This window comes from Rhyacophila brunnea, unplaced genomic scaffold (assembly GCF_057557595.1).
Source record: "Rhyacophila brunnea isolate RB1 unplaced genomic scaffold, BYU_Rbru_1.0 scaffold_24, whole genome shotgun sequence".
In the NCBI taxonomy this organism is placed as follows: Eukaryota; Metazoa; Arthropoda; class Insecta; order Trichoptera; family Rhyacophilidae; genus Rhyacophila; species Rhyacophila brunnea.
The window spans coordinates 27,815,996-27,918,302 of NW_028232904.1; the positions used below are offsets into that span (position 1 = coordinate 27,815,996).

Sequence of the window (102,307 nt, forward strand, 5' to 3'; positions counted from 1 at the left end):
TCAATACTACCAGAGAGGTAATATTTTTTCTTACTTATCTGTATATGAATATGATTTATACAATAACAAAGTTAATACCAAGATTTTTCTGTAGATTTATAAAAATGCGTGAATAAAATATACTTACACGTAACACTGGCGAAGGGTGGAGGTAGGCTGTTAAGATCCGACACAAGTCATTATCATCAGACTGAATCTATCCACTGCTGGATGAAACTCTTTTCAAGCTGCTTCCACTTCTCTCGGGCATGTGCGTTGCGTTGCTACGTACTTCCGCAGAACTTTATCATTTCATCGATCCAGCGGCTTCTAGGTCTATCTTGCGGACGTTTAATACCTCTTGGATACCGCTGGATGACTAAATTTGTCAAATGATTGGATAAAAATGCTGCACACTAAACTTTGTCAGTCATACGTATGAACTAAGAGTACAATATGAAGATAAGTAGTGTTGGTTAGTTTCAAAAAAATAATAATAAACTTTGTGTAAGCCAAGTGGACTTTATTTTTTAATGAATCGGCTCGATCTCCGACGGTTGTCGAGCCGCGTGGCGCTCGCTCCGTCCAGCGCGGAGTGGCGTAGATGGCACGCAAAAGATCCATCAAAAAGCGCTCAATCATCATCAAAAGTGGATCTCGTCTCCACCGCCACAGCTGTCGTTCTCAATCATGGAGAGGGGTTGCTCGGCACCCCACTGCCATGTCAGCTGCGGACAACCCCTTCGACACCCTCCGCGAAAGAAGGAGGTCTGCAGTCACCCCGCGGGCCCCGTTCATCTGCTTTTCGCGAGACTTTTGTGGCAATCGTAAACTTATTAATTATTTGTATTCAATACTGATAGTCAAATTAAGAAATATCAACGTCGAGTTAACCACGTTCTAATAAGATTAACATAACCTAACCTAACCCACCTCATTAAGTGGCCGAATTCGACAGCTAAGGTTAGCTTAGGCATTTAAATATGAACATGCATTCGGCAAGGGCTCGAAATGGACCTGAGCTTCAGCTCGTTAAATCGTCGAGATCACTATTCTCTTCGTCTCGTGAAAAAATTAATTCGACCGTCTGACATAGCTAGGCCATATTACACAAAAGCAAACACACTTATATTTTATATGTTGATATTTTTGAGAAACACCCTGTTCGGAACGCTATCATTCGGCGAACGATGAGATCCTGATGAAGAAGTAATATTACATTTCATAATCATCATAATCATCCGCCTGAATCTATCCACTGCTAGATGAAGGCATCTCCGAGCTGATTCCACTTATTTAGGTCCAGTGCGCTGCGTTGCCACGTACTGCCGCAGAACTTTTTCATTTCATCAATCCAGCGGTCTCTAGGTCTACCTTGCGGGCGTTTTTTACCTCTTGGATACAACTGGATCACTAAATTTTTCTAACGATTGTCCCTTCTTCGAGCTATGTGTCCAGCCCATTTCGATTTGAGGTTTTTAGCAAACTCTATTAAATCGCAAGCCCTTGTCTGCTCCCTTATCCACTCATTTCAATTACCTACATGTTTTGTATTTTTTCCTTTTATGGAGGGGGAGTCTGGACCCGAAATGTACCCCCCCCCCCGTGTTGCGCCTGAGGCCAGTAGTCATATTTTCCAATATATTTTAAAGATGTTTATTGCTTTTTTATATAAACAGTGGTCAACACCAATAATCCTAAATGTAATACATATCATACATTGGTATTGTAAAATTAAATGTATGCTTACACATTGTAGGGATTGTAGGTAGTGTATTTTTTAGTAACATTAGTGTAAGTTTCGTATTTTTTCTTAAATATTTTACATTTTTGTTTATATTCACATCAAATCATTATTTCTGGAATCAAACAACAAATAATGATAAAGAAATATTTGTAAATCCTTGTTTATGTTGTCGTTTTAAAATACTCCCATATCGTGAAACAAGTGCGGTAACGCAATGTGACGGTACAGTATGCAACAGAATATATCAGCACAGTGAGAGAAAGGTTAAGTTTTTCTAGGGACGCCACTGGTAACAGTCGCATTAATATAATATATAATTACTTAGCCCTTCCAATACACATCAATATCCGTTGCAAATAAAACTACATTCGAAAACCTGTGCAAGAGACGTTAATAAATTTGCGCAGTGGGTTTGACAAGTGCATTAATCGTCTAAAGACAATGCCTGCTTTGAATGGTAAAGTGAGTTATTTGCGACTCCTTAAAGGTGTTGTTGCTCCACACAGAGCAGAGACGAAGAGGTTATTTAACGTTTACATTGACTCATGCAGTGACGTGCCTAGACAAAATGCCGCCCCTAGGCAGTGCCAAAATGCCGCCACATTTTTTTATACACTACTTTTTATCATACTTTCATGACTCCAATATCTAAGAAATGTGTTGTATGGATACGTTACTAACAAGATACTTACCACTAAATCTAATTTTAATGCCATCTCTGCTCCAATAGACAATATTGCGAGTCTACGGTTTCAGATACCAAGGTACATTTAAAAATACACCTGACAACTTCTTAACTCGTGAGTGACTGGAAGATATAATTGGATAAATTTTAAATTAGGTATGTACGTGTCATTGCTGTTAACCAAGAACGTGACGTCCAAGGACGACGGAAGTAAACTAGATATCGCAAAACCGACAAAAATCCTGTTAAAACTTTTATAGTAGGTAGGTACCTAATTAATACATTTTGTTTCCAATCAGTGAGCTGATTTTTGTAATGGAAAGATATATCCTGTATTACTAAGTTTAGGTTGCTATTTCTATATTTATATACCGAGTGATTCTCCTCGATTTGCCGCCCTTTGGGTAACTGTCGCCCCCAAGCGACGCTCAATCTGCCTACCCCCACGGGACGTCACTGGACTCATAACTTGTTAACAGTCTGATTTTATACAGAGTCGGTGCGACTTTTTTAAGGTTGAGTTAAAACTGAATTGAAAAGCTATTTTTATTCTACATAAAACAAACTTCATTAATATTACGCATGGTATTCTAGACTTGGTAGACATTTAGTTTGATAAGGAAAGTATAAAACCAATATCATAATATACGTTCAAAGGAAGTTTGAAATAATGAGCAATATCGGCCCAGTAGTATTTGACTTAGGTTATAACTGAGTGAATGTCTATTTTACAACGTTTTTATTAGCGCGTATTCTTGTTTGTCCGGTGGTTTCTTGTCCAGTACAAATCTTGCAATCGATTTTTAGCTAGCTTCCCGACTAGCTGGACATTTGAAACTTTTAGAATATATTAGAACACGATGCCGATGCATTCTTTTAATATTTTTAGCCATCTTTAAGGAGAATTAAATTCATTTTCAGTTAATTCTGTTTTGTATGAAAAGTTATTTCAGAAAAATCCGTAAAAAGTAAAAAACTATTATTGATTGCTAAGAGGGTGGTCCTAGCAACTAAATTATTAATATATACGTGCGTTACTATGGAAATCAAAATGACATTTCAGTATTCTATATTTGTTGGTTTGTTTGTTTTTTATTTACTTCATATCAAGTACAAGTTTGGGCATATTGAGCATTCAATTCAATTCAACAGAAAATTTAAAAACGTTGTATATAAAAAGTTCTTTTTATCTTGTAATTTTATAATAATCATTATAATAAACCGGGGCAGATCCACTGATGGATGAAGGCCTCTCTTAGATCCATCCACTCTTTTGGGTCCCTAGTTCATTGCTGCCACGTACATACACCGAACTTCATGAGTTCGTCTATCCAGCGGGTTTTAGGGCGGCCCTATGGGCATTTAGTGACCCTCGAATAGCGCTTTATTATACATAAGCTTGTTAATAACTTGTACATTTTCCCATCAAACAGACAAATTAAAAAAAAAAGTTAAATATTTTGTGTTTAGGTATCATGGAAAGTAAACTATTTCGAAAACAAAGCAGATATTTTAATTTTATTGTTAATATAGGTTTCGATAAGTCTTAACACACATCACTGATTTAAAAATAAAAATAAATTCAAATGCGTTATTGAGCAAATTTCGAGGGCTTAGTGTCAAACAACACTATCTACAAAAGTGCAACTTTATAGGAGAGCCAAAAATCGTTATTTTGGATTCTTGTAACTCAACAAGAGAAATGTTTATTTAAAACCTAATGTTAATATTTTATAATTTATTGTGTATTGTACATTTATCTTGCTTATGATGATGTTAAAAATTATAGGGATAGTTTAAAAAAAATATGAAAACAAGGGTATCTTATGTAGTTAGCGTTAAACTTTACTGACAATTTAATAAGAAATTAGAAAAGATTGACATAACGTTGTTTGACTATCATGTAGCCGTAAATGTAAAATAACGTTATCTCAAAAAAAAAAAAAAAAACACTTTTTTGTAGATAACGTTGTCTGACTTTAAGCACTCGATTTTATGTACTACCTATGTAAAGGCCGGTTCAAATTAGTCGAGTAATTTAGTCGAGTGGCGAGTAATTTTGTAACTAAACGTGTGTGAACAGACAAATTTAGTCGAGTAATTTAGTAAAATCATTTAGTCGAGTGAATCCATTTTATTCTAATTTTTCGGTAGAGTAGCACCTCCACCACTTCTCATTAAATACAAGCCGCGAGACAAGTCTGAACAGTGCTCTATTCGTTTTGACACGTCACTTACTAATGTACAGTAAAAACAAAATAATGATTCGGTTGGTCGATGGTGTGCGTGCGGATGTTACTAGTGTTACTAATTACCTGGCAGCCGATTTACTCGTAGCGCTGACGACGGTATACGTATTCGTACGCATACAATCCACGAACTGAATCATTGTTTTGTTTTTACTGTACTGTGTTCGGACACTTCAGTTACTAAATCATTTAGTGGTAACTAAATCATTCGCCACTCGACTATTTCGAACCGGCCTTAAATGATTAAAATTAAATGTTAATTTTTTTTTCGACCATGTCCGATCCTAACAGGATCATAATAATATGGGTCTCCACAGAGTAGAGGATTGTATTAACAGATTTTGTTTTGGTACAGTTCGGTTATGAGGAATACAGCGGAAAGCACATTTTCAAAAGACCCGATATACTTGATTATTTGTGAGTTTGGGTTAGGTTAGGTTGGGTTAGGTTAGGTTAGGTTGGTGACATGACCCGGCTCACGGCTAGCTCAATAATGCTACCGGGCCGTCACTGAGGAGACTAGTGATGAACTAGGAGAGGTGGATCTCCTTTGTAGTATCACAACTTTTGAATTCCCAAATAAAACTCTCAGCTGGTGTGGTGCCGAATTTATTCAGGTTCTAGAGTTCACGGTTTCACAATAAGGTTAACTGTCATTGTTCCCGTAATTAAATCTCATTAAAGTATCAGTAAACTATTTATTTGTTCACTATAGGATCTCTGTGAAATCTTTCACAAATTCCCAAAAAGTCACACCTAATTCAGAGAATGTATACGCAGATATTCTTTGGATATTTTTAATTCATGAAATATTTTCCCATAAGAAAGAAAATATAATTTATTCTTTGGTCACACAGTATTAGGTTTATAAAAAGAATAGAATTTATTTTATTGTTGTTTATAAAGTTTATTTATGTTCACAGCATGTTTACAAATATTTATTTGTGTTTACAAACTTGTTTACAAAAGGTTTGCTTAATGTTTACAAATTTATTTACTAAAATTTGTTTTTATGTTTACAAATTTATTTACCAAAACTTGTTTTATAATTATGTTTACTTAATAAAGTTTCAAAAATTTATTTTATAATCCCGAAAAGATTTGTAAAATTTATTATTACAGACTGAGTTTATTAATTTGTTTTTATAAAACAAATCCGATCGCGTAATTTATCCCGATTACGTCACCTCGTATGATGAGTAATGAAAAATAAAATTACTCCGCGAGCGCGTCACTATCGACAGATACGTGGTATTCGTGCTACGTTTTAGCGGCCGACGTCACTACCGACAGATACGTGTTATTCGCGCTACGTTTTGCCCGCCGAAGGGGACTTACTGGTACGTATGAATCGCGAATGTACTGAGAACCATGTCTCACAACTTTGCAGTGAGGACTGCTGCTTGCTGAAGATCGCTGGTGAAGAGTGTTGAAACTAATGATTTTACGGGAAAAAGTGGTCGCCTTTTATACCCTTCGGATAGAGGTTTAACAGGAAACAGTCCGTAAGGGATAGCAGATCTATATCTTTCTCTCACGGGATGAATTTACGTATATCTCCCGTTCCTGGCAACTTTCTAATAGAGATATCTTCTAATTTAGTCGGGTTAAATTTACTCTACTTTATTTTCGCAAAATTAAGACTTAATAGGGGTGTTTCAAGCACCCTCTAGAACATGTCCCTTAAATGCGCAGTTAGGATGACGTAAGCAAAATAGTTGATTTTATATGATTTTTCGTGTTCAAACGAAGGGGAAAGTTTCTAGCTTTCCATCGAGGTATCGGAATAAGTATTCGGGTACTAAATAAGGGAATGGCAGTCTTTAAATTTAAAATGTCAAAATGAAAGGTTGACACCCACGTACTAGTCCTTTCCACCACTCTTGGCCTTTTTAGGCCAATAGAATTTTACTAAGTTTTAATAAAACTGTTTGGAGCCGCAGAAACTTTCTCATTCGATATTTACTTTTCGGACGAATATTATTACGAGAAAATACTATAATATTATACTTAACATTTCAACTTAAATATATAAATGCTTAATCCCAACAAGATGTTATACACGAGCAGTTACTAACTTATTTAATCTTGCATAGTGACTTTTATATAGTAATATGGATGTAACCTTGAATCTATTTTTACCTCGCGAGCCAGCACAGCTGGGCCGTAAATTATAGTCGGACAGAATTCAGTTAAAGTTCAAGGTCACACGTCAATTTGTATTTTTAGTTGCAGTATTTAATTCTTTTATTTACCCAAGATGCGATTAAGATTTATTATTATTTATGGGTAGAAACCCATTTATGCCAGAATCTTAAGTTTTTCCAATTGTTACTTTTACAATATTCGTTATAGTCAGTAAGTTATAGCATTAACAAAATCTATAATTATAATTACGCGTCTATAAATATAGGTACGCGTTTACAATATTTTTATAACGGTAGTTAGCTTCTATCTTGTATTGATAAAATTAGTATTAAAATTATTTATTCACAATTATACAGTATATAAATTTATAAATATTCAATTTTCTTTTCCAATTTTCATACACTTCCATTATTGCTATAAAAGTTATTGAAGCATGTACTTGCTAAATTTTACGTAAACAATCTCTCCCATAACTTATTTCCTAAGTTTAATGGAGATTTCCCGGAAATTATTTCCAAAATAGATCGATTTGAAATTTCACGACGTGACATTTCGAGGTCTGTGGTCACAGCGTTCCAATTACACTTGAGCAGTCTCGATTCTTGGAGGCGAAATTTTTTACGTAAAATTTTATTACATTTACAAAGAAAAGGTTAACAACATACATTTTACTTCTTAATACTAAACGATTACGCTAGTGGTTACCTGTTCATGGTCTTTTTGACCATTTCATTCTTGATTCTTCCATAGTTTAGAACCATGGGACTTATATATCCTGTCTGAACCGTGTCGTGAGGTTGTCGCATGGCTATTGAGAAGTAGAATTGACTACAAGGCTAGATTTGTATAGTTATGTCGTTAAACCATACTCTGCCACAAACACTAACTGAAGGTCGGCGTTTTTGTTCGTGTCATTGGGTTAGGTTAGGTTAGGTTAGGTTTGGTTAGGTTAACCTGACAAATAATCCAGTAGGTATATCGGGTATTTTCAAAATGTGTTTGCCGCTGTATTCCTCATAACCGAACTGTACCTTTGTTTTTTTTACGAGAAATGGATGTCAGCCTATTAGGTCCATACCCAGACTCACAGACAAATTGAAAAACAATATGTGTACTTGCCAGACCCAGGATTTGAACCTGGGACCCACGGCGTCATAGTCCAACGCTTAAGCCGCGCGGCCACCGTAATATTTATTCTCATAGTAATACTCACTTGCACGCACGCCTCTGGTTTAAAGGGGCGTACCGTGGCGGCCGGCATTCCGAGACGTCACTTTTGTAAAATTATTTCTTCAGACCTATCCCACTTTGAAACTCTGATCCATTTCTAAATGACTAATTGCATCGTAAATATGTGGAATATAATGATATGGTTTGCATGTATAATGCCATGTATAATACCAGTGAGTAACGATTAAGAAGTTGAACCAACCGGTTATAACTGCATACCACATTAGCCGTTTGTTATTAATACTATTATTAATATATTTAGCAGCGCATACAGATGTGCCAATGCGAAGTAGATACTTACATGTTTCCTCCGTCATCTTTGGTGATACGGGCTGTAAACTTCGTGTCCGGTAACTTGTACGTATGCAGTAAATTTTGGATGTACATTTATACGGAGAGGTTGTAGACTTTGGGTAGAGTTGAATAATGCAATGCCAGATTCACTGACTTTGAGGATCATGACATCAAACTCAAATTAGCACTTCTACCTAATCCAGTTAATGTTTCTAAAACTCACCTAGAACTAAAAATGTAATTGACTTATTAACATTGTAAAGTAAAGTAAAAACAAACCTAATTAAATTCTGGAAAATCTACAATAAATGCTTCCTAAACCAAATTATACGACATTTACAATATTGTAAGTGATGTGAACTTTTACGTAGTACTGTTATAGGTACATTATCCCAAGTCTCAGAGTAGGTTATACCTACCAAATTTGCAAGTTTATAAGGGTTAATAACAAGGCCTGTACAAAAACGATGCATAAGTGCGAGTGAGAAAGTATTCGGCACCCTTATAATCTCTGCGACACGCGCTAGAGTAAGATAAAAGGTTTACAGATGTGTAAGATGGTTTGCTATGGTGTCGCCGCCAAATCTTAGTTTGTTGCATAGCTAAGTGTCGATAACCTGCGAGCGCGTGTTGCTAAAATTGCTATTTTTTGTGTTAAATATAAAGTTAATGGTAAATATTTTTAGTTAATTAGGTAGAAAAGATGGTTGTGTGTACTGTATTAAAATGTGGTAGCCGTACTAACAAGCAAGAAGATGGTATTACGTTTCATAAGTAAGTTGATACATGTTCGTGATAATTTATTTGTATATTATTATATATTTTAATGCCAAATGACCTAGTGTTTCTTTAAAATAACTTAAATTATGGATATCTTTACCTAATGATTGTATTTTGACCGCTTAAAAATACTATATAGCGTAAAAAAATAGAAAATTATAGTGCGAGCACTAGCGAAATGGTCTATGGTCTCGAACATTTGTATACGAATGCGTTCGCTCGCCCACAAACCAAACGCACGGCACGCAGCTTCATTTAGCAATGCAATGGGTGGCATCTAGATAGTCTAAGGTTAATAAACAATAGCCATGTGATACCTATGATGCTAGGTACTGCATATTCTAATTTAACAAACACAAAATAATGTAGGGAAGAGACGGTCATTGGACTTTGGAAACACGTCGAATATCACACACAAGACGTCAATAAACTAATTAAAATGATATCACCAAAAATGTATTAAAAGGGACACGCACATCGCGCCCTTCGCCTATTATTTAAGAATCTATGTAACGAGTATATTATCTTGTCTGCTGTATACGTACGCGCAATTTCGTTGAATAAACTTTAATGTTTTAACTTTCGTGAAGGCTTTTGTTTTTCGATCATCTTCTCGCCATCTAGTCTAAATACATCCTTGAAAGTTAATCACCTGACAACAATTGCCTTCAAGACGACGGTATTTAAACGTAACAGCTGTGAATACTACTCAGGAATTGCACATACGTCCAGTCTTTGGTAAGGAGACGAAGGAAGGATAACACCATCAAACCACATCAGGTTCCTGTCAACCCAAGCTACCTGTTTCCTTTGCCTTCCTCCCTGAGGGACGTAACAGTACGATCATCTTTTGTGTATATTTCAATATTTATATTTTTTCTCTTTCAGAGGACTACGAGAAGACAAGCTGTTACCAGGACCAAATCGGTGTGCGATCGCCCGTGAGGCCGGCATATTCCCCTGCGCGGCTCTGCCTCATGTTGCGCACGCGGCCAAACTCACCAGAGAAGCGTGCAAGGGAGCTTTCATCCACAGCCGATGGAATTGCTCGAGTGTAGAAAAAGCGCCGAATTTTGGACCGGACCTTCTGCTTGGTTAGTAGATAATTTAATCAATAATTCTATTGTTTATCATCCCTATTTACCATGGTGTGACTCGCTCTTCTCCAGAAACATTTTTCTTCGCGGACGATCCAGTTCCACGACTTTCCAATTTATTATTCTGGACGAACATCTTCAAATCTTATTTGGTTCAGAGGTGAGACCAGACGTCGGCGCTCATATTAGGGCAATCCCACAGAATGTGTTCAGCATCCTGTAAGGCATTCCCACATGAGCAAACCGCCCTATCCGCCAAACCAAGCTCCACCAGCTTAGCCGCGAAATTACCACGGCCAGTCAGAAATTGACTGGTACAATGTCCAGGCATCAGTCTCCTCGTGCCACATCTGGAAAATAAGCAAAAGTAAGCCAGCCTTTGTGGGAGGCCACCCATCTCGCCTGCTATATTGCATATGCATGCTTATATACTAGTTCGGATACAGTAGATCTGTATTAAATTTCACGCCCTCGATTCTCTGTGGAGGCGTCAGGAGGACGCCTCCGAGTTCGGTTTGCAAGCCCCTCAGAAGGAGGGTGATTGCGCCTCTGACTGAATTCTGGTTCATCAAGGTAAATACGGAACGGTAATGTTGCAATTTTTAAGTTTTTAAGTTACTTACTTAAATTTGTAAGTTACGAGTCGATTACAAAGTCAATTGAATAAGTTACCGAATATATTTTGACTGTCATCTGTTAAATTTGATGAAAGTGCCTGTTGTGAGTAATTATTAGTGATTTGAATTTGGCACGAACATTTGATGAACCAAATATTGTATTCTCCATTTTTAATCGTGTCCAGAAACTTGTACGAATGCAGTTCGCTGTATCACACTTCACCGTGAAATTTTGTATCGGAGATATATGGCCGTATATTAAAACCATCCAACCTCTTTGGGTCGTATTCGCATAGTACTGACATAACATTCATGTCTAAATAAAACACGGTTCTTGTCGGTTTACACTTTACAGGAAGCCAGCAGCAAGCAAATTTTGAAAATAGCCGATATACTGGATTATTTTGTTGGGTTGGGTTAGGTTAAGTTTTTATTCATTTCATTGGAGATTGGGTCATCTCTTTCCGATAAGAAAGCTCACGGTGAACTGTGCTACGGTGAAATGTTTTACGTATAATTTACATGTAACCATTTTTAATACGACTACGTTTACAACAATACTCTTTTATGGGAAAAAATATAAGTTATCATAATGTCATATACGTTTTTCCTACAAAGTCTACATCTCCCAAAGACACCCCAAATTCTTCAATTTCGACCTTTAGACATCTCTCCACCTCTTTAGAAAAATAATTCTTAATTATTAACGTAGGTACCTACCAGCGTTTGTACACAGCTCCTATGGGGGTTTTCCTTAGCGTATATATTTTACTGTTCCTTATTACTTAAGACGATACTATAGGCGCGACGAAATTTTGGACTCGCTGGCAATCGGAGAGCAAACGTCGAGGTGTGAATACGTCAATTTGTTTCGTGATGGCGACGGGTGTATTAATTCTTAAATCGTGTAAAGATGACTTGAAAAAGAAAACATGTCAATGAATATATTATTATTGTTACCAATAGAACAATAAAAATAACATTAAATGGACGCATGTTGGATTTATATGACAAATTATATTTCGTTCGACATGCGTCGTTTGCATCCGCGACCGGCAATCCGCGCATCGCGTAGCCACGATCTTTTTAGACCATGCCTCAACTGAGGTATAGCCTTAACGAAAAGAGAGATCCAGAAACTTAGAGTAGCACAGCGTGGTATGGAGAGGTACATGCAGGGCATAACGCGAAAGGACAAAAAGCGGAATGAGTGGATAAGGAAACATACAAGGATTTGCGATGTAATAATGTTTGCTAAAAACCTCACATAGGTACACAACGTTCGCAAGGTAAACCTAGAAGCCGCTGGATCGATGAAATAGTTAAGTTCTTCGGAAGTACGTGGCAACGCAACGCACAGGACCGAGAGAAGTAGAATCAGCTCGGAGAGGCCTTCATCCAGTAGTTGATAGATTTAGGCTAATGGTGATAATTACTTTACGGAAAAAACATAATGAATGTTTTGTTAATTCTCTTGTCAAGGCAATGATTTTTTTGTCGTTTGTCATGACATGAAATCACAAACAAAATGAGAAAAAAATAAAAAACCTTTAAAGTAAATGCATAATGAACTTTACAATTAATATACGAGGCAAGCCCGGTTTTGGAATTATAATATTAAGTTCTTGGAAAGTATACGCACGCTACTGGTAAAATAGGAGAGGGGCATCACTCACCCGTGCCACGTTTTTCATCAGCGCTATCTCGCATCTGATAAAGTGAATGGTGATCCCTTAAATACGACCCCCACCCTTTTTGATTTACCCTTTCAGCTATTAAGCGGTTTCTTTCATTGATATCAAATTGTTCGGATATTTCACCCGAAATCCAGTGGCGTTCAAATAATTTCGCAATAGGCAAATGCCTAGTCCAGACCGAAATACACACTATTATGTCCCCAAACAAATTTCATCAAAAATGATCTCCCATTGTGTCTTAAGCGTAAAGTATTCAACCAATGTGTGCTAGTGCTACCAACGCTCACGTATACAGTGAAACATGTACACTTAATGAAAGACAAAGACACCGGGTGATGACGATGATGATATGTGCACTGGTTTGGGGTAGGGACTAGGGATTGCAATACCGAATAAAAATACCAATACCAGTATTTTACCGGTATTCGTAAAATAATTGAAAGAAAATAGACGTATCTTCCAATTTATATGTATATAAATCTTGAAAATATTAATATCTTATATATTGTGTCATTGGTGGTCACCAAGGTCGATGAAGAACCATGGAGGTATACCAGACATCGCGTAACCCGACAAAAAATACAACCTGCGATATTTACTGCGACTCGCTGTCATATCGCCTCTTCTTATCTAGAGGAGGATCCGCCGATCAGGTCCTCACTCCTGTTAGAACTTTACAATTTTGCTAAGTTCTTCCGTCTTCCGTCTTCTGTCGGCCAGGGCACCTTTCAATTCGTCAACATTCTCAAAGATATCCGCAATTCTCAACTGTACTCTGTGCCGTTCATATTTAGGGCACTGTACTGCTATATGTACAATGTCCTCCAAAACATCACATTCATCGCAGAGCTGCGAATCGCTTCTTCCCAATATGACATCAAATCTTTTACCCATTGTGTGACCTGTTCTTAGTCTCAGTATCTGCTTAAGCTCATTTCTCTTGATGATGATGATGATAACGAAACTCTACAAACCTAAGACTTTTATGTTGATTAATACATTTTGTTTTCACTTTCAATACCGAATATATCGGTATTGTCTGATTTTTAAAACCGGTATTTCGGTATCGAAAAATACTGGGATACCGGTTTTGAAATACCGGTATTGCAATCCCTAGCCTAGGTTAATTAATATAATAATATAGAAGTTTCGCAAACGTTTGTTAAGTTAAGATACCTGCAAACTGTTGAGATTTATAAACTCAACTTTGAAGCAATGATGGCAATTTACGCATTCAATGCTGTGATTCATTGTATGATCTTAAAATGTCTACATTCAAGCACGGAAAAAGATCATTATTAGGTAAAAGAAAATCTATTAATTAAATTGGGTTTACACGGAAACAATGCACTAACTGAAATTATTCCTTGAACTGGCAATTTTCCTTTGGATCATTCTTCCTCAAAAGAGTGTTCCCTTTTGTATATAAATAATAGTATGTAATTAAAACAGGGCTCGAAATGGAACGGAACGCACCGCAGCGCCGTTCCGGCTCGTGAAATTTGTAAAATTATCGCTCCGTCTCATGGAAAAAATATGTTGACCGTCTGAGCTAGATAGGCCATAGATTAGAAAATCTGACACACTTATTTTTATAAAATACACATACGATTTAATGACAATGTAAATATCTTCAGAAAATTTGTCGAGCGCTCCGGTTCGTAAACTTTTCCATTTCGAGCTCTGAATTAAAATAAACAACAATATTATATTACAACTATCAAAATATTACTAGGTGGCAGTGGCGAGGGGTGGAGGTAGGCTGCTAAGATTCGACATAAATAGTGCTCACTAAGCTTTGTCAGTCATACCAATTATTTGTTTTCATTGAACGAATGATACAAATTGCAGATGGTGCTGGTTAATTTTTAAAAGTCAAACGCATAAACCAAACCAGAATAGTTTAGGTAGGTATGCTATGGGCGATCGGATAAAAATAGTACATTCGCAGGTTTGGTCACCGGGAATCCCCCACTTCGCCATGTTGTCTTGAGTGTGCCCTACCATGCTTCTCACTTCTCAGTCTGTTTATGGCTTTCCATGCACGGTACCCGAGACTGGCTCCGGGTGTGAGATGCTCTGCTGACTTTACCCAATCTTCGAGACCCTCAGAGGCTAGGTTCGCCTCCCTTGTGGATAGTCCGTGGCCCCCACAAGGGGAGGGGGGCGGGCTGACAGGGCTCTAGCCCGGGGGCCCGGGGTCATGGGGGGCCCGACGTGGCGAGTCGACCAAATAAGTGAGATAAACACACATCACAAATTTGCTATAATAGTAAAAAAGCCTATTTCTCTTTATGTGGTTCTGCGGTGTATTTTTTAATTGTGTAATTTACTTGATAACTCCATAATTCAAGTGGATGTAAGTATATATATAAAAATAATTCTACCATGAACATCATTTGAAAAATGCTACTGTACAGCTTCACACTGCCTTTGACCTTGGCGGTAGGTAGGGGGGGCGACAAAGATCCTAGCCTTAGGGCCCACTTCAGGATGTGGAGGCCATGGGATAGTCTATCTATATGTTAAACTAAGATGTCGATTCTTTCTAATGAAGAGTTGTAATATTATTTATATTCGTTCATTCATTCGCAATCACAAAACTACTATCGGCCGCTATGGTCGGCTAACGAGGGTAGTTTATCATATTATTATGTTTGTATTGAAGTACATATTATAATTGTTACAATAAGTTAGCCATATCTAAACAGTCAAAACTGTCTATCTCGCTCTAAAATTTAGCATAGCTAATATTGTAACAATTACAATTAACTTATTGTAATTGTTACAATGCTAATACTTCGATACAAAATATGAAAAACTACCCTCGATAGCTGCCGATAGCAATCTAGTGTATAGATCAGGGCTCGAAATGGAACCGAACGCACCGGAGCGCCGTTCCGGCTCGTGAAATTTGTAAAACTATCGCTCCGTCTCGTGGAAAAAATATGTTGACCGTCTGAGCTAGATAGGCCATAGAATAGAAAATCTGACACACTCATTTTTATAAAATACACATACAATTTGATGACTTCGTAAATATCTTCAGAAAATTTATCGAGCGCTCCGGTTCGTAAACTTTTCCATTTCGAGCGCTGGTATAGATAGATGCACAGGATTGATTAAGTCGAGCTAAATTAGTACCTATGAATGGTGTTTATTGCTAAGTTAATCCAGATGGTTCTACATGACGATCTAGAGCAGGAAGTCACAGATACCGGTGTAGTATTTTTTTTTTTGTCCGCAAAAGTAAATGTGATCTGTTAGTTTGACCGGACAATATAAACTCAATGGTCTGGTGATTTTTTGTAAAGCCATCTAATTCGCGGATGTAATTTGAAATAATTACATTGGTTAAATTTCGCTTTTAAAATCCCGTATGAACTTGCTATCGTACTCGAATACTGCTTACTCGTTTGTGGCGCAGAGCCAACGAAACCTGAATGGGATAGGCAGGCCAAACGTTGCATAGGGGCGGCGCGACTACGAATATTACAACTTTTGAGAGCAGTGGCGGTCTTCTATAAAGCAGACGATGCAATTGCTTCACTAGAAAGTATCAGTGTGCCTCCAAATCACGTTTCATAGAAATCCATTAAAGTCTCAGTTGTTGGTGTATAAATGACAATTAAAATATTTTTGATGTATTTGTCTGCCTGAAATAAATAAAATAATTACAAGATTAAAAGAACTTTTTATATACAACGTTTTTAAATTTTCTTTTGAATCATATAAACTTGACGTGACTAGCTTAAACGATCAAAAAAAATTGTACTTGATAGAAATAATACTTAAATGTCATATTGATTTCCATAGTAACGCACGTATATATTAATAATTTAGTTGCTAGGACCCCAGACCCCTAGCACTCAATAATGGTGTCGAAATAATTTTTCATACAAAACAGAATTAACTGAAAATGAATTCAATTCTACTTAAAGATGGCTAAAAGTATTAAAAATCGTGTTCTGATATATTATTAAAGTTTCAAATGTCTAACTAGTCGGGAAGTTAGTTAAAAATCGATTGCAAGATTTGTACTGGAAAAACAACCACCGGACAAACAAGAATACGAGCTAATAAAAACGTTGTAATAAAATGGGTAAGTAAGTAAGCTACCGAATTTTCTGATAATTTGAAACTAAAAATGAAAGTGGACGGATGTGTGCTGAAGGGCAGCACTTTGCCTAGGGAAGTCACTGCAAATTTGAACAAACTATGCCCATTGCCCAACGCTTACCGGAAACAGGGGTACCGAAAATGGTTCTTGTTGGAAATCCAGAACGGAGGCCAGTCATTAACTAAGAGAACTGTGTGAAAAGATGCATTCTTATTTTCAGCGGATATGTATATGGCTCGTTTTTAACTGCAGCATCTGGAGAGAATGGTGGTTTTGGGTAGCCTTTAGGTAAGGCGTAGCAGAGAGAGTGTATTGGTATGTAGGGGTGACCAGATGAATAAGCTTATTGAGGCAGTCTTCACCCTTCTATGAAAACAGAGGATCATGAAGAGTCGACAGTCTTGTACGCTCAGAAGATGACAGCATTTTGGAGTGGCAGAGCACAAGAAGAGTTACAAATTTAGTGACACTTACTTCTCCTTATCTGCTCCTTATCTGATCCAGCCTCGGAGCAAAGGAAGTGCCATTTCCATAGATCAGCGATAGTGTCTGTCCATATTTCTTGCATTTCTTTTATTCTGTGTCCACATTTAATAAATTTTACCATGCAAAGCATAATTATGTAGGATTTAATATTAACATATCTTTTAGAATATGACGTATAACATAATACGAGGGTGGGTCAATAAGTCCTTAGAAAAGCCGACAAGTGGCGCGACTAGTACTGTAAGCGGTTTGTTTTCATGCAGCGGCACTGCCGATTCAGTATGCTGCGAAGTTTCAATCAGATTGGTCGGGTTGTTGTGTGTTTTTCGTACATTTAAAAAAAAATTGCTTGTGGAAAATGGAAAAATGGAAAATGGAGAAAATTGAGTTTAGAGCTGTTATTAAACATTTTAATATAAAAGGGTTAACAGCAAAGGAAATAAAAAATGAGTTGGATTTAGTTCACGGCATATCTGCTCCTTCACTTGCAACTATTTATAACTGGTTAAATGAATTTAAACGTGGTCGTACATCAACAAAGGATGAACCACGCTCAGGACGTCCTGTAGAGGTGACTACACCAGAAATGATCAATAAAATCCACAATATGGTGTTAAGTGACCGAAGATTAAAGTTGAGTGAGATAATTGAGGTTACAGGGATCTCAAAAGGTAGCGTCATTTCTATTTTACATGACAAATTGGGCATGAAAAATATTTCTGCAAGATGGGTGCCGCGTTTGCTCACAGTCGACAATAAACGCAATAGGGTGGTGGCCTCTAAAGCCCTGTTGTCGCTCATGCAACGCAATCCGGATGAATTTTTTCGTCGCTTTGTGACTGTAGATGAAACATGGATACACCACTATACTCCCGAGACGAAAGAACAGTCAAAGCAGTGGATTGCGAAGACAAACCATGTCCAAAGAAGGCGAAAACCGTAAAATCAGCTGGTAAGGTTATGGCTACTGTATTTTGGGATGCACGTGAAATTATTTTCGTTGACTATTTGGAAAAAGGAAAAACAATAACAGGGAATTATTATGCATCTTTATTGGACCAGCTAAAAAACGAAATTGAAGAAAAATGGCCTCATTTAAACAGGAAAAAAATCCTCTTTCATCAGGACAATGCCCGTGTTCACACATGTTTACGATCAATGGCTGAAATTGAAGAATTGAAGTTCGAATTGGTCGACCACCCACCGTATTCGCCAGATTTAGCCCCCAGTGACTTTTTCCTTTTCCCAAACTTAAAAAAATGGCTAAGTGGACAACGTTTTTTTTCAAATGAAGAAGTCATCGATCGGACAAATGCTTATTTTGAGGACCTTCCGAAAACTTATTTTTCTGACGGTTTAAAAAAAATTGAGAAACGTCTAACCAAGTGTATTGAGCTCCAAGGAGATTATGTTGAGAAATAAAAAAAAAATACAAAAATAAAAACTGTTTTAATGCTTTTTTCTAAGGAATTATTGACCCACCCTCGTATGTTAGCCATTCGCCAAACCCATGAAAAAACAGCATACGTTTTTTGTATCGCCACGTGATCAAACCTGTCGGCTACTATGAGTATAAAATGTTTTTTTTTATATATAATTCCAGGTACAAAGGAACAATCTTTTGTATACGCCCTCAGTTCAGCCACCTTGATGTACGCGATGGCCAGGGCCTGTTCTTCAGGAGTTCTCTTCTCCTGCACATGCGGCCAACCGCCAAGAGAACGTCCCAACGGAAACTTCAAGTGGGGAGGATGCTCAGACAATCTTAAATGGGCTGGGAGATTCGTTAGGCAGTTCATAGAAGTCCCAGAAAGACTTGAAGGACATAGGAAAACTCCTACACAAAACAAAGGAGAGAAAGAAGTTAGGATTTATGATACGACAGGAAGACAAGTTGATTCTGAAGGTAATCCAATAGATCCTGCACCAATTATTGAAAGAGTAACGGAGATCAATGAAGGGGTTGATTCAAAAGTAAAAGTTAATCATGAAAAGGATGGAAAGGTGATTGAAGAACCCGATGGGATTACTGAAAAAGCTGATTATGATAATGTTACTTCAGAGATTATACCAATCGTTATCCAGGCAGATGATGGAAACGAAAGAGGTAAAGAAATCGACAATGAAGCAACTCTCGTGAGAAGGGATGTGACATTCAAGAAACGGAAGAGGCTTAAGGGAGGAGGGAGGAATGCAAAGAGAAGAAGGAAAATGAATAAGAAGAAGATTGGGCTGCAGGAAAAATTGGAGAAGCTTCAGCCATATATAGCTCTAGCTAATCTTCAGAACAGCAGAGCAGGAAGAAAGGTAGGGACCTAAATCCTTGTTTTTTTAGCCTTTTTCAATCAATGCATATGTTTTTATTTTGTTCGGACCAATATACAGTATGTCCGCATACAGTGGCGAATGGTGGAGGTAGGTTGTTAAGATGCGACATAAATAATGCACACTAAGCTTTGTCAGTCAAACGTATTTGTTTTCACTGCACTAAGACTGCAATGTATAGGTAGTGTGTATTAGTTTTGAAAATTCAATTAAACCTGCCCAATCCAAGCCATAGTAGGTAGATAATACTAAAAAAAAATATTTTATCTATAATATATCTTAAATTATAGGTACCATTAAGATTAAACCATACATAATTTTAGATTATGCCCACGATTACGTCCACGGTGGCCGCGCGGCATAAGCGTCGGACTATAACGCCGTGGGTCCCAGGTTCGAATCCTGGGTCTGGCAAGTACACATATTGTTTTTCAATTTGTGGGTGTCAGGGTATGGACCTAATGGGTTGAGCAAGTGGCTGACATCCATTTCTCGTAAAAAACAAAATCTGTTAATACAAACCTCTACTCTGTGGAGGCCCATAATTATGATCCTATTAGGATCGCGCATGGTCGAAAGAATTTTAGATATTTATATTTTTTTAATGATTATGGTTTGGTTTCGGCAGGGTTTAATTGAATTTTAAAAGCTAACCAACACCATCTGTAATATGTATTCTCAATTCAACAAAAACAAATAGGTAAGATTGAAAAAGTGTGCACTATTTTCGTCGAATCTTAACAGCCTACATCCACCCCTCGCCACTGCTGCATATAGATTACACGATGGTTTGTTAACTTTTGCCGCTACACAAATAGTTCCTACAAATTTGTGCGCTTCAATTAAAACAACATTTCACCTGACCCAGGCGGACACATGAGAAAGGGAGGGGGGAGGGGGGTTTCGTTTCCTAACGAACACAAACGATCCTAATAATTATACTATGACCTTCGATAATTATTTGTGGTCGCGACAGCTCGCAATAATTTATTTACCTTCCTTAATTTAATATACTAAAACCGATAGCCAACATTATAACGCAATTCGATATGCATTTCATGTAACAACTTCTAGTTAAAATCATCGTAATTAACTACAATGCCCGTAGCTTAATTGGAAAAGCATACTGGCGCGAATCCAGCAGATACAAGTTCAAGGCCCCTCGGGTGTCGTATTTTTGATGTATTTTTTCAAAATGATTTTTTCTAGTGTGTATATCACCTATGCATGAGATGTTTTCAAATTATGTATATTCAATATATAGAATGTTACATTCTGAAATCTTGTGATATCTGAAATTCAGTGTCTACTAACATATTTTTAAAATTACAACTTTTATCAGAATCACCCAAATTATAAAATATTTAAAATTGCTTTCTTCAGTTAGCAGAACGCTCCCTATCGATTCAGTGCAAATGCCACGGAGTATCCGGCTCGTGCAGCGTCAGGACATGCTGGAGAGCACTCCAGCCTCCAAGCATCCTCGCCGCGAAGTTGGCGATCAGGCTGGCCGCAGCAGCCATCGTCCCAAGGTCTCACACTCCCAGGAGATCAGCTACTAAGACACCGCAGGCGCTGGTGTACGTCACTGCGAGCCCTAACTATTGCTACAGGGATGAGAGTACTGGAAGCTTAGGGACCTCTGGACGGTAAGTGATTGACAATTTATTATAAGCATATACGCTTCTAGATAGAGCATATTTCAAAGGTATGGTCAAAGAAGAAGAAGACGTATTTTAATTGGTTACATGTAAATTATACGTAAAAAAAAATTTCACCGTAGCACAGTTCGCCGTGAACTTTCTTATTGGAAAGAGATGACCATATACTATACGGTCTCAAATTTTATTATATTCAATATGAACATTAATTCAATTTTCATAGCTGATTTTGGCAAAATTCATGAATTCAAGAATGAAAACCTAACCTAACCTAACAAATAATCCAATATATCGGCTATTTTCAAAATTTGTTTGCTACTGGCTTCGTGTAAACTGTAAACCGACAAGAACCGTGTTTTATTTAGGCATGCATTTTATATCAGTAATATACGACCCAAAGAGGTTTGACGGTCCTTAATATACGTTGGGCCGTCCGACTTGGTTAGTACAAAGGCCAATATTATCTTGCTTTTTAAAAAATTGCGCCGTCTTACTGCGGACGTGAAGATCTCTTCACATAAGTTTTGCTGTCAGTATGATTAGCTTCGTTTTTTTCACTTTGCATTAACGTAAATTCTTTAAATTCAATCAGAGCTCACTTAGAGCGTAGAAATCTTAGTCTTGGGTATCTACTCCCAGGACATTCCCAGTCACACATTAAATAGATGCTTCACATCGCCACTGTGGTGTCCCATGGCTCGACTAAGACCGAGTGTGGTGCGGGGCGGATTAACTTCAATGATCTTTAATATACGGCCACATATTTCCGACATAACGTGTGATACAGCGAACTGCATACGTACAAGTTTCCAGACACGATTTTAATCAGGGGGCGGCAAATTGTTTCGAAACTGGCCTGGAAAGCAGACAAAAATCAATGCTTGGTACTATGTATTGTCCAGGGAATATCACTTCGAATATAATATACTCCAATACTTGCAAAGTTTATTTTAGTAACAATATATGTATATATATATTATAATACGAGTATAACTGAGAAAAGTCATAAATAATATTCGAGATGGATTTACGAGCATATTAATTGAATTTAAAAGCCGGTTTGCTTGAAGGCTTTCGCAGTATAATAGCGTAATAATAATATATTGCTGGACATATATTTATTGGCGAAATATTGAAATACTCCTTATAGTAATAAAATAACAATAACCACAGCGTATCCAGAATAAAATCACTGCGGGATAAAGTCGCATGAGGGGCCTCCTAGCCTGTCAGAGCCACTTGCATTCGCAAATTAAAATCCATCACTGGATAAAGGTGATACTGGATAAATTAAAAATAAAATAAACTGGATAAATTCTTCGCAGATTTTCTATACTAGAAAACAAAATCGGAACATAGATCGATTAAAACTCTGTAGGTAACTATTACCATGCTACTGGCACGGTTGTAAGACGGTTTGTCTCCAAAAAAATAGCTGTTACCAATGACGTGTTCAACATTATCAATTCTTGAAATACACTTCCGGCACAGAGTGTCTGATCATTCATACAAACGTCATCATCATTCATATTAACCCAAGTGTAACAGTGAGAATGACACTCCAAAACTATTTACCTACTAGTGCATGAGTGCATGCAGTGACGTCCCGTGGGGGTAGGCAGATTGAGCGTCTCTTGGGGGCGGCAGTTACCCAAAGGGCGGTAAATCGAGGAGAATCATTAGGTATACATAGAAAGCAACCTAAACTTAGTAATAGCGGAAATATCTTTCCATTAAAAAATTCAGCTCACTGGTTGGAAAAAAAATATTAATTAGGTAGATACTATAAAAGTTTTAACAGGGCTTTATTTTTTGTCGGATTTGCGATGTCTAGTTTACTTCCGTTGTCCTTGGACGTCACGTTCTTGGTGAACAGCAATGACACGTGCTTACCTAATTTTAATTTTATCCAAATATGTTTGCCAGTCACTCGCGAGCTTTGGAAGTTGTCAGATGCATTTTTAAATGTACCTTTCTGAAATTGTTGAGTCGCAATATTGTATATTGAAGCAGAGTTGGCATTTAAATTAGATTTAGTGATATACCTATATCCTGTTAGTAATGTATCCATACAACACAATTCTTAGATATTGAAGTCATGAAAGAATGATAAAAAGTAGTGTATAAAAAAATGTGGCGGCATTTTGGCACTGCCTAGGGGCGGCATTTTGTCTAGGGACATCACTGTAATCGACCCAACCATTATATAAAAACTAAAATCTGAAATCCCGGGATATCATCATTTCCAATCCCGGAATTGCGAAGCCTACTATAATATACCTGCTATTAAAAAAAAGCTCTCACTAACAAGCCCAGATAGTGTTGCTTCGTAGAACAAATTTTAATACGAGGGTGGGTCAATAAGTCCTTAGAAAAGCCGACAGGTGGCGCGACTAGTACTGCAAGCGGTTTGTTTTCATGCAGCGGCACTACCGATTCAGTATGCTACGAAGTTTCAATCAGATTGGTCGGGTTGTTGTGTGTTTCTCGTACATTTAAAAAAAAAATTTGCTGGTGGAAAATGGAAAAATGGAAAATGGAGAAAATTGAGTTTAGAGCTGTTATTCAACATTTTAATATAAAAGGGTTAACAGCAAAGGAAATAAAAAATGAGTTGGATTTAGTTCACGGCATATCTGCTCCTTCACTTGCAACTATTTATAACTGGTTAAATGAATTTAAACGTGGTCGTACATCAACAAAGGATGAACCACGCTCAGGACGTCCTGTAGAGGTGACTACACCAGAAATGATCAATAAAATCCACGATATGGTGTTAAGTGACCGAAGATTAAAGTTGAGTGAGATAATTGAGGTTACAGGGATCTCAAAAGGTAGCGTCATTTCTATTTTACATGACAAATTGGGCATGAAAAATATTTCTGCAAGATGGGTGCCGCGTTTGCTCACAGTCGACAATAAACGCAGTAGGGTGGTGGCCTCTAAAGCCCTGTTGTCGCTCATGCAACGCAATCCGGATGAATTTTTTCGTCGCTTTGTGACTGTAGATGAAACATGGATACACCACTATACTCCCGAGACGAAAGAACAGTCAAAGCAGTGGATTGCGAAGGCAAACCATGTCCAAAGAAGGCAAAAACCGTAAAATCAGCTGGTAAGGTTATGGCTACTGTATTTTGGGATGCACGTGAAATTATTTTCGTTGACTATTTGGAAAAAGGAAAAACAATAACAGGGGATTATTATGCATCTTTATTGGACCAGCTAAAAAACAAAATTGAAGAAAAACGGCCTCATTTAAACAGGAAAAAAATCCTCTTTCATCAGGACAATGCCCGTGTTCACACATGTTTACGATCAATGGCTAAAATTGAAGAATTGAAGTTCGAATTGGTCGACCACCCACCGTATTCGCCAGATTTAGCCCCCAGTGACTTTTTCCTTTTCCCAAACTTAAAAAAATGGCTAAGTGGACAACGTTTTTTTCAAATGAAGAAGTCATCGATCGGACAAATGCTTATTTTGAGGACCTTCCGAAAACTTATTTTTCTGACGGTTTAAAAAAAATTGAGAAACGTCTAACCAAGTGTATTGAGCTCCAAGGAAATTATGTTGAGAAATAAAAAAAAAATACAAAAATAAAACCTGTTTTAATGCTTTTTTCTAAGGAATTATTGACCCACCCTCGTATAATAAGTGTAATTACTTGGAAATAGGAAGAAGGCGATTTGAAATAACTAGCATTTGCCTGACCATTAGCATGTATGGGAAGGGGGGTTTTGAAATAAATTGCTTTTAAAGAACAGACACCTATATAACCGAATCGGACCCTAATTTGAGGAGGCGTGGTCGTACAAGAGATCCTCAAACTTTATTTATTTATTCTTTTCATTTCTTTCGACCATGTCCGATCCTAATAGGATCATATGGGCCACAGAGTAGAGGTTTGTATTAACAGATTTAGTTTTTTACGAGAAATTGATGTCAGCCACTTGCTCAATCTATTAGGTCCATACCCTGACAGACACAAATTGAAAAACAATATGTGTACTTGCCAGACCCAGGATTCGAACCTGGGACCCACGGCGTTATAGTCCAACGCTTAAGCCGCGCGGCCACCGTGGGTGAAAGTGATTTATTTATTACCATGTTTTTATTAGCTCGTATTCTTGTTTGTCCAGTACAATTTTTTTCTTGTTTGTCCAAGATTTGTATTGGACGATTGAAGATTTTTAACTAACTTCCCAACTAGCTAGACATTTGAAACTTTTAGAATATATCAGAACACGACGACTATGCATTCTTTTAATACTTTTAGCCATCTATAAGCAGAATTGAATTCATTTTCAGTTAATTCTGTTTTGTATGGAAAGTTATTTCGGAAAAAAATCGTAAAAATAAAACACTATTATTGGTTGCTAATGGGGTCCTAGCAACTAAATTATTAATATATACGTTCGTTACTATGGAAATCAATATGAAATGTCAGAACTCAGAATGACATTTCAGTATTCTATATTTATTCAGTATTTCTATCAAGTACAAAAAAAAGTATTTATTAATACATAGAATAATTGTCAAGTTTATATGATTCAACAGAAAATTTCATTTATTATTTCATTTTTAGTATTATGGCATTACAGCGATTGGCCAATGCGCCATAATACATAATAAATACAAATTATAAAAATGACTTAATTTGTACAAATAACAAGAAAGTAGAAAAAAAGTATGTGCTTATGTAGATATTAAAGTAAAATGATAAATACAATTATAAATTTAACCTATTTAACACGTCCACAAACATGATAATATACTCTAGTGGCCAAGGGTGGAGGTAGGCTTTTAAGATTTGACATAAATAGTGCACATTAAACTTTGTCAGTCATACATATTTGTTTTTATTGAACTAAGACTACAATTTACAGATGGAGTTGGTTAATTTAAAAAAATAAATTAAACCCTGCCTGACCAAACCATAATAATTTTGGTATTCTTTGGGCGATCCGACAAAATTGTGCACACTTTTTCATTCATACTTATTTGTTTTTGTTGAATTAAGAAATGTTGTAGGTCAGTTTAAAAAAAAAAACCATAAGTAATATATAGAAATATTATTCTATCTATAAAATATCCAAATTATGTATGATTTAATGTCATAATTATTATAAATATTTTATAGATAGACGAGTATTTTTAAAACTATTATATTATATTATGGCTTGGTTCGCAGGGTATAATTGAATTTTAAAAACTATCCAACACCATCAACTGTGAATTGTATTAGTTTAGTGAAAACAAATACGTATAATTGATAAAGTTTAGTGTGCACTATTTATATCGGATCTTAACAGCTTACCTCCACCTTTTGCCCCTGTGATATAGGTACCTAGTTAATAAAAAATAAATCAACCTTTATGGTGCCATCAAATAAGTTAATCGCACGATACACAGCATCACGAAACATCACACCCGTCCTGCAGCAGGGTATCATGAAGACAGCAGAGTTATGCCAGCGCTCCATTGGCGAACCAAAAGTCCGAGGGCAATAAATCGTCCGATTTCTCTATGCTCTGCTACTGATCAACGAACGAATAAAAAAGTCGAGCTGTCAAAAGTCAAAGGCTGAGATTATCGTAATGTCTTCCGATAATCGTAAATTTTGTATTTTTTATAATTAATGTAGACTTGCATAAAATATTAGAGCAATGAAAACAACACAAGTTTTACGTTTTCTTTTATGAATTTCACAAATACAAATTTTAAAAAAATTGAGAAATCTCTCATTTTCTAATGTGTAAATTAACAAATCAATCAATAAAAATATTTAAAACAATTACAGATTTTTTCGGTCCGAATGATTGCGTATTAATTTAAATCTACGGATTTATCACTATTATCCCAGTCGAGACGATTTTCAATGTGCGACTGGGCTTAGACCCATGCTATGAACCCAACACACATATTGAAAAACAATATGTGAATTTTCGAGACTCGAGATTTGAATCCTAGAGCCACGACTTTATAATCGGAGACTTTACCACTCGTCTGTAGCGTATAAACTTTGAGAGTTTGTGGCATCGAGTTAATTTGGATCATAAATAAGATAATTGATGCTCGTTTTTTAGATGGATGTATTCTCGCCTCAGAAATTAGACTTACGACTACCTACCTAAGCGGTTTTCTTTTACACGTAATACACGCGAGGTGCCTTCAACCATACGTCCTCAAACTTTTAGTAATTTTATCTTTAACACGAATCTTACTTACGAACACACCAGTTGTGGTTTTAGGTAGGCGAAGGTCTGTGGAAGACTGTGGCGCTGACAGGTTTGGAGACACCCCTGTGAAAAAAATTTGCTTATGCAAGAAATTATATTAGAATTTCTACGGCTGAATTAAATATTTTTTGTACACGTCGCCGGTAAATATTGATTTGAATGACTTCACTCATTTAAAAACTGCGAGCACGTGTTGCTGAAATTTATTGTTTTGTGTTAAATATATAGTGGTAATTATTTTCAGTTAATTTAGTAGAAAATGTGGTTAACTATGTTCTGTTTAAATTTAGTATCCGTGCTGAGAGGCAACTTGATGGTATAACGTTTCATAGTTAAGTTAATAATAATAAAATTGAGGTTCTACTGTGCGTTATACGCAAGAAACACGGCTTCATTTTGCTGAACAATACCTACTATTTTTATATTCTTACTCTGAGGTATTTTCCGATCCTATAAGTTAATGACATTTAGGAAATTAAACCCGTCTTCTTCTTCGGCCATATCCGCCCCTTAGTTGTAGCATATGGACACCACGAGGCGCCTCCAAGAATCCCTGTCGCTCGCCAGTCTTCTTGCATCGTTCCATGTCAAACCAGAATCCCGTAACTCCGCCGTATACACTATATAGATAGTATATTTAGCGGCCTTCCAGGACGCCGGAATCCGGTTGGCTTGAAGAACAGGCATGCCAGGTTGAAATTCTCTTCTGGCATCCGTCCGAGCTGGGTCCAACGTCATCTCTTCACTCTCAGTGTGATGAGAGGCTGCTTTGTGCGTTCTCTTATCTCCTCGTTGCTTCTAAAGTCATATCGCACACCCAGTATCCGTCGCAAACATCTGTTTTCGAAGTTCAGTATACGGTTGCTCTGAGCCTTCGTAAGGTGCCATGATTCGATACCGTAAAGCAGCACCGTAAGAATGTAAGCGTCGAATAGGCGGCATTTGGTTTTGACCGAGTACAATCGTGAGTCTCAGACACTCCGCATTGAGTTGAACGTTGTTTAGGAAATTAAACCCTACCTAGTATTTTTCTGATATTTCATTTTTCATACATATTATAAGCTAATATCTTTCTTTCATTTCATCATCATCATCAGCCTGAATCTATCCACTGCTGGATGAAGGCCTCTTCAAGCTGCTTCCACTTCTCTAGGTCCTGTGAATTGCGTTGCCACGTACTTCTGTGGAACTTTATCATTTCATCGATCCAGTGGCCTCTACGTCTACCTTGCGGACATTTTGTACTTCTTGGATACCACTGGATTACTAGATTTGTCCAACGATTGTCTCTTCTTCAAGCTATGTGTCCAGCCCATCTCCATTTAAGGCTTTTAATAAACTCTATTACATCGCAAACCCTTGTCTGCTTCCTTATTCACTCATTCTTCTTTTGTCCTTTCGCGTTATGCCCAGCATGCACCTCTCCATACCACGTTGTGCTACTCTAAGTTTCTGGATCTCTCTTTTACTGAGGGTCCATGTTTCACACGCATATGTGATCACGGGAAGCAGACACTGGTTGAACACTTTGCGCACAGTGGAAGGTTACTTTTCAACACATTATTCAGGCGGCCAAAAGCACTCCAGCCTACCTTTACTCTGCGAACAATTTCATCAAATATACATCCATCTATAAACATTGTCCCAGATAGATGTAGCTTTACACATTTTTGAGCTGAGTGCCATTGAAGAGGATCTCTTTTTGGCCCGCAAAGCAGTTGAACATGACTTTCGTCTTTGTTACATTTATTTTCAAACCTACTTTGTTGCTTACTTCAGCAAGTTCCTGCATTCTGCTTTGGAGGTCTTCTGAGTCTTGCGAGAAAATTATTTCATTTACTCACACTTATTTAGTCAAAAATCCCAAACTTATTTTTGAAATTCCGGGATTTCGGTTTCAAGAAATTTATCGGGATCCATCCCGGGATTGCTAACCGAAGTAGCGACCCTGTGATATTCTTAAAAACATAATTATTTAATTTGATGTAAGTCGGTATGAAATTAGTAGGAACCTCGATTATTTTATAGTTTTTTCTTATTATATAGGTAATCGTCTTAATTCTCTTGGAAATCTATATGTATCTACGTATTTCGGATACACTTTCTATTTTAGTTGATAGATTATATCGATAGCAACATGTCTTAGAAGCAAAGTATAATAACTGCAAATCGAATTGTTTTAGAATAGAACATTGCATTCGTTTGCAACTCGAGGGTTGTAATAATTATATGGATTTATTGTGTTACCTTTTACTTTTTATAATATCCGAATCGGTCGAATATGTCGATGGCATTCACAAAACACATATAACTAAATCTACAACGATTAATTGCAACCTTTTAGTTTAAAAAAAAAACGGTGTGTGTACTTATGTACGCGCGTTAGAAGTTATACTTCTTTGGCGTAACAAAACAAAAACAAAACTTGTGATAACCTAGATTCTTCGACTAGTTCTTAATTAACTTGTTAAATTACACACTCAAGAAGAAGGACCGCTTATTGGAACGCCGTTGGTTTATTTATATACACTTTAACTTATATTACTAAATTATATAATTATTATTTATCGTTGTTTTTATTTTTAAAGTAACAACTGCCACAATGACGTTTAATAGTTTGTTTACGTAAGGTATTGCAAATGGCCGACAATAATAAATTCGCTGCCTAGGCAACGGAACAATTCTAAACTATAATATTATACTGTATAATCGTCACGATTGCAGTACCATACCGTGCCGTAAAAGTAGTGCGTTCGTCTGATAACCGAACAATCGATGGTTCGAATCCAATCAAGTGCGTTGTTTTTCGTGTGAAAAAATAAATCATGTGTTACATGTCACACGCCAAAAATACACTCTGATCTGATTTCCCAAACGCGCCAAAAGAAGTAGATATAACTTTAAAAAAAACAGGTGGAGTCACATGCAACTATTTTCACTCGACATGCAGCGCAGGTATAATCCCGAAATGTCGCACTTCATCATTAATTTTGGCTTGTCGTCTGACGTCACTGTCTCGCACGGTCTTGCCTATATGCACATAAGAAAGTTGTGGATGCGGCAGGCCGGAATAACTCGTACTCCTATTGAAGAATAAGTAAAAGTACCTATTATTTCAGTTACATAAATAATTTGAATTTTTTCCATTTCTGGAGAGGAGTGGTCCGGTGGCCGGACCAGAACCCTACCCCCTTGTATGCGCGTATCTATACACTACGCACCCCTTCAAGAACTCATGTCGCTCCCCATTTTTTTTTCATCTTCACAGGTCATGCCAAGATCTAGTACCTCCAGCTAATACACCGCGTGTTGGGAATCTAATCCCGGGATCCCGGACAATTTTCGATACCTATGAATCCCGGGATTAGTAAAGCTAATCCCGAAATCTTCGTGATTGATTTTTTTATCAATCGCAATCAATTAGTATGTGTACAAAATTATGTTAGTGAAGTGTATGTACCTGCACATGTCACAAGATGAATCGCTGAATGCTCACGGATACTAAATAACGTTTTTATTCGCATTTACGTATTTTTGTCCGGTGGTTGTTTGTCCAGTACAAATCTTGCAATCGATTATTAATTAACTTCCCAACTAGCTAGACATTTGAAACTTTTAGAATATATCAGAACACGATGCCAATGCATTATGTTTAAGCAGAATTGAATTCTTTTTCAGTTAATTTTGTTTTGTATGGAAAGTTATTTCAGAAAAATACGTAAAAAGTAAAAGACTATTATTGGTTGCTAAGGGGGTGGTCCTAGCAACTAAATTAATAATATATACATGCGTTACTATGGAAATCAAAATGAAATGCCAATTTCATTTCATTATTCTATGTAATTTGTTTGTTTGTTTTTTATTTACTTCATATTATCAAGTACAAGTTTGAGCATATTGAGCATAATAATTTAACAGAAAATTTAAAACGTTGTATATAAAAAGTTCTTTTTATCTTGTAATTATTTGTTATCATACGCAATCGTAAGAACATCAGAAAAATAATAAATTCGTTCATTTTAACCAGATAGACGCCACTGACGTTCTGGCACGCGAACGGCGCCTAACCGCCAGTGCCACGGACGTGCAGCCAGGCACTTGTTTCTACGCCGAATTTTATGAATGTTATCTTTTCTTAAATCAATAACTATTACTACATATTACTTTAACACCATTATCTATATTACTATATTATTTACTCAATTAAACCAGTGTATTTCCAAGATTGGACGTACACAATATTAACATTAAATGTATTAAATAGTATAACATATACCTACTAGACATTTTTGACCTATTTTATCAATGCTATTTGTATAAATAAAGAAAAATATTATTAATTAGATAGCGAAAAAAACGCCAATCCCGGCAAATTGTAATCCCGAAATCCCGGAATCAAAATTTTGACTCGGGATTGAAGTCCCTAACCGCGTGTATGGTATTTAGCGACCTTCAAATCCATGCGTACAACATATTAACATCAACTGTCGCATTGGAAACAACTGCATTACAGTTTAAAGTTAAACGAACTGTTTCAGCCATCGTTTACTTTCCCTGTTGGGGTGTTACCCGATAATAAATTATCTATCTGGCAACACTTAAAAGACTACTCCTGACGTAGGTATATATCGCTTATTAAATTAAGATCGTATCGGCCAGATAGAGATAAGTACAATGAGTTGCCACAATCTCCTCGTGTATCTGGGAAGGTGCTTTCGACTTATTGCTTCTGATTTATGAGCTCAAATAACCCCGGGGCGGAAACGCCTCGTCTGGAATTTCATCGGACATGGCCGACAGGGTCAGGGGTGAATTCATCGAAAAAATAATAATAGATATTTTTGTTCGATAATCGACACCACATCAAATAGTTTCATTTGTTTAAATAGAATCACGTAGATATTCCTCTGTGTTACGATGCAGAGCATAATATCATATTGTTGCAGAAAAGTCGCGCACACAAGGGGGAAGACCCCCTCCCTAGAAATGAAAAAAACACAATTTATTATGTAGGTCTATAGAGCATTAACTGAATGCGGCTAAGACCACACCCATGAACAGTGCTGCATTCATCGACGCCGACACTCCTCTGCGGTCTGCCCGTCGAGCTGGTGTCCATGTTCAAATACTTGGGTGCCACGGTTGCCGACGATGGTAGTATTTCTAGTGAGCTTGGAATCCGCATGGGTATGGCGGATCTGCATTCAACCAACTTGGAGTCGCATGGAGGTCGAGACTGTATTCTGTGAGGACCACATGTCGTTTGTTCAACACGTGCGTGCTACCTGTGCTCATATATGGCTCTGTGACATGGCATCTTACTAAGATTCAAGGGTCTCGGCTTTTGAGCTTTGAGAATCAATGTCTCCGCCGAATCTTAGGGGTACATTGGTACGACCGCGTTACAAACACCCGAGTTCATGAGAAGACACAGCAGCCTTCGGTGATTGAGGTGATCACGAAGAGACGTTTTACGTGGCTGGGTCATGTGTTCCGGATGCCGCCAAAGAGTGCGACACTTCGTACCCTTGTGGTACAGCCTGAAGGGTTCCGTCGTCATGGTCGGCCCTCCCTCACCCTGCAGCGGTGCTACAAAAGCGATCTACGCGCTGCAGGTCTGGAATGGCGGGAGGCGCAAGAGTTGGAGGTGGATCGAGGGAAGTGGAAACTTGTGCTTGCCCTATACCCCAATGTTGGGTTGTAACAATGACAGGGTGAAAGAAGAAGAAAAAAGATATTTTTCCGTGTTACGATGCAGAGCATATCATATTATTACAGATAAGTCACGCACACAAAGGGAGGGGGGTCCTCATATTCAGGCCCCCTCCCTAGAAACGAAAAAACACAATAAATTTAGGTATATAGAATATTAATTATATTTTTTTCTTCGTCGAATCTTATGACTGCAGTGTTCAAAATTTTTAAAATATATAAACCGGAGAGCTCGATAATTTTTCAAAAATATAAAAGTATACAATTTTTTGTACCTACCCACTTTAGACGGAAAAAAACATCAATAACAGTCTTTAGCCCTTCTGTCACATCTAAACTCGCCTCTTCTGCCGCACAGCCATAAATCAAACCTTCTAGGAACATCGCTCCGATGTTGCATATGAAGACAGCGCACATCTATCTAGCGACAGTCGCGCGTAACCTCTCAAAACGTATATACATTTGGATTTGGAATGACCAATTCGTAGATGTGTGTATGCGTTCTGGCGTCTTCGATTCGCAGCCCGGAACGCATGCGATTTGTTGATGGCAGCACTCGACGTTTTTTTCAAACGAAAAAGTCGCATTCGGCCAATCTACCGAACTCCGTTTGGCAACGCGTTTTTTGTGAATAACGAGACGTCACATCGACGTATTCGACACGTTGCAGACGTGACGAGTTTTGATGTGCGAGCCGGCTTACATTAGGGTCCGTGTTTTACATGCATACGTGAGCACTTCTAGCATTAATTATCATATTTTCGATGAGTTGGAATTTCAACGAATTATATTGTCGGTCAATTTTATTCGATGAAAATACTTTTCGATGAATTTTCCGCTATGCTATGATCATGCAGTGCCGGCGCATCAAGGGTTGCACGACCGGTTGACGCATTTCTGCATTACCGAAGATAAAATAGAATGCAGTATGAAGTAATTTACCTGTGTTTTTATTTTGTTTTCAAAGAAATAAACAACTCATATTATATTACAGTTTTCAATTATTGTTTTATAACTAAGTTATAATGAGGTACAAAATACATAACAAATATAATATACATTATACAATATGCCAGTGGCGAGGGGTAGAGGTAGGCTGTTAAGATTCGACATAAATGTAATGCACACTATACTTTGTCAGTCATATTTATTTGTTTTCATTTAACTAAGAATACAATAGTTAACGGATTGTACTGGTTTTAGTTTTTAAAATTACGTTAAACCCTACTTAATCCAAACCATATCTCCACGACGTTGCTTAAATGTCGGTCTGTAGCGTCGTGGGTCCCAGGCTCGAATCCTGGGTCTGACAAATACACATATTAGCAAATGGCTGACATCCATTTCTCGTAAAACCTTAAATCTGTTAATAAAAACCTCCACTCCGTGGAGACCGATATGATCTTATTTGGATCAGACACAATGACAACATAAATCGACAATGCACTCAGTACAGTAGCTAGCAAGTAAATTCGCGCATAGCGACATTCGCACATGCATAGGTAGACGTCACGTGACAAAATTTCGCAATTTCCATTATGCGATATCACGCATCGGGAATTTATAGCAATATCACCGTTATTGTAATGGCGTTAGAACAGTGTTTCTAGTGCCAATGTTCATTTGAGCGAACGATATTGATATTAAAATATGAATTATGCCATTCGGCAGACCCGACAAAAAGCATCAGAAATTTATAGCAATATCACCTTTATTGTAATGGCGTTAGAACAGATTATGCCATTCGGCAGACCCAACAAAAAAGTGAGTGTCATTTTTTTTCCAGATGGTTCGTCCATATTAATGTCATTGATCGGATATGGTCGAGAAAAAAAACCAAACCATAATAGATTCGGTATGCTACGACCGATCTGACAGAAATAATGAATATTTTTTCAGTCATAATTATTTGTTTCCGTTGAATTAAGAATACCTAATATGGTGGTGTTAGTTAGTTTTTTTAAATTCATTAAACTCTGCCCAAACCAAACCATAATCGATAAAAAATATTCTTCTATCTATCTATATAGATAAACAAATATTTTTTGAATAGTACCTATATCATGGCCCCCACAAGGGGGGGTGCTGACAGGGCTCTAACCTAGGGGCCCGGGCTTAAGGGGGACTTGGCGTGGCGGACCGACCACACATCACAAATTGCACTAATAGTAAAAAATGTCGCCTGCGGCGCTATTTCACGAGTATACTAACATTGATTATTGTTTGTCGATATTCCACAATACAAGTGGGTGCATTAAAATACAAAAAATCGCTATACAATACCCTAAATTACACTATTTCGTCGTATAATGTCGGCCCCAAGTGGACACATTGACGCCAGTAGATGTGTTCATAGCAAAAGTTGGGAAATGCCAAACTGCCAGCAAGTCCCATCTGCTGGCCTCCCCGCGGCGACCTCCGGGCAATGCAGCGTAAGCTGTAGCTAACAGCAGGGGGCGAAGGGCGAGTGACCGGCACCATAAAACTGGCCTTCTGGCTAAGGGAAGGAAATCCCCGACAGAAAAACTCGGTTGAGCCGACCCTCAGGGCCCTCGTGGCTCAGGCCTCGGGAGCGCTGGGCTAATCACCTTGCCTCCTTAAACGAAACAGATTAAAACAACACCTACACAGCAGCCTCGGACGACAACCGGCTCTGTAAAACGATGACCTTGCATGGAAATGGACAATGAAACAGGTAGAGTAATCCTCTCTAACAACTCGAGTATGCGCATTGGGACATATAATGTTCGCACCCTGCGTACCCCCGGAAAGGACCTGCACGCCACACGCATCATGCACACCTACGGTGTGGACATCCTAGGGTTGAGCGAAGTGCGCTGGAAAGGAGCCGGGAGAAAGTTGATTGAGGGTTACTCTATTGTCTACTCAGGTCAGGAGCAATATCATCGCCAGGGAGTGGCAGTATTGATGTCAAAGAGAGCGGCCCGTTGCCTCGTGAAATGGGAACCAATCTCGGAGAGACTGATACGTGCTTCCTTCAAGACGCCAGATAGCTCCTTGACCGTCTTTCAGTGCTACGCCCCCACTGAGGATGCCGACGCGCAGATAAAGGATGCCTTCTACGATTCTCTCCACGCGGCAGTCTCCGCCATCCCCCGAAGAGACCGCGTGATTGTAATGAGGGATTATAATGCGAGAGTAGGAGCAGACCCGGTGCTTGGCCCTACGGTGATGGGACGACACGGCCTCGGTGACCCCAACGATAATGGTGAGAGGCTCGTAGAGTTTGCCACTATGAACGAGCTCGCTATCGGAGGCACTGTTTTTCCCCACAAAGATATTCACAAATATACGTGGACGTCTTCTGATGGACGCACTACAGTTCTTGTACAGACTTCTTGTACAGCTTGAAGTACCGAAAGGAACTTCTCGACGTGCGTACTTACAGAGACGCCGATATCCATAGCGATCATGAGTTACTCATTGGAAACATCCGAGTAAAACTCAGTCGCCAGGCGAGGCCTCCAAAGCGCGAACAAATTGACATTGAGAAGCTCCGACACCGCAGAATTCGGATCGACTTCGAAACTGCTGTACGAGATAGTGTAGATCGTATCTACGAGCGGCACACATCTGAATCCGACCTCATTGAGGCGGACTGGAGCCTCATAAAGAGTGCGATTGTGTCGTCCGCCCGTACCGTCCTTGGTACCAGAAGGAGTGAGCAGCCAAAGTGGATGTCTGACGAAACGTGGGATGAAATTGGAAAACGAGCCAGGCTGAAAGACCTGAGAGACGAGGAGACAGACCCCGACCGAACCGAGGACCGCCGGTAGTCAAGACAGGGTAGTCAAACGATCCGTGCGGTTGGACAAGCGCAATTTTATGAACCGGCAAATTGAAGCGGCAGAGGAGGCAGCAAGCAGAAATGACACCAGGAAACTCTTCCGAATCACCCGTGAAGTCTGCGGCAGGCGACCACCGACTCCCGGAGCCATTCGTGGTCCCAGTGGAGCAATAGAGTCTGACGCAGAATGTGTCAAGAAGATTTGGAATAATTATTTCTGCGGAGTGCTGAACCGCCCACCCCCTTTGGATCCCTTTGACATATCTGCGGAAGCTTTACTTTTGGACATTCCCCGAGCGACCGACATTTCCGATCGCTCGCCCACGCACACCGAGATAAAATCGGCTGTGAAAAGGCTCAAGAACGGAAAGGCACCGGGGGGAGACGGGATTCATCCTGAATTCCTCAAGTACAGCCTGAGCGCAATCCTGCACCCTATGTTTCATTTGATGACAAAGGTGTGGGAAGAAGAGCGCTGTCCAAGGGACTGGGTGAACGGTGAAATCATCACACTTCACAAAAAAGGTGACCCTCTAAGCTGCGACAATTACCGAGGCATTACGCTACTCAGTGTTCCGGGAAAGATTTTGGCAAACATCCTCTTGATGAGAATAAGGGACCCAATAATGCACGTCCTCAGGAAAAACCAAGCCGGGTTTCTACCTGGTCGAGCGTGTGCAGACCAAATCCACAACCTTCGATGTCTTCTCCAGCAGAGCCATGAGCTGAACAGTCCGATGGCCTGCTGCTTTGTGGATTATGAGAAGGCTTTCGACAGTCCGCACCGCCCCTCCCTCTGGACGATACTGGGAGCATACAGGATCCCTCCCAAGATCATTGCCATAATCAAAAGCCTGCACGAGAATAGCGAATGCTGTGTCAGAATTGGAGACACTGTCACGGAATGGTTCGGGTCACGACCGGAGTCAGACAGGGTTGTGTCCTTGCACCGTTTCTCTTCATCATTCTCTTTGACTTCATACTACGGAAGTCAATACCACCCGACCGAGGCATACCTGTTACCCCCACGGTGAAGCTATGCGACCTAGAATACGCCGATGACGCTGTCCTATTCGACAACTCAATCGAGGGCATTGTTTGAAAATCAACGCGAAGAAAACCAATGTCTTGTGTAATAGCACCTGTCCTGATCCAGATTTCCCTCTGATTAGCGACGGACAAAACATCGAGAGCGTCGACAGCTTCAAGTACCTGGGGGTACACATCACGGGAGATGGCATTTTGCAGAAAGAGCTCGCTATCCGAATGGGAATGGCTGGAGCAACATTCAACTCGATGCGGAATGTCTGGGACTCACGATTGTACTCGGTCAAAACCAAATGCCACCTATTCGACGCTTGCATTCTGACGGTGCTGCTTTACGGTAGCGAATCATGGCACCTTACGAAGGCTCAGAGCAACCGTATACTGAGCTTCGAAAACAGATGTTTGCAACGAATACTGGGTGTGCGGTGGTATGACTTTAGGAGCAACGAGGAGATAAGAGAACGCACCAAGCAGCCTCTCATCACGCTGAAAGTGAAGAGGCGACGTTGGACCTGGCTCGGCCACGTGCTGCGGATGCCAGAAGAGAACTTCAACCTGGCTTGCCTGTTCTTCAAGCCGACTGGATTCCGGTGTCCTGGAAGGCCGCTTAATACAATCTACAGAGTGTATACGGCGGAGCTACGGGATGCTGGTTTGACCTGGAACGAAGCAAGAAGACTGGCGAGCGACAGGGATTCTTGGAGGCGCCGCGTGGTGTCCATATGCTCCAGTTAAGGAGCGGATATGGCAAAAGAAGAAAGAAGAAGATCGTCACACTGATTTAAACCTTAGAGATAGGTAGGGGGGCCCGCCGAAGATTGTAGCCTGGGGTCCCGCTTCAAGTAGTGGGGGCCATGACCTATATACTATGGCTTGGATTAGGCAGGGTTTAATTGAATTTTGAAAACTGACAAATACTATCTACACATTATAGTTTTAATTCAATGAAAAAAAATAGGCTTCTAATTATTCGGTAAGTATAAATATTCAAAAATAGGAAGTATCTTAATAAAAGTATTTTATTAATCTTAGGGAATAATTTAAAATCAGCAGGAAGTAAAAAATGCTCAATGGTAAGTATTCAAATAATATATGGGAAAGTATTTAAACAAGCACAGGGAATTATTAAAATGTTTAATGTCAAGTATAAATATTTGTGTGTCAGAATAGATTAAAATTTGGGCAGAAATAATTTAATTGGCCGCTTTTTTAAATTTTCTAAGATAGTATTCTTCTCTGTCATTCCAACCAGGGTTATAACATAGACTAATATTCGAGTTAGTTGTATCATAGACTAATACCATAATCGTCTATGGTTATGCTGTACCTTGACAGATGACAGTTGACTTCCTCAGCACTAGAAATCTAGAAAAGTATCTTTTCTTTCTATTATAATGAATGTATCTAAAAAAATGGCTCCACAATTCAATGTGGATCTTCTGAGCAGGTTTCTTAAGAAATTCGTTCTAGCCATCAGCTGTAACTGTTGGTTCTATGCTCTGGGTACAACAGAATTAGTTTGTAATCAATTAGAAAGAATTAGAAACTGTTTTCAGTAGGTATCTACACTGGGCTAATGACCATTGAAAATACATGCTCCATTATAGAATTATGTTGTATGACTAGTGTGTATTATAATATATTTTTAACATTTAAAAAAATAAGAAGACAGATAGGTAGGTACACCAGATGTGTCTATTATAGGTTTATTTTTGACATAAAAAATAAAGAATAAGGCAGACTTCAGTTGTTTACAAAAAAAAATACATGGCAACTTGAAGGGTCGCTTGGCTTGTCATGTCAACGGTGAACGGTGTGACCAGGTTATTGTAAATTTTATAAAAATATATCAATATTTTCCCCACAGCAAAAAATGCCTAGCCATTGTCGATCAATAACATTCCTTTTATTTTGTCAATAAAATTATTTAGTATAATTTATCGATATCCGTAATTTTGATATTATATGGGATAAGTAATAGATATGTTTCAATTGTCTCGACATTAAAAGGTTCGTTATCTAAAAGATTTATACTAATATAAATTGTTTTATAATCGACATGAAAACCAGAAAGTAGGTAGCTATTTTATTTGAATTAATACTAATATCACATAAACTCATTCGATTATCGATTTATTAGTTCGATCAATCATATTAGGTATTTTAATCTCATTCAAAATGTATGAAAAATTTGGTTGAATGAATAATATTTCACAATATAACATTTTTAATCAAATTTAACCTTAAAATGAGGTATTATTTTTCATTATTATTTTCTTTAAAAATATGTAAGTAAGTATATTAGATATAGGTTGAAATAGTCCATTAACTATCACTTAACTTTAAGCTAATTAGTTATTTTGCACGTAATTTCAATTGAAGACACATTATTCATAATCGTTTCAATAGAATTAATTTATGAAACAGGTTATTTCAATTAGATAATAATAGTTTAATAGGTATATTTTTAATTTCCATAATATTTATAAACCGTCAAATATCACTAAATTATTATAATTTGGGTTTAAAGTTATCGGAATTGAGGTTATCTTCTGTCATCTGTGTGATGTGCTCATATAATTATCGCTCTTTTGGTGCACCTTCCATTACTTTTAAGTTGGTCTTCTTTTAATAATCACAATAATGGTCATTTGTACCGAATATTCATGAATTTGGCGTGCGAGCATAGACAAATATCCCTTACGTGCGAGATGGTAACCCTAAATTGCTATGCGTCCCATATACAATTGTTTACTTGTCAAATTATCATAATAATAATGGATATATGTTTTATCTACTGACACGCGTAATTTAAATAATGATTATTTAGTTTTACAACCGATTTTTTAATATTATTACTTCCTCAAACATTATTTTACCCTCCACACTAAAACTGGCGTCCTTATTCTGACACTTCGAAATAAATACTTACCAATGATTAAAAATTCTGACACTTGGGATTTAAAAACTTTTCAAAACTGTCTATTAATACTTCCTTCAAAAATACACGCCAAAAAAATACGTTTGACTGACAAAGTTTAGTGTGCACTATTTATGTCGGATCTAATATGCTACACTACTGTTTCACTACAGTACTACAATGGGGCCTCATAACCAGTTGCAGTGTTAAAAAGAAAATAATATATTATATTAAATTATAATATAAAGACAATATAGTGAGTAGCGCAAGAAACGAAGTAATTTAAATTAAAACTAAACTTTTTCACTATTCGTTCACAGATGGTGCAACGGAACGTCGCGGACGGGGGAGGCGAGCTGCCGTCATCTTTGCTGCGGACGAGGCTATAAAACTCTACTGTCAGAGAAATTGGAGAGGTGCAACTGCCGGTACATCTGGTGCTGCAAGGTGGAGTGCGACGTCTGCAAAACCATTACCGAAACTAATTATTGCAATTGAAACTATTTGTTCTTTATGGTAACATCGTTTGACATCCAATGAAAGCCTTCCTATTCTGCATTAATTGGTGCCGATTTCCAGTTGAAGTCTAAAAGATATCTCTAACTACAATTTAGTCATGCATGTCATGGAGTAATAACCTGTCACTTTTCAATTGTATGTGTCAAGACTAGTGGCGAAGGGTGAGGATAGACTGTTAAGATCCAACATAAATAAGGTTACATGTAAATTGTGGTTACATGTGAGTTGTACGTATGCAGTTCATCGTGCGCCGCAGTACGTGAAACATGAGTTCGTATAACATTTTATCAAATGACGAGTTCTTGGTTGAACATTTCACCGCGGAATACCTACATTTGTACATATCTTACAAAATGCGGTGATAGTTTGCAAATAGTACTGTTCCAATTAGATTAACCCTAACCTAACCTAACCTAGTAAAGACATCTCCACGTGTTGTAGCATACTTACAAATATACTCCATGGCGAAATGTTCACCGAAGAACTCGTCATTTGATTAAATGTTGATTAAATTTGATTAAATTAAAAGTGTCCTGCGGTGCACTGTTTACGTACAATTTTCCGGATACGGTAAATTGTAAGTATTACATTTCATTGTGGCACAGTTCGCCGTGAGCTTTCTTATCGGAAAGAGATGACCGTAAACTATACGGTTATCTTTGATTTTGGCAAAATTCATGAATTAATTCAAGAATGAAAACCAAACCTAACCTAACCTAACAAATAATCCTATAAACTGACGAAAACCGTGTTTTATTTAGACATGCATTTTATCTCAATACTATACGGCACAAAGAGGTTGGACGGTCTTTAATATACAACCATATCGTCGGTGTTTTGTAAAAAGGGTGAATCAACCATTTTGGCGAAATCGAGATTTTAATGAAAATACAAAATGTACCCCACTAGCTTTGTTGTGTAAAAACGGTGAATTTGTATCTCCACAGGGAAGTACTTAAAAACGATAATCGTAAGGGCGAATATCCATTTAGTATTATGAATAAAAGCGAATGTGACATATTTGGCCTTTTAAAATATTATATAATAATGCATATTATAATGACAGTATTCTAAACTTGTTAGATATTTATAACCATCCACAGGTAATTAACAAATAAATGTCAAAAGTTAAAAATCCTCCTCCTGTAAAATAGCATTTTGGTTAATTCGCCCTTTTTACAAAACACCGACGATATATTTCCGATACAACATTTCACGGTGAAGTGAATAGACAGATTATTATTGTACTTCATAGGTACTATTTGTAATAAATTAGATTATTAAAATTAATTATGTATAATAAATTAATTATGTATGTCTGTATTTATCAATGTCTTTTTCTCCATAATAGAGTAAAATATAAAATGTACTATTTTGAAACCATATATTATTATCTAATAATAAGGTTATATAATTTTTATATCAATATAACTGTAAAGTTAGCCGTTCTAGCACGGTGATTGAGACATGTGATTGTGACAGAAAGATACTACACTGGTCTCGAAGCAGTCATCTGCCTTTATTACGGTTCTAGAATGGCTATTGATATATAATCAATTAATTAACTAATTATTTGATTAATTTTAATTACTTAATTTATTATTTAATCAAAATATTTATTGTTTTATTTAATCAACCTGTAACTTATAATATAATCATACTCAAATCTAAAGTATTTCTTTATCATTATATGAAGAAAGACACAGTTCAGTTGATATTTGTAAGGCCTGGGTTTAATTAGTAAGTGTTATTTTGGATCAAATTTAACTGAGTACCTATGTCATCTAAGAGGTTTCAAAAAAATGATTTAAGCCCCGATCAATAACACTTTCGAACTACAGTAAATTTTTATCCATAAATATTGATACTTAATACTAACTTGAGGTATAATAGCACCTGTACACATGCATTGATTTACTGGCACCAATAGTGTGTAAATTTAAATATCGCGACAATAACTGTTTACTTGCTCATTCTTCAAGTGTACCTGCCGAAAAAATTGAACTACAGCCCGCAGTCTTATTTTGACGTCTACCGATTTTCACGGCCTGTCAAATAGCACCATACAATGACAACATCGCGTCTCGCTTACTCTTGAAGAATGAGATTGGCGAAACAGTCAGCACCTTTACGTGTAAAAAGTTATTATCGCGATAGTTTAAAATACACACTATTGCTGCCAGCAAATCCATGCGCGTGTACAGGCGCTATTATAGTTTACTTTCTTAATTAATTACATTTTAGTCGTTAAAATTAGTACCTACTTAAATAATTATACTTTGGTGATTAAAAAATTCTTGTAATTAAATGATTAATAGATGGGTAACATTAAATGTTAAAGAATCGTTTGCAATCGAGTCTTCACTCCTGGTATTTTTAAGATAAACGCTAAATAATCACTCAGTAAGGAGTCTTCGGCACTGTCAATAAGACGTTAATAATGTAGATTTAGAGCACAATGCAGAATCATGTGGGTTAACTTGGCAATAAAAAACATTGAATTGCTAATTCACTTAGTACGGCGTGTCTTGACCATATTTAAAATGGTTACATGTAAATTGTATGTAAAACATTTCACCGTGGCACAGTTCGCCGTGAGCTTTGAAAGAGATGACCATATTATTATACTATACGGTCTCCAATTTTATTAGATTCAATATGAATATTAATTCAATTTTCATAGCTGATTTTGGCAAAATTCATGAATTCAAGAATGAAAACCTAACCTAACAAATAATCCAGTATATCAGCTATTTTCAAATTTGTTTACTGGTGGCTTCCTGTAAGGTGTAAACCGACAAGAACCGTGTTTTATACGGCCATATATTTCCGATACAACATTTCATGATGAAGTGTGATATGACAAACTGCATACGTACAAGTTTCCGGACACGATTTAAAATGGTTTCATTCTGGGCAGTACTCTTTTTTGTAGATTTACTGCCTGCTATATGACATATTACACTGTAGGCGATGCAATCTAAGTTGCCAATGTTGCCCTCCTAAAGACTTACGTGGCTAAATATGGTTCTGCAGCGCGCTCCCAGGCTATTTTTTAGACATTATTTAAAAGAACATAATTTGTACTGATTAAATGTTTAAGATAGTATTATTCTAACTTATTATTAATTCATAGAAATTGTAATGATATAGTTATATTGTAATAATATGTAGAATGTTAAAAAAATCTTGTTAATATCGAGCCTTCACTGGAAAAGTAGTGTAGTGATTAATAACAAGGTTCGAGTCTGTAACCCATGAAACAAGAAGTAAGGATTCTAGCACCTTCTCCACGGAGTGCACCATTATTTATTATTAATTTCATATGATTAAGAATAATTTTTTGTAAATATGTTTTATTCTTTAACTATTCCTGTAATATTTATTAAAAATTATTTATAATATTATCATATAGGTACTTAACTTTACGTGACATGTACTTAAGTAATAATAAAATCCATTGAAGCAATAGTCGTTCTAGAGTTTCTATGAATGATATGTGCATGGCCCCCACATCCTGGAGCAGGTCCCCTTACCTATCGCTAAGGCTAAAGCCAGTGTGATGTTCTACAGTAGTGGTCTGCGAGGTTGTAGCGGTTAATTTCTTCGGGCTTTGTCAGCATTATTTCGACGAAGTAAGAATTAGCAAGTCATTTTAACTATCGCACAATCGTCGTATCTACAGTCAGAATATTCTACACGCGTGACATTATTCGATGGGATCGAAACGTTTGAAGTGCAATAATGCAGAAGCCAGCAGATTTATCAACTGCAAACTTTATCAACAATGACTCGCAATTTACCGAATATTCATGCATATAATTAGCGGGTGATAAGTTGATGAGTTAGTCAGTCTAAATACCTATTAGTATCAATCTTGATCTCAGTCCGGTCAGTAAGCTTCGTGTCAGTCGCTCTGCACCGCATTCTGTTTCACCGAGCTCGGACCTCGGAAAAGTATCATATGTATTGTAACATAACGCTCTTGTAACGTACTGAGATATCCTGGGTTACAAGACTAGCTCAGGGTGTTGGTAGAACCCAGGATTTACAAAATTTAATAATAAATGAATGGCAATAAAATGAAAAGTCTTGCTTGTTTCGTTCGGAGAACGTAACAATCAATTCACAATTTTATTCTTATACATTTCCGTCACTTAATATTATTCCACTATAGTTATAATTCTTGTGTACAGCTCATTACCAACTATATGATGCTCGTTCGGTTTTATCCGCTTGTGGTCGGTCTTATCCGCTTAGGTTCGGCATTACGAACGTATCCGAATTTGACTGACATGTCTACCAATCACCGTATTATGAATTACAGATAGCGGCCGATAACTGTTTTGGGTACTGTTGGGTTAAAGCGGATACAGCGGAAAACGCATTTTGAAAATAGCCGATAAACTGGATTATTTGTTAGGTTAACCTAACCAAACCTAACCTAACCCAAACTAACAAATAATCCAGTTTATCGGCTATTTTCAAAATGCGTTTTCCGCTGTATCCGCTTTAACCGAACAGTACCCTGTTTTGTTTATAGAATGCCTTCCGTGCTGATTTTGACCAATGAAAACAGCGGAAACGTGCTAAAGTGATAACAGTTAAGAATAGACCTGCTGGGATTTGAACTCGGAAATATCTACTAATAGGTATGGGTTTACGTAGGGTGTTGATTTATACTTTTCCACTTATTAAAAACACGGATTCAGGGACATTAAGTATTACATAAGTATATTTCGCTTGACAAGTAACAATTAATTATTAACATTTGTAAACGGACGCTTTGGTGCGAAAAGGTGGCAAATTGTATTTAGAGGCGACGTCTGCCCAGAAACAGATAACGGTAGCTTTCTTTTTGTTTGTTGCATCCTGGTTCGCTGTGCATCCTGGTCTAGCCTTGACTCATTTACAGTTACAATAATATTACCATTATATTCCCAACTCTGTCGATTGGAGGATTTTTGATGGGGGATTTAGGCAATATGATATTTGGTATCACTACATACCACATTGATTAAAACACAACTATTTCTTGCAATATATTTTTTTATTATAGAATTTTACATACATAAATGGAAGATAATTTTATGGAATGAACAATCATTTTTTTGATATTAATGGCGTGTATTCAACAGGTTGTTCGACAGCTGTTACTGTAACAATTACATATTATTACAGTTACTGTAAAGTCCCGATTCTGTCTGCGTTAGACGAATAAATAAAAACTACTCCAATAACATAATATAGTCACCTAAATACTACAACTAGATAACTTGATTTTCACTGTTTTTGAGATAGCTATATGATTCTACATTTCCTTCTCTACAAAATGATGAAACTAGGTAAGTCAGAAGTTAATGGGAACTGTTTGAAAATATTACATAACTTTAAAACCATAAAATGCAATAAATAATTAAAATAATATATCTACAATATGTTTTACAGAATTGAACATTATTTAATTGTCCCCAATTAAGACAAGGACAATTTTCCATTTTTATTTTAAATAATAATTAATTATAGCCTAGATTTATGTTAATCAAGTAAAGTTTAAATTTCATTTTCCCAACAATGACCAAATCAGAGTTATCTAGTTGTAGTATTGACGTGTCTAAATATGTAGCATGCGTTAAACCATTGCCGACTCAAGTAGAAAGCTGATACATTCACAACGACTGGTCCTACTTTTTCCGCCCCTACCGTTGTTGTCTATGGATGACCTATCATTGCCTGTCATTGTTCTATAGACTATTGAGTGCTCATAATGACGTGTCCGTCATGTTCACACAGACAATGGTTTGATTCGGATAGATGAGTTACATGATAAATAATACACTAGCACTATTCTACAAATGTAATGCATAGATCAATGCTACATATTTTTTGGAAATCGATATTACCACCGGTTTTTGTGTGAAGGACTAGTCAGTCTGACTTTGACAGCTGATGAATAACAGGAATGTATAGTATTTATAAAATAATACTGAGAGTTAATATATTTGATTTGAGAATTTTTTATAATTCATTTTGAAACGAGAAAGGCAGAATCAATATGTCAAGCAATCTGGGATCTGATTTTGACAGCTGAAAAGTGGACCACTCGTTGCTTGTGCAAAAAGATATGCTCAGGATTTACTAATCTAAAGATGGCGCTGGTTAAACGCACTGGCAATATCAAGACTTTGGTTATCGGAACCGGTTACCTGATGAATAGTGGACCATACCTACACATAGAATGTTAATGTAGGAAAAGAAGAAGAGAAATATTACAACTTATTAAAATAAGAAACATAAAGTTAGTTACATATTACTAAAGTTCATAAATTGTGCATTTAGTAAGTGAGGTTAGATTAATATTTCTAAAATATAACAATGAAAAATAGTTGATTACCTACACACCTAAGCGAAATTCATTTCTAAACTTAATGACTAATATTCTACATATTATAGCGATGCCTCAATATTACAAAGTATGTAACTGTCTAGTGATAGATAGATAAAAAAGTACACAGAATGAAGAAATATATTGATTCGATTGGATTTTATTCAAATCAATGAGATAAAGCATCCAGATCCATTTTGGCATCACCTTTAGACGTGTCAGTCAATCGACGGCAGTTGGATGTTCCCTATACCTGCACCTCACCTCACCTCACCGCCCCAAGGTACTGACTTCTCATCCGGACGCACCAGATTCAATTTGCAGTGAGGTCACAATATGTTTATATATTTTCTCAGAGCCTGGCTCGTTATGCAATTGTTTCACTTCCACAATTCGGTACTGTGATGGCAGACGGTTATATAACTGCTGTTTTTTCACTTTTTTAGTTTTCTTTCATATTACATTCCAAATTGTACATTCTTTGATGTGGCAAAATATTAGAGCTGCAACTTTATTGGTCACAAAGTAACGTTAAAAGATATCTGCATCTGACCAAATGTGAAAAATGTTAATATGGCAAAAAGATATAAATCTGCTTAAAATGCAAGATAAATAAAACTTCGATCTTTTTAAAAGATTTGAGGTTTGTGTTGCGATGCTAATTCTGCTTATTTTGATATAAAATACATCAAAAAATGTCGAGACTGATTTCAAAACATTGTTTTTGCTTTCCTGTAAAATTGTGTAAACAGCAGTTATAACCGTTTGCCATCACAGTACCGAATTACACTACTGTCATTGGGCTTCATGGCCTTTTGTAGTCGTAGATCTTTAGACATCAGGGTTTTAAAATAAACGCCAATTTTTATAGTACTTTTTTCAGTTTTATTAATTATATTTAGACCGGTTTCATCCGCCTTAAAGGGACATTTATAACCGGTACAAATATATCGAGGGTATACTGACAGAAAGCATTAGCTCATTAAAACAAGTTCTGAGATAATCGCAAAAAGGACTTTAATTTTTTTTTCAAAGCGTTCTCCCACGTAAATTTTTTTATGATTTAAAAACATTTTTTCTACATTATAAAGACTAACCTTTATGGCAAACACAATATGCGACATGTTACAAGTCTTGTATTTTGTATACGCAGAACGCATTAGGTCATTATCATGCTTTCTATCAGAATAAAAAAATAACAATATAATTTAACAATGATTCTATTTTCTCACCATTATATCCTATGCCTTTGAGCGTTTTACCAGGACGTAGAGCGTAAAATTGTATACATTTTGGCATTTAAAACAGAAAAACAGCAAAAACTGAAATAATGCGTTCTGTCAGTAGACCCTCGATATTAAATAAAAATGGAATAAGTAGGTATAAAAATTTGCATTTAATTATAAATTTAATTTAATTAATAATACAATGCATTTCCAACATGAATTGACAGTTAACACAATAAAAGAAATTTAAAATAAACATTTTCATTTATTATTTTCCTGTCTCGAGAGATATTTAAAAAATCATGTTAAAAGCAGAAATGAGGCTATTAGAAGCAAAGGGAAATATTTCCCACAGGACTACATGAGATATTCTTGCCTTTGATTTTAATAACTTCAGATATGAATTTGCTACGATATTATGTCAATTTTAAGCAATTATCACTAGAGCAACATACAACCTTGTGATATTGAAGCAGCGATATTTACAGTTAAAAATTAATATTACTATATAAAACTCTCTAATACAACGCCAGAGAAAAGAATAAATATAAAAAAAAACTAAATCAAATATACATAATAATATCCAAGTCTTTTGCGTTTCAATCACAATAATAAAATAATAAATTCATTCGATTTATGCGGAGGTGAAGTGTTGCCAAAAAAAAAAACATTTATCAGATTGGTATTAAAGCAGAACCACGATATAACGGACAAAATATCTGGTCAAATGTGAGAATTGTTAAAAACATCTGCGCATGATAATCACGTCCATACCTCTCGCACGCGAATTCGAGTCATAATGCCGTCCTGCTCGTAGCACTTATGAACTTAAATCTAACAAATACTATCTTTACATTGTAGTCTTAATTCAATGAAAACAATTACGTTTGACTGACAAAGTATAGTGTGCACTCACAGAACAGATAATAAATAGAATACCGATAGGCTATATTCAATACGTCGCATCTTGATGCAGGGTTTGAATGTGTGAGTGTCCTACGAAAATGAAGCAATACACCAACATTAAATGTGCGTAAATGCATAAACCGAGAGCAGCTTTCAGTATTCGATGTAAAACGGATTATTGACACGTGTGAAAGTTTAGCCCGGATTCTTCCTTACTCGAGTCGGTTACCTGCTATCGCCTTACCCGTTATGTATTTCAGTTCCCATTAATTCTGAGTTCCCTGTGTGCACTATTTATGTCGGAGCTTAACAGTCTACCTCCACACCTCGCCACTGATATTATTTGCTATATCATATAATAAAAAAATTATAAAAACAAAACTGCAGTGTATCTAACAATAGCATTCAAATTAATGTATTTGTTAATAAAGGAGGTTTTTTTTTTAAATTGATATGTTTGTTATTTCAATTGGAAATAAGCCGATTCAATTCATAGTTTACAAATATTTACGTAATTGAGTTTCAATTCCCTCCTAAACCACATGTTTCATGCAGAGCAAATATTGCAGAATTAACAATGAAATGTTTGAGCGAAGAATCTTTGTCACTACATTTCAATCATGGACTCTAGTTTGAAATCGTCATATTCATCAAGATTGGTTCTTGGCCTGCGATGTTCCGGACAACTTACAAAATGTGTACCATCAAACAAGGGAAAACGGAGTATGAATCGATTATGACAACATGTCTATAAATATCTGAGATGGCAGAGTGAAGGAAGAAACAAAATGTAGAAGTCTACTTAACGACAAGGTTCACCAGGGGCTTTCAGAGTCACAAAAAATAGGGTTTCTAAAACCGTAATAGCAACCAATCCTAATGTAAACGAAAAGTATACTATACAACTATGTAACATTGTAACGGATAACGGTAAGTTATATTAACTGAAATGTTCAGCTAATACGGAGTAGCGGTTTTCAACCATTTATTGCCATCATCATCATCAGCCTGAATCTATTCACTGCTGGATGAAGGCCTCTCCAAGCTGATTCCACTTCTCTCAGTCCTGTGCGTTGCGTTGCCCGTACTTCCACAGAACTTTATCATTTCATCGATCCAGCCTCTAGGTCTACCTTCGGACATTTTGCACCTCTTGGATACCACTGGATGACTAAATTTGTCAGATTGTCCTTTCTTCGAGCTATGTGTCCAGCCCATTTCCACTTGAGGTTTTTAGCAAACTCTATTACATCGCAAATCGTTGTCTGTTCCCCTAAGCCCTCTGCTATAAGGATAAGTAAACACAGTTTATTCATCATAATAATGTATATTATCTGATAAGTTTTATCATTGTTTAAAATGAGTTTTATTCTTGGTAATTTTTTTGACTAGAACATTATTAGAATATTTTGACTGACGTGAATCAATCGAAGAATTAAAAAAAAAATACTTAATTATAAATGTCACCTTCTGGCAAAACTTTTCAAGTCGAAATATTAATAGAGCCAAGTGTGTGGCAGAGGAGAACTAAGGTCCAAGAAGTATGGAAATGGGGAAGCCTATAACCAGCAGTGGATCGATCCCAGCTGATGATGAATCTGCTGCACAATTGACACAGCTAAGGTAAATGATTGAGAGTAAACTATATATCATTTTGTCGAAAATGGTCTGATATTTTGTAATGTGGTTAATATTCACTGTCGAAAATGTAGGTGCGTGAAATTTCCTTATAAATCACATTATTATATATTACATAGCAACACAATGGTTGACCAACGCTTATATAGAAAATAGTTACACTTTTACTAATTAAAGTATCATTTTACATAAATGGTAACAAATACATAAAATCATAACATGTACGATACGTACGATGGATTAAAATTTAATGGAAGCAATTCAAAGATTGGTTGAATTTCTTCCATTGATCCTATTCAAGTACGATTAATGAGTAAAATGATTAGAATGAAGATCTAGGAGATTTAGATGACCATGGCAAGCCATCCCAGGATGAGACACGTTCCACCGACTGGTGCCAGTTTCTGCATACTTTTATCGCCGGTAAAGGCGTGGTAGTAACACGTTCCACAGAACAATATCATGCCGACGGTGATGAGGGAGCCACTCTGGAAGAAAAATTACAATAAGGTAAGTGCCTAATAAAACATGGTACAAAGAGTTTTAGGCCCATCCTTTCGTAGGCTACATTTGGATTATAAATCTTTTCAAAATCCCAATTTTCTGTCAGTTTATTAAATGTTTTAAAATTGATATACAACGCCAAACTAATGGTTGCTTTATCAGAGGTTTAATTTTATAAATGCACACACTACAGATACAGTGACCTTAGTATCTTTTATCTTATCTAATGGCATTACAATATTATTTTAATAACAGCACTAAGTTTGGTCAGGCACATCATTTTTTGTTTCTTTCGATCATGTCCGATCTTAATAGGATCATATTGGGCCTCCACAGAGTGGAGATTTGTATTGACACATTTTGTTTTTACGAGAAACGGATGTCAGCCACTTGCTCAACCTATTAGGTCCATACTCTGACTCATACGCAAATTGAAAAAACAATATGTGTACTTGCCAGACCCAGGATTCGAACCTGGGACCCACGACGTAATGCTGTTTTTGTTTAATTTACCATAACTCTGTATCTTCTGTCTTCCGTGTCTGAGTCGAAAAAATCGGTACTTGGTATACTTTTGTTTTATTGCAAACGAAATACTCAATGTTATTATTTGCTTGAATTCCATATATACAAGACTTGGTAGCCGATAATTCATAAGTATGCCTATGAATAGTTGTTTAAAAGATAGCCAACTAAGTTAAAAAAAAAAATAACAATTCGACGTCTATGCATCTGGCCTTTATAGGCTTTATAGGCACATAAAAGTGGCAAAGGGTGAAGGTAGGCTATTAATAGTCCACACTAAACTTTGTCAGTAATACATTTTTGTTTTCATTAAATTAAGACTACAATTATTTGTAGATGGTGTTGGTTAGTTTTTAAAATTCAACTAAACCCTGCGTAACCAAGCCATAATAGATAATAGTCAAAAAATATTCATCTACCTATAAAATATCTACTATTATGCCATTAAATCATACATAATTTTAGATATTATAAATTCAATGAAATTATCGATTATGGTTTGGTATAGATGTTACGCCGAATGTGCGAAATTGACTACCTATTACATGAAATGGGCAAAATTTTGCCTAAATCATGAAAAATGCAAGCCCGTTGTCTTATTCATGAATTAGGCACAATATCTGCCAAGTGCGTGAATTCGGCAGTAATCTTTCTGCTTAGTTCATGCATTGGGCAAATTAGACAGTAGCGGTGGTGTTTTTTGCAACTAAACCAAATGTGTCAAATGCTCATGCATTGGTCAAAATAGATGGTCACGCTCCGGTGGTGTTTTTTGCAACTAATCAAACTAACCAAATGTGTCAAATGTCAAAATTTTGCCAATTTCATGTAATAGTCAATTTCGCACATTCGGCGTAACATAGACAAGGCTTAATAAATTTGTATTCTTAATTTAACTGAAACGAATAAGTATGACTTACAAAGTGTACACTATTTTTGTCGGACCTTCAAGGCCTACCTATGATGGGTTGATTTAGTCAGGGTTTAACTTAATTTTAAAAACTAACCAGCACCATTTGCAAATCGCATTATTTATTAATTAGTTCAATGAATAATTATGACTGATAAAGTTTAGTGTGCACTATTTATGTCAGATCTTAACAGCCTACCTCCACCCTTCGCCACTGGCACATATGTATAAGTTTAGCATTATTAGACATTGTGATTGAAAATCTTATTACTTGCGAGAATTTCACAAGGGGACTTTAAAAAAGTTCTCGATTTTGGAAGAGAGGTTAAAAATGTATATTAAATAGAAATTTCTCAAGAATCCAATATTATTTAATTTAATCGGTAAATGTAAAGAAATCACAAGTTCTCAGCATTACTCATAGATTAAGATATTTTTTGAATATCTTGATGTGCAGTGACATCAATTGTTGACAGCATGACAGTTTACTGCATTTTCATTTGTTTTAAAAACAAAAGAATCATCATGCTTTCTTTTTTTATTATTTTTATTTAATTTGAAACAAATGAGTCACTTTTTGATTTTTTCCTTTTGATTCCATTATTAAAAGCATGAATAATTAAAAATAGTCTAGTGTTTTTATTGTTTGCGAATATTCTTCCACAAAATGAAAGTTTTAATTAGTAATAACTAAAGAACAGAACAGAAACTACAGATGATTCAAAGATGGTTAGGGAGAAAAAAGCTAATTCACCGCTGTACATAACTGAAATCTGCATCCAATTGCCCAAGAGAGGGACTCGTGACACGTCATGCATGGGTATCAAATGTGCAAAACAAGGCTAAAATCCAGAAGAAGCTTTATGGCGACAACCATACCTCTGACCGTCCCACCCGAAGAAGATAGACTATCCGCATGGGAGGCGAACCTAGTCTCGAAGATTGGGTAAAGCCAGCAGAGCATCTCCCACCCGGAGCCAGTCTCGGGTACCGTACATGGAAAGCCCTAAACAGACTGAGAACCATGATAGGGCGCACTCGTGTCAACATGGTGAAGTGGTTGATCTCCGATGACCAAACCTGCGAGTGCGGGGAAATGCAAAGCATGGAGCACTTTTTTTCATGCAAGGCTTACCCAGTAAGCTGCAATTTCGACGAGATCCTACAAGCTGAGGAAAATGGTGTTGCCTTCGCCAACTTCTGGAGTGACACATTTTAGCTATTGAAGACCCGACACGACGAAGAAGATTGTAGAATCAAAAATGATATATCATATAAATGAATTATTTCTTTGTTGATTTGTGTAAAAAATATTTCGTGTAAATGACAATTTTATAATGAATCTTCATTTACCACAGCTGGTTTCCTACAGAGTGGCACGCCCAACAGGGCCAGACTGTGAATGAAGTGAAATCTATTGGCCGTCTCGAAAATCCGCCTGTATTCTATCTTCGTCTCTTCAGGGTACGTCCTGTGGGCTCCGTAAGCTCCTAAAATCACAGCCGAAGCTCCCATGAGGCCTGCTAGCCTCACATAAGGCCCAGCTTCTTGTGCCAATTTGAATAACGGCTTCATTATGATCTCTGCAGGAGGTGATGAAGATACACCGTTGGCTTTCGGTTTTAAAACGCCCTGAAATAAAATAATATAACCATTTATTAAACTTAATTTTCGACTTAAACGATCAGTTTAGTTGTCCGTTCAGTCTCTGTTTCATTTGAGCTGTCAGTAAAACTGATATGTGAATGCAAAAACTGAAGCGGCCATCTGAAACTGAAACGTAGTCGTGGCCCGATGGGTTTGACATCAATTTTTAAGTTGTCAGTTAAACTGACGTGTAATCGACTTAATGTCAGGGTTAATTGAGATTTATCGGAACTGTTTATGCTTATGGAAAAGGAGTGATCACCACATCGACAATAAATGAGTAGCTAGCTTTCTACGATGTACGAATATGAAAAAAATCAAATTATGAAAAATGGTAGTATGTAACCCAAAACGCCCCCCCGCCCTTCCTCTTGTGTGTATGCCTATTCCACCTACGTGAGGCTGAGTATAGGTGGACGTTGTTTTATAAATTCTTAAAATAGGATCTGCTTAACTCATCCGGTGGACTTTCCTATGTACCTACTCCTTGTACCTATCTAATTTATATATTTTGTATTACACTTTTCTACTGTTTAATAACTAATACTGATCTATTTCTTTTTTTATACAATACTGTTTTAATAATATTTCTTTGTTGTGAACGTCTTAAATTAATAATTTGAATGCCTGTAATATGTTCTTTAGCTTTTCTAGAGTCCGTATTCTTTATGCTGGCGTGCGGTTTCCCCCTCGATTCAGCATCTTAACACCGCATTCCCTCTCGTTCCCTCCCATTGAAAACTTGCAACAGACGAACGCGACGACACAAACTCTTTGCTTTCCGCCCGCGAGCAGTGTGGCATGAACGCCAGCATAAAGAATACGGACTTTAGAATATGTTTTTTCCTTGAACTGACAATGTTTCTTATTATTATAAAAACAAAACAACAAAAAAACTTATGTAAAACAATAAGAACGAAGCCACAGGTGATCGTAACATTCGAGTCAAAACGCAATAAACCCTAATTGGCCAAAATAAAAGATCGCCCACCAATCACTTGACCTTGGGCACTCATTACAAACGTGTCTATAAATACAATCACACGTGTACGTTTTCAATTCATTCCAATAATTGGCATGCATTTAATTGAATGTATTATAATAAATTGAATTTAAAAATTTAGTAATGTGTTAATTGAATTTTGCATCTTTCATACGTAAAATGCGGGAAATTTCATTGTCAACATGCCACTGTATAATTAGATCATTATATCAAAATTAAACTTAAATAAAGGTAATTTTTGTATTTACATAATATATTAAAATCACATACCTACTGCAACGTGTAAACATTTTATTTATGATTATGTCCGTTTTAAAATAAATAATTGAAATGTCATTATGTACGACACATTTATTATGCGTTTATCGTAATATATGCGTATTTTAAATTACAATTTGTTTTCATTGAGTAAGTCCATTGACTCCCATCTTTTTATTTTTACTTCTTACATAAAATAATACTCAGCGATGTAATTTTTAATTTCACCTATTTAAAAGTAAAATACACTATTTTTTATGTAAACGTTTCGCCTAATTTATCAATAGCGATGATAAAGGGTTAGCTACAATGTCAAATCATAATAATGATGAAATTTAATGAATACTCACTGCGCTGCTGAGCAATTTTGAAACCTCTTTGGAGATAGGATTCGAAAATAAAATGTAATTTACTGAATCTCCAAGATGGCCCATGATTAGATTATTTTACGTTACGTAATTCAATATTTTAAACAAATCGCTATCGGAATTGTACAACCAAAATATTGCAAAATGAACGTCAAGAGAGCTGTCAAAAGTGTACCACAGACACAATTTTGATACCATTTATAGAGTTATACATATACAATAGACATTCGAACCAATTTCAGTTATCAATGCAAATCGTACTAGGTGCCTAGGTAGGTACGTCAACAAAATTGAAAAGACAATAATAATCTAAACGGCAATACTTACAGTTACAATAGTTATGTTTTAATGAAAGACTTGCAAAACTGTAATAATATGTTTATTACAAAAAAGGTTTTATATAATTCAACGACAATAATAGGTGTGCTACCATAAAAAAACATTATAAAAATAATATATATGGTATTGTCTATGATTTACATGTGCGGCTGTCAAACGTCAAAATTCAGCGTGCAAATTGAACACAAATTTATTTCATATTAAAACATAAATTAAATAGCCATGGATGAAAACGATACAACTAATATTGGCCTAGTTGCGTGCGTTCGCTTTGTAAAGCGAGGAGTGGCCAAATCACTTCCAGACAAGGTAATATTTATAGGTTATATTTTGTATTGACATCTCCAACAATACACATTTCATTGGAAAAATATTTTTATTTTTTTGCGCAGGTTCAATTGACAGAGGATGAGCTCCAAAGCATTATAAGACAGACAGCTGAAGATCTAAAGTAGGTCTATCTCCCATAATAATTAACTGTATGTAAATATTATAATCATTGTATTGTACTGTAATTTTTGAGATGTCTCTCTTTGCAGTACATATAGATAGGGTAGAAGTTATTTAAACCGCTGAAAATTTAAAAACTATATAAGATATTACAGTGGGTGAGTTGACGTTGAATAGAATCTATTCGAATAATCGGGTCTTTTTACTGGTTCTCCGCCGTCGCTCGCTGTCATCTGTCAGTGAGCGCAGTGTTGCCAACCGAACTATAATAATAGTACATTTTCGTCCGCGTACTTTAAAAAAAGTATAGTACATCAAAAATACCACAATTTTGTAAAATGGAATTAATTGAATTCGCCGGTTGTGCGAATATTCCCCATTGCTTATTTCATTGCTTTTAAAAGTTGTCTATATTGCGATGCTTAAAGTTCCGTAAAACATGGTTTCCCAAACTATGGGTCGCGAGCGAATATTGAGTGGGCCTTCGCCACTGTATACATGAATTTAAAAAAACAGGAAGTGATAAATTTGATATTTCATTCAGCCATTTATAATTCCTAAAAATTGAAATAAACTTAAGTTACGGAAAATATTGTGATAAAATAAATAATAAAAGTCATTTATCACTGTAAATAAATAACTTTGACGACTATTTTGGGGAAGAGATGAAAAAGTTTGATTCGTTGCGTTGGATTTGTAACCCATTTCAAGACGACTTACCAACTAGTATGTCAACAAAAGCAAGTGAAGAACTCATTGATTTATCAGAAGATACGTCACTGAAAAATAGTTTCAATCGTAAACAGTTAACGAAATTCTGGCTCTCAGTTGCTGATAATAATCAAATTATCCTTGCCTGTTCGATGAAGCTATGAAAGTCCTCCTCCTCTTTACTACCTCATATCTATGTGAGGTCGGATTTTCGGCTATGGTTAACATTAAAACTAAACACCGAAATAAATTGGATATATCAAACTCACTGCGATTAAAAGTAACTAAAGTTCAAGTTGATGCTAAAACTGTAATGAAGAAAAATAAGAAACAAATACATCCTTCCCATTGAAATAACTTTGTAAAAAAACCTTGCAGGTGTAGGTATTTAAGTAATATTTTTTTTTATTTAAGTTGTGTTTCTTATTTCAACAGTCTTTCATTCATATTGGTAACACTTATAAAAAATATTTTTTTAATTTCAATTAGAACAAATAAGACAGCAATAAGTAGTTCCACGACTCACCACTAGGGAATCTGAGCATTACCAATATTTATACCCTCTTTTCTCTAAGACAGCTAAGAGGTGGGTCCCAAGATTGGAAATTTTTGTTAGATGGGTCGCAGCCCAGTCAACTTTGGGAACCACTGCCGTAAAATGTTCGTACTTCAATCACAGCAAATCGTAATAACGTGAAGCGAGGGACGTAGTAAGTATAATATATATAATATAAATAATATAAGATCTCAGTGGGCGATATTAGTCTATGGACGTAGTCTTGCGTTGTATACTCTAAAAAACTGACGTGACAGTTAACGACGGCGGCCGGCGTTAGCATTTTACGGTCGTAAGAGGTGTTTAAATAAAGCAGGGCATCGGAATTTCTCGAATTCTCCGTTATGTTTATGTGACATACAAAAAACTTACATTTTCAACACGTCCTATAATTTTTGCCGAAATACTATAATGTCTTGAACCGCGTACTATAATTCGATGACAAAAAGATAGCTGAATTCCAAAATGGCGACTGACAGATAAAGACAGCGGAGCACCAGTAAAGAGCACCGAATAATCTATTACTGCCTATACTCCAGATAGAGGAATATGTACTTTTCTAGTTTATGAGTTATGGAAACTTGAGACCAACTGAGACCATGATTTCGATTTTTTAATTTGTTCCTTATAACTGAGTGGGATTTCAAATTTATCGGTAAACACAGTGTGGCTATCGATGGTTCTGTGAGAACCAAGCAGTGTCAGTAGAATCCATGACATATGAATCGCTTTCAAATTAATTATTGTTTAAGTAGTTTGTGTAATTTCTTTGTACACATTTTTCACACAATCGAATTACTGCTTAGTAAGCACTTTGTTTATCTCAGTGATATTGTTGTAAAATTTTGTAATTGTGATTTTTGACGTCACAATTACAATGGTTTTCTAATAAAGTAAATAGTAAAGCATGAGCATGAGACATGAAACCGGGTCGTGAAGTTACCTGATCTTTTCCAAGCCGAACTCCGCTATCCTTCAGAAATCTCGCAACTGATAACTGGAATTTGAACTAAAAAGGGGGATTGCACGGCTGAGGGCTCGTGGAATCCAGGGTTTAGGATGTACATAATAAATTTCTGGGCGCCACACAATCTTACGACCGTGAAAGATAATAAATATTTAACAATGTGGAATATAGGAACAAATAAATAAAAGAGCGATTTATACTTGACAGAAACTTATTATCGCAAAGACAAGAATTTAAAAATACATTAAATAGATATTAAGCAGCTGGATACTGAATTTGAAATACTAACTTTAAATACAAGCGGCTAAGTTTGAAAAGAAATAAAGGAAGAATGGTAAATCAAATAAATAGTTTTAAAATACCCAACTTGGAACGATCAGAGACTCTTGACACGACGGCTGCATCGTGCTCCGTTAAATGACGTCCATGATTAATATTGGGTAGACCCAACCGGAGCACGACTGTTCTGGGCGGCAGACAAAATCAAAAAGCCTTGTTTCTACTGTCACACCACGCGACCTGACATTGTCTCCGGAAATTCCAACAACGCCAAATTTGTCCACACTAAAACATAACAATATTCATTAAAGTTTATTATATTTTCTCACCAAATGGCTGAGGTAAGCATTTTCCATCGTGACAGGTTTAATGAAAGGTTGTCGGTAGGAAACAAGTCAGTCTCTCCGTAATATTCACTTAATAAACTTGTATCTTGCTGGAGAACTTAGTGCCTTAGAAAATAACACCTACCTCTGTTATATTGTACCGATTGTACCCTTGTACTTATGTAACCATAAATAAACTCTCATTTCTTCATCATCATGAATAACCACGATCGTCTTTCATCGACCACACTATCGTCCACTTCTACAACAGTATAAAATTAAAAATCATAATTAATTATCAAATTCAATTCCCAGGATCCAGGAGGATGGTGATGACGGTGATTCTGACAATGGAGAAACTGCTGGAACAGAAGCGCAAGCTGCAAATCCTCTAGACGAATTTGATTTCAGTAATTATGATGCTGAGGAAGGTAAGATATCAGACTATTTTATAGACATGTATATTTAAAAAGGTGACCCTCTTAGCTGTTACAATTACCGAGGCATTACGCTACTCAGTATTCCGGAAAAGATTTAGGCAAACGTCCTCTTGTTAAGAATAAGGGACCCAATAATGCACGTCCTCAGGAAAAACCAGGTTTGGTTTCTACCTGGACGAGCGTGTGCAGACCAAATCCACAACCTTCGATGTCTTCTCCAGCAGAGCCATGAGCTGAACGATCCGATGGCCTGCTGCTTTGGGGATTATGAGAAGGCTTTTCACAGTCCGCACCGCCCCTCCCTCTGGAGGATACTGGGAGCATACGGGATCCCTCCTAAGATCATTGCCATAATCAAATGCCTGCATGAGAATAGCGAATGCTGTGTCAGAACTAAAGAGAAGATAAACTATTTCTTTTATTCAACGAAAAAGACACAAGATTTTGTAGATAAAATACGACACCCAATGGAACTTGAACCTGTATCCGCTGGATTCGCACCAATGTGCTTTTGGGTGTTGTATTTTTTTCTACAATATGATTTTTTCTAGTGTATATATTTATTAAATATTATTATACAAAATGTCTGATTAATTTTACAATGGCATAACAAACTGACGTTTTTTATGTCACCATCTTCTTTGTAGATTAGTTAAGGCTATACTTCAGTTGAGGCGTGGTCTAAAAAGATAAAAAGATCGTGGCTAGGCGATGCGCGGTTTGTGCAAATGACGCGTGCCGAATGAAATATAATTTGTCATAAAAATGCGTTCATTTAATGTTATGTTTATTGTTATATTACTAATAATAATAGTATATTCATTGACATGTTTTCTTTTTTAAGTACATACGTAAAGTTTTTTAGTCATCTTTACACGATTTAAGAATATTTTCATCTGACGCCATGACAAAACAAATCGACATGCAGAGACCTCGACCGTCCGTCTCGGATTGGCGACTAGTGAGATTTATTTCGTCGCACCTACTGTTTAAAATTATTTGCCGTTTCACTGAAGTACTCAAAGTAGGGGTAGTAGCAAAATAGGGTGGCATTGTGCAGACGCAACTTCGTACAACAAGGGAAACATGGGTACAAACTTAAAGCTTAGCAAAACACTGTAAACAGAGAATACATCCGTAACACAAGGTTCTTATCTCGGACCGAGCAAAAAGAATGTTACGGGGTATGGAGTCACATTCTTGGAATTGATCAGCAGAACTTTACTTTGTTTATTGTTAACATTGCTTGATTGTTTTTATTGCAGTCAATCCATCGGCAGTTTTTGGCATAGGATCACTAGCTACTTTCACAAATGAAGGAGACTTGGAAGGTGTAAACATAAGGGTTCGTATAACATTTGTAATATATTTAAACATTTTACAGTAGAATTAAAAACCAACCTTGCCAAAGTGTTAATATAGAGTTTCAAATTCTGTGTGTGAAAAAAATATGGATATAAGTCTTCATGTTAAACTACCCATAAGTAATGCATAATAATTATAATGTATGCATATATCGATATTCTAATGTTAATACCCTGACTTTTAACGTACTAAAAACAAAAAAAATACTGCCCATCGACTGCGAGATTCCTGTATCTGTAGTTATTTTAACAAAAATGATACTGCCATTTTAGTAATCTCCCGTATCTGAACAACGCAGGAATAAAACCTGTAATAACCCGTATCTTGCCTCTCTTATCGTACAGTAGAACTTCAATTATCTGGACTAATTAGAGTTGAAGTTAGTCGGTATAATGATAAATCTGTATTATCGAAAAAATCGAAAAATCGATTTCCAGAATAAATATTTTTAACAATAATTTTATAAGTCACGTTTTTTACTAATTATTTATTTTAAATAGTACCTTTTTCTTATAATCATAAGGAGCAGATAGTTAAAAAGTAATCTGGATAATCGTGGTCTGAATAAATGAAATTCTACTGAAGTTACATAATATTTGCAAATTTTCAATCAAAATAATGATTTTAATATTAATACTTTCGACCGAAGGTACTTGATGGAATTTGAATTTAAATTCTAATGGATTCAAGCTCTGTACTATTCCATTTAAGTCGTTTTTTGCGACCCGGGTTTTTGTAAGTAGTATTATTATAGACATCTCATTAGTTAACTCGATTAATTATTTTTCTTAGAATTGACGATTTACACCTCTTGAGTGTAGTATTTTTTATTGTTATAAAGAATTTTGACCTATTATTAGGTTTGACGAATTATTATAATAATATGCTGTCCAGTGTATTGTTATTAATAAGATAGGGTTTTTACTAATTGGGTTTTTTACTGACACTTTAGCTATTCATAATTTGTTTATTGTATTTTTTGTTGTAATTTCTGACTAAATAGGTAGGTAATGGAGTTTTTACCTACTTTATTGTATTGTTTTACTATATAAGGTAGAGTTAAGGGTGTTCGTTCTCAGTGTGTGTTTGCCTTTGGTGAGTGTACACGACACCTGAAGATGCCGAAAGGCGAAACCCGGGTCGCAAAAAACGACTTAAATGGAATAGTACAGAGCTTGAATCCATTAGAATTTAAAATAATGATTATTCATTGTAATCAAACATCTGAGGTGTTTCAAATAATGTAAGTGTTAAAGAATGAATAAAACATCTTTGATGTGTAATATTTGCAGACGGATGATCCAGACAGTGACGAAGAAGATGACGTCATAAAACCAACAGACAATCTAATTCTGGTCGGTCATGTGCAAGGAGACGCCAGTGTACTAGAAGTTTATGGTATGTAGTTGTAATGTCATCCATTAATAAACACAGCATTTTATAAATGAGGGCTTCGCGTGCAAGAGCGCCACTGTTTGATTTTGGTCGATATTGATTCAGTCTTCATTTGTATGCAAAAGTGACTCTACCTAATATAAAAATCACTTTGAAATATGTTGTGAGGTGCAAACTCGCCACTGTTTAAAAAGTGACTTGCAAAAATGTCACTGTTCAATTTCAACCAATCACAGAACAGCTCGGGTATAAAATTTGTATGGCCATGCGGTGTTGTAGTTGTCAGTTGATAGTCATTATACTATATTAAAAAGTTGAATTTCATTTGTGAAAATGGACAAAAAGTAAACAATGGCGGCTCAAATGTTAATTCGTCCAAAATTAAACGACAAGAATTAACGAATATTGATAATCAAGTTAATTATTTCCATCCCTCTTCCGCAATATTTTGTAAATTGTAAAATATCACTGATAAATATACGATACTATATAAACCAAATGCCGCCTATTCAACAATTGCATTTTGACAGTGCTACTTTACGATTGTGAGTCATGGCACCGTACGAAGGCTCAGAGCAACCATATAATTAACTTCGAAAACAGATGTTTACGGTGGATACTGGGTGTGTGGCAATGGTGAAGGGTGGAGGTAGGCTGTTAAGATCCGACATAAATAATGCACACTAAACTATGTCAGTCAAACGTATTTGTTTTCAATGAACTAAGACTACAATGTGTAGATAGTGTTGGTCAGTTTTGATAATTCAATTACACCCTCCCTAATCCTAGCCATAATAGATAATAATCAAAAAATATTCGTATATCTATAAAATATCTAAAATTATACCATTAAACCATACATAATTTTAGATATTTTACAGATAAAAGAATATTATGGTTTGGTATATATGTTACACCGAATGTGCGAAATTAACTATTACATGAAATGGGCTAAATTTTGGCTAATTCATGTAATAGTCAAGCCTGTTGCCTTATTCATGAATTAGGTAAATTTTCTGCTGAGTACATGAATTCACCAGGGCATGGAATTCTTAAACTGTCGACATGACAGTAGAAAAAGTAAATTTAATACGGATGGTTTTATTAGTTATAATTGGACATAATATAATATTATTAGGTTAGTTTGGGTTAGGTTAGGTTAGGTTTTGAAATTCTGAATTATTCAACTGAATGTCCATTTTGAGGTTAGCTAACAAGTGTCAACAAACTATCAAAAACATACAATCGACCATTGCACGATCGATACCCAAGCACGAATCAAATTGCGAAAATACCTTTTAATAAAATTCATCCGTTATCATATATAGTTCTAGTTTTTTGCGCATAGTAAATGGATATGAACGTCATTGTAGTTATCGATTGGTATATTTTTATATTATAATCATTGACATTTGACACATTTGATTAGTTTGATTAGTTGCAAAATACACCACCGGAGCGCGACCACCTATTTTGACCATAGATAATATACGTACATTTTGACCAATCCACGAGCATTATTTCACACATTTAGTTTAGTTGCAAAAAATACCACAGTAGCGCTACTATCTAATTTGTCCAATGCATGAACAAGGCAGAAAATTTACTGCCAAATTCATGCACTCACCAGATATTTTGTCTAATTCATGAATAAGGCAACGGGCTTGCATTTTTCATGATTTAGGCAAAATTTAGCCCATTTCATGTAATGATCAATTTCGCACATTCGGCGTAACATATATAGGCAAGGCTTAATGAACTTGTATTCTTAATTCAACAAAAACAAATAAGTATGACTGAAAAAGTATACAGTATATTTGTCGGATCGCCCACAGCATACCTAAATTATTATGGTTTGATTAGGCAGGGTTTAGTTGAATTTTAAAAACTAACCAGCACCATCAGCAATTTGTAGTCTTACTACAAGAAAAACAAATAAGTATGACTGACAAAGTTTAGTGAGCACTATTTATGTTGAATCTTAACAGCCTACTTCCACCTCTCGCCACTGGTGTTCAGTGGTATAACTTTAGGGGTTACGAGGATATTAGAGAGAGCTTGATTTTGTCATCTTGTCGCGCTTGCTCCAATCTTTCTTGTTATCTCTCGAACCTTATGATAATTCAGTAATTAATGTTTATTGTTGTTTTCCAGTTTACAATGAAGAGGAAGGATCCCTTTATGTTCATCACGACACACTTCTACCAAGCTTCCCGCTGTGTATTGAGTGGCTCAACAGAGATCCAACCGAGCAAATTCCAGGTACCGTCAAACTTCAACTACTCAAATGAACCATCATAAAAACTGTTCTGTCAAACTGTAATTGAACTTTAAAAAATAAGGCTTCGGCCACATAGGCAGGTGCCTTGCTTGGTGGCTACGTGCTAGGTGACGTATCCTAGTGAACCAACGCACACTATTCTATCGCAATGGCCACACTTTGCGCCTCGCTACGTGATTATGAGTCACCCCGTGAGTCTCCCGGCGAACAAACGTGTTGGTTATTTTTATTGTGTCACCTAGTGATTTTGTCATTGTCTATGGATTTTGCAAGACGGCGGATGTTTCTTCAGTATGACAAACGTCAAACACCGTATATTTTGAGGTTATGAATAATGACACATGGGATGAATGCATCCAACAAGTTCGAATTTGAGACTTTCGAAATTTTAAACTCAAATTCTCTGTGAGAAGTAGCTTTCTGGTTAGTTTTGAGAGTGACATATCGTTGTTGACTTGAATGCTCCCAGTACACTACACACAGCTCTACATAAGAACATCCCTTTGGCTGGTGACTATTATATCTAATATGGAAATGACAATCTCTTCCTCAGGTAATCTTTGTGCGATTGGAAGCATGGATCCTGTGATTCAAGTTTGGGATTTGGACATATTGGATTGCCTCGAGCCCGCATTTAAACTCGGGAGAAAGAAAAACAAAAAGAAAGGATTAAAAAGTATTGGGCACAAAGACGCTGTTTTGGATCTATCATGGAATAAGAATTTTGAGTAAGAAACATTGAATATATTTTACCATATGATTAGATAGTGAGTTGAAGGGACGAACCATAGGGAAATATGTACCACGGCCTCCGCTTTACACGTTGGGAAAGTCACTCTTTCCATATTCATTGCCTTCCGGCAGGGAAATTATACTCGAAAAATGATATACATGTATAATGTATGTACTGTGGTTCGAGGATGACTGATCTAAAAAAAATCACATCGGTGAGTAATCCTCCTATTGGCGATGTTTGCGGTATGCGTGAAAGGTTGGATTTCGGTTCCATGACAAAACAGAACAGTGACAAAACAGAACACGACAAAACAGAACATGACAAAACTGAACAGTGACAAAAAAGAACAACGATAAATATAACTATGACATTTCAGGAAAAATATAAATTTAATATTGAAATTGTCATATCTCAATTATGTTGATAGATTTTTAATAGCACAGATTTGCAATACACCATAATAAATCAAATTATATACCTAATTTCCGCATTACTAATCGCTTTAATAAGCCTCAAATAAACTTAACTCAGTGTTGCCGGCAAGTATATGTATTTCGTTTAAAATTTAATTAACAAATAGATTCCACAAACATTTAATTTTTCCCCTGGCTGTTCTGTTTTGTCACTGTTCTGTTTTGTCCGGTCACCGGGATTTCATACCGATCTGTGCAATCCTTTGACAGATTTATAAATATATTATTTTCAATTTACAAATATCCTTTGTATTGTAGTGAGTGGCATACGAATACCTTCTCACTCACTCATTCAGACGTCGCATACATCACCGCCCAGGTAGCCCTCACTACAGAGCGCAGAAACATTACCACGCATTACACTTGAGGGGCGTTGACATCGATTTGGTAAACTTGAGGGTTTTGAGCCTTGCACACGATCTGGGTAGAATGGGATTATGACATTTGGCATCTTCTTTTCTCTTAACCTTTTCTATGCCTCGCAATATTACTATGGCAGTATCTGACAGGCCGCAGATTTTTAACACATTGATCGCCAACTAGTTTTACACAAAATAGTTAAAAAATGATTATTTGTTTCTAAGGTATTATTTGATAGGTTATGAAAGAATATAATTTTTTTTTTCATTTTGATGATTTTTTTACGTAAATATTGGTTTTTATGATGTGCCGGCCTCATGTGTCCGTCGCGGCGCCAACAAGTTCATTTATTATATTGCGCCGGGCCGGCCATTTCACCGGTCACCTGTCCATATGTGCTGGTGCATGGTGCCATTTCGAGGTCGAATTATATTTAGATAGTGTAATAAACAGAAAAGGCACAAATACGGAATAAAGGTTTTCAAATTGGGTAGTATAATACCTGGATACACATAAACTGGAAATATATGTATACATACATTGTAATCATTTTTGTAATTCTATTTTTTTATTATTTACATAATTTTTATAATCTTTTTTATTTAATTTTTATTTTTATATCAATAAAAACACATTTACAATTTAAAAGGAAAACTTTTCTGTTCATTATGTACATTCTTTACATTAATGAGCCTATCTTTCGTTACTTTGAAGGAATATTCTCAGGCCAAGTGGCAGTAATATACAGAAGGGCCATGCCGGTCACCGCGTTTCGAAAAATACACTGCGCGCGTGCCCGTTGGCGCTGTAGAACAAGTCTAAGGTAGGTCTTCTTTGCCGGTCACCGGTGACCCCCATGGCGATCAACGTTTTAACGACACACGTTGAATGTAGAGCGAAGCTCTTACTAAAATTGCTGTAATATCGATAATTTGTGGCTTAGTATTTCATAATTATATACAATTAATAACAGATGTCACTGTGTGTTTAATTTTTTAGATTACGCAAATCAATCGACAGTGGCTAGTAATTTGAGTTTAAAGTCGGACGAGATAATTCTTGAAATTTGTATGTGCGGTCTGTCGATCACGGCCTTATAAAGCGAGAAAGCTTGCTGAAGGCGTAGAACCGGTTAATGGTGTATAAATATCGTGATATGTTCTTGTTTCAGTCATATTTTAGCGAGCGGTTCCGTAGATCAAACAGTTCTCTTGTGGGACATCGACCAAGGTTCACCGCATACTAAACTCTCCGTTTTTGAAGATAAGGTAAGCGAAAATCCAAATTTTATTCCATATATGAAGCGTCAAATAATTTACCTATGGAATTCATTAAAGAACATATTATGTAACCCTTAGAGCGGAATGCAGAAACATTTGTCATAACTAAAATTTCCTTAGCAGAAAACACTATGCAGAAACATTGTCCTTAGTTAACCCTTTCGCTGCGAGCCATTTTCGCGGGAATTTATTTTCAGTCAACTGATCTGTTAAAACGGTCACTACAGCTAAAACAGATCGATTCCAAAATTAAAAAATAGATTACTAGATGAACTATATATCAGTTATTCCAAATGCACCAAGAAATAAACTATATTCGTTACATTCTCACTAAAATAAATCGAAGAAAGTGAAGACGCTAAAAATTATCCAAGCTTTGACCGCGCGTTCAAAATGGCGGCCGTCCAGTCTTCACATACATGGTTTCTACACATACTACCGAGCAATTCGACGCGTTTGTATTTGTTATACACAGGGCTGTGTTGAATACATGCTGCCGTGTAGTTGGTTACGGTCTATGACAGATATATTACTAAATCACTTGTGGAATAATCAGTGGGTTATCGCTTATCGCATTTAGTAAGTCGTAAACTCAAATTTTATTACCGTTTCAAATTCTGAACCTATATTTATTTTCGTCACCATAAAATAATGTTGTCATCCACTTATTCATTAGGATGTTTTGGAGAATAAAACACTAAAAATAATTACCGCACTGCTAAAATACTATTATAATATAATTTATGAGGCGCCATCGGCTTTTTAATTGTACAAAGGGCCTGTCGAATAATCGCCAGGCATGTGAACAGAGCTAACACAGTTTCGTGGCACATAAAAAATATAAATTATTACCCATTATAATAATGTAAATATCAAACATGGAACAATGAACAAAGCCAAACAACTGGAGAGCTGGAGCGATAAAATATTTTCCAGCATTATTTCTTCGATAATATTATGTGGTAGTGACATTTTGGCGGGTGAAATAATTATTTCACATATATTTATAATGACAAAAAATACTAAAAACAAATCTTCAATATGTTTCTTTCGAGATCACAAATCACTAAAAAAAATACATAACACTAACGTAATCATAATAATTAATTAAAAGGTAAATAAAAATATTATCGATGCACACTTTTCGATGCATGACCAATGTTTTGTTTTGATAACCCTGGTGACGCATATAGTACACCCGCCTTCGCAATGGCGCGCGATTCAAACAACTGAATAACGAGTGTTCTTTTCAAAAATATATTTCCTTGTGTTTTACTTGACATTTTTATGATCTGTTGCCTGATATGTCTACCTAAAGGTTTGAACTAATTTTTAAAGCATATTATCCACAAGTGTCTCTTCTAGTTTGGTCAAAAATACGAGATAAAGTCTATGGCATGTTTACATGCCATACGCAGTCTAAGGGTTAAGATCATGTTGTCTATGGTTCACCTCGTCTTAAAGCTTCGTTCGTTTTTTCTATTGAAAATAATACCATATTTAAAAATTCTCTTTCCTATAGTTTAGGTAAATTATTTTATAATTGTTAAACGATGACAAAAATATGACAACTGCACTTTATAAATGCAATAACTATAAATACATATTAATATTTAATTATAATACTCTTATGTTTCCGTTATAAGTCATTATACGTGATTCCACAGGGACCGCAAGATATTTTTTTAACATGGTACCACTAGCGTCAAGTGTCATTCTATCATCTGGCATCTTGTATTCCTGCGGGCTGGCGTATAAAAGTCAAATAATATTCTGCAAGTACATGCCAAACGAATTAACACTATCAATATATAGTGAGATATATTGTTAAATGAATTTGAGTGTATGGACTGTTTTATAGACATGCGAATTTATTTTGACAGCAGCTGTCAGTGGTAAATGGTGATACAGAAATCTTGGATTCTGCATAGGGCTCTTATACTGTATATTTTAGCACTAACGGAAAAAGGAGAAATTGAGTTGAATTAGCTCTAATGTATAATGGAGTGTGGTTGCACTTTTTGCAGTGGACTGTAATTTAAAGATGCTTGTGGATTACGGATATAGGGGAGGGGGGTTTAAACAGGAAGCCAGGCACTGACCTTTTATGTTAAGAGGACTGGCGTGCTAGAGCTGGTTCAGTTCACGCACTCTCGCACTGGTAAACGGACGGTTCGGAATGTCACTCTCACGGTTTCACTTGGGTTTTGGGATAAATAATGATGACAAGCTCAGGATGGATGATAAACACGACGTTCTATCAAACCGTATCCGATTTAGCACAAGGTCGAACAAATGCGTTTTGGATGAGTCACTCTGTGGTTAACGACGGCATAGCCTTAACACATTGATCGCCAACTAGTTTTACATAAAATAGTTAAAAAATGATTATTTGTCTCTAAGGTATTATTTGATAGGTAATGAAAGAATATAATGTTTTTTTTTCATTTTGATGATTTTTTTAAGAAAATATTGGTTTTTATGATGTGCCGGCCACATGTGTCCGTCGCGGCGCCAACAAGTTAATTTATTCTATTGCGCCGGGCCAGCCACTTCGCCGGTCACATGTCCATATGTGTTGACGAGAGCATGGTGCCATTTCGCGGTCGAATTATATTTAGATTTAGATAGTATAATAAACAGAAAAGGCACAAATACGGAATAAAAGTTTTCAAATTGGGTAGTATAATACCTGGATACACATAAACTGGAAATATACGTATACATACCTAATAATCATTTTTTTTATTCTATTTTTTTATTATTTACATATTTTTTATAACTTACATTTTTATAATCTATTTAATTTTTATTTTTATATCAACAAAAACACATTTAAAATTTAAAAGGAAAACTTTTTTTTTCATTATGTACATTCTTTACATTAGTGAGCCTATATTTTGTGACTGGGAAGACATATTTTCAGGCCAAGTAGCAGTAATATACAGAAGGGCCATGCCGGTCACCGCGTATCGAAAAATGCACTGCGCGCGTGCCCGCCGGCGCTGTAGAACAACTCTAAGCAGGTCTTCTTTGCCGGTCACCGGTGACCCCCATGGCCCCCTGAACGTAATCCAATGCCGGTCACCGGTGACCCCCATGGCGATCAACGTGTTAAGGCTATACCTCAGTTGAGGCATGGTCTAAAAAGATCGTGGCTATTCGATGCGCGGATTGCGGGTTGCGGGTGAAAATGACGCATGCCGAACGAAATATAATTTGTCATATAAATTCAACATGCGTCCATTTAATGTTCTGTTTATTGTTCTATTAGTAACAATAATAATATATTCATTGACGTGTTTTCTTTTTCAAGTAAATGGGTAACGTTTTTAGTCATCTTTACACGATTTAAGAATCAATACCCCCGTCGCCATCACGAAACAAATTGACGTATTCACACCTCGACGTTCGCCCTCCGATTGCCAGCGAGTCCAAAATTTCGTCGCGCCTATAGTTGAAAATTATTTGCCGTTTCACTGAAGTATCGTCTTAACAAGCCTAGACGCATCCGCTGTCTTGAAGTAACTGAATGCAACTCACTATTTTACAATCACGGTCGACTGATGACCCGTAACTGCTGGTTGCAACAATATCTGGGGATTTGAAGTAGGTGGGAAAATGTGATCATAATTGGCTCAACAACAGTGTATACGGAAAAGAGAATCAAATCAATGTGTTGCTGAATTAGTTAATTTCACAGAAACATATTCTTCACATATAAAGTTGCCTAAAAATCAATTTTACTGTAGATCGAAGTAGTGAATTTAGATTAATATCTCCCTTATCCCATAATAACAAAGATATTACTGATATTTTATTCACTAATAGGGATAGAATTCTATTAATTAATGAATTAATCACTAGGTCCAAAGTGTGGAATGGCATCCGTTGGAGTCGCAAAGTTTACTGTCTGGCTGCTGCGATGGACAGGTCCGAATATCAGATTGCAGAACTACCGATGCGCACAAGTCTTGGTCTCTCGGCAACGAAGTTGAAAAAGTGTGCTGGGACAATCTTAAACCATTCTGCTTTGCCGTGAGTATGCGTTCTACAACACTGTATTATAAAATTGGTTTACCACTTCTTATTGTCAATACTGTGTGATGAGGGTAGATTGCCCCCACTTTTAACGACTATCCCAATAAAAAATTCTCAATTACTCAGTCACAACTAGGAATTTACCAACTACAGTGGAACCCCGATCTATCGTTCTCGCATAAATCGTTTTCCCGCACGGATCGTTCTAAATAATCCCGCATTAACCGTCTATCGTTTTCCTCTATCTATCGTCTAAATATTATGGTCCCGTCACAAATATTATCCCGCTTGACCGTTTTTGTTGAATATATTTCATTTCGCTTTCGTACAATTGCTTATGATACATACAGACAATTCAGTCGCTTCGCTTTGTTTGCACATGTCGGTGGGCGCTCAGGGTTGCCTCGTATCTCGTATCACGAATTTTTATAAGTCGCAACTAAAATGCTCTCTATTGTTTTTTTCTAGGGTCCCTTGAAAATCGTAAAATCGGGGTTACACTGTATTCCTTTTCCACATCACATAGCTCCTATTCTAATGTAAACTTAAATGTAAATTTCAGAACTCATACTTGATAAAACTCATAAAAACACTATATATATGTGACAGTAGCGAAGGGTGGAGGTAGACTGTTAAGCTTCAGCCTTCAGATTTTTACAACGTTTTTATTAGCTCATATTCTTATTTGTCAGGTGGTTGTTTGTCCAGTACAAATCTTGCAATCGATTTTTAACTAACTTCCCGACTAGCTAGACATTTGAAACTTTTAGAATATATAAGAACACGATGCCATGCATTTTTTAAATACTTTTAGCCATCTTTGATTTCATTTTCAGTTAATTCTGTTTTGTATGAAAAGTTATTTCGGAAGAAATCCGTAAAAAGTAAAAATATTAATGGTTGCTAAGTGGGTCCGAGCAACTAAATTATTAATATTAATATATACTACTTGCTATGTTACTATGGAAATCAAAATGACATTTCAGTATTATTTCTATCAAGTACAATTTTTTTGATCGTTTGAGCTAGCAAGTCAAGTTTATATGATTCAACAGAAAATTTAAAAATGTTTTACATAAAATGTTCTTTTTATCTTGTAATTGTTAAAAACTAACCAACGCCATCTAAATTGTAGTCTTAGTTCAATAAAAACAAATACGAATGACTGAAAACGTTTTATGTGCACTATTTATGCTTTTTATGCTCGAAGAACAAAGCTGGGATGGAGTGCTTTCGGACGTCTGAATAGTATCTTCAAGAGTGACCTACCATTATGTCTTAAGCGTAGGGTGTTCAACCTATGTGTGCTACCCGTGCTCACGTATGGCTGCGAGACGTGGACCCTCAACGTGGTGCAGTGGGTAAGGCGCTCGCCTTCCACCCGAGAGTTCCTGGGTTCGATTCCCGGTCATGATAAAAACATTTATGTGTTTTTCTCAAAGCCTGGGTGTTTGTGATTGTTCAAAATTACTAACAACCACCTTGTACGAAAAAGCAAGGACATGGTTATTAATAATTCTAAAAAAAAAAAAAAACACGAGATGTCCAAAGGCTAAGAGTCACACAGCGAGGCATGGAGAGGTGCATGTTGGGCATCATGCGAAAGGACCGCAAGAGAAACGAATGGGTTAGGAAGCAGACAAGAGTACGCGATGTAACAGCTGAAATGGAGATGGGCGGGGCACATTGCTCGCCGAAAGGACGGCCGCTGGACAAATGCCGTCATCCAATGGTACCCAAGGGGTACGAAACGGCCACAGGGTCGCCCTAAAAGCCGCTGGATTGATGAACTGGTAAAGTTCGGCGAAAATACGTGGCAGCGAACGACACAGGACCGAGAGAGTTGGAGAAAGCTTGGGGAGGCCTTCATCCAGCAGTGGATTGACCCCGGCTGATGATGATGATGATTTATGTCAGATCTTAACAGCCTACCTCCCTCCTTCGTTATTGGTCCATATATCCTATGTAGCACCTTCCTCTTGTATATATTGAGCAAACACTCATCGACCTTGGTAAGAGTTCAACTCTATGACCTGTAAATCAGTATTGATCGGATCAGCGTCTTGTAGATCTGAATTTTACTGACAGTAGAGAATGCGAGAAGACATCCTATCGTAGTTTGTTTTACATTTACGCATCACAGTACATATGAGGATATCTTAACAAACTTTGTGACTATTGGTTATTAACCATTGGTCCTGTAATCCAAATGTTGTGTGTTGACTACGGACAAAAAACCAGAATCGTATCCATTCAATGGCATTCAAAACGCAGGTTTACATTTGGTGATAGATCGGAAGTTTGCCTCTCTAACCTTTTAAGTCACGATGTAGTGCATTGGTTTGAGAGAGTTTTCAATTAGGTGCCATATTGTGGTGTTAAACAAAAAGACAATCTTGAATTAACCTTTATTACGTCAAATGGGAAAATTGTTGTTTGGCATTTGAAAGGCAATCTTCTACATTTGCCTTATGTTGGCAGGTTTCCACAAATGATGGGCGAGTGGCTTATATTGATTGCAGACAAGAAGAACCGCTGTGGGTTGTACAAGCACACGAAAAAGAAGTTACAGGTAAGACACATCTTTAACAATCACTTTACGTAGGTACAGTAAAACCTCGTTAATAAAAGCACGGTCAATTCAAAATTAGTCGTAAATTGAAATTTTCACGAAAAAAAAGTCCCTTGAACATTATTTTCATATAAAACCATACCTTTAATACGAGAGTTGTGGCATAAAAAAATATTCAATAAATCGTAATAAAGTACACTATTTCATGAGCCAGTCATTGAAAATTGTGATACTTTTTTAAAACATCATAGATTGCTTATTTTATGAAGGTAATAAAAATAACACTGACATTTTATAACCTATTAACACATGAGTGCACTCCACTCAAAGGAAAAACAATAACTCACAAGTTTCAGGGCTGTAGGTATTTAATTGTTGATTTTTTATTGAATTTTCGCATAGTTTTACTAGAGAACAGTATTTTTTGAAATTATCTAATTAATAATTATTTACGACAAAGTGCATTATTAAGGGCTTAGGTTTCGCGAAGGTTTTAGGCTCTGCGATAGGAGCCTACCATATTTCATACAATTCGATAGACTGACTGAGGTTACGTGTCAATACGTAATTACGTGAAAGTCCATATGAAAAAATATCATAATTCCTCGAGAAATAATCAGACATTTATTTACGTTAAGACAGATGGCGCGCTGTGGTATATTTTTTTAAACCTTTGCAGATTGTTTTGTAATCTGTATAATATATTCCAACATATTATACAACATCAGTCGTTGGTAAATAAAATTATTTTTATATAATATAAAATAATCAAGTGCAAATATTCAATTAAAAAATATTTTTCTTAAGAAGGTAGGCTTTAAGTAATCGCCTGGTTTGGAGTCTTCGCCACTACCGTCTGCCTGCCTTGTAGAACGTAACCAAGAGTTTGAAGGTTACGATACAAACGATACAACTGATACTTTACCATAACTAACCAATTATTTTTTATATAATTATAGACATAATGAATAAACTTTTTTTTTTACAGGACTATCTCTGAGTAGTCAATGCCCAGGTCTATTGGTTACTCTATCTGTTGATGGCTCTATGAAAGCATGGGATATAACTGAGTAAGTCACTTTGTATTTTAACTAAAAGTTATACACATGCTATGGTTTATACAAATATATTAAACAGACTTAATTTAATACCCCGTTTACACGTGCATGGATTTACTGTTGACAGTAAGTATTATCGCGCCCATAACAAGAAAATGTATGGGTAAACATGTATTATCCTGCAGTTGCAAGCTTTTGCATGCATGAATCAAAAAAGCAGGACAGTAGGATTTTTTCGATCTGCGCCTGCGCAGTAGAAAGATAATAGCGAACCTGCCGGCAAAAAAATGAACTACGAATGAATTTTTAGGTTGACCGATTTTCACTACCTGTCAAATAGTATGAAATAGTACCATAAAATGACAACATCGCGTCTTGCTCACTTTTGAAGAATGAGATTGGAGAGACAGTCAGCACTTTTACGTAAAAACAGTTATTCTCACGATAGTTTAAAATACACACTATTGCTGCCGGTAAATCCATGCACGTATACAGGCACTATAATGCGTAGTTTTCTTCGAACTATAAGAAAAATTAAATGAAGCATACTGCTCTTTCCATGTCGCAAAAATTGTACACAGTCTAAATCGGATATGACTTCTTTTTACTCCTTCTGTATGCCGAACGGCCAGCAACTGGTTTCAAAAAAGCTTTCAGGAAGATAATACAGAGACTCTAGCATGGATTCAAGACGCATTCAGGGGCCAATATCCGTTTAATTTAATTCTACATTGCCAGAGTCTGATTGAGCAGCCATGCGACAATAGGTTATATTATTATCTGTGTATTATTCTTATCTTCGTCAGGACATCACTGAGGGCCATGAACGAATGATTCTGGTTCTATCATCGGACTGCCTAATCCACAGCTTGCCTCCATTTCTCCCCAGTGTTCACAATATGCAAGGCCTGTGACAGTAGTAAACCGATGAGTTTGAATTCATCATCCGTAATCAGCTTAAAAGTACCATATTGTCATCCGTGGTAATTTTCCATGAAGCACATGAGCTGGTGGTTTCGTCACAAAATACCAGATTCTTATAAAAATTCTCATTTTTCACCACCTGCTCGGGCCTCAAGCTCCCATATATCTAAAACCATTGATTATCGTCATTACGGTCTGCTCACAATGTGTGCAGGGAATAGCACATTTTAATTTCCACACGTCACAGTTGTAATATAGGTGTAAAATAAAAACCATTATTATAGGTTAGGTTTTAATTTTCTCTTAATCAACTCGTGATAAATTTCTGTTTACAGTGGGGCCCCGGTTTTGGTAGCAGAAAAACCGCTAGCAATCGGCGCTGCACAGTGTCTGTCGGTTTGTCCCGAGAATCCGTTTGTGTTTGCGGCCGGCGGTGACTTCAAAGCCAAGAACTTCAATGTGTTTGACATCACGAAAATGGAGACAGGTCGGTTACGTTACTAAATTATGTGTCTTGAATAATTTTTTATGATATACTTTCCTGCCTATGAGTAATGCAAGATTGTTGTAAGAAAATTTTCTGTTTTATGTACATACTGCAATCATATTAATGTTTATTTTATTATTTTACAGTTATGCAAACGTTTGGGTCGAAACAATTGTTGACAATGGCAGTGGATAGTTAAAAACAATCAAATATATTTGAAATATAAGTATGTGGGGATAATATAATGTTAAATAAAAATATTTAAAGCTATTTCAATGTTTTATTTCCGTTTGCCAGGCGCCATAGATAGATGGGAGAGTATGACATTGATTGGACAAGATTTTAGGTTACGACCTGGCAAAAAAACTGGCTAATCAGGCACACTGTGTCATTGAATCCCAGAATGCCTAGACTCAGTTGTCAAATAGGACAGCGTCATTGGCCTTATTCCAGGTCGCATAGCTTCACCGTGGGGGTAACAGGTATGCCTTGGGGTCAGGTGGTATTGACTTCCGTAGTATGAGGTCAAAGAGGATGATGAAGAGAAATAGGGCTAGGACACAACCCTGTCTGACTACGGTCATGACCCCGAACCATTCCGTAACAGTGTCACCAATTCTGACAGAGCACTCGCTATTCCCGTGCAGGCATTTGATTATGGCAATGATCTCGGGAGGGATCCTGTATGCTCCCAGTATCCTACAGAGGGAGGGGCGGTGCAGGCTGTCGAAAGCCTTTTCATAATCCACAAAGCATCAGGCCAACAGACTGTAAGTTCATGGCTCTGCTGGAGAAGACATCGAAGGTTGTGGATTATTTGATGTGCTGTGGCTCAATTGAATGATACCCGGTAACAATTAAATGACTTTAGAAGCTGAAATTCTTATTAATTATTTCGACAGGCTATTTACCTAATTGGTTTTCAATCTCTCTTCGTTTACAAATCACAAACAGTACGAGAAACACCTAAATCCTACGACATATTTAGCCACAACAGGCGCAGTTGAATATAATCAGATTCTTTTAGATTACATTCAGAAAGAAGTATAAGGAGGAGCTGAACAACGGAAGACAAAGAAAGCGGAAAGACGTTGAAGTCTCTACTATAAATAATTAATACGACTGTGGTGTTTCAATTTAAATAATATACAGTAGAACCTCGATATACGGTCAAATGTGAAAATTGTTAAGAACATCCTATTAATGTTAGACACAATGACATTATTAATGGACAACGCACTCAATACAGCAGCTAGCAAGTAAATTCGCGCATAGCGACATTCGCACATGTATGGGTAGACGTCACGCAATTTCCGTTATGCGATATCACGCATCGGGAATTTATAGCAATATCACCTTTATTGTAATGGCGGTAGAACAGATTATCCCATTCGGCAGACCCGACAAAACAGTGAGTGTCATTTTTTTTTCCAGATGCTTCGTCCATATTAATGTCGTTGGTTATACATGTTAAAATCCAAGTGTCACTGCTTGTAAACAATGTTCTGCGCATGATAATCACATCATACTTCTCGCACTCAAATTCAAGTCATAATGCCGTCCTGCTCGTAGACTGATGTTTGCAACGCTGGCCGCTAATTTAATACATGTTTAAATCCAAGTGTCACTGCTTGTAAACAATGTTCTGCGCATGATAATCACATCATACTTCTCGCACTCGAATTCAAGTCATAATGCCGTCCTGCTCGTAGACTGACGTTTGCAACGCTGGCCGCTAATTCATACAGCTGCACAGTAGTTTAATTTGTTTATTTAAAGTGAATGGATGCAATTATTACTGCATTCAATAAGTTTAGAATGGTTAGAAGTAGATAAAGGTGACCTTTGGTGTCACATCATAGCTGAAAGTGAAATAGCAGATGTTATGATTTTGGAAAATGAGGATGGAATTGAAGATAGCGAGGGGGAAGAAACTACACGTCCAAAAACTTGTTAAGTTATCAGTGATCAGATCGCATCTCGACGATTAATAACATTTATTGACTATTCGCCAGATAACGAAATTCAACTATATTGCACGCATTGTAATTAAATTTTAGAGTTGATTTTGAACTTCAAAAGTGCAAACAAAACTTGATTTTTTTCAAAGCAGGATTACTGAAAACAAGCGTGTCCACATAGAACATTAACGTCACAATGGGTGTGTCTGGATATATACCATTGGAAGACTTTGGAACATTGACATTGAATTGGACATTGGAATATACAGGATTTTGTTTGTGTTTTTATATAACGGACTTTCGGCTATAACAGACATCCCAAACAAAGTTATCAATGATAAGATTGAATCTCAACGATCCGATAACATTTATTGACTATTCGTTAGATAACGAAGTTCAACTATATTACACGCATTTCCGTAATTTTAGAGACTTTTTTCAAAGCAGGATTACTAAAAGCAAGAGCGTCGACATCAAACATCAACGATAAGGTGTCATAAGTCAGAGAATTGTATTTCACACGCCAATCTGTTTATTCATTGGAGTCAAGCAACCATACCTCTCCTCACACACTTTCTCAGCTATAGTGACATATTTACGATAAAAAATTATATTGATAATCTCTGTGATCCCAAATTTGACAACAAGAATTAGGCATTTTATTATTCAAAAAATGGGCAAGATTAACACATTTGAAGATAATTCTAAAGATATTAATTATAAGCTATGTCTTTGACCATTCAAGTGTGATAAACATTCTATGAATAATGATTGCTTTATAATAATTATTGACCTAAGAATAAGGTAGTGTCTTTATGAAATACGCCATTTTTTTTGTCATTCCCCAGTGGTTAAGTTAATACATACGGCCGTATCCATAAATTGACAAACTAAAATTGAAGTAGAGAGTAAGATCATGTTAATGCGCGTGTTTGAACATGTACCTAACCGAATTTTTTTTAAACGGTACATGTTCAAACATGCGCGTTAACATAATCTTACTCCCTACTTCAATTTTAGTTTGTCAATTTATGGATACGGCCGTATGTTGTAGCTTAGCCACTGGGAAATGCCAATAGAAATGGCGTATTTCAAAAAAATACTACCTTATTCTTAGGTCAATAATTATTATAAAGCAATCATTATTTGTAGGATGTTTATCACATTTGAATGGTCAAAGACATAGCTTATAATCAGTATCTTTAGAATTAACTTCAAATGTGGTAATCGTGCCCAGTTTTGAATAATAAAATGCCTAATTCTTGTCAAATTTGGGATCAAAAAGATTATAAAATATATTTTTTTATCGTAAATATGTCACTATAGCTGAGAGTGTGTGAGGAGAGGTATGGTTGCTTGACTCCCATGAATAAACAGATTGGCGTATGAAATACAATCCCCTGACTTTATTTACTCCCTTCTATTAAAATTGATTACAATTTTACAGGACGATTAGTATTTAATGTTACTGATTCTAAATTATAATAATTGATAATTACGAAGATCGTGTCAGACAAATGACGGCTTGACAGCCTCTTCATATTGCTTCCGAAAGAATTTGTATACGAGGTGATATTTGATTTGTTCAATTGTTTCAAATTCAGATTTGTTTAAAAAAATACATTGTAATAGGAAGTCGTGAATTAAGCGATTTGATAAAGAATCTGCAGACTTGCGTCTGAAGCATATGTCTAAATAACGACAAAGGTGACTTCTGGCGTACGTGTTCAAACATGATTTTTATGAAGGGTACATAAATGATATAGTTTACATTGTAGGTTCAACTTAATGCTATATAGGTATTACTTAAATAAATTAGGCATGTTTGAGAATCACGATGGGCAGCCACATCACTATATAATGTTAACATTAATTTTACTGATGGTTTTGTAAATGCGTTTAATAATTAATAAACCTAAAAAATCTTAACACCACTGCACATGGACGTACTGAAATATGACTATATTCTAAAACATTAGAGCGAGAGGTTTAAAAGAAGATGTACTATTTTATGTAATAAAAATACTTTATGCAGTCATCACATGTTTAAAATAAATATAAATTATAATAAGGCTTCAAAATTATATAAATATATTATCTACGTTTAAGGAATGTCTCCAAAATAAAAGCTCCATTTTGACCTACGCTGAGCATATGGGCCATTAACAGGGGTGTCTCACACGTATTAGTCCGTTATATCGAGGTTCTACTGTATTATCATTCAGTGTCAACATGTCTCATTACCTGGTTCCATTGCTTATGAGTAACGGCATTTTAATTGCCTTCGTAAAGATATTACGGAAAAAGCTTGGAATGAAGTAGGAAAGGCAATGGGTTTGACAGTTTGAGGTTATAATATTATTGCAAGTGGGTTTCAGCACCGCTGTGTGCGAAGCGTCAGTCATTGGCCAGTTTATGAGTTCCATCAGCAACCAGTTCGTCGGATTTCAGTCTCTCCATGAGCGAAAGGCCTAAAGTATTACAAAAACCACGAAGCCATTTTCACACGCACAACAGCAAATAAATAAAAACAATTTAAAATGATGAAAATACTTTATTGGTTATAAAGAAACAAAAAATATATTAATTATATTTAAAATATAATGAAAAATGCAGTAATCTAAACAAATCAATCACAAAATGCTTAGCATTGGTAAAATTTAATAAAAATAAATGCCATAGTGAATCATTTAAAAAAAGCTGTCTGAAAATATAATAGGAATTACACTATTTTGTTCTGGCGATATAATATTATAAGTAAAAAATAGTACATACATATTTGCTTATTTTTCAATACTGTTTTAATAACCAGTGTTTAATTGTTGTCGAGTCCAGACTAAACAATGTTTTCTATCCGCAGTGATCAGAACATATTAAACGTTTGTCAACAGTTTTTATACAATGTTTATTTGTTCAGCACAGATGTTTCTTGGTCATGATGACGACTCGAGAGGAACATTGAAATCTTTATGTACCCATCGTCGTGAGCTTGTAATATTTGTATGGAATTTAAAACCTCATTATGTCTATTATATCACCCTTTGATTCCAACACTACATTTATATGGACCGTGTTTTAATACAAATATTGAAAAAAAATAAACATAAAAAAATATAATTTATTTCGTTAGGTTATATGCTCATTCTATAAAAGAGAAACCACTGATTTAGGTAGATATTTAATACAAACAATACAATTATTGCAAACCTGTAAAACAAAGATGTCTTTGGTACATACTAGAGGTGGGAAAACTGGTCGATTTTGAAGACTAAATATACTTACTATCAGTATAAAAAAATACTTAGTATCAAAACTTGTTCCAAAATACTTACTAGTATTTGGAATACTATATAGAGCGGTTGGTGTGCGTATGCGACATAAGTCTCATACTAAACTGGAACTAAAACTTAACTCCATATTAGTATTTGAAATATCGGCTTCAATAGAATCGCTAAAAATACACTGAGCTGGGCTTTTCGAAATGTTTTAAATTTATGAGTTGTTTTTATGTTATGTTATAATATTCTTGTTAACATAAAATGAATAACAATGATTTTTTTTATTGTAAACTGCGTCACCTCAGTCACCTCACCACATTTCCGAGGGAATAATATGCTGCTACAGAAAATTAATGACCTATTTGTTCATACATAAGATGATGTCATTCGCATGCATAGACTAATAAATTAAAATATAATTGTATTCAAGTGCTACCTCGCTCGTGCGCATTTAATGTCAATAGTATTGAAAGTCTACCAACTAGCCAGCGACTCGCGATGATATCATCACAAGTTTTTTGGAACAAGTTTATTGGGCCACACACGTACTGAGTATGGGTAGTTTCATCCGATACTTGAGTACACAAACTGGTGGCAGTATTTCTAACTCACCTCTAGTACATACCAATCCAGGAAACTTTATCCACTGGCCTCACTTTGACCCGATTGTTGGTTAATTTATTATACACATCAAGGCGTGAACAAATAGAACCATTAGTGCAAATGAGAAAGCATTCAGCACGCTTATATCTCCGCAATATGTGTTAGAGTAAGATAGAATTTCTACAGCTGAATTAAATATTTTTTGTACACGTCGCCGGTAAATATTGATTTGAATGACTACAGTCACTTAAAAACTGTAAGCGTTGCTGAAATTTATTGTTTTTGTGTTAAATATAAAGTCAGTGGTAATTATTTTTAGTTAACTATGTTGTGTTTAAATTTGGTAGCCGTACAAGCAACATGATAGTATAATGTTTCATAATTAAGTTAATAATAATAAAATTGAGGTTGTGCGTTATACGCAAGAAAGACGGCTTCATTTCGCCAAACAATACCCACTCTCTTAATATTATTACTCTGAGGTACACATATTGTGTAGGTAACAAATTATTTTGCGGGCCAAAGTTTGACTAATTGACAAAGTTATCTGAATAGTACAAAAAGTTGTATTTAATACTGTAAGAAGGAAAAGACCAATATAACATACTCATGCATTTTTTTTTTTTCCTATTGCCAAAAAGACCAAAGATTCTGAAGAAATCTTCTATAGACATGAAAAAGAAGCTAAAAAAATGACTCCAATTTATAATAATTTCCATACAAACCCTGAAGTTAGAAAGAGAGAGAGAATAAGACGTCATAGTTTGACAAATTTGACTAACCAAAGCTCGCTTCAGTGGTCTTGATAGAAGAAAGATTCATTCTTAACATCTTTACAAAATCCCTTGTTATTAATAATAGGATATATTGTTGGCACCGAAATGGTAGATTTTTCTGTTTTTTTTTTAGATTTTCTCCCCGGTTTTTTTCACATGTTGTTAACCTAAGTGTAATTTCGAAATAGAAAAATATTACTCCAATCTGTGATATTAATTTTGCTGTAGGAGTTTATCACCGAATTCAAGTTCCCACGATCGATATACAATTAAAATGGCGCCCACTTTGTCCATTTAACATAGCATTTAACTTAACAATGGACCATGTATTCTGATGTTGGGTTCACATCCGAAAATTATTTATGTTTGTCTTTGACAATATTATAATCCATTTATAAACCATTTTAGTAATAACAGATGAGGGTGGAGTGGATCGTGTCCGGAAACTTGTGCGTATACAGTTCGCCGTATCACACTTCACCGTGAAATGTTGTATCGGAAATATATGGCCGTAAATTAAAGACCGTCCAACCTCTTTAGGTCGTATAGAACCGACATAAAATTCTTGTCAACACAGTTCTTGTCGGTTTACACTTTACAAGAAGCCAGCAGCAAACAAATTTTGAAAATATCCGATATACTGGATAATTTATTAGGTTAGGTTTTCATTCTTGAATACCATGAATTTTACCAAAATCAGCCATGAAAATTGAATCATGCTCATATTGAATTTAATAAAATTGGAGACCATATAGTATACACTCATCTCTTTCCGATAAGAAAGCTCACGGCGAACTGTGCCACGGTGAAAAGTTTTACGTACTATTTACATGTAACCAGTGTGGATATTAGTGGCCAAACAACAAAAAATGGTTGCCGAAATGCGTTGCCGATGGAATTGACAGACTTTTAATAATATTATGTACATATCACTTATTGCCATCAAAGTTATATATCGAAGAGTGTGAAGTAAAACATTGCACCAATTTATTCGGGGAAAGAGGTGATTGCATCATGGAAGGCCTGTGCGGTATATTTGACATTGTTGGTATTAATTCCGCTCATGCTGATTCTGCCGGACTTGAGAAGGTAGACGTGATGCTTCTGCACCAGATGCTGTACCTGCTTCTCCGTGAGGCCAGTGTACGAGAACATACCGATCTGATTGATGATGTGCTCCCAGGTTCCCGGTGTCTTTAATCTGTCGAACAAGTATTTGATTATATTTTTCAGTTTAATATTCAACATGCATCACGCCGTAATGGTAATTTTAATTATGCGATCATCGCAACCAAATTGAATATGTACATTTAAATGGGCCAGCAGTATTCTAACATATCACTTAACATCCAAAAAGAGCTAATTGTGATAAATATTTCACATTATTCACTTCATCTTTTCTGGCAGATAATTATGTAAAAAAATTAACCGTCTGAACTGTCAAAAGGTGATATCTTTTAACAGCACCTATCTTGGCCGTGCTAACTTTGATAATGAGACAGAATACGTCAATTTTACATATTGAGATGCAAGATTCGACTGCTGTACTGCAATCGCAATGATATGACTAATAAAATTGTAGGTTATGTTAATATGTCTGACGTCTCAATACAAAATTCTTGTGTTCGGCTCATTACCGACTAGATGGTGCTGGTTTGACTTTATCCGTTTGGGTTCTTCAGCACGAACATATCAGAATTTGACATGTCTACCAACCTAAATTTTCACCGTATTATGAATAAGAGATAGCCACCGATAACTGTTTTGTTTAGAATGCCTTCAATATTAATTTGGACCAATGAAAAGCAAGGAAACGTTCTAAAGTGATAACAGTTAAGAATAAACCTGCAGGTGTACAAAACGTCTCTGTACTAGAATAGCTGGGCATGAAAGAATGTCCTAATTAACTGCATGAGATGTGTTATTCGATTCTTCAATCACGTGATAAGAAGAGATCCGAGCAACCTTGAGAGATGAGTGATCTCTGGTGGGATCAAAGGGAGGAGGTCACGACGGTCTTCCAGATGGAGTGACACTATCAAGAAAGCGAGTGAATCAACAAGATCAGCGGAGGATCGCTCCAGATGGAAGGAAATTGATGACAACACTATACTGATCACCATCGTCAGTAATGCGGTAAAGGATATGAAGAAGAAGAGATCACACACAATATCAATTTTTTTTTTCGATGTTGTCTAATGGTACTTGTGTTTAAAATTACTGTTTTATTTTTAAGGTATTTTCCATCTGATAATGTTTTAGGTTTCCGATGGGGAATTTAGGCATTAATAATAGGGTATGATAGATAATATGGTAATAATACTTACGCTACTAATTCATCATAGAGTGCTTTCCTCATGGTAATAATTCTGGATGACATTAGTTTGATGCATTCTTGCCTGAAATATCAAAAAGAATTGTGATTGGTATGAGATTGAAATCAGACCATTATACTGAGAGATTGCAAAACGTCACATCGAAAATCAATGTGACACCTCAATTTCCCTTAAAGATGTCCCATGTTTTTGAGAAGAGAATGCACATTCGAGAGGGCTACATCGTAAAATTTTCTTTTTGCTTTCAACAAGCGTTTAGTCGTGAGAAATGAAACACAAATATAATTTATTTTTCAGCAATATGTGTAAATTCTCACTCGACTGACTGATACGTCATTCCCCTCACTTCTCGATTTGCATTTATTTGAATTAAGTTTACACCTAGTCGGCTCGCACATCAGAATTCGCCTCATGTGCCACATGTCGAATATGTCGATGTGACGTCATCGTTAATCCACATAACAAACGTTGCCAAATGTCGCTCCGCAGATTGGTTGAATACGACTGTACAACATGTGCAACAGGTCGACCATCGACATTGGAAGAATATTTCCTGTCGCACCCGTCAAGATTGCGCGAAGTGCTCGATGCGGCCATTTGTTGTACTAGCTAGACGTCAGTGGTCACTGGTCACGCTTTCCATACACAACACATCAAACTGAGACATCAAATAAATAAAAATGGCAGACGAATGCTTCAACATTATGACTGAATCCAATATTTTCGCCTTCTACTTAAATTTCTGCGGTACCAACGTATAATAATCTCTGCTTTAGCGTTCGATGGCATTTTGCGTAATGGCGTCTGGCCGGGACTATATTATTATTTTGACGTTTCGAGACTCGAGTGTCGCTAGTAGATGTGCGCGTTTGTCACGTGCGACAATGTTTCGCGCGTCTCTGAACTCAAGTCACGTCGAACGAGGCGAGTTTTGATATGAGAGCCGCCTTAGTGTGCTCTGAGATTTACATATTCACCGGAACCACACATAAATACAACCATCCGGACTAATCAAGGCCTGGACACAAACTCACTATAAGTGTGGGTGAGAAAGCATTCGGCATGCATACAATCTCCGCAATATGCATTAGAGTAAGATAAAAGACATTTGAATAAAAGACTTTTGGCAGTCGTAAATATTAGTTTGATGGATGTGCTTGGGGAAAACCCTTCAATATGTACTAGACAGGACAGTGAACCAATTTAACCATACTAAAAATATTCTGGTGTTGCTATCAAGTGTTGTAATACAAAAATTCAGTTCATATTACTCCTATTAATATAGTAAATATAACTCCTTGGATAGCACACACTTAAGTCCTAATGTTCCCGGAATCAACAAAATATAAAAGTAAAGGATAAAAACGATAATCGAGAAGTGTACATTAAAGAACTAATACGCTAAAATAACATACCATTCGTTAAATAACTCTTCATTCTGGAGAACCCTCGCGACGACTTTGGCTCCGTGAGCTGGTGGATTGGAGTACATTCCTCGGATGTTGAGGGTGATTTGCGACTTCACCTGCGGAATCACTTTCGGGTCCTTCACCACCAAAGATAGATTACCGACGCGCTCATCTGTGGACAGCAGAGAAATGGAAATGTTTTAAGTTTGCTAAAAATTAAGGCATCTATACTTGCACTCGAAAAATAAAATATTTCAATGAATATTATTTTTATCAGCATGAAATTAATTTGGATTTAGTAGAAGAAATTTGATATTGTATATATGAACATTTGCATCGCTAGGAAATGACAAATCATTTCACGAGAATGTATGCACAATAATGCTTTATAAAATCAAGATTTTCCATCTACTAAATCTAAACTAATCGCAGTTTCTTATCGTTGTTTTTGCGTGCTGCAATAAATATATTCCAATGGACTTTCAATTTAAATTCTAATTGGTGTGAGTTTTGTAGTATGTATTTCATTTCAGCCATTATTTGCGACCTAAGTTTCGCCTTTCGGCAAACACTTGACTTAGGTAATAATGTTATTAACTTCTTTTATTGTGTTAAATTCCTGTATTCATTGTCAGTGTGTAATTATTGCCATTGGTGAGTGCGCCTATTGTCCGAAGATGCCGAAAGGCGAAACCCGGGATACCAAAAAGTGCTGAAATGGAATAGTAGCAAACTCAAATCAATTAGAATTTAAATAATTTTTCATTGAAACGTTTTATTTTTCAAGTGCAAGTATTTTAGTCATGTGTTTGTAATTTTACGATTTAGTATATATATTATGCAGTGTGCAACACAATGAATAAAATAATTAAATAGTTCCAATATAGTATGTACAATTACCACATTTATATCTTCAATATTTCGATGCAAACTCTTGATGTTTCGTTTGACACGGCTTTTCAAAAATCTGTAAACATTTGATAGCTAAATTGCAATTCAAAAAAACATTTAGTTGTCGTGGTAAATCAAAAAATACATCAAAAAAGTCTCACTGTAAAGGCCAAAGTTTTTGGCGAAAGACTGGGCGCATACAAGCTCGAATCCTCTCTTGACGAAGTATCTCACGGCCCAGCTGTCAGTCTCCAGATTTCCCGAAGCGAAGCCCTGGTACGCGCTGTCGAAGAATGGGAAAAGTTTCCTAGACTGGAAAAGAATATAACGTAAAAAATTTTAGTATTTATGTAATAAACGTCGGCAGATCGGATTGTTGGATCTTATCAAAAAGAGATGTTAAGGGAGGACATGCTATTTTCAAAGCATGATCCTGGACATTCCTTAAACGTTGTAAATATAAAGGATAATAAGGCTACAAAATTATGTAAATAGATTGTCTACAACGTTTAAGGAATGTCCAGGGTTATGCTCTGAAAATAGCATAAAAGCTCCATTTTGACGTACGCTGAGCATGTGGGCCGTTAATGACAAATGTTTGAAAGAAAACTATGTACATTGTGAAATGGCAAAGAACCATGACCTTAAAAACTAAGGCAATGTTCTATTCGACACCAACATCATTCAAACAGAGTTGCATTCACTCTCGCCCGCATAAACACGATTCGATTAAATTAAATTGAAACGTTAAAAAAACTCAACTGTCAAAAATTCAAACAGGATATTTTCACATTGCACAAAACTAAAGTAAGTATAACATACATAATTTTGAAAAGCACTTCTGAGAAAATATATTATAACCAATAGAAAAAATCATTTTGAAAAAAGTAAGACCCTGCAGGAATCGAACCTGCATCTTTTGAGCATCGCGCCCATGCACATAGACCACTATGCTAAAGGTAGCATACTTAATTATGACAAATTTTAACTAATGGCTCTTATAGTGCTCTCTGAAGCGCTTTCTAAATTGAGCTACTATTGGTTATCGGCTTTTGTATTTTAAATCAAAGTAGGTATTACTTTAATTACTAACCGATGACACAGATCACTCCAAGATATTTTAGTGTTGCAGGTTTATCAAATGAAGTAAGTATCTATTTTTTCTGGAGATAACAGTTTTGAAATCCTTATATTAAGTAAATTACCATATTCACGCTTAAGCGTAGTGAATGGGCCGTAAGGTTATATTGACAGACTTGTTAAGAGGAATAATATTGTTAGCCATTCGCCCAATCCATTGGGTCTTTGCACTCGATCAAATACACATTGAAAAGAAAAAAAAATAAAAAGCATTTTTGCCAACCACGATAGCTATCTACGGCTTATCTACTAACCTGGTCACTGTAGTGTTTAATTCGATCAATTTAGAAATTTTAAACGAATATTATAGTGTCTGTACACGTGCATTGATTTACGTGCACCAATAGTGTGTATTTTAAACTATCGCGATAATAACTGTTCACACGTAAAAGTGCTGACTATCTCGCCAATCTCATTCTTCAAGAGTAAGCGAGACGCGATGTTGTCATTGTATGGTATTATTTGACAGGTCGTGAAAATCAGTTAACCTCAAAATGAGTCTCTGCACGGTTTAGTTCATTTTTTTATCGGCAGGTTCGCCGCTATCGTTCTACTGCGCAGATATCGCACAGTCCAATTGTTGCATGAATATTCAGGAGTTTCTGAACTTTTTTGATCCATGCATTCAATCTTGCAATTTGCACGATAATACGTGTTTACACATGCATTTTTTTGTTATGGCCGCGAGAAAACGTACTGTCAGCAGTAAATCCATGCACATATAAACGGTGTAATATTTGATAAACTCTTTTTTTTATTCAACGAATAATTCACAAGATTTAAGAATGTAACATTCTTTATTAAACACAGATAATTTGAAAATACCTCAGAGAAATATATAACCTAATTATTAATACTTTGATTTAAAATACAAAAGCCGACTGCCAAATATAATAAAATTTTGAAATCGGTTCGGTGAGAATTGTAAAACACTATTTAACTTCGTCCCAACTAGATAGGGCACTTATAGCTCAGTGAGTAGATCACACAGGCGCGAATCCAAGGGGGCATGGGTTCCAATATTAGTTAAGTTATAATATTGTCTTAATACCATGTCAAATTATTTCAATATTAAATTTCTAATACAACACTTACTTCAACAACATTGGCAATCTGTTCCCACTGCTCCTTGGTCGGATCACATCCTGTGGGGTTATGTGCGCAGGCGTGCAAGATCACAACAGAGTGCTCAGGGGCCTGATTGAGATCCTCGATGAGGCCTTCAAAGTCGATTCCCCTAGTCTCCGCCTTCCAGTAGCGGTATGTACGAGGTTCTTTGAAACCGGCGTTGACGAACACCAGATGGTGGTTCTCCCACGTCGGTTTGGGGTAGTAGAAGACAGAGCGCTTCATCTGTTTGCACAAGAAGTCAGCGCCCACTCTGAGGGCACCGGTACCAGACAGGCATTGGATGCCGAATGCCTAAGTGAAAAGAGAATTTTGAATATTTGAAGACATTAGCTGCATTGACATATATAATAAAGGCTATAATATATAAATTGTGAAATGACCTGATTTCCAAACCGTGGCGACCAAGAAGTACAACCGTCAAATGAACAGTATAATATCGTGCCTTAATTGGTTCTATGCCTTCAGCGAGTTTTCTCACTCTATGAGGCCGTGATCGACAGGCCGCACATACAAATTTTGCGAGTTATCTCGCCCGACTTTAAACTCAAATTACTAGCTACTGTCGATTGATTTGCATAATCTAAAAAATTAAACACACAGTGACATCTGTTTGAATAATTATGAAATACGAAGCAACAAATTATCAGTATTACAGCGATTTTAGTAAGAGCTTTGCTCTACATTCAGCGTGTCGTTTAAAATCTGCGGCCTGTCAGATACTGCCATAGTAATATCGTGAGGCATAGAAAAGGTTAAATCATAAGTTTTGTACACTAAATTTTAAATTGTCACTGTTTTTTATCACTATTTTTGTGATCGGCTCCATCTGAATCCATCCAATAGGAAAACATGACATGCACTAATTAATAAAAAAAAAACTATCCATTCATAAAAAATTTAGGTTGCAATTCTCAGCAATATTTGTTTATTTAATAATTTATGCAACTGATTAATGAATGATTCTATAATTGTGTTAACACTCTTGTAGTTTTTGGCTGTAGCAATAATACTGTGGAAATTGGTATACGTAGTAAACATGTCCAAATATGATAACTATCGCTTACCCTATTCTCAACAATAGCCGGGCTATCGGCACCGAGAAGCATGCTAGTTGCGGCCGTTGAGAATGGTTCAAATCCTAAAAATAAATATGAAACATTTAACATAGATAATATGGCAATAAAAATATTGGTAAATGAGCCGCAGATGCCCGCATGGGTTCTTATAACTCTCTTTTTAGACCAAACCCAACCTAACCTAATATAACATAACCTAACATAACCTAACCTACCCCAACATAATATAACCTCATATCGCACCCTCTCAACTAAACCGCCAAAAGTCCAAATTTACGTGTTTTGAGTTAATTAATACGTTTCATTGTCTATCGTTCATAGTATATGTACCGAAAATTTCATTTCTCTAAGTCATCAAATTCAAGTCAAAACTTCATTCACTATCTAAACATATTTCAAAAACACAGTACAAAAATGCGAAAGGTAAAAACTTCAAAGGTGATTTTCTCTGATTGACATTTTTTGGATTGTGGCAGTTTAGTTGCGAGGGTGCGATATAATCTTAGTGTGTGATAATGATGCATCAAAATGTATGAAAATTTCAAATTTTAAATTAACAATTATTGGATCGAAAAGCATCTGCGCTGACAGAAAAAGGTATTTAATATAATTGTCTACATGGAATAAACTGTTCATGGAAAGCATAGAAAAAGCTTGTGCGGGCATCTGCGGCATAATTATCAAAATATTTAACGTGCCCCATTTTTAAATAATGATTTCGTCGTAATAGGTAAGGTGAATTGGTACATTAGTCAAAATCTGTCCAGTGCCATATAAAGAATATCACACTCTTAAATCTTGTGAGTTATTCGTTGAAAAAAAATAGTTTAGTTGCTGATAACATCTAAACTATTTTTGTTATTACAAATTCGCATGAATCGATACCTTGATTTTCTATGATAACCTTGTTAATAAACAAATATTGATATTAATCTTGTTATTGAGTAGTCTATAATCAAAAGCAATCATGACACTAGTATTTCGTTTGTTGTGTTGGATTTTTGTAACTGCAGGAATTTATTATACTCATGCCTTATTTGCCGACTTTAATATTTATTTAAACATCTGTCATAAACAACCGAGACTGCATTATCATTAATTACACAGTTTATTATGTTTCTGGCAAACAAAATAAATTTTACGATAACATACATAATTTTTAGATAAATAAAATTATCGAATAAAATAAAACTGCCACCTTAGTGGCTAGACGCAACCACAAATCACAAAATGTATAAATTTATAAACGCACCCTGGTTGGGCCGATTGTGGTGGCCGTCATCCTCAGTCCCCACCTACTTAAATCCCCTTATTTATTATTGTCACAAGACCAGATGACGAGCAATTACAGGTCGGAAATCGACCGTAATTGCGAAGAACATTCAGTTAACTCAAGTGATATGCAGCAAGCGGACGTGGGCAAGTTTGTTATAACTTTACCGTCGCTACCTACAAAGTTACGTCAAGACAGCCGCCACGCGTGAGTCTACTCAAGAGACCGAACAGGTGCGTGTTGCCGCACAGCGTTCGACAGAGTGATTCAACACCTTCTTACGCTAAATCTGATACGATTTGAGCGAACGTCGCGTCTATTTCATCCATTTTGAACTTATCATCATCATTCACCAACCTCATATAATATCATCCATCCAAAAGCGTATCGTCCGTTTACCTGTGCGTGAGTGCGTGAACACCGAACCGGTTCCAGTGCGCGCCAGCCCTCTCAACATCAAAGGATAAGAACAAGAAACGTGAGATCTGTTTGTCCAAAGTCTGGGTGTTTTCACAAGCTTTTCAAAGCATGTTTTCTATGCTCCCACAAAGTTTCAAACTCCTAAACCTATAAATAAATGCGTTATCGTTCTTCACACAAAAAAGCCAACTGCAGGTGCCAATTTTCCAATATCATAAATGGAACAACTCTGCTCTTTATATAAATTATCTTTATATTTAAAAGGGAAGCTAAAATAGTGTATTAATTCATAGTGCAGCTATTTTTAGAATTGTTAAATTCCGCTCGATAGTTAAATTATTATGTTATTTCTCCATCCTGAACAATTTGCCCAAATGGAGTTAGCTGGTTTGCGGATTAAGCAGTCGATTTATATTACATTAAATATATGTAACTATATCTAGACTACTTCCTGTGATTTGTGGTTGTCTAGACGTCGTAATGGGTGGCAGGCAAGGCACAATGCATTTGAAAGATGAAAACATGAAATATGATTCTTTGGATATTTTCTCTACATTATGACTAAATTTAACGATATATTATATCAATAGCCGAATGGCAAAAGGTAATAGATTCAGTTTTGTCATTTTTTAGATGTCTTCATCATCCCACACTTTGTAACTTACCCAAACTTAAACTTTATGACTTACCTAAGATTGGAAGGTATTCGTGATTCAAAGTATTATCTTCAGACATCAACTTCTCGGTCTTCCGTACCACCGGCAGCACCCACGGCTTGCCTTCATTATCTCTGTAAACTAAAAAAATACAAGATAATTAATTATGGCATTCATCAACTCGCCACCGTTCTACACGGTCATACAATATAATATGCTCTATATATTAAACCGGCTCGTACATCAAAACTCGTCTCGTCTGCAATGTGTCGTATACGTTGATGTAACGTCATCGATATTCACAAAACACACGTTGTCAAATGTAGCTCCGCAGATTGGTCGAATGTGACTTTTTAGTTTGAAAAAATATCTAGTGCTGCTAACAATAAATCGCATGGATCTCAGGCTGCGAGTCGAAGACGCCAGAGCGCATACGAACACCTACAAATTGGTCATTCCTATACCGGCTCGCCGATGCCGCGTCCAAATATCTATACGTTTCGAGAGGTTACGTGCGACTGTCACGAGGTTGAAGTGCGCGGATGGTTGAATGCAACACCGGATCGACGTTCCTAGAAGGCTTGATTTATGGATGTGTGGCAGAAGAGGAGAGTTTAGATGTGAGAGCCGGTTAAGAGGAATGCATTCATTTCATTCTTACCATTTCCGATCATAATAAGATCATAATATGGGCCTCCATAGAGTGGAGGTTTGTATTAACAGATTTTGTTTTTATGAGAAATGGATGTCAGCGACTTGCTCAACCTATTAGGTTCATTTTCTGACTCATACACAAATTGAAAAACAATATGTGTACTTGCCAGACCCAGGATTCGAACCTGGGACCAACAATAATGAACATTAACATTTGCTGTTTCCATATTAGATTCTGAAGATTGTAGAATAAAAATAAACACAGTTTCATATCATTATAATGAGTTCCAATTAGAGGTGAGTTAGAAATACTGTCACCAGTTTGTGTACTCAAATCTCGGCATGCTACTACCCATACTCAGTATGTGTGGCCCAATAAACTAAACAATCGACCAGTTTTCCCACCTCTAGTAAGGAACTGAATCATTCATGACAATTTAAACAAAAGAATATTTCATACATGTTTTTGATCAAAGTTATTTAATTTGGTCATTTACATGTCAAGATACCTCCAAAAATATATTTACAATTAATTTAATTATAATCAAAGCACGGAAATAGAATGATAATAAATATTTAAATATTTATCTCTACATGGATACAAAGACTGTTGTGTTTTACAGATCCTATGACCCTTAAAGATATTGTTATCAACAAAATAATATTATTGATAAAAAAAAAACGTTTTAAAAAAATGAGTTTGAACAATAAATAAGTGCTAGATTCCCTTTCTATTTTGTTGCAAAAAAACATTAAAATCCAATAGAGTAGCCAGAAATACTGGAGACAGTAACGTCCCGTGGGGGTAGGCAGATCATGCGTTGCCTAGGAGTAGCAAAATATAAAGAGCGGCAAATGAAGGAACGACTATGATCACTACAACTTTTCGAAGCAGTGTTGGTTTTCCATAAAGCGGACAACGTGATCGTTTCGTTAAGAGAGTCCAGACATCTTACTTTTAAACCATCAAAAGGGGGCCTCAATACTTGTCGGCGCCTCAGATATCCATGTACCTAAAACCACCGCTGTTTGGAGTACGTTTCGTGGAAATGCTCTAATCCTCAGTAGACCTAATAATTTTGCATAAATTTAGAGATTAATAATGAAAGAGCGCGGCAAAGTCTGCCTATGGGCGGCACTTTGCTTGGGACGTCACTGCCTAAAGGCATCGGTAGTGGCCACATATTTGACTTACGAAGCGTGTATATTTAAAGCAGTACTTTTCACGGTTTTAAGAATAAAGTTTTTGTACTGAAACTACTTTGGCAACGGGTATAAGATCGTTCAATAAATAAACCAAGTGAAATGAATATTGAAACTGAGCGGCATTGCGCCCTCTCTATTACACTCGCAGTATCAGTCAGTCAAGGGAGTGTCTAACGCTAACGTCTGCATCATGCATTATGGACCCATAATCTGCCACTTTACTACGGTTAGAATGAGGTGGACTAAAATTGATGCAGTATTTACTAAGATATTTATAACAATTACAATTTATATACTTATACTTCCCTTATAATGCATCTATTAGTACATTTATAGCACTATAATTGTTAAACTTTACGTTTTTTACAGAATGTCCTACTGTGGCATTGATGTAGCGATATATGACTAATAATAACATGGATTCTTCCATATGGAGCCTTCTGTGATTTCCCGATAAAAAATCGCTGAAGCAATTTCCAGTTGGACATAAAAGCCAATTTTTAATGCAAAAAAGTAAGTAGGGTAGCACCTTCTCAGCAGTTACAAGGGTTGTCCGTAAAATAAGGTCTCCAAGGTGCTGGAGTCGCGAGGAATGCTTTAACACAAGATCCGGCAACACTGGCGTGTAGCTTGATTCCCCGCATACAACTTCCCACCACTTCGAGCTCTCTACGATGCTTAGTCTTGGTTTGGTAGCCGTTTGCGATGGAGCTTCCACTCGCAGCTACCGCCAGGTGTGAGTTTTGTGAGTTAATTCGTTTTTTGATTGCTACGCAGAAGAGGGCGAGGAATTCTTGAATTCAATGTCACTCCCCCTACAACCCGGACCTAGCACCAAGTGATTATCATCTCTTACCTGTGTTGAAGTCACACCTGGGTGGGACAAATTTCACGACCGAAGAGGAGTTGAAAGAAGAGGTCGTACGCTACCTGCACGCCGCGGCGGGAGAGTTCTATGACACGGTTATATGAAAAATGCTACACAGCATGCAAAAATGCATCGATCCCAACGGAGATTATGTAGAAAAATAGTAGAAAGTCCAGGCTTTCCAACAATGTATAATCTATTGCAAATAAATGTGTTTTTATTTGTGAAAAAAAATTGGAGACCTTATTTTACGAACTACCCTCATATACGAAAATTCCTAATTGTATTCGACCATCACTAATGACGTCCCGTGGGAGTAGGCAGATTGAGCGTCGCTTGGGGGCGGCAGTTACCCGAAGGGCGGCAAATCGAGGAGAATCATTATTTATATATAGAAATAGCTACCTAAACTTAGTAATAACGGAAATATATTTCCATTAAAAAATTCAGCTCACTGGTTGGAAACAAAATGTACTAATTATTACTATAAAAGTTTTAAAAGGACTTTATTTTTTTTGTCAGGCTCGCGATGTCTTGTTTACTTCTGTTGTCCTTGGACGTCACGTCCTTAGTGAATTTAGTGGTATTGTTAGTAATGTATCCATACAACACATTTTTTAGATATTGGAGTCATGAAAGGATGATAAAAAGTACTGTAAGTATAAAAAATGTGGTGACATTTTGGCACTGCCTAGGGGCGGCGTTTTGTCTAGGGACGTCACTTACCATCACTGTCATACGTTTAGGCTCCATATTTATACAAGAACGTTTTTAATTCAACATATTGGATGGAATGTCTAATTATATATGGACAGGGAATAGTTACAAACCAGAATTTAGAAAAAGTAAACTTATGAATTAAAAATTTAATTAAACAAACTAAAAATCATTTATTGGTGTTCCACATATATTGAGTAAATAGTTTTCATTTATTTGTGGGCGTATTTACACTCCAGTTACGTAACATTTGCAATATTTTCATTTTACGTAAACTCTACAAAAACTTTTCGGACGTCGATAAACTTTTGAAATAAGTAATAAAAACGTCAATATAAATTGTTGCGATTTTGTAAACTTGTCGGCAGTGGAGTCGCAACGAATTGGAGAAAGTGGTTTTGTGCAATTAAGTATAATACTGACAAAAAAAGAATGAAATATGCATACCTCCGGCGCCGAGGTTGACTTTTTGGGCATATGTGTCGTCTGTAAACGCCTTTCCCAAAGCGAAAACTTCTATCGGCGGTCCTAATTCAATTTCTGAGAACACTGAAGCCATTTTGATCTGTTTATCTTACGGCTAACGCAACAAACTGTCAACTGCAGAATGAATTTAGTAAATTGTGCAGTTACAACTTTTTCAGTTGCGCGCCGGATCAAAATTCAGAACGACCTTTACAATGTCATCAAAACTGAACTGACACTTCAAACCAGTGCTACCAGTAATATAAAATAAAGTGTATATATTGGGAATACTTTATCATACTTTATACTAATTATCAATAATTTATTTAATTCATACCTACTACCAGTGGCGAAGGGTGACTTTTGGAAAGAGGTAGGCTGTGGAGATCTGATAAAAAGAGCACACTTGTCAGGTATACTTACGAGAATAGTACGATATTTACTGCTAATGAATAGGTACCCACTAGTAAATGACAACGACACACTAATTTCAATGAAACTTCAAAAACTCATCGACGACATAAAAATGAGCGATGTGTTTAAATTACGTATTTTTCAAAACGTGTATACCCATCAAAAATCATTAGATAAAATTTATTTTTATTTATAAAAACAATCTATACGTACTTATTCATTAATATTCGATTAAACGCCTTATAAAAAATTAAAATGATTTTGGACAAAGTGCGCAGTCGTGACAACATTAGGTATTATGCGCGAATGTTTTAGGCTCTGCGATAGGAGCTTACCTTATTTCGTACAAATCAGCAGACTTGCTGAGGTTACGAGACGTAAAGCCCATACGAAAATAATTCAGAATTATTTCACACATAATCGGAGATTAATTATTTACGTCGAGAAATTGCGGCGTTTATTATTTATTTACGGCACGCTGTGGTATATATTTTAATACCTTTACAGTTGTTTTGTAAACTGTGTAATACTGTAATACATTTCTACATATGCGATCTCGTTGGCAAAATAAATTATTTTTATATAACATGAAATAATGAAGTGATTAAGTATATAAATATGTGAATATGCAATTAAAAAATATTTTTCTTAAGAAGGTAGGCTTTAAATAATCGCCTAGTATGGAGTCTTCGCCACTGCCTACTACATAGGTATATTGCATTGTACGTGTAAAAATATTTGTTGCTAAAATTATGTACAAAATACTCTGTACTGATTGATGTCATTTTTAATAATATGTACCTACTTACTCATTATATTTCTTTATAATATAATATACCCAGGGCCTAACTTTCGTTTAAAGAGGCCCCTGGGTCCAATACATATTGCCACCCGCCCCCCTTGTTGAAGGTTTGTAAAAGTTACGAGAAATAGATGTTAGCCAATTGCTCAACCTATTAGGTTCATAGACCCAAGATTCGAACCTGGAACTCACGACATTATTATTGTTAGGTATATTTGTGCTTAGTACCTAGGTACCTATATAAACATTTCTCCCAGTAGCATATTTATTTGCGATTGGTTGTCAATAATAGTATTTTTTTAATGTACTTTCGGCTGTATGGATATTATCCGTGGCTCTATCCAACTGACTTTCTCTTAGGTATGCTTACATACTGTACCTAGTTTAAAATTTAGAAGGGATCTTTATTTGGCCACATATTTTTTGCCGACTTATACCTACGCGGCGTAATTGTAAACTCTGCCATTCTTGGTGGTGTTGGCTTGTGTGTCTCTGATAATTATCTTAGGAATCGAGGGCAACCGTTGTTTCTTCTCCCAAGGTGCAGAACTAACCTGCCATTAGTAATACCAATTGGGAGGGCAATTACCATGTATAATGAAATCGCTTCGGATATTAATATATTCCACTTACGTGAGAGTGAATTTAGGTGGACATTGTTTTATAGGTTTTTAAGATATGGTCTATCGATAGATCACTCTGTGTGCTTCCATCTACTTTTATTTTTGTTATTTTATGTTATTTTTTATTTTATTACTTACTAGCTGAAGTACCCGGCTTCGCACAGGGTCGCTTCGTGGTTATATTTATCTTAGATATTTAAAAAAATAATAAGAGGTAATTATTTTTTGAATATTAAAATATCTGTGTAATATAAATATGGAAATATGAAAATAATTCTAATATGAGCGTGCGCACAACAACTGGTCAAAATTTCATCGCAATCGGATGAATGGTATAGGAACGCATACGAATAGAAGAAGATAGAATAGAAGAAGAAGATGGTTGTACTAATTCAGAAACCTTCGCGGGTGTTGGCACAATTACTGACGAAAGCTTTATTGCAATCGGATGAATGGAATAGGAACGCATACGAATAGAAGAATATAGAATAAAAGGAGAAGATGGTTGTACTGATTCAGAAACCTTTGCGGGTGTTGGCACAACCACTGACGAAAGTTTCATCGCAATCAGATGAATGGTATAGAGACCATACGAATAAAAGAAGATAGAATGAAGAAGGAGATGGTTGTACTAATTCATAAACCTTCGCGGGTGTTGGCACAACCACTGACGAAAGTTTCATCGCAATCGGATGAATGGTATAGGGACCATACGAATAAAAGAAGATAGAATGAAGAAGAAGAAGATGGTTGTACTAATTCAGAAACCTTTGCGGGTGTTGGCACAACCACTGACGAAAGTTTCATCGCAATCGGATGAATGGTATAGGGACCATACGCATAAAGGAGGATAGAATGAAGAAGAAGATGGTTTTTATAATTTAGAAACCTTTGCGTGTGTGCGTACAATAACTGACGAAAGTTTCGTCGCAATCGAATGAATGGTATAGGAACCATACGAATAAAAGAAAATAGAATGAAGAAGAAAAAGAAGGTGATGATTTTTCTAATTCAGAAACTTTCGCGGGTGTGCATACAACCACTTACCAAATTTTCATCGCAATCGGATGAATGGTATAGGAATGCATACGGGACAGACAGACAAACAGACACACAGACAGACAGACATTCATTTTTATATATAAGATATAGCCAATACTCTTCGCGCAAGTGCAAGCAATAAGTTGACAAAGTTTTATTGCAATCGGATGAATGGTATGGCAGCGCATAAAATACGAACAAACAAATATTGATTTTTATATATTAGATTGTATTATTATCTCACATCGCTCTGTATTTTTATTTGGAAAATTGTAATACTTACTTATTTTATGTCATGTCGTGAACGCTTTAAATTTATAATTTGTTTTGTTCATTGTATATAAAATAAATAAATTTGCATTTATTTCGAGCTTTTGGATCATACAAAATCCATCCACGTGGAGGCAGTTGCTTCGTCTGCTTGAAGACTTTTTCATAAATGCTGTCTTATTTTCCGGATCCCGGAGCTCCTACCAATTTGGGGAACGTCAGCTATAGCCCCTTTAATCCTATGGTAAATTCGGCCATCTACTCTATAATGCAGTGCTCGAAATGGACCGGAGCGCACCGGAGCGCCGTTCCGGTTCGTGAAATCTGTAAAGTTATCGCTCCGTCTCGTGGACAAAATAATTTGCCGTCTGAGCTAGATATGCCATATAACAAAAAATTTAGCACACTTATTTTTATAAAATACACATACAATTTGATAACCATGTTACTATCCTCAGAAAATTTTCGAGCGCTCCGGTTCGTAAACTTTTTTATTTCGAGCGCTGCTATAATGTCTTCTTTTT

The 102,307-nt window shown here is 36.2% G+C and overlaps 4 protein-coding genes and 1 long non-coding RNA gene across 5 annotated transcripts; 2 read left to right on the top strand and 3 right to left on the bottom strand.

Moving 5' to 3' along the window:
* The first annotated feature begins 583 nt into the window (after positions 1–583).
* Positions 584–44,787, top strand: LOC147069272 (protein Wnt-11b-2-like). Its single transcript, XM_085951144.1, has 5 exons — positions 584–747; positions 10,001–10,206; positions 18,733–19,436; positions 20,838–21,103; positions 41,165–44,787. The coding sequence occupies exons 1-5, from the start codon at positions 584–586 to the stop codon at positions 41,340–41,342; spliced, it is 1,518 nt and encodes a 505-aa protein (XP_085807270.1). The 3' UTR covers positions 41,343–44,787.
* Positions 44,788–46,394: 1,607 nt separating this feature from the next.
* Positions 46,395–49,332, bottom strand: LOC147069273 (uncharacterized). Its single transcript, XR_015071248.1, has 2 exons — positions 48,539–49,332; positions 46,395–48,147 (listed from the first exon to the last, which is right to left on the bottom strand). It is a non-coding gene; the product is annotated as an uncharacterized LOC147069273 (long non-coding RNA).
* A 993-nt stretch (positions 49,333–50,325) lies between these two features.
* On the bottom strand, positions 50,326–56,945 carry LOC147069274 (transmembrane protein 256 homolog). The gene is made up of 3 exons (XM_085951284.1): positions 56,716–56,945; positions 54,811–55,089; positions 50,326–52,006 (listed from the first exon to the last, which is right to left on the bottom strand). Exons 1-3 carry the CDS (start codon positions 56,797–56,799, stop codon positions 51,863–51,865), a joined length of 507 nt encoding a protein of 168 aa, XP_085807410.1. The 5' UTR covers positions 56,800–56,945; the 3' UTR covers positions 50,326–51,862.
* A 252-nt stretch (positions 56,946–57,197) lies between these two features.
* Positions 57,198–78,043, top strand: nclb (PWP1 homolog no child left behind). Its single transcript, XM_085951718.1, has 13 exons — positions 57,198–57,381; positions 57,465–57,523; positions 60,677–60,792; positions 62,067–62,146; positions 63,459–63,564; positions 65,716–65,823; positions 66,396–66,570; positions 68,583–68,679; positions 72,559–72,729; positions 75,214–75,304; positions 76,293–76,374; positions 77,622–77,773; positions 77,920–78,043. Exons 1-13 carry the CDS (start codon positions 57,295–57,297, stop codon positions 77,970–77,972), a joined length of 1,377 nt encoding a protein of 458 aa, XP_085807844.1. The 5' UTR covers positions 57,198–57,294; the 3' UTR covers positions 77,973–78,043.
* A 4,764-nt stretch (positions 78,044–82,807) lies between these two features.
* On the bottom strand, positions 82,808–98,867 carry LOC147069276 (aspartate aminotransferase, cytoplasmic-like). Its single transcript, XM_085951480.1, has 8 exons — positions 98,616–98,867; positions 94,757–94,864; positions 92,363–92,436; positions 91,263–91,589; positions 89,189–89,339; positions 88,143–88,308; positions 86,719–86,790; positions 82,808–85,592 (listed from the first exon to the last, which is right to left on the bottom strand). Exons 1-8 carry the CDS (start codon positions 98,725–98,727, stop codon positions 85,379–85,381), a joined length of 1,224 nt encoding a protein of 407 aa, XP_085807606.1. The 5' UTR covers positions 98,728–98,867; the 3' UTR covers positions 82,808–85,378.
* Positions 98,868–102,307: the final 3,440 nt, after the last annotated feature.

Excerpts from the sequence above, each read along its gene's own strand:
- LOC147069272 (XM_085951144.1), top strand. The coding sequence starts at position 584 with ATGGCACGCAAAAGATCCATCAAAAAGCGCTCAATCATCATCAAAAGT. Across the intron at positions 748-10,000 it reads ACCCTCCGCGAAAGAAGGAG|AGGACTACGAGAAGACAAGC; the intron begins GTCTGCAGTCAC and ends TTTCTCTTTCAG. Across the intron at positions 10,207-18,732 it reads TGGACCGGACCTTCTGCTTG|GTACAAAGGAACAATCTTTT; the intron begins GTTAGTAGATAA and ends ATATAATTCCAG.
- LOC147069274 (XM_085951284.1), bottom strand. The coding sequence starts at position 56,799 with ATGGGCCATCTTGGAGATTCAGTAAATTACATTTTATTTTCGAATCCT. Across the intron at positions 55,090-56,715 it reads CAAAATTGCTCAGCAGCGCA|GGCGTTTTAAAACCGAAAGC; the intron begins GTGAGTATTCAT and ends ATTTTATTTCAG. Across the intron at positions 52,007-54,810 it reads TCTGTAGGAAACCAGCTGTG|AGTGGCTCCCTCATCACCGT; the intron begins GTAAATGAAGAT and ends TTTTTCTTCCAG.
- nclb (XM_085951718.1), top strand. The coding sequence starts at position 57,295 with ATGGATGAAAACGATACAACTAATATTGGCCTAGTTGCGTGCGTTCGC. Across the intron at positions 60,793-62,066 it reads TAATTATGATGCTGAGGAAG|TCAATCCATCGGCAGTTTTT; the intron begins GTAAGATATCAG and ends TTTTTATTGCAG. Across the intron at positions 72,730-75,213 it reads TTAAACCATTCTGCTTTGCC|GTTTCCACAAATGATGGGCG; the intron begins GTGAGTATGCGT and ends TTATGTTGGCAG.
- LOC147069276 (XM_085951480.1), bottom strand. The coding sequence starts at position 98,727 with ATGGCTTCAGTGTTCTCAGAAATTGAATTAGGACCGCCGATAGAAGTT. Across the intron at positions 88,309-89,188 it reads CAAAAACTTTGGCCTTTACA|ATGAGCGCGTCGGTAATCTA; the intron begins GTGAGACTTTTT and ends TGCTGTCCACAG. Across the intron at positions 86,791-88,142 it reads GAAGAGTTATTTAACGAATG|GCAAGAATGCATCAAACTAA; the intron begins GTATGTTATTTT and ends TTGATATTTCAG.